At 32.6% G+C, this 142,391-nt stretch overlaps 14 protein-coding genes, 3 long non-coding RNA genes, 1 other non-coding gene and 1 pseudogene across 26 annotated transcripts; 8 read left to right on the top strand and 11 right to left on the bottom strand.

Annotated features, from left to right (window-relative positions):
• The first annotated feature begins 2,145 nt into the window (after positions 1-2,145).
• Positions 2,146-3,336, top strand: LOC105769785 (ESCRT-related protein CHMP1B). The gene is made up of 2 exons (XM_012590646.2): positions 2,146-2,651; positions 2,893-3,336. The coding sequence occupies exons 1-2, from the start codon at positions 2,327-2,329 to the stop codon at positions 3,177-3,179; spliced, it is 612 nt and encodes a 203-aa protein (XP_012446100.1). The 5' UTR covers positions 2,146-2,326; the 3' UTR covers positions 3,180-3,336.
• A 901-nt stretch (positions 3,337-4,237) lies between these two features.
• LOC105769784 (uncharacterized) lies at positions 4,238-6,194 on the bottom strand. 2 transcript variants are annotated; one of them, XM_012590645.2, is made up of 3 exons: positions 5,166-6,194; positions 4,890-5,063; positions 4,238-4,750 (listed from the first exon to the last, which is right to left on the bottom strand). In XM_012590645.2, exons 1-3 carry the CDS (start codon positions 5,976-5,978, stop codon positions 4,496-4,498), a joined length of 1,242 nt encoding a protein of 413 aa, XP_012446099.1. In that variant the 5' UTR covers positions 5,979-6,194; the 3' UTR covers positions 4,238-4,495. The 2 variants fall into 2 exon arrangements, with proteins under 2 accessions (XP_012446099.1, XP_012446098.1); XM_012590644.2 differs by having other exon boundaries at positions 4,890-6,194.
• Positions 6,195-10,728: 4,534 nt separating this feature from the next.
• LOC128041284 (uncharacterized) lies at positions 10,729-12,232 on the bottom strand. Of its 2 annotated transcripts, XR_008196025.1 has the most exons (3): positions 12,138-12,232; positions 11,984-12,027; positions 10,729-11,370 (listed from the first exon to the last, which is right to left on the bottom strand). It is a non-coding gene; the product is annotated as an uncharacterized LOC128041284 (long non-coding RNA). The 2 variants fall into 2 exon arrangements; XR_008196026.1 differs by having other exon boundaries at positions 10,729-12,027.
• Positions 12,233-13,512: 1,280 nt separating this feature from the next.
• On the bottom strand, positions 13,513-17,080 carry LOC105770860 (putative disease resistance protein RGA3). Its single transcript, XM_012592213.2, has 2 exons — positions 14,181-17,080; positions 13,513-14,050 (listed from the first exon to the last, which is right to left on the bottom strand). Exon 1 carries the CDS (start codon positions 17,078-17,080, stop codon positions 14,228-14,230), a length of 2,853 nt encoding a protein of 950 aa, XP_012447667.1. The 3' UTR covers positions 13,513-14,050; positions 14,181-14,227.
• Positions 16,476-17,327, top strand: LOC128041327 (uncharacterized). Its single transcript, XR_008196151.1, has 2 exons — positions 16,476-16,616; positions 16,729-17,327. It is a non-coding gene; the product is annotated as an uncharacterized LOC128041327 (long non-coding RNA).
• A 2,738-nt stretch (positions 17,328-20,065) lies between these two features.
• LOC105770020 (protein HEADING DATE 3B) lies at positions 20,066-23,917 on the bottom strand. The gene is made up of 4 exons (XM_012591052.2): positions 22,836-23,917; positions 21,844-22,754; positions 21,399-21,450; positions 20,066-21,225 (listed from the first exon to the last, which is right to left on the bottom strand). Exons 1-4 carry the CDS (start codon positions 23,052-23,054, stop codon positions 20,212-20,214), a joined length of 2,196 nt encoding a protein of 731 aa, XP_012446506.1. The 5' UTR covers positions 23,055-23,917; the 3' UTR covers positions 20,066-20,211.
• Positions 23,918-27,259: 3,342 nt separating this feature from the next.
• Positions 27,260-31,193, bottom strand: LOC105766788 (receptor-like protein kinase At3g21340; annotated as a pseudogene).
• Positions 31,194-45,300: 14,107 nt separating this feature from the next.
• Positions 45,301-48,226, top strand: LOC105770584 (inositol oxygenase 1). Its single transcript, XM_012591852.2, has 11 exons — positions 45,301-45,469; positions 45,763-45,865; positions 46,429-46,510; positions 46,613-46,817; positions 46,911-46,970; positions 47,056-47,108; positions 47,222-47,344; positions 47,448-47,517; positions 47,603-47,681; positions 47,770-47,851; positions 47,953-48,226. The coding sequence occupies exons 1-11, from the start codon at positions 45,439-45,441 to the stop codon at positions 47,977-47,979; spliced, it is 915 nt and encodes a 304-aa protein (XP_012447306.1). The 5' UTR covers positions 45,301-45,438; the 3' UTR covers positions 47,980-48,226.
• A 2,417-nt stretch (positions 48,227-50,643) lies between these two features.
• On the top strand, positions 50,644-52,419 carry LOC105770271 (GDSL esterase/lipase APG). The gene is made up of 5 exons (XM_012591394.2): positions 50,644-50,979; positions 51,064-51,194; positions 51,293-51,526; positions 51,627-51,882; positions 51,959-52,419. Exons 1-5 carry the CDS (start codon positions 50,724-50,726, stop codon positions 52,150-52,152), a joined length of 1,071 nt encoding a protein of 356 aa, XP_012446848.1. The 5' UTR covers positions 50,644-50,723; the 3' UTR covers positions 52,153-52,419.
• A 1,203-nt stretch (positions 52,420-53,622) lies between these two features.
• Positions 53,623-56,668, bottom strand: LOC105770766 (protein CHUP1, chloroplastic). 3 transcript variants are annotated; one of them, XM_052630738.1, is made up of 5 exons: positions 56,584-56,668; positions 55,936-56,166; positions 55,762-55,847; positions 54,632-55,324; positions 53,623-54,550 (listed from the first exon to the last, which is right to left on the bottom strand). In XM_052630738.1, exons 2-5 carry the CDS (start codon positions 56,096-56,098, stop codon positions 53,720-53,722), a joined length of 1,773 nt encoding a protein of 590 aa, XP_052486698.1. In that variant the 5' UTR covers positions 56,099-56,166; positions 56,584-56,668; the 3' UTR covers positions 53,623-53,719. The 3 variants fall into 3 exon arrangements, with proteins under 3 accessions (XP_052486698.1, XP_052486699.1, XP_012447558.1); XM_052630739.1 differs by lacking the exon at positions 56,584-56,668 and adding an exon at positions 56,415-56,563; XM_012592104.2 differs by lacking the exon at positions 56,584-56,668 and having other exon boundaries at positions 55,936-56,570.
• Positions 56,669-60,041: 3,373 nt separating this feature from the next.
• Positions 60,042-67,169, top strand: LOC128041315 (uncharacterized). 2 transcript variants are annotated; one of them, XR_008196117.1, is made up of 4 exons: positions 60,042-63,048; positions 64,993-65,263; positions 65,438-65,742; positions 66,873-67,169. It is a non-coding gene; the product is annotated as an uncharacterized LOC128041315 (long non-coding RNA). The 2 variants fall into 2 exon arrangements; XR_008196116.1 differs by having other exon boundaries at positions 60,042-65,263.
• Positions 67,170-70,234: 3,065 nt separating this feature from the next.
• On the top strand, positions 70,235-72,864 carry LOC105770670 (2-oxoglutarate-dependent dioxygenase AOP2). 2 transcript variants are annotated; one of them, XM_012591983.2, is made up of 4 exons: positions 70,235-70,334; positions 71,472-71,874; positions 71,964-72,288; positions 72,536-72,864. In XM_012591983.2, exons 2-4 carry the CDS (start codon positions 71,501-71,503, stop codon positions 72,770-72,772), a joined length of 936 nt encoding a protein of 311 aa, XP_012447437.1. In that variant the 5' UTR covers positions 70,235-70,334; positions 71,472-71,500; the 3' UTR covers positions 72,773-72,864. The 2 variants fall into 2 exon arrangements, with proteins under 2 accessions (XP_012447437.1, XP_012447436.1); XM_012591982.2 differs by lacking the exon at positions 70,235-70,334 and having other exon boundaries at positions 70,793-71,874.
• Positions 72,865-75,519: 2,655 nt separating this feature from the next.
• LOC128041502 (small nucleolar RNA snoR135) lies at positions 75,520-75,665 on the top strand. Its single transcript, XR_008196521.1, has one exon. It is a non-coding gene; the product is annotated as a small nucleolar RNA snoR135 (small nucleolar RNA).
• Positions 75,666-76,192: 527 nt separating this feature from the next.
• LOC105770464 (protein IQ-domain 26) lies at positions 76,193-79,448 on the bottom strand. 2 transcript variants are annotated; one of them, XM_052630543.1, is made up of 4 exons: positions 78,952-79,448; positions 77,813-78,758; positions 77,103-77,309; positions 76,193-77,003 (listed from the first exon to the last, which is right to left on the bottom strand). In XM_052630543.1, exons 2-4 carry the CDS (start codon positions 78,224-78,226, stop codon positions 76,413-76,415), a joined length of 1,212 nt encoding a protein of 403 aa, XP_052486503.1. In that variant the 5' UTR covers positions 78,227-78,758; positions 78,952-79,448; the 3' UTR covers positions 76,193-76,412. The 2 variants fall into 2 exon arrangements, with proteins under 2 accessions (XP_052486503.1, XP_012447131.1); XM_012591677.2 differs by having other exon boundaries at positions 77,813-78,271.
• Positions 79,449-88,266: 8,818 nt separating this feature from the next.
• Positions 88,267-92,521, top strand: LOC105771256 (hexokinase-1). Its single transcript, XM_012592673.2, has 9 exons — positions 88,267-88,630; positions 89,000-89,150; positions 89,239-89,421; positions 89,695-89,769; positions 89,940-90,095; positions 90,272-90,370; positions 90,446-90,576; positions 91,534-91,615; positions 91,794-92,521. Exons 1-9 carry the CDS (start codon positions 88,359-88,361, stop codon positions 92,139-92,141), a joined length of 1,497 nt encoding a protein of 498 aa, XP_012448127.1. The 5' UTR covers positions 88,267-88,358; the 3' UTR covers positions 92,142-92,521.
• Positions 92,522-93,186: 665 nt separating this feature from the next.
• LOC105771257 (transcription repressor OFP17) lies at positions 93,187-94,017 on the bottom strand. The gene has a single exon (XM_012592675.2). The coding sequence runs from the start codon at positions 93,886-93,888 to the stop codon at positions 93,310-93,312; it is 579 nt and encodes a 192-aa protein (XP_012448129.1). The 5' UTR covers positions 93,889-94,017; the 3' UTR covers positions 93,187-93,309.
• An 8,518-nt stretch (positions 94,018-102,535) lies between these two features.
• LOC105769477 (auxin-responsive protein IAA18) lies at positions 102,536-105,856 on the bottom strand. Of its 2 annotated transcripts, none has more exons than XM_012590136.2 (6): positions 105,194-105,856; positions 104,438-105,075; positions 103,676-103,950; positions 103,215-103,362; positions 102,839-102,903; positions 102,536-102,748 (listed from the first exon to the last, which is right to left on the bottom strand). In XM_012590136.2, exons 2-6 carry the CDS (start codon positions 104,986-104,988, stop codon positions 102,693-102,695), a joined length of 1,095 nt encoding a protein of 364 aa, XP_012445590.1. In that variant the 5' UTR covers positions 104,989-105,075; positions 105,194-105,856; the 3' UTR covers positions 102,536-102,692. The 2 variants fall into 2 exon arrangements, with proteins under 2 accessions (XP_012445590.1, XP_012445591.1); XM_012590137.2 differs by having other exon boundaries at positions 105,199-105,793.
• An 11,949-nt stretch (positions 105,857-117,805) lies between these two features.
• LOC105767560 (histidine-containing phosphotransfer protein 4) lies at positions 117,806-119,224 on the bottom strand. The gene is made up of 6 exons (XM_012587127.2): positions 119,057-119,224; positions 118,800-118,930; positions 118,642-118,710; positions 118,373-118,444; positions 118,140-118,212; positions 117,806-118,064 (listed from the first exon to the last, which is right to left on the bottom strand). Exons 1-6 carry the CDS (start codon positions 119,114-119,116, stop codon positions 118,017-118,019), a joined length of 453 nt encoding a protein of 150 aa, XP_012442581.1. The 5' UTR covers positions 119,117-119,224; the 3' UTR covers positions 117,806-118,016.
• Positions 119,225-129,377: 10,153 nt separating this feature from the next.
• LOC105769941 (transcription factor MYBS3) lies at positions 129,378-133,440 on the bottom strand. The gene is made up of 3 exons (XM_012590921.2): positions 132,827-133,440; positions 130,680-130,891; positions 129,378-130,125 (listed from the first exon to the last, which is right to left on the bottom strand). Exons 1-3 carry the CDS (start codon positions 133,146-133,148, stop codon positions 129,598-129,600), a joined length of 1,062 nt encoding a protein of 353 aa, XP_012446375.1. The 5' UTR covers positions 133,149-133,440; the 3' UTR covers positions 129,378-129,597.
• Between the last annotated feature and the right edge of the window lie 8,951 nt (positions 133,441-142,391).

Here is a 142,391-nt window from a genome sequence, read left to right as displayed (position 1 = left end):
GTATAACTTTCTATTAAATAATATTTTTACTACTATATTGTAGGAACGGTCGTCCGGTCAAAAAATTGGACGCCTTCAACTTTTTGAAATTACACATAAGAAGAAAGATGGATTTGCTATGACTCCTGAAGCTGGTGAAATTATGGTACGTTTACTTAATACGATTTCACTTGTTTTAGTTATTTATAGTGTTTATTTTCTAATGGTTTAATTCATTGCTTGTAATGCGACTATTGTTATATTGCATTTGTTTTTTTTACTATATATTGCGTTCCTAACTATGTGATTTATTTATTAGGAAAAACTAAAAGAAAAAAAGACGGAGTACGAAGCGATTGCTTCTAGTGATAGTTCTGTTCATCTTGAAGACATTGATAACCGGATTATTACTGAAGTTTTGGGTCCTGAAAAGTATGGTCGGGTTCGATTTCAAGGATCTTTTATCAGCCCAACCCAATATTTTGGATCCAGCTCGCACCAATACATGGCTTCGGGGAGTCAATCTCAAGCTGAAGTTCAGAGGTTAAAAGACCAGATGGCTCAGATGCAAGCGACCACATTTGAGGTTCAAAGGAAATGTGAAGAACTTCAACAACAACTTAAATCAGAGGCGGCAGCGAGGGAAGCAGATGCCGCAGCGAGAGAAGCAGCGATAGAAGCAGAGGTTCAAAAGAAATGTGAAGAACTACAGCTACGACTTCAAAAAGATGCGGCATCGAGAGAAGCAGAGCAGAGCAAAAAGTACGACGAACTTCAACAGCAACTTCAGATTATGATGAAGATGTTTCAGAAGTCGCAACTTCCGCCGTCATAGTGTATGTTGCATAAATACTTTTAACGTTTTTTGTAAAGAAAAGTCTGAAATTCACTTTTATTTATATCAATTAATATTATTTTATTCATTTAATTTGAAATATTATATAAATTTATTATTTTTGGTTAGTTTAGATCTGGTTGCTTTTGATTTGTTGTTGCAGGAGGGCTGAAAAAAACAGAAAATTTTATTTTAAAAAATTCCCAAAATTAGTGACATTTTTTAAAAAAGCGCCGCTAAAAGTCATATCAAAACAGTGGCGTTTGTGAAACAAGCGCCGCTATAGAACATTACTTTTAGAGGCGTTTTCTTCCAAAGCGCCGCTAAAGAACATGATCTTTAGTGGCGTTTTTTCCTAAGCGCCGCTAAAGAACATGATCTTTAGCGGCATTTTTTTCCTAAGCGCCGCTAAAGAACATGATCTTTAGCGTTTTTTCTAAGCTACCGCTAAAGAACATGATCTTTAGCGGTTTTTTTCTATAAGCCAAGAAAAGTTAGCGACGTTGTCGTTAGCGGTATTTTTTGTGGCGCTTCTTCAAGCACCGGAAATGGATTTAGTGGCGTTAAAAAGCGCTGCTAAAGGCCTAAAAAAACGCCGCTAAAAACCTGTTCTGGTGTAGTGATAACCCCATGTTTCTATTTATTAAATTGGATCAAATACATTTGAAAAAAAAAGGAGGACCATCTTAAAAATCAATTGTGAAAGATTATCTAAAACTTGTTTCTTAAGTTATTGTAATGAAGGGTTTTTCGTAGTATAAGCTTGTTTGTACTGCTAACCTAAAGATGAAATATTAATATTTAATTTTCAATATAATAATTTATAAATCCAAGTAAAATTAATTATTTTTATATTTTTAAGCATTAATTTTCTAATTATACAAGTACATAAATGGATTATATTTTGTTATATGTTTATACTTTTATTTAAATTTTTGATGGAATGTCACAGATTAATTGAATACTAATTTAATTGAAAAATTACTAAAATAACGCAATGGTGGAAATTTCTAAATAAAAATTAAAAATAAATCACATATTTATAATTGAACCAAATATTGATGGATACATTCATAATTTTTTTTGTTTTTGTTTCATATTTTTATACAAAATTTCTAAATAAAAATTAAAAATAAATCACATATTTATAATTGAACCAAATATTGATGGATACATTCATAATTTTTTTGGTAAATATATATTCATAAATATTTGATCACTCTACATACAAATTAATTGAGAATTAAATTTTTGTAAATATATGTTTTCAATAGTGAGTATGGTATAATTTAATATATTATATGATACGGCTTTGTAGTTGCACAATGTTGGATGCTTATTTAGGAAGAAAAAGGAAATTTTGTTGATGGTCCGCCCTTTACGCGGCTTTTGGTGCTTTCGTCCCGTTTTCCCTAATTCTTAACGAAGAAGGAACAGGAGAAAGACAGCAAAAGAAAATCTTCAACCCTAAAAGGTCAAATCTTTCTCTGCGAACAAACAAAGACTCTAGCCATGGGAAACACCGAGAAGCTCCTGAACCAGATCATGGAACTCAAATTCACGTCCAAATCCCTGCAGCGCCAGGCCAGGAAGTGCGAGAAGGACGAGAAATCTGAGAAATTGAAGGTCAAGAAGGCCATCGAGAAAGGTAACATGGACGGAGCTCGTATCTACGCCGAGAACGCTATTCGGAAGCGCACTGAGCAGATGAACTACCTCCGCCTCGCGTCGCGCCTCGATGCTGTGGTTGCCAGGCTCGATACCCAGGCTAAGATGACCACCATTAATAAATCCATGGCTAATATCGTCAAGTCTCTCGAATCTTCCTTGAACACAGGTTATTTCTCCGTCAATATCTTTTTAAGATTCTGATCACCTTATCCTATTTACTTTTACGATAAATTGTTATTCACGAAAATTTAGTGTAAAAAAATTGAAGGGGGGGGGGGAAGGCAATTTTTCGGCAATTCTCTTTTGGGCTAAATTGGCCCTAAGTAAAAAGATTGTCTAGATATTAGTCTAAAATAAATTCCTATGTGAATATGATGAAATTTGATTTTTTTTTTTCATTGTTGCAGGCAATTTGCAGAAGATGTCAGAGACAATGGATCAATTTGAGAAGCAGTTTGTGAATATGGAGGTCCAGGCAGAATTTATGGAGAGTGCTATGGCTGGTTCCACTTCATTGTCCACACCAGAAGGTGAGGTCAACAGCTTGATGCAGCAAGTTGCTGATGACTATGGCTTGGAGGTCTCTGTTGGGTTGCCACAACCTGGTGCTCATGCTGTGTCGACCAAGACAGAGGAGAAGGTTGATGAGGATGATTTGTCGAGGCGGCTTGCAGAGCTTAAGGCTAGAGGTTAGAGAAATGATGGAATTGATTTGGATGATCTTGTGATATATAATAGTACTATGATGTTTGGGATTGTAAGTGCTGGTTGAAACAATCTTATTCCATATGTAAATTTGTCTGAATTGGGTTTCCCTTTATAATTTTAAATGCTGCATTTGTTTCAGATAAGTTAGCGCTTAGTGTGAATTTTAGCTGTCAAAATTATCGCCTGAATCCCTGTAATAATTTGGTGTGTGGTATGATTGGATCTCCTTGCATGCATTACTAGAGGTTTACATGTATGATGTTGGTCTTCGTGGTCATGTTGTTTGATAGTTTGAGCTTAATGAGGTATTTATGCATGCGAGGGTTGATAAGCGGTTTAATCTTTTCCTGCACATCAAGTCAATGGATTAGGTTAATTCTGCTGAGCTTAAGCATGCATTTTTGGATGACCCCTGTTTGGTCGACTGATGATCTTTCATTTACATGTTTCTGCTTAATGTAGATGATCGTGTGATTTTCTTTTCTCATTGGGCATGTGAACACACAGAGTTACTTAAGAGTGATGTTTAATAAGTAGTGTGCTAATTGTGGATATTGATAAACTGAATTTATCATTGAGGTTTACATGAATTAATTGTAAGGTTCCAGTTCCCTGACTTGTACCCGTTATATTTCCCGGTATTATCAATGTGTATATATATGTTGATATCATGCCCAAGTTCTTCCGTATTGTGTGCTAAGTAGGCCATTTCTATAGTTTCGAGATCAAAGATGAAGGTAAATCATAAAAATAGAAAAAATTGTTTGAGTTGATATTGAGCTGATCCATGCCGCCAACCTACACATAGAATTTCCATATACAAGTTAACTACATATTCAATATCATTCAACACTAGATGATGTATTTGGAACAAAGAATGTTCATTATTCTCATTCTATTATGGGCATCATTTTACATTTGCAAATCACTGCAACAAATCCAGAGCTTACTTTAATTGATTATTCATGCCATTATTCTAAGGTAATGGTAAAAGTGGGGTCGAATTTGGAAAAAATTATGAGCTTTAATCACTAGCACATCATATCCAAGAATCGCTCAAGTCTGTTTATTCAGCGGTAAATAAGCGGTATTAAACAAATTGTGAGTGCAATAAAATAAAGTCAAAATGATAACAATCGTCTCACTAAATTTCCTATGAGATTATTGGACTTTATTTTAACAAAAATATTAAAGACCCAATGATTAAAAAAAAAAAGGTAACATGTTTGAGAACAACTAAGAACTGCATCTACACCTATGTAGAAGTTATAAACTAAAATCCATATTCTAGTCCTATCATATTCAATCAAACATTAGTCTACCCTTGAGGCCTTGACTAACATGCTTGCTGTGCTTCCAACTTAATCTAAAACAATTAATTTTGAACTTGGATTTAGATGACCTCAGCCAAGCAATCCATTCAGATTTACTTTTGCCATTGACAAGGTTCTCAGTTTCAACGTTATCTAGTAAGTGCCGCCAGCATTTGTTACCGGAAGCATTGTATGTGCAGCAGCTGGGATCCTTCTCTCTTGTTATTAGTTTCTTACACACTAGCTGTAACAACGGGAAAAAAAAGTTGTACAAGTAGAAGTAACTAAAGGATCCAGTTCCAGAAAACAAGGTTATTATTCACCAGAGATTCATTATATGAGTGCATTCATGTAGAAACCTTTAACCGCAAAGGACAACATACCTTGGGGAGCCTGCTTCTGGAAGTTGACAATGATGATAGTGTCAATGGACGCCATGTTCGTAAAATATAATCTAAAAGATCCTCAAGATTTACTGATGATTTCACCACATCAAGTTTGAGATCGTAGACTTGCGGAAGAAAAATTCCCTTTGGCCTTTCATAAATGACGATATTCTTGATATAAGGATGACAAGCAAAATAGCAGAAATTTGTGAGGGTGTTAAATGTGAATAATAACAAAACAATATAAAAAGTAAAATCGAAAAAGGAAGATACCTTATCAGAGCGGACCACCAATTTCAAACCTCTACTGTAATCAAACATATCAAGAAATCCTTGCAATCTAGCAAACCAAGGGGTGTGGTTATCTTCGTTGCTTAATCGAGGTTCACCTTGTCCTGATGGTTTAAAATAAAGCTTGGCTTCTTTTAAACTCGAAGGATTCAAGGAAATAAAAGGCATCTTCTCACCTTTGTATTCGAATGAACGAAGGTTTGGGCTAATAATATCAGCCTCTTCTAGTTGCTTGCATTCTCTCAAGATAAGTGTTTTAAGCTTGTAGCTCGATATTGTAATATTTTTCAAGAAATTACACTTGCTTAAGACCAACTTCTCAAGGGCAGGGAAACAAGATAGATGATTTTGAAAAGATTCATCCTTCAGTGTTGCATCTTCCAATGTCAAACTCTTAAGGGCGTTGCATGTGGATAGGTCAATTTTGTAGGACCTATATTTCACCACAACATACCAAAATGTTTCAAGATTTGGTGCTTGAAGGTTAACTTCTTTCAGCTCAGAGCAAGTGTGCAAATCACTCCTTTTAAGTTTAGGAAGATTTGAAACCTTAAAAACTTTTAACCCAGTAGCATAGATTAGTCTGAAATCCTCAAGCAGAGGGCAGGCGCGGATCAGATTCTCAATCATCTGCTCATTGACACGGAGCTTTCCAAGACACAGTTTTTGCAGATTAGAAAGATTTAGATCATTACAAGGTCCCAACTTACACCCATTAACCCTTAATGCAGTTATCGTTCTGGCAGCAAAGACACATTGAGGTAAACTGTAGCCTTTACGCAAATCCAATGGCATAGCGAGATCTAACTCTTTGATATTGTTTCTTATTGCCAGATCAATCCACTGGTCAACATGAGTAGTAAGTTCAGATTTTCCGAGTTTGTCCTTCAGAAGATGTTTTTAAACCACTCAGCTGTCCAATGATTTTCCGTTGATCGAAGACTAAACTTGAAAAAGAAGTCCATATGTCTCTCCATCTCTTTGACAGAATGCAGGTTCTAGCTGTGACTTTGTTACTGTTGGTGCAACAATAGAATCAAGCAGACTCAGCAAGTATCTTGTCGAGTAAGCCTCGAAACTTGCTGAGCAAACAAACAATTTCGAGTTAAAGAAAGAAGAAAATAAGCTGGGGAAATTTGAGAGAAAAATTGATGAACAAAAACTGATTTGATTCATACATAAAACAATGGCTTGAAGCCAGTACATAACTCAAGCATAAGGCTTGTCAAAATCAACAAGAAATTACCTACCTCCACTAATTACATAGAAACTTGAAATCTTAGCTTGTAAACTTATACAAAAGTGTGTTTACAGCTCATACATAAGCTAATTACATCAATCAGAAAGCTAACTTAGTTAGAAATGAACTAACACTCATTTCATCAACTAAATATAACAAAATGAACAAAATGAGCTTGCATCGTGACCCTTGCATCTGCTCCACTTTGCTTGGTCTTCATGGCTCAGATGGAATCGAGTGTTGGCTTCATGTGACCAACTTCAACACTCCTCCTTGGTTAGCATGGTGCAAACACCTAATTTTCTTCTTAAATGCTCAAACCTTGTGACATTAAGGGCTTTAGTCAAAATGTCTGCAAGTCGGTCCTCTGAATTGCAAGTGAATTAGCTTCACTTCCGAGCTTGCTCCATTTCTCGAACAACATATAGCTTAATGCTAAAATGCTTTGTTCTTCCATGGAACATGGATTTTTGGCAATTGCAACAAGAGATTGATTGTCACGAAGATCTCTGTTGCTTCCCTTTGATCCATATTCAAATCACCAGATTTTCCTAAGCCAAATGGCTTGGTTGATAAGACTTGTCGCCGCCACATACTCGCTTCAAAGCAGAGATTGTGCCACCGGACTTTGCTTCTTCGAGCTCCAGCAGAACATAGTGAACCAAGGTTGAAAGCATACCCCGAGGTGCTTTTCATGTCATCTATCGATCCAGCCAGTCACTATCGGTGTACCCAACTAGATTTAGATTTCCTTTCTCTTTGTACCTTAAGCCATAGTCCAAAGTGCCTTTGACATATCTCGAGCACTCTTTTGGCGACTGAAAATGCTTCTCATTGCAACAATGCAAGAACCTTGAGAGCAATCCTACAAAGATACATTATGTCCGGTCTAGTGGCGATCAAGTATAGCAAACAACCAACTAGACTCAGTAGGTAGTTTCACATACCTTCTCAAAATTTCCTTGGCTCGATAGTTTTTCTCCAATGAGAAGCAGTGTTTTAGTTGGTTTGTTGTTTTGCATGGAGAACTTGGTCGAATCTTTGTGGCAAAGCTCTTCTGACTTAAAAATATCCCATTCGTGCTTGAGTCACCTTCATTCCAAGAAAATAGGACATCTCCCCAAGATCGGACATTTCAAACACCTCTTGCATCTTGGTCTTGAAATTAACCAAGATCGCCGATCTCCTCCTGTCACCAAGAAGTCATCAACATATAGGGACACAATGAGTTGTGTTTGTGTCCCTTGCTTCTTGACATACTGATGTTGGCTCACTCTTGCTTCGATTGAATCCCGGATCAGTCAAGTAGCCATCGATTCTCACTGCACTGTGCCCTTGGAGCTGTTTTAAGCCATATAGGGCCTTCTTCAATTTGTAGACCATATGCTCTCTCCGGCTATTTCAAACCCTTGTGGTTGTTCAACATAGATGTCTTCATCTAAAAACCATTCGAAAGGTGATTTCACATCGAGTTGATGAATTTTCCATTCGATTTGGGTGCTAAGGCAATCAATGATCGATGGTGTCGAGCACGCCATTGGTGCAAAGGTCTCTGTGTAGTCCAAGCCATACCTCTGATGAACCCTTGACAACCAACCTTGCTTTCGGTTTGTTCAAGGTACCATCAACATTTTGCTTGGCTTTGTACACCCATTTCACCCCAATCACCTTCCTTTTGGTGGCTTTTCAACCAATTCCAGTGTCCGGTTCTTCTCAATCATGCCGATCTCCTCACCATTGCTCGCTTCCACTCTTCTTGAGCTTCACCTCTTCAAAGTTACTTGGTTCACTATGGCTATATGAGCCCTTTCATAAATCTCGGTCATTGATCTTGTTCCTCCGACCGGTTCATCATCAATGTCCATTTCAGAACACTTTGTTCGCTCACTTGGTTTGTTGTAAGTTCTTGAAACTTCCTCGTGTTCATGCCTTTCCCGGCCCAACATGACCTTTCATCAAATACCACATCCTCGCCATCGATACTTTGTTTGTTGAAGGATCCAAGATCCTATAGCCTTTCTTAACAAAGGTCTTGTAGCCCACCGAAGACCGTGTCGAGCCCTTTCGGACAATTTGTCCCTTTTAACAAGCGGTACATGTGTGTAACATATGCATCCAAAGACCTTCAGATGAGCCGGTGATGGCTTGAAGCCAAACCAGCCTCGAATGGAGTCTTCGATCCAAAGCCTTGGTTGGAAGTCTATTCGAATGTATGTTGCAAGTGTTATCGCTTACGCCCATAGTGCTTTAGGCGATTCTTCGAATCATTAAGCACCGCCATATCCATTAAGCTCCTATTCTTCCTTTCACTTACACCATTCGTTGAGGTGTATAAGTGTTGGTAAGTGGTGTTTGATGCCCGCCTTATCACGAAGGCTTGAACCGAGTGAGGTGTACTCGGTCCCATTATCGACCTTATGGTCTTGACTTTGACTGCTTCGTCTCAAAGAGCAATTTTAAACTTCCAAAACACAGTGGCCACTTCTGATTTCTGTTTTAAGAAATAAAGCCAGCAATATCTAGAGAAATCATCAACAAACAAGATGAAGTACTGTTTCCACTTAGTGACTCGATCCTCATAGGGCCACACACATCATGTGCACCAGTTGGAGTTTTCAGAGGCTCTCCGGGCTTGATTCATGGAAATGGCAATCGGCTGCTTTTCCTAGTGACACACTTCACACACATCATCATGGTTCACCGAGTTGATGAAGTTTTCACCAGTCTTCTCGACCATTCGCCATCGATCTGAAGTTGGCATGTCCCAGCCTTTGATGCCACAACTTAGATTCATCTGATGTGGCTGTGTAGGCAATGTCTGACTTCTTTGTCCAGTCAACCACAAAGCTCTTATCAGCCATAGGGACTGCCATCAGTTTGGATCCACTTGGATCACTGATTTGGCACTGCTTGTCCTTGAACACCACAGAGTAACCTTTCTCCAGCAATTGAGCTATGCTGAGTAGGTTTCTGTCAATTTCAGGCACCAGGAGCACATTTGAGATCATTTTGGCACCTGTGGGAGTGCATATCAGCACATCACCTTTGCCTTCAGCTTGAATAAAGTGCCCATTACCAATTTTGACTTTGGTTCTACAGTTTCTGTCTAAAGACTTGAAGATTGCAGCATCAGGTGTCATGTGATTGGTGCATCCACTGTCTAGGAGCCAACCAGATGAGAGCCTTTCCTGAGCAGCTGAGCATGACACAGCAAAGACTTGCTCCTCTTGGTCACTGTCCTCCTTAGCTACTCGAGCCTCAGCTTTCATCTGTTGAGACTGGTTCAGTCTTGTTTTGGTCTTGCTCTTGCAAACTCTCTCAACATGACCCTTCTTCTTACAATGCTGACACACAAGATCCGGATTGAACCAAGATTTTTCTTCGGATGACCACCCTTCTGCAGTGCTTGCAAGTTTGACCTTCTCTTCTCAAACATCATTCTTTGGCTTGTCTCTCCAGCCTTCTTGCCTTTGTAGGCGTGATTTGTCCTTGCTTGAAAGGCACCTTCTTGATGCTCTTCCGTCTACTTGCTCTCTCTCGCTCTTGAGCATATAGAGCATTGATCAACTCGGTCGGGAAATGGTGGATGATCCTTGAGTCCTCGAGAGATGAGATTTTGCCTCATACCTCTCAGCAGAGTTGCTATTACTTTCTCCACTATCCTAGCTTCATTAAACCGCTCTCCAAGGAGCTCGATGCTATTAACCACGCCATAATTCGCCGAATATTGCTTGACAGTTTCTTCTTCTTTCATCTTTAAATTCTCAAATCTCTCCTCAAATTCAAGAATCATTCTTCGCTTTGTCCTCTCTGTCCTTGAAACTCTTCTTGCAACTTATCCCAGGCCTGTTTTGGTGATTCACAGGCCATAATCCTTGTGAAAATCACATCTGACACTGAGTTCTGAATGCAAGACATGGCCTTGTGCCTTTTGGTCCTCTCATCAGCATGCTGCCTGATCTGAGCCACTGTTGGATTGCCTCTAAGTGGTTCTGGTTCAACATCTGAGTTGACCACCTCCCACAGATCATAAGCCTGCAGGTAAGTCTTCATTTTGACCACCCATATGTGATAGCCTTCTCCATTGAATACTTGAGGTGCAGCTGGTGAAAAGCTTGATGAAGCCATGGATTTGTATAACAGGTCCCTTAAGAAATAAGCTCTAGATACCAATTGTTGGTGCAACAATAGAATCAAGCAGACTCAGCAAGTATCTTGTCGAGTAAGCCTCGAAACTTGCTGAGCAAACAAACAATTTCGAGTTAAAGAAAGAAGAAAATAAGCTGGGGAAATTTGAGAGAAAAATTGATGAACAAAAACTGATTTGATTCATACATAAAACAATGGCTTGAAGCCAGTACATAACTCAAGCATAAGGCTTGTCAAAATCAACAAGAAATTACCTACCTCCACTAATTACATAGAAACTTGAAATCTTAGCTTGTAAACTTATACAAAAGTGTGTTTACAGCTCATACATAAGCTAATTACATCAATCAGAAAGCTAACTTAGTTAGAAATGAACTAACACTCATTTCATCAACTAAATATAACAAAATGAACAAAATGAGCTTGCATCAGCAGCCCTTGCATCTGTTCCAGCTTTGCTTGGTCTTCATGGCCTGTATGGAATCGAGTGTTGGCTTCATGCTGACCAACTTCAACAGTTACAACGCAGGCGACCCATGATCTGATGGATAATATGATCAGGCAATTGTGAGATATAATCCACACTGTCAGCTCTTTGCTCCATGTTCTCGGTATCTATCTCGATTCCCTTCCTTCTAGGCCTAGTACTCCCACTAAGGATGTTTAAATCCTCTCTCTTTCGCTTTTTTTTAGAACCGGATCGTGACATTCAATCAGCAAATTCTGTTCTCTCAGTCACTGTGACGGAATTATTTTTTTTCTTTCTTTCTTTCCATATGGTTTCTTCCTCAGAGGCTTCTGCACAACAATTCTATGTAAAAACAAATTGATCCGCTATCGAGGAATCCATGGAGGTTGCCATACATTGATGAAGGGAGTTTCTTCCCAACTTTGGACAATAAATTTGATTGAAAGAGCCAAAATTAACCGAAGTATGAACAAGAAGATCTAAGAATGAATGCACAGATAAAATTTCAGTACACTACCAAAGGGAAAAATTTTCCCAGGATGGAACCTGAAGTTCTTGTATAATTTGAGAGCCTGTTCTCAATGGTTGAACTTAAATGTGCATGATCAAAAGTTCTTAAGGTTCACTTGCAGATTAGTTCTAAAACGAAAACTCAGTTCACTTTGCTAAATTCTGCTTTTCTACATATATCATCCACTTGAAAATTGCATATTTATGTAATTGAGAAAATTCTCAAATTGCTATCAGAGTGAGAGCTCTAAGATTGCTACATGATTTTCCATTTAGATTGAAGAATGCTAAGATAACTAATTTTTTAATTGCAACAGAATTAATCAGCCTTACTAAACCAGACATAAAAATAGTTTATTTTAAAGCTAGTTTTGTTAAACCAGATAGAAGATTTTTATTGAGGAGGTGGTAAGTATCAAGAGAGAATAATACCGGTTTATCCAAAGAAACAGTAGTAACTTGTTGGTCGGCAAGTCCTGACATGAAAAAGGTAGAGCATAGAATGGTGGAAAATTTACAAGAGAATCAAACAGAAAGTAACATAATTTACAGGGAAAAGAAAAGCAGGGAATGGTGGAAATTTTACCTGGCTTAGCCAAAGCTTTCAAGAACCGCTACGAGAAGAGTCAACGCAATGGTTCATTCACAATTGGGCCTAGGGTGGGGTTATTTTATTTTGATAATAGCGGTAGCGTTTATTTATGCATCATATTGGATAAATAGATTTTGTATTTTTTAATTTTTTAAGAAATAAAACAATATTTGATCCTTACATTTCGTAATTTTTTTCAATTTAATCTTGAATTATATAATTTTTAAAAAAAAATCTAAAACATAATAAATTATAAAAATGTTATCAATTAAAGAAAACCGTTCGTCCACTGGACTCCGGATTGATAATGTTTTGGATTCGATTCAATTGGTTTAATAAATTATTTTTTTTAAATCAAAGGATTGGTTTAATAATTTAATTGTATTGAAAAGGAGATTTTATCGTTTCGAAGCCTAATTACTCCCTTTGAAACAGTAGCAGAGGAGAAATTTGTAGCATCGGAAGATTCATTCGCGGAGGTCTGTGTTTTAATCATGGATTCCAATAGATTTAACATCTCCTTCTTCAATCCCTTCTCAAAAAGGATCCTTTTTTTTTCGTCTCATTTTTAATTACCGAAACTCCTCCTGCATGTGTGAATTGGTATCCAACAGTTGTATTTTCATGTTCTTCATTGAACTCATCGAATTAGTTCTCTGAAATCCCCAACAAGTTTCTTGAGCTTTTTGATTGATTGGATGGGGGTATTAGGAGGAAGGTACTTGAGAAATCTGAATTGGGATATGAGGGTTACTGGCATTGTTGGCTTCGTCGGGAGTGGTAAACCTCCTTTTGTTGCTATAAGGGTGGACATGGATGCTCTGGCTATGCAGGTTTAAGTAATTTTATTGTCTGCTTTTTAACGACTGCTGCTGTATGTCTTTGAGCTTAATATTTCATTCCTCCATTGAATTTCTATTACTTTAGCATGTTTAACAATGATGCTGGTATGAACTTGGTTTTTGCAAACCAGCAAGCATGATTCAAGTTAAACCCTGGAACATCCTGATGTTTTCCCATTCTTTTTTTTTTTTGTTCTTCCATTACTTCATTCTATCCTTTGCTACTTGTGCATATTAAAGGGCTAAGAAAGATATCACAAAGAACTATTCCTTTCTATTGACATTCTACGTCTCAGCACACTCGCACAATGTTGGAATTTTGTGAAACTTAACAAAGCATGGAAAATTGCAAGGGAATGGTGCTTTGAATGTCATTCCAGATTCAGTCACAATCGGTGGGACTTTCCGAGCATTTTCAGAAGAAAATTTAGCACAACTTAAGCAGCGAATCCAGGAGGTATATAAGTTGGACGTTTTATGAGCCATTTCGCAAATCGATCAGCAATTCATTTTTTAAGTCACCAAAGTTAAAGAAAAGAAAAGCCTTGTAACCAACTAAAGGTTTTGAAAGAGGTTCACAAGTTACCATTTTCTAGATTTCCTGTATTTTGAAGATAATACTACTTAGAGCCACTGCATATAGGTGCAATGCAACTGCTGATTTCAATTAAAAAGAGAATCCAGCTACCGATTTCCCTCCAACTGTAAACAACAAGGACTTGCACAAGCACTTCTGGGAAGTTGCAGGGGATATGCTTGGTGCTGACAAAGTTATAGACATGCAGCCAGTGATGGGATCCGAGGATTTTGCATTTTACCAAGAGGAAATTCCAGCGTATCATTCTTCATGCCTGGTGTGCAAGATGTGACCAAACCGCTGCTCGTAACAGTCTACTCTCCCTACCTTATGATCAATGAAGATGTTCTTCCTTATGGTGCTGCATTTCATGCATCATTGGCTATGAGGATCCGCAATGGGATTGACACTTTTAATAATGCTGCTTAGGATACAACCTTCTTCATTCAAGTTCATCAACATCAGTGCTCCAAATAACGAGTTGCCATCTAAAAAATAAAGTGTGTAAACTATATGATCATTGTACCAATTCAGTTGGTAATACCCGGAAAAGGAGCTTCAAGAAAGTCGCATAAATTGGAGCAAAAAAAATCAAAAGCAGTAATGAACGAATCATACCAGTTCAATAGTTGGAAAATATTATATCCTGAATCCTGAGAAGAAGTTCAATGGCTACTTCTTTGAACATAAACACCATCGAGTCTGATGTTCGGAATGCGAGAGATGTTGGGCCACTCTTTTTGGCAGTATTCTGCAAGAACAGGGCACCAATCAACGCTCAGTTCCTTTAGGCTTGTCAATCCAAGAAGGTAGTGCGGCAAAGCCTTTAACTTCCCGCAACTCTGAAGGTCCAAGGACTGAAGCTGTGGCATGATTGCGTTATCCATTTCTGCAACTCCTGTAGATGGGATTTCACAATTAATCCAGTGTTTCCACTTTACCATGTTTGAGAAGCGAAGAGATTTCAAATTTGGGAAGGCAATCATAGGTGATGAAGATGAAGGAGTTGATGTTTGCCCCTCTTCTTTTCTTAATCCCAGAAATTCCTCCCCCACTTTCTTCACTCCGTTCATGTTTGATATTTGGAGTGATTCTAAGGAAGGCAGTTCTCCTAAGGGAGGCAAAAGAGTCCAGTTTCTGCAATTGCCGAGTGTTAAATGCCTCAGCTGGGCCAATGCTGATGAGTTCAGCCAACTGGGGAACAAGATGGGTCCATTGAAGCACCTTATCTCTAACCTTTCCACGTTACCAGGTGGCTGTAAGGCTTCAAGAATCATATCTTCGAGACACATTCTCGCAGTACTGGAATCAAAGTTCAGAGTCAAACCGAAGAGGTCTTTCTTGTTATGCAGTTTTGCTTTTCTACCCTCAGTCACATCTCCTGCATTTCCCAATCCTTGTATCTTTAAATCCCCTCGAAGGTAACTCAAGTTGGCCAAATCTCCAAGGGTAAATGTTTTGTTGCCATTGCAACCATCACTCACCACTACCTCCTTTAATGACCGAAGGCATGTTAGTCTTCGCATTCCTTTAGGCATGGATCTCAACCCGAACGTCTCCCAATTATCAAGGTGCCTCAAATTCAGAAGCTTTCCAATCCCAGAAGGGAGTTTTTGAAGTCTTCGACACCGCGTTAGGTCTAAAGTCTGTAGATTATACAAATCACACAAGGTTTCTGGCGATTCTAGCAGATCATGGTTATTGCTGAGCTTCAGGTATCTCAAATTTATCAATTTCACTATCTCTTTTGGTAATTCTTTAATCGAACCCCAACTCAAGTCCAAACTCCTTAGGCATTTCAATTGATCAAATAACTTAGGCAAAGCTCTGCTGATCGAACTGTTTTTGTTATATGACTTGATTAAGAGGCTACGAAGCCTTTCAACGTTGTAAATGTAAGAAGGAAATGGACTCTCCTTCTCAAGCACCATAACCAGATGACGAAGATTTCCATTGTAAGAGTCTATCCTTGAAGGCTCTTTTACAACTTCCATTGCCAGCATAAGACATTCATTTTTGGTCAAAAACTGTGCAAAATCGTGCACTATATCATGCATTTTGCATTTCATGACACTGTTGTTGTTTTCATCTTTTTGGAAGTCTTGAAAGAAGGAGCGCATGGCTAAGTCATCAAAGCATTCTTCACCAATGAGCTCCATCTCTTTATGTAACATTCCCCTGAAGAAACCTTGGGCCATCCACAATTTGATCAACTTATCTTTCTCTATCACTGAATCTTTTATAAACAGCGCACAATATGCAAAGCACTGCCTCAAGGTTGAAGGCAAATCATAGTAGCTCAATAACAGGGGAGGGAAAAGACCTTTCTCTACTTCTTCAAGTTCCCATAGCTCGCTGTCCAACACACTCTGCCACTGTTCTTTGGACTTTTTGAACCGTAAGAGTCCCCCAAGAACCTTTGCAGCAAGCGGCAAGCCCTTGCATTTTTTTGCTATCTTCTTTCCAATTTCCTCCAAACCTTTGCGGTCCCCACCAGGTCTTCCGAATAATGCAACCTGACTGAACAATGACCAACATTCCTCCTCATACAGTTGCCCCAACGGGAACAGCATCGTGCTCTCCATGATTTTCGCAACATTCTCCTTACGTGTGGTGATCAAGACCTTGCTTCCCGGAGTTACGCACTTGAGAGAGTGTTTCAATGATTCCCACTTCGTGGGATCTTCGGTCCACACATCATCCAAAACGAGAAGGAACTTCTTCCTCTCGATTGATAGATGTATCTTCTGTAACAAACTCTCTAGTTCAGCCACACTGGGGGCCTCTCCGGTTAAAGCTTCAAGAATGGCTTTGGCAACTCTAATCTCATCAAAAGGATCCGAGACGCACACCCATATTCTTTTCTCAAAGAATGCTTTCACCTCCTGGTCATTGTAGGCTAATTGGGCAAGAGTTGTTTTCCCGATCCCTCCCATTCCAACCACAGAGATGATAGGAAGGCCTTGTTGTTGACTATTTTCGAAGAGCAACGTACGAATTATAGCATTCTTTTCTTGGTCTCTACCATAAATTTCGGACACATCTATAAACGAGGTAGTAACTGGCCGCTCAGGTTCTCCACTGCCCCTATTTAATTCAAAACTGAACATATCTTTTTCTATGGCAATCGCTTGGAATCTTTTATTCAAATCCCTTATGTTGACAGCGAAATCATGATGAAGAACAATTTTGCGGAAAAAAAAGCACGGGGATGGCATACAAAAACAAACCTTGTTGTTTGGAACTTGGAATTTAAGAACAAAGGTGTTCCAGTCATCAATCAGATCATCCATGTCATATGAGGTGGCTTTAAGCTTTTCCAACCAGAGTTTAACAGCTGCCTCCTTAACTTGCCGTTTCTCCGCATCCATCAACACTGCTTGGAGAGTCTGGAGAGTTGTTTTCAGCTTCTGGGCTTCTTTCCTTACATCCACAACAAGGGTCACCTCTTTCTCAATGTCTCGGTAAACAACGGCTGTTAGCTGCTGCAAAACTGCTGAAACAAGTGCATCGGCCATGGCTTTGGGATCAGAAACTAGAGAAATGGTTGGTTTGGATGGAAATGTTGAGTATCCGTTTGGGGTTTTACTTTTTAGGTTTGGTAGTGTTTGCCTTAGTTTTTCCTCGAACTTTGCTGGAAATGTTGAGTATCCGTTTGGGGTTTTACTTTTTAGCTTTGATAGTGTTTGCCTTTGTTTTTCCTCGAACTTTGCTTACTTTAGATAAAACCAAAATTCCAGTCGGTAATGCACTGGTTTTGACTTCTCCACATCCTACATTAAATAGCTTGACGCTAATATTCTCCAAAATCATGAGGTAGCTTTTCAAAATTTACTTGCTCTTTTATTTCATTCCCTACAAAACTAAAAAAAAAAAAGTCTCTGAGATATGATTAATACAAGAATGAACATAATGATTGGGTATGCTCAAGTTTTTGTGACCGATGGCAACTATTTTGGAGCACGTGCAAGACTTAACTCGCGAAATTGATTAAAAATTTAATTAAGATAAATTCACTTATTAATTAATAGTATAAGTATGGTGAGTAAAATATCATTCCAACGAAAGTTAAAAATGTTAATAATTACCGTATTTTTATCATTTAATCGAATAATTCGAATGATTGATTAAAATTAAAATTAACTAAATTAATTAACTAGCGAACACGATAAAGAACAAAACACGAAATTAATCAATTAACAACCAAAAAGGAAAACAATACCCCAATTAAAAATTCTCCTAGATTTCATCATCACTATCAATCTAAATTACACAATTTTTTACTTAGTATCTTAATCAGTAGAAATCTTTAAATTATACTAATATCTCTTTCGAGCATAAGAACAATTGACTTTGATCAATTAAATTTTCTTTCTAATTAAAACTTCTATTATCGCATTAACTCTGCTATGGATTCCCCTATTAGATTTGACCCTAATTCAATAGATTTATATCATCATATTTTTAGGATTGCATGCAACTCCACTCAAGTAAGTAATATTTACTCTTAAATAGGATCGATTCAACCTCCGATTTAAGCACATCAAACACGAATAAATAATTTAGAAATATCAAATCAAGAATTAAGCACACATAATCGAGAACAAGAAGCTAAATATTTATTGCATAAAATAAAAATTAAACGACATAATCCATCATAGAGTCTATCTCTCCTAGGTATTTAAAAAATTAGTTCATGCTTGAAAATAAAACATCTAATATACAGTATAATCAAAAAAAAGAAATTCATTATAACTTCCTAAGAAATCAATTAAGAATCTTCAATCTTGACGGAAATCTGTTTTAAAGTCAGTTTCAATGGTACTTTTTGAGTTATTTTCTTGAATATTCTCTGACGACTCTCTCCTATCTTCTTGTTTTTGTCATATATACGCCTTAGAATGTCCAAACAACCTAAAAATCGCGATTTTTCACAATTCGGGGTGAAATCCCATGAAACCGACATAGCCTACCACACGCTTGTAAGGTCTAGACGTGTGGAATGGCTTAGCCCGTGTGGCTTTTGTAGCTTGCTCTAACACCCCAGTTTTCGCTTGTTTTTCATTCCTTTTACTTCCAAGTGCTTTCTTAAGCATTAAAACATGAATTTAAAATATTAGGAGCATAAAATTTACAATTAACATTAAATAATTACCCAAAAACACGTTTATAACGAGGTTAAAACATATTACTTTTAACACTATTAAAACCAGCGACATTTAATAACGAGTTTAGCTTTACACAAATTTGGGTTTGGTGGCCAGAGAGATGAAGTAAACACCATGGAAGCTGGATGGCAGGTGAGTTTTTTTCCCATGGAAAATTTCTCATTCATATCATAACCCTTCCCTTGTTTTGAATCACTTTGGCCTGGCTTATTAACTTACTATAATCACATTGGACAGTAAGTTTACTTGATTCCTCCTGTGTGTACCTCGAACATCTTGTTAAATGATCAAACTATCACGGTTCATATTGTTTGGGAATGTTTAGAGTGATGGCTATCAAAGAACCGGTTGCTATAACCTTGAATGTCCTGGATTTGTGCAAACCAGCAATAAGTAGGGTCTTGGTGGGAAGATAGAACCTGTTTCCACTTATGCAGGCGAGCAAATTGAGATGAGCATTTATATACACTAGGTAAAACACATTTTCTTGTTCAAGGCTATTGCTGTTTACTCAGTTTTTTTAGGTCGAAAGTTGTTTTTCGTTAGATTAGTCATTTCCAAACATAAAATGACCCAATGGAAAACGTTTCAGGACAACCAAAGTGGAAACTAGTGGCTGAGGATACAGGAAATAGATTTAGGTTACTGGCCAGGTTCAATCTTCAACAGATTATCTGACAGAGGAATAACTTGGGGTGGGGAGATTGTTAATTACAGATTACTAGGCCCTCACACCTCTACTCAAAAGGGAAGCGGCCATTTTCCATTAAGGCTTTAAGAGAGCAAGTTATTTCGGAATCATTAGGTACATGAATGAGTCTGGAGCTATAAAAGATGCTGAAAATGTTCTTCCAAATGTGACAAATCCTGAACGCTATGATTTACAAATGGGAAACCTCAACAACTTTGGTACCCATTTCTTTTATGGTGGCCCTGGATATTCTGACAAGTGCTTGTAGAGCCGTCGCAAATCAATAAAATTGATGCATAATTTCCATTTGTATGCTTAAAAGTTTGTTCTAACCATCCTTTTCAATAATCCCAAGTCCTAGCTTCATGAATCCAGGTGGTTGGATTTTATAATTGTACGTTCTATTGTTCATGGGCAATCAAGAAATTCTAGGTCTGGGCAATATTTCAACTTCAATGTGAACATGAAACCGACTTCTAAGATTGCAGAGCATTCAAAGCACTCAGGTGTCTGAGGCAGAAGTTTTTGAAGCACAGACTTGCAATCCTTGATAATTCCAGGATTTCGGTGTAGTACATGCTTGATATATGATTTCCTAACACGGCCAGTATTTGCAGCAAAAACTGCATGTTTGGAAAAGCCTGTTGACCATAAAATGCAACTTTTCAACCTTAAGTTGCCTATGTACATGTTATTAGCATATAAGAGTTAAAGATAGATAAACATCAAATATTTGACGAAGAGTTGGCAGTCCGTGTGAAGTAGGTCATATTAGATACAAAATCTAATCTTAATGTTTTCTTTCTTCTTGTATAGACTGGAAGATCCGAGCTGCTGATTCGGTTGCTAATTTGCGGTTATGCGGTACAACCTTAATTACCCGTGTTTGCTGCCCACTAGTTTCAGCTTTGTGAGTACATGCCTGAGTTGTGGGTTTGGTTGGAAAAAGAGGAAGTGCATCCCCTTTTGTCCTCTCAGAGGGACTACTTGCTGTACTTGCCTGTATTTCGCTCTCTTTCGACGCAGGCAGTTTTGTAACACAAAATGAGATCGCTTGACTCATCTGACTTGACATGTTGCATGAACTCTGTTGAGCTATGGTGAAGTTCACATCACCTGTTGATAATCGATTGCCCATTGATTTGACTCCAGTAAACGGGCTCATCTGCTCAACTACTGAGCCGGAAACCGATGGATTCCTAACTGGCGTGCCGTAATGTGGAAAATAGGTCTGACCTATGGGAGGGTTGCCAGGGAGAATCCCAAATCCCTGCTGGTGAGAAGCAGAAACACCATAAGTTGAGCTCAGAAAGTCCCCACCTCCCGTGGCTAGGTTCAGAGGACCACAGCTGCCATAAACCGGTGCCAAGATACCTGCAGTTGGAGGACAAGGCCCTGCGTATGGCTTGTAGACAAGTCCCTCGGAAGGAGACATTACAGGAACTAACCACTGACTTCCAGGTGGAGAAAAACCCCAAGGAGATGATGATCCGGTATTCGTGGCCGTTGATGTTGACAAGACATTTCCTGAGTAAGGCCCATATTTTGGTCGCTGTGTAAGAAGTCCTTTGTTGGTATCACCATTGGCAGAAGGATGGGGAAGCTTTGCAATTGCATTCTCATCTGCATATTCAATGCCAATATTTGGTTTTTGAGAACGATCTCTGATTTTAACAATCAATGGAGGTTCAGAAACATTGTCAGATGGCAACTTCTTGAATGGAGAAACATCTAAAGATAGTTTGCCCATATAATAGGTATCTTCAAGCAATATCTTTGGTGACCCAGCAATCAACCTCTGAACCTGTGATTCAAATGAATGCAAAATTCAAATTTGTTTTCTCCAATCAAAGAAACAAAGAAACCAGTGCAAGGTAATTTAGTTTTTTATTTTACACGGATGGGGTAAGAAACCAAAAAAAAAAAACATAATTTGCTGAAATGCCTAGCAAGTCCAAAATACATTGATCTGTTTACCTTTATTAATCTATGCAACTCGAAGACTTGCATGGCAAAGATTCTTTGTTGGCTGAAAATAGTGACAATTCACAGCAAAAAAGAGCAGTTACATATAAAAGACATAAAAGTTGAACCGAAATTACTTGAAATGACATGAACAGCGATATGTCAACCATTTAAAAAACGGTATGACCGAAGGGTATCTGCAGGGTACACACCTAGTCAACAATTTCTTATCATGAACTGAAAGACACCATGCACATACTACAAAACTTTCACAATTCTTAGAGTTCATTGTCTCCAATTTGCAAAAGCAGGGTAATGGAGTCTGCGTTGATTTATAGAGAAAGCTAATGAAAGTGACTTAAAATGCAGCTGTGTAGAACAAAATTCAACATTCCACATACTTCTGATGTTCATTAGCAGAGGTGCATGCACGTAACAACAGAAGTGGGATACTTACTCGATAATAGCTCTTCGTACTTTCCAGAAATGCTTTTGACCTATTATTCCCACAATATCATCAGGGCACATATTCAAACAAGATACAGACTCCATCATGGAGGTACTTGGGACCTTATTATGTCTGTTTAGACCCCTGACTTGCGTTGTCCCAGGATTATTTTCTTCATGAGTTTTATATCTGGTTTCAAGCGCATTCAGACTGCCATTATCAACTCCAAGTGATTGTCTGGAGCATGACTTGTTTCTCACATTGGAAGCATTTTCCAGAGATCTGCCAGATTCATGATGCAACCAAGTATTTGCATGAACCTCACCGTTTAGTATATCCACTGAGCTGATTTTGTTTTCTTTGTTACAGGAATTATGGGGACGTTTTAACGATTTTGAGTTCTTCATTTTGGTTGACAGGTTGGATGATGTATCAGCCAGGTCTTGATTGCTTCGAAACAATCTTCCATTCTCCTCAGCTTGGTTCTCAACATATCTTTTAGACTTTGAACCTACAGAAATTTCATTAGCACTTTGAAGTTGCATTGAAGAACTCAAGTTCAATTCAGGGAAACGTTCCTGATCTTCACCGTGCTTATTGCAACTGCAGCTTCGATCTATTCCGGACAGAACAGAGGTAGGAACCCTAAGGTCATCATCATGCCCTAGCTTCCTAGGAGAAAATTTCTTTAAGTTGGAGAAGTGGGGAGATAGAAATGTACTTTTACAAACTGCAGGAGTTGATGGAGTGGTATCCAAACTATGGTAATCAGTAGCTTTGGGGAATTGATTATGTTGATTTTCTTTTGTGCTACTTATTTTAGCCCCATGGATGGAATAGGAATGGAACTTCTCAGCCAAACTTGAAGGTTCATGGGAGTTTTCGAATGGCATAAACATACTACTTTCATTACCTTCACCCTACAAATATGAATAACCTTCTGATTAAGAAAGGAAGAAAACTATTGCATCATATGGTTTAAGAAAAATCAGCAAACTTACATGTCTTGATGATATTGAAGGAACCAAGCTGTTGGTATTATTTGGTGGAAGTGGGAGTGCTGAGTTGAACCGTTGGGAAGGGATACTGAGTTGCTCATAGAGAGCCATTTTGTTCCGTGGAGGTGCCTTTGGCCCCCCTTTCTCTGTATCATTCACATGAAGCCTAGGAAACATTGGACTCATCACCTTTGCCTCATCTTTTCTTCTTCTCATCATCATTTCAAAGCCCTTAACTCACCTCACCATCAAAACAGTAATCCTTCTTCAATCCGAGCTCAATAAAGAACAAAGCTTTGATCACTCGATGGCAACTAAAATTTTCTCAAGGAAACACAATCAGACAGAATCATAAATCTTTGGCTTTGGCTTTGGATTAATTCAAGAAGACTTGAGAACTCTACCCATCCAAAGATCTTTTCACTGAAAACTCATGGAAACTGCTTTAGAAACAGGAGTTTTTGCTAATATCCAGAACCAAAACACCCGAAAATGAATTTGCTCCAAAAATCAGTAACACACAAATTTTCACCAATATCTATCCTCTTACTATAATAATAATAAAAAACCCTGACTTACTCTTACTATAATAATAATAATAATAATAAACCCTGACTTTTAACTCAAACTCATATCCAACGCCACCACCACCACAATATAACATTCGACATTCCTTTTCTTTTTACAACAAAGGAACAAAGCCTATTCGTAAAAGTTCATTAAAAAAAGAAAAAAGGGAATATTTCCAATAAAAAGTAATAAAAACAAACAAATAAAAGCAGTATATATCAAATAGAAAGCAGAAAAAAACAATGGGGAAGAAGGAAGATAGATTCTTCTGCTAGAGAAGAAGGGTTGCCCTGGAATTCCACAGGATAAGGATCTTTTCTCTCTTATCACCCAAAGCAAAAAGCTTTAATCACTGCCATGGAAATCGATTAAAAGAAGTATAGACTAAAAAGAAAGAAGGCAATTTTGTAAATTGTGGGTCCAAACTCCTTAAACAATTAATTCACCCTTTGGCCCCTTACCCTTACCCCACACTTCTCTCTATCTTCCTTTCCTCATATAACCCATTTTCTCCATTACCAGACAACAATAAAGATCCTCCACGTCACCTGGCATGTATGATATGTCATGTCTTCATTGGGTATTCAGTACATGAAAAAGGCAAAAGAATTTTCACGAAAAACAAAAACAGATTATTAAATTTAAAAGAAGCAAATCCCAAGGAGGTAAAAAACATGAAAAAGTGACTGAGTTCCTTCCTTGACATGTGAGTAATTAACGAAGTGGTTTGCCTTTTAATGGCCACATGTTATTTGTTCTTTTCAAAAATCTTGGCCAATCTTTTAACTAAACATCCGTTAAAGATCGTCTCTTTTCGAGCATATGTTTTTTTGTTTTTTACCTTATTTTTCTCTCATGCTTTTGTTTTTGTAAAACTGGGGGGTAGGTTGCGGGGTGTCCCTTTTCGTGTGGGAGATTGGGCCGTGGATTACACGTACTAATTATAGTGGGTTGGGTGGGCAAATCAAAAATAAATGGTGTGGCGTGAAGTTCACGCTCTCATTTGGAGTTTGGGGTTAAAATATGATCTCTGCTATTAAGGATAGATATTTCACAACTCGGTTGAGGAACAAAGATTATCTTTGACTTGCTTTGGCTTGGGCTGATTAATTAATAAATATTTTACCTTTCAGAAAAAATTAATAATTATTTTTTCCAAGTCTAATCATCATTATTTTATTTCATATAAATCATAATAAAACATCATATTTATTAAAATATAAATTTATTTTTATTTAGATTATTATATAAATTGTGATATAGAAATGTATTTATTATATATGTAAATTAGTTTAAATTCTATATGATTATATATTTTAAAACGTATAACAACATACATTTTTTTAGGACTTTACTAATATAATTAGAGTTACAATTATAAATAAAATGCAAATTACAAATAATCAATTAAAATTGAAATTAACTTAATACGAAACATAATAATGTTATTAAATAAGACCTACAAATGAATATAATAAGACATAAACCTAAAATTATTCGAGAAGAAATTAACATATGGTATTTATTAATGGTGGAATTTGAACATGTCACTCAACATCTTATAACATCAACTTTTACTAGTATATGTCATTTGCAACATGGAACTCTTATTTATTTATAAAACATAAAATTTTAAAATCAAATTGAGTCAAGCCCAATTAATTTCTCATTTATTTATTTAGTTTAAGATTTTTTTAAAAATTAAAATATTTGTATTCTTTATCCTTAAAAATCTCAAATAAACTAATTTTAAGTTTAAAGTTTGAAGAAGAATGAACACTCAACTCTTAACTTTCATCGATTGAATCTTAGTTCGATTAGTATGAACATTATTGTCAATACATGAAGACATGAGTGCGAGTGTGAGTGTGTTGAAGCACATTATCCTCCTATTTATGAGTTAGGAGGGGTTATGGGTAGTTTTAAACATTGTGTAAAAAGAAGAAGAAGATATAATCTGAACCGAGATTGTAAAAAAAAAAAAAATAAAACTTTCAAACCCATCACAATTACCTGCTTTTTTTTTAATCCGAGTTTAGCATTTGGTGGTAAGAAGTAACAAGGCAATAAGCTTTTAATATTTAACCCAAGTCGGTAAACAATATTAATTTTCATTTCACAATTTTATTTATTTATTTATTCAAGGTGAAGAACAAATAAATTTAGGTGATGGTATATTGATTTATATGGGTATTGTTATTTATTTAGTATATTATGTCAATGTTTTTCCATTTTAATAGATTATTTATAATTGACTTTAATATTTTATTTGGATTCCGCCCACATATAATTAAATAAAGGTTGTGGTTAATTATTTAATTGTCACATGCATTACACTTTAATTCAACATAAAATTGAATCAATTAGGTCTATACCTAACAACGTACAACTCTCAATTTCTTTATATGTTTTGCACATTACTAATTTTCTTTTAAAAAACGGAACTCTTCTTTGACCCTTTAAAAGTGCTCTCTATCAAAGTTTAAGATTTTTCTTAAAATGGAAATTTACATTTTCATGCTTACCAGCAACCGCTCATAAAATATAATTTGTATTTTGAATATAATTTATTCCTGAGCCATAGCTACATAATTGAATCTCATCTGATAGGGCCATAAAAGTTTAATAATTAAAATTTTAGTCTGATTGGAATGCTAAGATTGAGGTTGGGAAATTTTAAAGTGGGTTTTCTTCCAAGTTTGTTTTTGTGATGAGCTCTTAGTAGAAGCTTGACCAACATAAAATAACCCCCAATCAGAATTTGTTTTTGGTATCATAAATTAGAGGAAGCTTTCATATATACCTCTGCTTATAACCTTGAACTGATGAATGAGATAGCATTTTTACTGCTGCTTCAGTGTCATCCAAGTATCCACGGAAAACGGTACCGAATCCTCCTTTCCCGAGAATTCTCTCCAAGTTGTTACTCATTCTCTGCACCTCAGCAAACGTGAACCGCCTATTCTTTGACTCCAGTGACGGGGATGAGTTTTGGCGTTGATCATCATCCATTTTTGGACCTGACAAAAATCATCAGATAGGTTTATACGCATAATAGAGCATGAAGAAAAAGGCTCAGTTTGACGTTCTAAATCCACAGGCTTTTGTTAATGCTGAGGGCAGTTGAGCATACCTACTCAAGGTTTTCTTATTTTAACCCACCATATAGTAGCCAATGCAATTATGAGAACAGCTAAGAGTTAAGCCCAGTACTGTCGAGGATTTTAATTGAGATAGAAACTCTGGCACTGCTCCACTCAAACTATTATTTGACAAGTCCCTGACATTTAATAGTAAATAGTTAAGCTAATCTCCCACAGAGAGCTAACATTTTAGACTTTTCTTTGTTTATAATTTAAAATAAAAACAATTATAAAAAATGTGAAAAATAACAATTAGATAAAAGTTATTTAATATTTTTCAATTAATTCTATTTTTATTTTATTATTTTAATATTATATTATTCTATAAAAAATTGTTTAAAATTTAATTTTGTTTAGAATAAGGTAAAATGTTTAAAAATTAAAGATAAAATGTAGAATTTTATTTTATAATTTAAAATCTATAATTATCAAACAATCTAATTATATTCTATAATTAATTTTAAGTAATATATCAAAAATTATAATTTAAATTCAGTTAATTATTCAACTTATTAAACAGCTAATTAAGGAAAAAACCCTCAATTTATATTATCCCCCAAACTCCCTCCCTCTATTAATAAAATCTTTGTAGTATATGTAAATAAAATGCTTCCTCATGTCCACGACAAGAGATTTTTTGATGGAATATACCATGATATTGCCAGATGTGTATATGCAAAAGAAATTCTGAAATTTCTATGCTCAGAAAAATAGTTAAATAAAACCAAATTGTCTTTGATTATCCACGACTCAATCCCAATTTCCGGGTCAAATTTATTATGATACAAAGGAACTATCGACATCGTATACCTAACACATAAACCTTAACATATTCACATAACCAGTGGCGTTGACCCAGTTTCATTACCAATAGATTTGGCATCATCAACCTTGGATTAGGTGAGGGAATTATTTTAACAAATACTGTAATTCCTGTCGATTTCGGCTGACAAACACCTGTTCAATTCGGTGACAACGTCATTCATAGTTGGCCGTTTCGTAGAAGTTGGAGATACACATGCCATTGCCACTTCAACTTCTTTTTTCATTGAGGCAATCTCAAAGTCTCCTTGCATTCTTGAATCAACAATGGCTTCCATATCACCATTGGTTAACATCAAACTAACCCATTGGCTTATGTGTGTAGTCTGATTATAAGTTTTTGTGGTCACTGGTCGGTTCGTGATTATCTCCAACAGAACGACCCCGAAGCTATCCTATACACATCGCTTTTCTCCATCAACTTGTTTGATGTAGAATACCGGTGCATTGCAAAGATTATTTCAAGGCAAGACTTAACAAAAACATTCAATCAGAAAAAAGAAAAACATCCTATTAATTAGTTGAGTGGCAGAACCAGCTTTACTTACTCAGGGTCGACGTACCATGGGGTACCAGCAACCACCGTAATGACATGAGTGTCGCCTTCAAGTGGAAACGCTTTGGACAACCCAAAATCAGAGAGCTTAGCATGCAGGCTTTCATTTTACAATAAGTTGGTGCACTTCACATCTCTGTGGATTACAGGTGGTGTGCAACCGTGGTGCAAATACTCTAGCCCTGTATTTCGTTTTAATTTGCTTTATTATTAGTTCACTTCCAACAAAATTAAATGGATGTATATTATATATCTGCAGTATGCTTGCTGACCTTGTGTGCTGCTTCTAGGGATATGCCAAGTCTACCTTTCCAATTCAAAACACCACGGCTGCTATCTATAATGATTCAATTAATATCCTAGTTAATATTTCATTATTACTTACTTTTTAATTTGATGCATCCGCTCAAGTATAAACTCTCTAGAGTTCCTCAATAATCCAACCTTTGAGATACTCGGCTAAGTTTCCTTTGTCCATGAACTCGTATATGAGCCCCATGTTGCTGCCATAATCACAATACCCTACAATTGTCGTCAAATTTCTATGATGAACTCTCAAAAGAAGTTCCACCTGTTAAGAATCAAAACCCAGATTTCTTAATCACTTTTGTTTACTTCTCGAATTGATGAAGAATTAGGTAATATTTCTTACAAGTTAAAGAGGATTTCAGATCAGATCAGATAAATCTCTTATACCTCTGCTTGAAACTGCTTATACCCTCGAACTGGTGATAGAGAAAGCATTTTGACTGCTACTTGAGTTTCATCTAAATAGCCGTGGTAAACTGTTCCGAATCCTCCTTTACCAACAACCCTTCCAAAATTGTTTGTCATCCTTTTGAGCTGAGCATGAGTGAACTGCCGGTTCTTTAATGAACCCTGCAACTGGTTTGTTTTTCTGGAATCCACCACATCAGTCTTCTGATCCGATGATGAAACTGAAACAAATTCAATACGATTGAATATGGGGAAAAAAATATTAATTTGGATCCACCAATTTTTTTTTTTTGTTAATAACGATCATTTCTTTTAATCTTCCATAAGATGGCTAAAGCAACTACAAGGACCAAAACTACTACTGATGCAACTGATGCTACAGCAGGGATAACTTTGCTGTTGTTCTTGTTGCTGCTACTCTTGCATGAATCGGATTTACAAATAGGACTAATTTCTTCATCTATACTTCAATCAATTTCAGTTGACCAACAAAAAGAAGTATTAAGATTTGGAACAAAACTGCTAATTACAGCTATTCCATGTTTAAAAATACGAAATTACAAAAAATCAGAATATTGCATTGGACCACAATTTAAATCTGTGAGATGTCTCTCTCACTAAGCCATAGGCATATGAACAATAAAAAATATAAATAAAGGAGAAGAAAATCATAAACTAAATGTAGCTGACCCGAGTTTGCCCTTTCCATTAGTTCTGCTGGAATTGAACCATTAAACATTTTCTACTCAAATTTCTGCAAAGAACGATGCATCACTAGAGATCATGCTTGATCAGTTATCATTTTTTTCTCAATCAGTCTTAAATTTGTAAATAACTTACAGCACAGACAAGAGTTGCAGGTTAGCGAGAAATTTAGGCACTGGTGCAGTCAAACTGTTGTCTGATAAGTCCCTGATAATATATAGCAATAAGTGAGCTTTAAGAAATTTCTTCATCACCATAAATAGGAGTACCCAGAATTGACACATGAACATGGAGAGTGGAGACATTTACAGATGCTGTAATTGAGAGAGACTGGCTATAGCTGGAGGTACCTTTCCATTCAAATTGCTGGATGACAAATTCCTGATTTCATGGCCCAATGTTTTGCCATTTAACGACAATCGGAAAGAGTAAAAAAATAAATTGAACGAAAGTCTTGGTAGCTTGGCCCTTATTAAGGGCGCATGCAATGCAAGACATACAAAGATATGATTTTTGGTGGATTAGTATCATCATAGCCTGCAATTTAAGTCCTTCCCACAAGAATTTTTGAGGAACACAAGGATCTCCTCGCCAGTTTCTCTTCAAGCCATAGATTGATTTTATGTTCAGAATAGCATCAACTATATCAGACGTATAACAAACGAGAATTTGAGTTAGAGGGTGAAAACGTCTATTTATACATAAACACGCACGTTATGAGTTTTACACAACTTACCATCTTTTTTACGGGTTTGAGATTGTGAGAAATCTTTTACCTCGTAAATCTCGAAGGGATTAAGGATGGGCGGAAGGGTTTAACCACTGGTTCTTTCGATTGTAAAATTTAAATCATTTGAAGGCAATTGGTTGTATACTGTTGTTTTATTCAAATAGTTAGGACTAAAAGGTCCAGACTCCAGACCACTGTTTCCCACTATGATAGATGGTGAACACCCCTGGATTCGTTGGCTTGGAGTCTTTCAACTTCTGCAAAGTGCATGTACACCTAAAATTGGGCATTGGTTCTTGAACCGAATAATATAGTCATCGGCTGACTAGCATTTATGGGCGTGCCGGCAGTACTCATCAAAACCGATGGAATTAGACTTCTATGGTCTTGGACGCTAAAAGAGGTATTTATTTGCGTCTAATCATTTGGTACATAAGGCAACCAAATTCGATTATAAGCATCTTGTGGAAACCTGTGACAGTGCTAAATGTTGATTAATAGATTTATATTAAGCAAAAAGATCTCATTCAGTTATTTAAAAAGTACAAGTTTATATGACATTATGAAGTAGATATTCATCACAAAAAATGCAACGGAACACAAAAGCACAAAGATTTCGCAGTTAAGTTATAACCGGAATTAATGATCATCGACTCACCTTATCGGATGACAAACCGACGTCGCGTTTTGTGTAAAGATGGAGCGATTCTTTTTGTGAGCGAACTGGATAGGGCATGTTATCCAAAGGAACCAACTGTAGATATGATATGAAAGGCACCCCATTCCCAGTATTCGCAAGCAAACATACAAATACTTGGATCGAAGAGTATTAAAATAGTGATGGCAACATCCATTCGAGATTCAAGTTGAATGACTGTCCAACAATTTCAATATCATATAATTTATATCTTATAAAAGATTTTGTTTAATAAGAAAATGCAGGCCTTAACTAGAACTAACATGGGAAATCCGACCAGCGCCTCTATCAGCAGTTCCAACTCCCCGCCAATGGTGCATCCAGCAGCTGCAGAACAAACGACTTCATCTTAAAGTGTCTCGCAACAAAATCCGCTACCTTGTTCACCTCTCATGGCACATATTGGATCTCTACAGTCCATTGCCGACGAAGCACCACTTTAACGGTTTGATTTTTTATAAATATTTTATTAAAAATAACAATATCGACCTAGTAAAGAGTATGGTCAAAAAATTTTAAAACTTTATCACCATTACATTTTATTAGGTCGATATTGTTATTTTTAATAAAAATTTTAAGATTTTATAAATTTTGCTTATATTTTTTTATGATTTTTAATAATTTTAAAATTTAAAAGGATTTAATTGATTTTTAGTTTGTTACTAAGGCCTTTGATTTTGTAGCTTTATTAGTTTAAAAATTTTAATTTACTTCCAATAGAATAATAGAGGTCAAATTGAATAAATGTATAAAGGTTGAGAGCTAAAGTTGTTATTATACTTTAAATATAAACATCAAATTAAAAAAAAAGGGTTGTTTTGCCACAGGTCAAGAGTTAATTTATCCATTTTTTTTGGTAAAGAAACTAAAATGCAATCCAGAATACAAAATGTATTGTGATACTTTTTACTTATCATACATATGATTTTTGGATAAGGTTTGGACTTTTGGCCCAAATCTTCTCTTCAATTCAAAAATAAATTGACCTTGCCAGCGTTTTTTTTTGTAAAACTTCTTTTTTTTTTTGGGAGTTTACTTAAATATTGATGTATATAGTTTTTTCAAAGGTGAAAATTATTTTCAAGATTTTATCCTTTTAAAAAAAAGTGCATTTCAAGATGAAAGTATAGTTTTTAGTATGTGTAAGCACAATTCAAATTTTATATAATACAGGTGAGAATTTTTTCCCGTTAACCGAGTTGATATAGATGAACCTTAAAATCATCCTAAATTTATAAAACAAAGACCAATTAGAAACAAATGATGAATCCCTTTTGAGGTTGAAGTTACATAGATAAATATTTCAACAATTGCACGGATTTTGTCTTTGGTTTTAGATAATTATTTCTAAATTCCAATAATTACTCGACTTAATTGAATTGTATTCAATTTGGATTTAACTTTAGGAGAATTATACATTTTCGTATTTTTACAAGAATTCAACTCCTTCACATATTCAAGTTTTGATATGTATACGAATATGATGAAAATTGTCTCTAAAAAACAATGTTTAACATCTACTCTAGCCTTTGTAATGTACACAAATTTTTGTTTCATACTTTAAACTTTTTTTTTGTCACTTTTAACTCCTATACTATCATTCCGTTTACTTTGTTAGTCCAATTAACATTTCCTTTAAAAAGTACTTGCCATGTGTTAAAAAATCAAAATTTATTTAAAATATCAAAATATGGACAAAAAATTCTAAAATTTCTGATTTTAATTAAAGAAACAAGTTTTTATGTTAATAGTTTTTCTTTAAAATTATAAAATATATATTTAAAATACACGTTCAAAATGAGGTTGAACATAACGTCCATTTATTCAAGTTCATTTTGGATGTGTTTTTAATAATTTTATAATTTTTTATATTTTCAAAAATAATAATTCTAAAACAAGTTTTAAAAATTTAGATTTTTTTAATAGGATGAAGTTGGATGTGCATTTTCTATATTCATACTAAACATGTATTTTAAATAATTTTATTCTTTTTTCTAATTTCAAAACAATTAAAAAACTCAAATTTTTAGATTTTTTGAATTTTATGATTTCTTTTAGAACTTTCGAAAATTTTAAATAAAATTTGCATTGTAATAATTTTTGAATTTTCTGATTTTTTAGATTTTTAGCCTTTTTTACACGTGCCTTTGTCTATTTGGATGAGGCATTTTTTTAACAAAAAAAAAACTACAATCAAAAGGAACATTAGCTTTGTCACTTTCAAGAATTATTAGAAGATCTATAGGAGCATATGTCATAAAAAATTCCCTTCATCTCCACAAGCACTATCTTGACAATTTGATCTGTGACGACGTTGGTTTCACTTGGAACATGTTTGATCTCTCAATGCTCAAAATTTCGTAGCTTCTATTGGATCCGTTTAACCATTACGGAGCTCAAACTAGCTGTATTACTCATTTGCAAAGCATGAACTATTTCAAAGCTATTCGTGTGAATGAATGTACAAATCATGTGTGGATTTTTTTAATTAAATTAGTCGGAGTTAGTTATTGTTCACTTCTATGTTTGTAGTGATTGTAACTGTTAAATGTCAATTTCGTAATACTAGAGGGCTGAGGCCTTTCCAGACCTACCAATCATAATTGTATATGTATCATGTTAAAAGATATGATAAAATACAATGACCCAATATGTAATTATCCCTTATTCTTTCTAAGCCTTCCATTCTTCCACCCAACCACCCACGTGAAAAGAAAAAGGTAACTGCCAAACATTGAGGGCCTTAATTTGTATGTTGTTTTTTTGTATGTTATAAATATATTTTAAAATAAATGGAGAGTGTATGGTTTTTGGAATACATCATTTTAGGAATTAGGATACCGAATTTTAGTACGATGGATTTGAACACTTATTTAATTTTAATTAAATAAATTATTTAAACCATCAATTTATAAAATAAATTTTATTTTGATTCAATCGGTTCATAATTTTAATGGTTTAATTTTTTATTTAAATTAATATACCGATTGGTTCCAACAAATATGGTGGAGAATTTTAATTATAAAAGCAAAGTTAACCTGAGATCTTCCCTTTTTTTGTTTTGTTTATGGTAACCTGAGATTTAATTGATAATAATATTTTAACAGGTTTAATCACATGGTGATAAAAAAGATGGATAACATACATTTAAGAAGAATATAAAATAAAGGTAAAATGCTTAGTTAGTCATCCAAATTTTAAGGAACTTTTATTTTGGTCACTTAAAGTAAAATCTTTGCAATCTTATCACTCAACTTTTATGACACGCTTATTTTATCCAAGCATTAAATGTCTAACGATGATTAATTGTATATGTCACATTATATTTACACACTTATTTTAGTCACACAAGTTTTAAATGGCTTTCATTTTAGTCACCCAAAAATATTTTTAAACATTGATTGGGGTAAAAAATAAAGATTAAAGTGAAAAATGTAAAAACTAAAATAATGCATTAAAAAATTGTCAAATTATACTTGTTTACTTTCTTGGTGAAACTTCTAAATTTCTTTTTATATTAAAATTTTAAATTTTAAAACATCAAAATTAATTAAATAAATTATTGAAAAAATTATCCCTTGTCGTGCAATCTGTTACTATAATATTGAAATTAATTAATTTAATTTCTTTCTAAAATTTTAAATTTTATTTTATATTTCTAAATTAAAATCAAACTCAAATAACTCATCTTTGATAATTATCTACAAAATAAAAATTTCTTTTGATTATAAAAAAATCTTTCCTACTAAATTAAAAATAAAAAATCATTACAATTAATTTAATTAATTAATTTCATATTCCATACGAAACAGAAATCATAATTTTTTGAAAGTAGTGATGCCATGTTAAATTCCAACCTAAAATTAATTATCGCTTGAAACTAATATAAGAAAAATACTATTTTAGCATTACTGAAGCTCAAAAATAAGATTTTAACAAAATTATAATACAATAAGGTTTTTTTTTAATATAATGACTTGTATAGAGCATTAGTTGAATTTTTTGTTGTCAAACAACAGTATTATATCAAAAGTAAAACTTTGTAAATTTAAAAATAGTGTTAAGAAATTATTATGTGCTTTATTTATTTTATAAATATCAATTAAAAGACAAATGAGGGTTTCTATAAATCTTAAAAATCAAAATATTATCTATAAAATAAAACTGAAATAAAATTTCACAGAATATTTTAAAGTATATTCCAACCATAATAAATAAGTAAATAATTAACAATGAATATGTTTGATGTGACAATATATAAAATCAATATATTTAATAATTGATGTTTACATGATTGATATGCGATATCCCCAATTCACTGATAACCAATTCCAGTTTTTAAAACAATCAAATGTTTTTGTGGCCTAAGATATCGTGAGAGTCATGTAGAGATGGTACAGTGGGGACATCAAAGATGTACACCATCAACTTGATGGACAAACACGTGAGATTATTTCCTACGTAAAAAGGTTTTGTGGCTAATTCCTCCGTGGCCTTCCACCACATTAAAAGCTAGCCGTTGCTTTCTGGCAGCACCGCCTGCCCCGCTCAACTTTAATTGCTACGTTTTTCAGCCAGCACAGATATTTTGCGATATAGCGTTGTATTGCGTTGCCTTGCCCCAACGCTTTCTTTCAAGTACCGACAAAAGTTTGAAAATAAAATGATCCAATCATTGATTGTCATGCCGAGTGCCAACAACCTATTTGTTAAACTGAAATTTAAAATATTATTTGATACAAGATACAATCCTGCATATCGTTAGCTAATAGAAAAATTAAACAATTAAGAGTTCTAAATAACCAAAACAAGTTTCGAACAGAAATGTCATCAACCATACATTCATCAAGTTGAAAGTTGCTTCCAAATCGAGCTAAGGTATCTACACACTTGCTTCTTTTCCGAAACACATGTTTGGTGACCTAGAAATCGTACTACATATGAGCATCATGCACTCATTAATTAATGGGAATAAATAAATATTATAGACTTTATCAGTGGATATTGTTGACATGAAACTATCAATAATTGCATTGAACAAAATATGAGTATGAAAAGTAGAACGAAAAACAAGGGGCATCAAATTGATCATGTAGTTCGGTTTACCTAAATCTGCGGAGTCTAGCTCAGTGGAAATGAATTCACTATTTTTGAAACAAATAAAACTAGTAAACCTAGATCTAATACATCCAATGAAGAATATTCACTCTTGTATCTCAAAGACTAGACCTCTCACCACCAAATTCTCCCCCTAAGAACTTAGTTTGTAAAACCAACAACAAAAGGTTTTACTGTCTCAAAAGCACTCACAAAACTATGTTCCTTTATGAACTCATAAGTATTCTTTCTACATAGTTCTAACGTATACAAGCCTCTAATATACAAGAGTTCACAGCTTGCTAAAATAAAGATAAATTACAATCAATATCCCACTAAAATAGCATCATAAAAAGTTTATACACATAGCCTATAGATTCCATAACAAATCAAAGATCTTCAAGATAAGTTTTTAAATTAGTCCTGATTCAATCCCCATATTTTATGGGGTTCAATTGCTTGATCCTATTTGATAAAATCTTCAATGATTTGTTGCTCTACAAGATGGATCTTCAAATATATGCCAACACAAGTCCACAAAATCATCTAAGTCATTGTCCAATTGATTTGGTTGAAAAGATTTCAAACTCCAAACAAGATAAGTCATACTACATGTCAATGCGCTAGCAAAAGTGGCCACTTCTTTTGGCACTTAAATAGCCACTTAAAAAAAATACTTGCCTCAACAATAATGTGACACCCCACTATCGACCCAATTGTTGGATTCGAGTGTGTGATATCACATTACGTTGCCGAAGCAACTCAAACTAATTCAGTATGATTTCAATAGGTTTAATCACATTTATCAATAACATAATCAATAAATCATTTAATCAAATCCTTCACATGCATTCACAAGATCTAAGACCATATTTCATCTAATTACGAGGTTATGTTAAATCAAAACCAGAGTTAAAACATTTATCTAAACTCATTTGTAAAAATTCAAAGTTATGTCTAGACAATTTATATTTTAATTTTGGAGATGTTAACATTATTAATATGTTAACACCTAAAACTCATTAGATCACATTTTTTTCAACATTTTTCTTGCTTTCACATAACTATGCACCACTAGTGTATTGGCATCTAATTTACCATATCCAAATCATGTTTTATATTAGCATCAGTGTCTCATTTTGGTTTCATATATGATCAGCATGCCATGTTTACATTTTAATCCCTATTAACCAAATCTGATACAAGAACAAATACTCGAATCAGCCCACCATCACATTAAATAGGCACCGAAGTGCTAATCGGGCATAAATGCATTGATCCCACCAATCACACCAGAATATGCTCGTACCCCCAGTGTATTTGAGCTAGTGATACATTCTCGACCCCTAAGGTATTAGAAAACTATCATGATATATACACACATAGCACTGAATCAACCACTTATCAATATGGACCCTATGACATACCAACTATACTAGCAACTTTATCTAACAACATAAATAAGGCAAATTACATTATTAATCATCACATAATATTAAGCAAGCATATACATATACATCTACAAATTACATACCAATGATCTTAATCACGTAATCAAGTATATGCGTACCTTTCAAATATAATCATATCAACAGTTTACTATTTTCGATCATTTGACAATTCAAGCATAACACATTTAATTATTTAACAAACTCGAATTATGAGAACACAAACTGGAATTGTTCACTTGTCAACAGCTTTAGTCTTCCCTTTGTCCCAAGAAGATCCCACGTCTTCATTAGCTATGTAATAAATAAATTGGAATACGAAAAACGCATTAATCAAACAATTCAAATATATGTTACGACGTTTTAAACATGAATGCGTCCATTACAATTTGGTCCCTCAATTTCCTAATATTTAAAACACTCATACCTCACATTTCGCCTGGTTGAACTTAAATCCGGCTTAATAAATATAGTACAGAGACCTCCTATAATAATTATTTATTACCAAACCTCAAAGTTTTCATCCTTTACAATTTGGTCCTTAATAATATATAATTAATCAAAGGATTTAAACTTAATTTGGCACTTCTTTTTACAATTTCAACATGTTTTCCCATTACCTAACTTAATTATACATGCACGAGTTAAAAATTCTAACCTCGAAATTTCCTAAGGTTTTTACCAATGGAAGTTTACACTAAATTTCACTAATTTATCAATGAAAAAAACTGAACGTCGATAATGATAATATAGAACGATCGCAAAAGCTAAAGAAAGAAAAATAAGAACACAGATTTTATGTGGAAACCCTGTTGAGATAAACCATGGGTAGAGGAGAAGAAAATTCACTAATATTGAAATTCGAATGATACTAGAGGAGTTTCAACTTCTTCTATTTATAGGTTGAACAACCTTAATCTAATCAATGCCAAATAGATGGAGAGAATTTCTATATGGATTCTACTTGTACAATCAATATCAAATAGAAGAAGTGTACTTCTATACATATTTCACTTGTGCAACCTGTACCGTACAGATCCCCCTTATTTTGCCACTGTATTTTATTTATTTAACGTAAATTTTGGTTACACAACTCTAACAATCAATTTGAACTAATGTGTCCTCAACATCTAACATCTATAACCAAAATTCTATTGAAAATTTAGAAAATAAAATTTACAATTGCCTTGATGAAGATTCGACAATGGTGAGAACTTGAGAGAAAATTTATTTTCTCTTATTTTGTTAATCTTCATCGAATGTGGGAGAAGAGAAATGGCTTTCTCTTTCTTTCCACTACTTAAACACACATATATATACACAGATTAATAAAGGTTTTAAACTTAATTAATCTATATTAATCAATTAACATAAAATCATTAATTAATGTTAATTATATTGATGATGATAAATGAATTTAGTCATTACATTTCACTAGCCGATTAAATCTTAGCTCGATTAGCATGGGCATTATTGTCAATGCAAGAGGACGTGGGTTCGAGTGCACTGAAGCGTATTATCCTCCTATTTATTGGTTGGGGAAGGGCTATGCCTAGTTCTAGGCATTGTGTCAAAAAGAGCAAATATAACCTATAATGAGTTTGTTAAAAAAATCATTACATTCCACTAACATATGATTGATTTGGTCTATTTGTTCTTTAGCCCTTAGTTTAATGTCTAACTAGCTCCTTCTCCAGTTCCTAAATTTAAAATTTATTCCTTGTGCTATTTTTAATAACCAAATTAATTCACTAACACTTACTAGTTCGACCTTTCTAATCCATACATGACTCACAATTATTCTATTTTACTTATTTATTAACTCAATTTAATTAATTCAGTTCGAAACTGAATTTTACGACAAGACTGAAAATCGGGTCGTTACAAATAAAACATCCATCAATGTTGAAGCCTTCCATATTTAGAGCATGAATCAATGTTCACAAGGTAACCTTTGATCTGCCCAAATCTCATCAAATCAATTATCCTTAATGTAAGGATACAAAATATCATAAAATCAACTTATATCTTCATGGATTGCATATCTAAATATATAAGATAAGTAGACCACATAAAAATCCTTGAAAAATAATCTTGCTTAATTCAGTCTTTTCTCTAATGCTAAACACCACATAAAAATCCTTGAAAAATAATCTTGCTTAATTTAGTCTTTTCTCTAATGATAAACACAAGATTGGCTGCACAATATCCTCAAAAAGATGCAAGCAAATTATCAAAATATTCTGGTCAAATATGGCAACAAATAAGGCAAGCTATGTGTTTGACGTAGTGATAGAGAAAGTAGACACTTGACACATTGACAACCACTTCAAAAACTCTGGTTAATAGATATGAATTGTATATTGGTAGTAAAATCCACTTTTATCTCAAGTTGAGTAATGTTCAAGTCCCTAGCTATAGATAGCCCATCTCTTAAGGCTCATAGTTCTATCTCAACAATGATGGCTCTTGGGATATGTCGATAAGCTCCAATTATCCAGTCACTATAATGGTTCCTAATGAGAACTCCAACTCTCACTCTTCCAAAATTTTCTATTGAAGATCCATCAATATTAAGTTTAAACCAGACCATTAGAGATGGTTTCCAAGACATCAAAACAAAACAGGGTAAATCTTTTTTTATTTGTCGCTAGAGAAAGGGCAAAGAACCCTACACTTCAATATTAACTTTATCAATGAGATGTTCTTTAGGGCGATCATCTCCAAAGACCAAAGTGTTGTGAGTAAGTCAAACCTCCCACAAATGTAAAAGTGAATAAGACATTAAAAGGGATTTTCAACTTAATTGCCCAGACCTTGGAAGAGAGATATCCTCCACTCGACACCAAGAATGGGGGGAACTTTGGCAAAAGCAAAAATGGAACACCATACATTCCAAGGAATCTGGCAATCCTTAAGTACATGTTGGATATCTTCTTGAGAATTAGAGCACAATGGGCATAAATCCTCTACCGTGAATTTTCTATGTCGGACGAAAGATTTTGTTGGGACAACTATAAGTCTACATTTCTAAAAGAATATTTTTAGTTTTGGAGGTAGTTTAGATCTCCAAATGTATGTCTAGAAATGAGAGTTCGAGCTCGACCTTGACAAACACTTCTTAAACATTAAAAAATATGCACTTACAAGCGTGAAAGATAATTTTTTAATGGTTCCCAACAAACAATATCACTCTCCCTAGTCGAATCTAGTAATTCTCACACTAACGTTAATCCTAACCTATTATCATAAAGATAATAGGTTAACAATTTGTCCCTATAAATTGTATTATAAAGTTGATGGTTCATTTTATTTTGTTGTGTTATATTTATGTTTAGGTTTATTGGTAAAATAAGCCTTCAAACTTTAATAATAATAAAAACATCAATTAGGTTCCTCCAATTTTTTTAAACCCAATTGATCCCATGAACTGACAATTTTGAAAAACGAGACCATTAACCAATGTTGATCATCAGAAAATAATAACAATGTTGACGTGGCCATCAATAGATTCCACATTAGTATCGATTGCTGACGTGGTAAAATAAAAAAAAATAAGTACACCACTGAGTCTAGATAAATCTTTGTCCATAAATCACTAAAATTATTAATATTTATAAAGATGATTAGGAATCTATTAAAAATCATAAAATTTTATAAATTTAAATAAAATAATTTATAAAAATTATTAGAAATTAATTAAAACCATAGAATTATATAAAAGGTGCCTAGATGCGAATGAACTTGTACAATAATTTGTCTAGATTTATTGTGCACTTATTTTAAATATATATATTTTTATTCTTGCTAACATTGCGTATGTTAACAGCCACATTAGCATTGTCGTTAATTTTTAACCGTCAATTAAACCAGTGACTCAACCGGATATAAAAAGTTTGAAAAGATTTAATTGATATTTTTTTTTTGAAAACTACAAAGAGGTGTTATGCTTGAAATATTTATTGATATGTTAATTATTTGTATGGTATAAATGTTAGGAAATCTATGCTACGTGCTTGTGTTGGTATCATATTATTGTATATGATCACATTTCATGTGTGCTTTTGTTTTCTTCATTTGATGCCGTACAATTGTATTGCGCTTAATAATGACAACTTCGGTGTATTTATCATTCTCCCACTTGAAGACAAATTAAATTCATTTCCCCACTGGAAGGCAATGGAAAAAAAAGCCTCCCTTTTTCTTTCACCATAAACTTATCAATATATAAGTTATCACTATCTGATATATTTTATATCATTTATCAATACTCAAATTATTTTAACATAAAGCAAATATATACATATTTATATTTTTAGCAATCATTCCAAAGAAAATTCACAACAAAAGAGTTTTTGATAATTATTGTTATTTTATAGCCACAGAAAGTAATGATCTCAAAATTCAATATCAATCAAAATTTTATTTTGAATTAATTAGGAATTAAAAAGATTTATCTCGTGTATAAAATAAGAAGTTTATTGAATGGATAAAAATTCATTTTAATAAGTAAAATTTTTCGGACAAAATAGAGCAGGTAACAATGAAGTAGCGGCAACGCGGAAGATTCATGGCCTTTTAGCCAATAGAAAAAAGGAGTGTGCAGACGTGTCGAACTGAGAGTACGGTGTAATGCAAGGCAAAGGGTATGCCAAGTTCTCCCCCATCGTGTGGTTTAGGTATATTGTGAGGCAAAGGGTTGAAGATTAGGCAGCTACCTACCCCCTCTGTTATTTGTGGTGATGGATAGGCTATCACTAATACTACTACTACTGTCAAGAGGAGCAAAATTTTTAAGTCGACTCTAAATTAAATTATAACTTGATAAAAATATAATTTTTTAAAAATTAGATTTATATTTTTAAGAGAGTTAAAATATTAATTTAAAATTTTAAAAAATTTAAATTTTTTATTTTTTTTATTTTAAGCTATTCTGCGAACCTCCTAGTTTTTCCCCTGACTGTCAACTGTGGTACGAAATAATACGACTTAAAAATTAAAAAGAAAGACAGACAAATAGTACAGGTCTTGATAGACTGTCACGCCGGGTGGATCCAACCGCGTAGGATCAAATTGGTGTTGTCCAACGCAAAGCTGACTCGACCATGACAGCAATCATTTTCATCACAATAAAATCGTGCACATTTAAAACCACAATTTTGTGATTTCGAAACCAGCCAAATAATTTTTCATTTTCTATATATTTAGCAATATGCATCGTCTGGTTTTTAGAAAATTATGATAATTTTATTTCTTTAACATAAAAATAAAAATAATTTAAATTTTAATTAAAGTTCAAAACTAAAATTTGTCAAAAGAAAAATTATTAATAGATTTTTTAATTAATATGAGGAGAATTTAGCAGAAAGAGAAATTTCAATTTTGATTTATAAATTTGTGATTGATGTAAAGATAAATTTAATATGATTTAATAAATAAATTCTTAGCAATCACTATTTCCTTGAAATGATTTCACTTAAAATGGATGCTAGTTAAAATTATTTTTCCTTATTAACAAATAATTCTATAATAAAAGGGCCTAAGATTCATTTTTCTAACATCATTACCATTAAAATTTTGACAATATAAAGGCATACAAATGGGATCATTTAGACCATAACATATATTTACATATTTAGCTTATATCTAATCACGTGATTCATTATAACTATTATAATAATAAAATAATTATAAATTTAAAGATTTGGATTGACAAAGCTAATATTTTAAGCTATCAAATATAATACCTTTTTAAATAAGTATGAATATTTGTAATTAAAACATGATATATATTTCATAAACTTGAATAATTAAAATTTTGAAATTCTTTTCACTACAAACAAAATCTAGAACTCATGTTTAGAGAAAACAATAAAAATAAAATAATATTGTAGGTTTAATTTTGATGTAATAATATATATTTATACGCTAAAATTCACATAATGGTAGAAAAGACAATATCACCTTTAATCAATGAAAGCAGATTTTTCCCCGGTTTTGACAATTTTCTATCATAAACTTCAAGGTCTTAATTATTATGATTTTAGGCTTTTGTGTGTTGAAATCTTTCAAACCTCTTTTAAAAGTATATTATGGGCTTGAAGTGAAGTTTTGTAGGTGGAGTTATACTCAAAACATTGAAGTGTGATAAGTTAGAAATCTTTAAATGGACCCAAATCACAAAAAGTTGTTAAAAATAGTTTTCCGATATTTCCATCTATTCCATAAAAATTAAAATATAAATCAAAATAAACAAAATTAAACGCTTAAATCTTAAAACATAAAAAAAAAAATCAGAAATTAAATAGAGTTATGCACCGCGTCAAAACTTTTGTTTAAAACATAACACTGAAAGATGATATAAACATTTGTCCTAGAGTTTTTTATATATAAAAATCGATATTTTAGCATGATCTGTCAACTATTTTCATTTTTATAATATTTAAATAATTATTATGTTTCCTTGTATGCCTGAAATTCATTTATCAATAATTTTTTCACACTAATATACAATATGAGTAAATAAAATTTTTAAAAAGTGAATTTTTCATTATTTAAATATATTTTAAACATTACTTTATATCAATAAAGAAATCGGAGAGATGGCAAGGACCTAAAACAAAAAATTTTCATTTAGGCCTATTTATAATTTATAAAATTTAAATTAGTAATGGTAAAATTACGCTTTACCCTAAGATAATAACAAATTTAATTTACTCTTTTAAAATTATAATTCCAGTCCCCAAAAATTTTTCTAGCCCCTATTTTATATATTTACTAAATTAAAGTAGACTCAACAAAAACATTAATTTATTTGGAAAATAATTAAAATCATTTTACTTAAAATATAACAAATATTATAATAAAATATTTTATTTTTTATATATTTTATATAAAATTTATAAAAAAATAATTGAAACTCAAAACATATCCCCAAAATATTAAAACTTAAACCAAGAACATAATGATTTCCAGAGCCTCATTTTCACCGGAGTCATTTGTTTATTACATTTTTTTATAAATATATTTGAATATAATTTTTTCAAGCTTTTGTATTATAAAAATAGAGTTCTAAAGTTGACATATATGTATAATAAAAAATTAAAAATGATAATATTTAAAAAGAAATATTTAAATCTTACTTGTAAAATTAAAATATTTTATTAGCAATCTACCAAATACTAATATTTATTTTAAATAATACTTTTCAAAAAGTTATTTTTAAAGATATTATAAAAATTTAAAATAAAAATGTAGGTTAATCTTAAAAAAAAACATTTTTATTAGTTTGCCAAATAAATTAGTGTGATTGTGTTCATCATTAAATGTTTTAACGGGTCACCTCGTGATTCCCTAGAAAAATCATGTTCATGTTTGAACTTGAATCAGTTCTATTTGATGTTCGTGTTACTATTTATATATGATAAAATAGTTAAAAAATTGTATTACTATTAAAATATGTTATAATTTAAATTAAAATAATATTTTACATTTATCCAAATTGATATTATTATAATAATTTAAAATTTGTGGATTAAACATTTAACATTTTAAATTCTAGTGATTTAAAAATTACAAAGATAATGTTGAGGGATACTAATAAAGTGACTCAGAGGTTGAATAATAATAGTTTAAAAAATTACAAAATGTGTAAAATTATCTTCATAATGAATTTATTAAATGAAGTGCTATTATTTAACCGCTTCACCAAACTAATTTAATCCCTCCCATAATTTATTAAATAGAAATAACACAGCCCAACTGATTCCCTCTTTATTTCTCTATCTCATCTTCTGCCTCTCATATGCCAACTTGTATGGGATAGGACTCTGCCAGTTACAGTATTCCCCTAAAATATTAATGACGATACTTATTAATTTCCCTAAGAAATAAAATTTGCAAATTTCATTTTTGGGTCAAAAAATGTTGTAAATTATAGTAAGGGACGTAAGTTTATATTTTTCAGGAAAGGGCTTCTTCTGACTGGTTATATATACCAACCCTTTTTCTTGGCCTACTCTGCAACAAAACCTTGAATTCAATTCCCATAAATTCTCTCAGCTTCCATTGTTTTCTTTCCTCTTAGTTCAGTGGAGGCATTGAGCTTCTCTCTTGATCACAATGACTATCCTCATTGATCAACCCGAGCTTGGTATTTCTTTATGGTTTCCATTGCTTTTTGTTTTTTCTTTCCCAAGAAAACATTTCTTCAATGTTGTTTTGATAGTTTTATATGTTCAAAATAATTTCTGGGGTGCTAGAGTTTTTCTATTTCTTGTTCATAATATTTGTTTAAAGTCAATGCTGTGATTTTGCTGGTAAGCTGATCATCGGTCTATATAAAGAAAGAATAAATTGAGGTTCAAGAATGATTGATGACCCTTTAACAGTATAGAAGATTCTTTTAGTAATTCTGTTTTTTTTTCCTTCCTCCCTTTATCTCAGGTGTTGAAGCAGGGGTTAACAAGCTCGATAATGCAGACAATGAACTGGTGTTGGATGGGGGATTTGTGGTGCCACAGACAAACTCTTTTGGCCACACTTTTAGGTAGCTCTTTATACCTACTTACATCATGCCTATCTTTCTCTTTTCAAACCAAGGGCAACTAACTAATATTAATATATGAACAAATAAGTGTAACAATAGTATCTAAATATGGACAAAATAACAAAACTAATACAAGGTATAGAATAGTGTACATGCTACAAATTCAAATCTATCAAGTCCTCATCAAGGAAATAATGACAAAGGAAATCTTTCCCTTTACCCTGCCATTGTCTACAGAGATTGCAGCTAAATTGTCTGTTTGAACCTAAATCCGATTACTTTTTGGTCCGAGCCGGAAAACATGGATCTGCTTTTGTCAATGCCGATAGATGAGAGAGACATAAGACTAGATGATTATAAATATCTGTTTATGGCATGGATTTGTAATGTTACATAGATTTTCATGCTGAAATTGCTGATTATTTGGAGAGTTTTTGGATGTCAGGGCATATCAGTTTTATCTATGGTTATAAAACAAATGTAACAGGCCTGCATTATTTTGCTGACCAAAGGTCTTATCATTGATTGGTTGATTGATTAATCTACTTTATTTACGAAAACAGAGATTATCATGTTGAAAGTGAGAGGCAACAGGGTGTGGAGAACTTCTACCGGACCAATCATATTAATCAGACTTCTGACTTTGTAAGCAACCTGTGCTGTTTCTGTGTCCAATTAGTTGGTGCAAACTATGCTAAATATTTATACATTGTACATTAATGGACCCATGGACTTACTCAATTGTAGGTCAAGAGAATGAGAACAGAGTATGGTAAACTGAACAAGATGGAGATGGGCATATGGGAATGCTGTGAACTTCTTAACGACGTAATCGATGAGAGTGACCCTGACTTGGATGAACCTCAGATTGAACACTTGCTGCAAACAGCTGAGGCTATCAGAAAAGACTATCCTAATGAGGACTGGATGCACCTGACTGGCCTTATCCATGGTACGATTTCATGAGATTCTACGAGACTCGTTGTTTTTATAATTTGTAAAATTTTATTGATCATATGCTTTGTTTCCTATTTGGGGGTTGTAGACCTTGGGAAGGTGCTTCTTCATCCTGGTTTTGGGGAGCTTCCTCAGTGGGCTGTTGTAGGTCAGTATTCTTATTGTAGAATAATGTGACACCCCAGTTGGCTAATCTTATGTCTAGATTCTAATCATGATCCTTGGTGTTATAGGTGACACATTTCCTGTTGGTTGTGCTTTTGACAAATCAATTGTTCACCACAAGGTAATTCCTTTCAGTTTCTGAGCATATACGTAGAGTTTAATGAAAAGATCATTGCTTTTGAATAAAGTCTTTGCACCTAATGATTTCTGAAGCAATGCTCTTTGTTGCTCCAGTATTTCGAGGAAAATCCTGACTATCATAACTCCGATTACAACACTAAATATGGGGTGTACTCAGAGGGATGTGGACTTAACAATGTGATGATGTCGTGGGGGCATGATGACTACATGTATCTGGTATATCCCCCACTTTGTGTCTGAATCTCCGACCTTAACAAATAACCTTTTAGACATCTGTAAACTGCAACGATAAAAAACTAAATTTGTTATCTCTATTCAGGTGGCCAAGGGGAACAATACGACTCTGCCACCAGCAGCTCTTTTCATCATTCGATACCACTCGTTTTATGGTGAGGCTTCATTTACTATTCCAACTCTGATCGATATCGATTCCAACTTATATATTGAACCGATGCACACTAAATATTGTTGCAGCAATGCATAAGTCAGGAGCATACAGGCACCTAATGAACGAGGAGGATACTGAGAATCTGAAGTGGCTCCAAATATTCAAGTACGAGTTTTACTTGCTCTTAAGTTATATTTGTCCTGATTCTTATCCAATACTAAGCAAGTTTTTCCACTTACAATTCTGCCTGCAGTAAATATGATCTTTACAGCAAGAGCAAAGTCCGGATCGATGTCGAAAAGGTCAAGCCATATTATCTCTCTCTCATTGAAAAGGTGGGCACAACAAGTTTGAGCTTTGTTTAGATCCTAATCCTTTATCATTTCCAGTACTGTTTTTGACGTTAAACTTTCTGCAAATTCTTGTTTGTGTGCAGTACTTCCCGGCGAAGTTAAGATGGTGAATCCGGGGTTGTCTCCGTCTCGTCAGTTTAATGCCTCAGCTTCAGGGTTTTCTTAGAGATGTTGTTGTCGCATTTTTAAGATGTTAGAATAATGTTTGGTATTTGGGTTTCAGAATTTTATCTATACTACGAAATTAATGTTTGCTTGCTATTTCAGTTTCTGAAGTTATCTATATAATATTGCCTTGTAATAAAAGCACGCCTTTAAACTTTGATTTGTTAAATAGTGGAGTATGTTTGGAAATAATTTTCTCTCACTTCCTTCCTGCTACATATATTTAAATCTATATAATTAAAATAATCGAAATCATTTTCAAACTTACAAACTTCTTAAAATAATTTTAACAATTAACCAGGCTAATTTGAAAACAAAACCATCTTCTAAACATAATTATATAAATCATTTTACATTCACCATTTCAAAATATATTTTCTTTCTATTCAAATTTAGTTCATAGTATTTTAAGGAATTTAATCATTCTACTTTCCAAGTTTAAAATGTAAGTCCAATTGTTAAATTTAAATTTATTACAACCTTATTTTTTAGTAATTTTTTTATTTTGAAATGTCACACCAACAAATTTAATTTAAAACGGACTACATTAATTTTAAAAAAAATGTACAATAACCTCTTCTCACCCTTACTAGGCAGTTAACTTTGTTTTTAGGTCCAATTGTTTAATTTATTTTTCCCATTGACAATCGTCCCTTGTTATTTTACTCATTTTTCGTCCACCTTATATAAAGAATATATATGTATGTATATATTTGTAGTTCTCTATGCATTTCCGATTTTCAATTGTTTTCAATAAAATATCTGAATCAGACACATCATGTTAAAATTGGAGTAACATAGACTCATGGTGCAGTTCTTGCAAAACTTTTTCTCAGAAATCCTCTTCATTTTCTTCTGTTGGAGAACAGAGATAGCTGAGTTTGGGAAGAGAAGAGAAGGTATTGAGAATGGCAGAGAGAAGGCATTTAAGTTAGCAGGTGAAAGCCTTAAATGGAGTGGCGGTGTTTGCCTCTAGTGTTGGGGATTTGGTTCAGCCTCACTTCAATCCTTGCGTCTTTCCCCTGCCCAAAGTCAGCCAGCCTGGAGCAAATCTTCAACCACCATCTACATTAAAACACCACAACCCCCCCAAAACACGCTTTTAGATCCATTTTCATTTAGCTTGAGCCTGCTATTAAGTACCTACTAATATGGACCACAATGCCAATTCCAAAAATAACAAAAAAAATTACAGGTATGTATATATATATATTATAACAACGAAAAGTTGAAATGAAACCCGATTGATTAAACAAACATGGTTTTTGTATCCTATTATGTCTAAATTTATCAAATACGGCTTTAATCACATATGGTATTCCTTTTGTTGATTTCCAAGTTTAATTCATAACTAGGGTTCTGTAATGGTTCTGACAAAGAATAAGTTGGATCCTTTAGACAAAATACCATTGCCAACAGTCGAAATGTTCTAAAAACCAACCTGTTCCGGTTACTACAATATGCAAATATTTTCACTCTTTTACACCCTGTTAATGTCACTTGATTTGGAAATATAATTAAAATCTTACATGGAATTTTGTGGGAGACAATATTAATACTTATTAACAAGTTTGTTTTTAGTAACAGCTTGTTAGCAAGCATTGCATTCAATAATAAGTTATATTATTATATTTTCAAAAAAAAAAACTCAAATTCAAATGTGAATTAATCTCTATAACATTAATATGGAAAATATATTAGTTGGCTAAAATAATAATGCCAGCCTATAGGAGCATTCAAACAAATCAACATTATCAGCCCACAACTTTATAACAGTAATTAAATCAGATCATGCAGCTTTTTTTTTATACCTGGAGAAATATTATAAATTATAACTAAATATATTCATGGTCAGGGCGTTAGGGTGACCACACCCTATATGCCTTCCCCTTTTTAACTTTAGCACGGCAATACCAAATCAATCTCAACTATTTACTTTGTTAGAACATTGATTCAAAACCCTGAATAAAAAAAGTGACCACCCTATTTGTAAAGAGGTGACCACATTTACAAGGCTGAGGTTTCTGAAGGTGCATGCGGTTTCATCAAATCTATTTCAAAAAGTTTGAACTCATAAGAAAAATTCAACTATAATATTTATATATATTAAACAAGTCCCCTTACGTGCATGCGGTTTGAATAATTAACAGCCTTACACCTTAATCTAAGCGTAGAAGAAAGGTATATTATACAGTGAAGAAGTAGAGCAGAAAAAAAAGACGATTAAGAGTATTTAACCTCGACAACTTTGATCGATGTGATGCTAAATAGTAATGATATAGAGGCACACACAATTACATGCCAAAGTTGTTCAGCGATTGGCCAATAACTCCTGCACATGCAGTTCCTCCTTGTTTCGGGTCCAAAAACACCCCTCTTTATTGTCATCCAACTACCTTGTTTTGTTTTGGTTAGATATACAGAGAAGTTCATAAATGTAATCTAATCTTCTGCATATCAATACATTACAGAAAGGAAAGTCCTAAATTACAAAAAAAAATAAAATTGAGGACTATAGGACATAAGCAAATTAGTTAAGATATTCATTTGAACTACCATCATTTATTGAATCTTCTCAACCCCCATCCTCCTCCTTCAAGACAGACCACATTCTAGTCATTTTTGGTCGGTTTATAAGGGTCAACTCTGGACCCAAAGCTTCAGTGTACTAACCCACTGGTAAACAAAAATGGATGGTTATTGTAGCAGAAGGGTAATCATGTTTTTGCTGTTTGCATTTGCAGCAATAAGCAGAGGGTATGGACAAGAATCAACCACTCTTGTTCCTGCAATCATCACCTTTGGTGACTCTGTGGTAGATGTGGGCAATAATGACTATCTCCCTACCATCTTCAAGGCTAACTATCCTCCTTATGGACGGGACTTTGCCAACAAAAAGCCTACTGGGAGGTTTTGCAATGGAAAATTAGCCACTGACATCACTGGTAAGTAGAGCTAATTAAGCACCAAAGTCCGAGTTTAGAACTGATGGAGTTTGAAAGTTTTACTGAAATCATTCCTTCTTGCAGCTGAAACTCTGGGGTTTACAACTTATCCACCAGCTTACCTTAGCCCAGAAGCATCAGGGAAGAACCTTCTGCTTGGAGCCAATTTTGCTTCAGCTGGCTCTGGCTATGATGACGAAGCTTCCATGGTGAATGTAATATTTTAAACCTTCTAGGCTGAAATCCGTATCTCCACATCAAATTGTCTCTCAGTGTATAACTATAAAGTTTCTATATTGCTATGTTCTTGCAGCATGCCATCACATTGACCCAGCAATTAGAGTATTTCAAGGAATACCAGGCAAAGCTAGCAAAGGTAGCAGGCAGCACCAAATCAGCATCCATTACCAAGGATGCACTGTATGTATTGAGTGCAGGAAGCGGTGACTTCCTCCAGAACTACTATGTCAACCCTCTACTTAACCATGCCTATACTCCAGACCAGTACGGCTCATTCCTTATTGATACCTTCACAAACTTCGTCAAGGTATATATTTCCTTGCTTCTTTCTGGTAAATCACCTGTCTGTGGTCACATTGAACAGATGAATCTGTTACTAAATATTGGGTTCCATGATTGACAAACAGAACCTCTATGGGTTGGGAGCTAGGAAAATTGGGGTTACCTCACTTCCACCGTTAGGTTGCGTTCCATTAGCAAGAGCATTGTTCGGTTACCACGAGAAAGGATGCATCTCCAGGTTCAATACCGATGCTCAACAATTCAATAAAAAGCTCAACGCCGCAGCAGCCAATCTCCAGAAGCAGCATCCTGGTCTTAAGATTGTGGTTTTCGACATATTCAAGGCACTTTACGACATTGTTAAATCTCCCTCTAACTATGGTATGTATTGGAGAAAAAGAGTTTGATGCATTAATCAATGGATTTGGAGTTAAAATTTGGAGTCTGTTTTTGGCAGGTTTTGTTGAAGCAACAAAAGGGTGTTGTGGAACGGGAACAGTAGAGACAACCGCATTTTTGTGCAATCCAAAGGCACCAGGAACTTGTTCCAATGCCAGCCAATATGTATTTTGGGACAGTGTTCATCCATCTCAGGCTGCTAATCAAGTCCTTGCAGATGCATTGATTGTTCAGGGCATTGCCCTCATTTGATTCTGTTGGGGCCTTTCTCAACTCTTCTAAGCCTGCCTGCCACTACTCTTTTACCATTACCTTATTAAAATTTGATTCATATTGCACCCTACCCCCTTTATAATCATGTGTGCCACAAAATTCAATGTCTTTGAAGGTACTTTTTATTTACTTTTGTGACATTATTATTATTTAGGAGTTTGAGACAATGTTTGTTGAGGAAAGGGCTATCTTATTTAAATATAAATTTATTAGTTATTTATATAAAATATTCGATCATTTTAATAATTTTAATTTAAGTTTTTGAGTTCTGTTTATCTTGTTCGATTATTAAATATTTTAAAAAATATATTAAATTTGTATCAGAATAACAATACTCTAGCAAAGGTTCAAAGTCAATCAAAACTATTATTAATATGCTAATGTTATTGGCTCATTTCACAGTTTGCTCCTCGGCCTTCTAATAATATTTATCACCTCACAACATTAGCGATGTTCAAAGCATAAGCTCAAAAGAGTTGATAAAAATAAAGTTATTATATTTAGAAATTTCATGTTTTCAATTAAAATAATAATTTTAAAATTATTAATTAAATTTTATTATTAAATATTTAATTTCAAAACTTTGTTAATATTAAAATTTATTATAAAATATTAAACACTTAAATTTTTTATTTAATAAGAGTAATTTCATAAATTATCATTATATTCTCAAAGAAGCATTTAGTAATCCAAAATTTATAATTTAATCTTCCCGAAATTTTAATTGATATTTTCTACTATCCACCAAACAAACATTGTGAATTAACTTTTTCAATAATCATATTCTATAAAATCACATTCTATTATAATTATAGCAGCAAAGGTAGAGGTGATCATGGGCCGGGCCGGGCCGGGCCGTCCAACCCATGATCACCTCTAAGCAAAGTAAGACTAAATTTAAACCCCTAATAAATTTTGAAAAGTAATTCAACTTCAGCCTAAGCGGAGATGGCGCTAGAGGGGGCAAATTCTTGGCCCTCTTCAAAAATAATGAAATTTTAATATAATTCCTTTAAATTTTATATAATTATAAATTAATATATTAACAAAATTATATTTTAACCCTCCAAAGTCTCAACTTACTTTTTTTCCTTTTGAAACTAACTTATTTCTTTTCTATATAAATTTTTATTAACATATTTTTCGCTCACATTGCCATACACTTGTAATATTTAGAACATTAAAATATATTTTAAAACTAAATTTAAACATTTTTATTATTTAGAAAGAAGTTAACTAGTAATCAGTTTTACATGTTTTATTTTTGAGAGAAGAATTCACTTACATCCATGTAAAATTAGAATAGTTTTACACTATTTCATATCTCCTTTTATGATTAATATTTTAATGATTGAGCCATTAAATTTATTAATATAATTGTATTTGTTAGGTAAAATTTCAAACTAATATAATGTTGATCTAAAATATTATGTCTTTGAACTGTTAAAATTTGAGAAAGATAAATTCAATTAATAGTACAAAGATACAAAATGTGGAGAAACGTGTGGATTCGGAGTACATACTCAGTATTGTGTCAAACTAATAATTATATAATGCCTGCTGCTCTCTGAGGCTTTTCTGCTCCTGTTCCCGACTGTTTTAATGCTTCTGCAAACTTCATAACGTCAGATTTCCGATGAGAATAGGAAGCTCGATCAAGAGGAGAGTCCAAAGTATCTTCCCTGCCTGCAATGTTGTGTTTTCTATATCCGTAAGGACCGCAGTCGCTGTTTCTTCGGAGCTTCTCTGTGTCTTTGATTTGATCAACATCCAAAAAGGTTGAAGGTGAACTCTGAGGTGGAGTTGTGAACCTATCACTATTGCTTTGTAGCATGTTTACGAAATCATTCCCTCTACCTGAACTCCAGGTTGATGAATCGAAGTCTTCGGGATTATCGGTTTTGCTCGTTGATGAAGCCTGGCTCTGACTATGAACGTCCTTTCCCAGTATTAATCTCCTGAGGTTCTTGAAAAACTTAATCCTTCTTGAATTCGGGGTTTTCTTAGCGGATGAATTCCCGAATGAAAAATTATCTGCTTCTCCGTTGTCGGTACTATAGAAGGCTTGGGAGCAGGACCATTGATCACAATCAAAATCCATGCTATCCATTCCTTCAGCGCGAGCGTATTCAAGTATTAGTTGTTTGGCTTTCTCCTCCGACTTATGGCTTAAGCTTTTGTTTAGGTCTTTAGCAACTGTTTTACCAGGAATGGGTGTAAAATTTCTCAGCTCATACCGCAAGCAAGCGTTTATCCATCGGAGATACACTAGTTCTTCAGCATCGGCGCATCTATCTTCCTGGAGCTGTTCCATTCGCTTCTTCAAGTCTTCGTTTTCTAGCATCAAACACTCGCGTATTTTGTTTAATGCTTCTGCCTGCAACCAAATCACAATCGTAGAACAATGATATTAATAACAACATAAAGGAAGAGGATTCAACACAGATGAACTGACTACCTCAGGATTCTCCAAAACAGAATTCGCTAGGATTTGGGTTGACTCCAACTTCCGAGCCAGTTCCGAATTTTCTATCTGTAATCTCGCATTAGATTGCCTCAACTCTGCTGCCTCACCTTCCAAAACCTTTAAACTTCCTAACTTTGATTTAGCATCGTGATTATCCGCAGAAGCCTCGACTTCTTGCTCTTGTAATCTAGCCACCCTCTTTTGAACACTTAGAATCTGCTCTCTATTCTGCTCAACCTCATGCCGAAGTTTCTTTTTAAGCACCTTAATTCTAGATTTAGCAGCCTGAAGCTCGGCTACGACTTTTTCATGATCAGCAACTTGTTTTTCTAATCTTTGGTTTTCCGACTGTAAGGACGCAATCTTGAGAGTGAAAAGCTTGGTCTCCATATTGTTTATCTTCAACTGGTTTTTGAGCTCCTCAACTGCTGATTCTTGTTCTTTAAGGCCATAATATTCCAGCAGCTGGACCTCGAGATTCTGCTCCCTCTCCCTAAGCACCCTTACCATATTTCTAAGGTGCTTGATCTCTTGCTCATAACCATCCTTTCCAGCAGTTCTAAATGCTCTAGAAGTGTCAAATTCCTCAACAAGATCATTAAACTCTTGCAAGAGAAGCACATCTCTGCCATGTCTAGCGCTTGAAGAAAGACCAACAGAAGCTCCTTGCGCCGATGTTTCTTCCTGCCCGAGGTAAACCAAAATACCATAGTCAGGAAACAGAATCAGCAGAGGCATGTAATTTAAAGGTTTTAGCAGATAGGAAGCACAGCTAAATAGCGAAAAAAGAAATGAAGGCAAAAAGATCCTCTGTACTATGTTATTCACCAGTGCCAGCAATTCATCCGTAAGTAATGGGATTGCTGGATTAAACATGTCATTGCGAGAGGCAAACCTCTATGCAGACTAGTTGATAATTCAAAACTTTTAATAGTGACACAAGTCATGATGAAGTGGTAACAGAACCACCGATAGAATCGTTTAGTTGTTTACTTGAATCTTAAACAAGAAGATCTCCTATCAAACTCTATACCAAGGCATTATAGTTTTTAAAGCAGCCTTACAATTCATTCGCACCCCAAAACACAAAAAGGATACATAGTCTGTACAGGAAAACTTACAGGACCAGAAGCTGCGGCCGACCTTAAGTCCGGAACATAGTCTTTAGCCTGATCGATTCCTCTTGAATCAACCTCACTGCAACAACCTGTACGATCAAAGCAACTAGAAAGTTCAGTATGCAATTGAATTAATCAAGTTCAAAAAAGATAAACGCAAGGCTAAACCCCCCAAACCTGAAACAGGCAGTGATGAAGGTGGAGGCAAATACGGTTTGGTCATTCTTGCTCTAAGTCTAGAATATACAAAACCAGCAGAAGAGATAGCAACAACAATCCCAAGTTTCAATAAAAGAGCCCTTAAAACGCTCTTTTCTCTTGACATCACAACCAACAGCATTTAATTTCCACGAATTTTCATTCAGTGATTCAGACAAAGCGAGATTATAAAGTCCCCTTCGTCATCAACTTCCATCCACATGGTGAAAAAAAAACTCATAATCAGAAGAAAACAACAAAAGAAGAGCACGTTATTGATGATAACCAAGTTAGGCAAACAAAAAACTCAGACGATCCATTTTATAAAAAGAAAAATCTAAAAGGTAACAAGAAAAAAATTGCATGTTCAGAAATAGAAAGATGGACAACCAAAGAGAGAAGGAAAAAAGAAAAAGACTGACTATCATAATTCAAACATGCTAATATTAAACACCTACAGATCATATAAGCTCAAAAGGCAAAACCCAAAAACAGTTGTTTAACCCATCTTAGATTAACAGACAAGGAATAGTGAACGTAAGAATTAAGCAAATAAGAGAAACCCATTCAGAAACGACTTTGCTATTAAAGAAAGATCCTCAAAACGCATTAAGAGAACCAACATACCTATTAGTTGGGGTTGGTTTATTTTGGGACTTGATTTGGGTGTCACAGATCATTGTATCAAAGTTGCCCACGAACTATGATCTTGTGAGAATAAAATAAATGCATGGTTGGTAGTTGGTTTTAGACTTATACATGGGCAAGGCCATCCGCTCAACCCGAAGGTTTATCCGAAAAATAGGAGGTTTGGATAAAAATATATGCTCGAAAAATTGACTTGGTTAAAAAAAATAAGGTTTGTTTAGAAAATGGGCTGGACCTCGAGTAAAACTTTTTTGACCCCGATCTCAGCCCGGGCCGAATATACAAAAAGAAACATTGTTGCTTTTTTTATTGTTCTTGCTTTTTTTTTTTTTACAATTTTGCTATCAGTTCACTTTTATGTTGTTACTATTTTATTGTTATTATTTAAATATTGTATAACTTTTGTTCTATTGTTAATTTTGTTACTATTTTAGAGTTATTTGATTGCTAAGTTACACATCTCTTAATATTATTTAAGTGTATATACTTTTTTTTAATTTATTTCTAATTTGTTGAAAAACATTTATTTTAATGTTTTTAGTATTTCTTATGTATTATATTTTTTTAAAAAATTATATAAAAAATTGATATGGTCGAGATGGGCTCGAGTTTCAACATTTTTTATCTGAGTTGAGTTTGGATAAAATTTTAGACATATTTTTCGAGTTAAGCCAATTCCAAACTTAACAAAGAAGCCTAATTTTTTTATTAGGTCCAACCCGACTATGGACATCTCTAATTGATTTATGTATTTATTGCATGCTGGAATGTAAGTAAGCTGAAAAAGATGGAGAGAGTGAGTTTACTTTTCTTGTTTGTTAATGGTGAGTATTCAAAGTATGAACTCTTGGCTGATTTTATTACAAGTAGACGCTACAAATAAAAAAAAAATACATGCCCCCATTAATTAATTTAGATCGTGAGTTTGATTTTCTGTTTGGAAATTGGAATAATAAATTTGGACATCACTTCATTTTTTTCTCCTACTTGTCCCTCCATTTGCTCCTGAAATGGATGGGCCATTGATCGGGCACACATATGATTCATTACATATTTTTATTTGTTTTCTTACAGTTATTTTTTAAATGAAATTAAGAATCTAACTTTCTGTGTTTTTTTCTATTTCATGAAATTCCCACAATGATGGAAAAAATATGTTTAAGTTATATATAAGTTTTTGTTCTAAATATGTTGAAACAAAGGTTTATTTTGATAAAATATTGAAACTTTTCAATTAAAAATTTTAATATTTAAAATCTTCAACGTGTTATAATTGGTATTCAACTTTACCTAATATAATTTCTTTTTAAATATTATTATCTATTTAATACAATTACAGTATTTTATTGATTATTGAAAAATTTAATATCAAAATAAACCGTCAAAACTTTGAGAATTAAAATCATCTAGATAAACTAATCACTTTTTTTTTTAAATAATTACTTTTACCCCAATTTTACTAATGGACTCTACCATTTGAAACGACAAAAACATTATCAGAAGCCCACTCATTTTTTTTCCCTAAAACAAAACATCTTATTTCCTAAGACTGAAGCATTCCCCGTTGATTTGAAAATCTCATTTCCTATCTTCCCCTCCTAACTCTTTCCTTTTTTCGTTTCTGCTTCCTGCAATTGGTGTTCAACCAAACAACCCCTAAAATCGATTTCATTTTCACATTCTAGGTCAACTCTGAAGAAACCACACCCTGGTGATCTTTCTCCATCGCTTCCTCTGCAAAATTCGGCACCCCATTAAGAAGATAAGTGTTTCTTTCTCCCCTTGAACATTTTGTGGCCAAAAGATGAGCCACTTGATTTCCCTACCTTGGTGTATGCGTGAAAACATAACTTTTAATTTTTTTTTCCTCAAAGAATTTAGATCTAAAATATACACACTGGACTAATAGCATAAATTAGTAGAGAGTTATTTATCACTTAATATTAAGAAAAATATTGTTGATTTTATTTTTTAAAATAAAATTTCTCTTTTTTATTAGAAAATGAGATATTCAATTTATTTATTTTAAATTCTATTTAATTCTATCCAAATAATATAATATATTATATAATTAAATTAAAATCATAAAATAAGTGATTTTTGAAGTTTTAAAATTTATAATTATTAAATAATATAATTGTATAGGAATGTATTATTCTCACTTTAGAGTAAACAGATAATAACTGATATAAATTAAATTAAAAATAAGATATAATTTTTATTATTATCCACCAACTCTAAATCTTAAAGTCTCAAATAATGCATATTTAATCACACTAAAATGCATATATTCATAATTATTATAACAACAATAAAATTAATTAAACTAAAACTCATCCCACAAAATATTATTTATTTAAATTATTTTAAACCGTAATTGAGAGAAGCGTGCATTTTACATACAGCATAGCTTTCGAATGGTTTTATAGTGAAATGGATTCCTTTCTTTGTGTGCGTGAATTGTGGGGATTTCCAAGTCCATCTCAACAATTCCAGAACTTTCTTTTCACGCTTTCCCATGCTTGATTCGCCCAAAAGCATTTTGAATGGTTATAGACTCAACTATTACTAAATTTATTTTTTTATTATTTAATAATAAAAAATTATAAAATGATCATCCAATTATTAATAAATTTTTATCTTGATTATCTGATTATGAGAAGTTATAAAATAATTATTTAACTATTTAATTTTACCTTTTTTGGTCATTAGAACAATAGCAACTTTTAAGATTACATAATAGCAACTTTAACCTTCAACATTTAAATATTGTGTCAATTTTGTCTTAATTTTAAAAAATTTAATCCTCAACATTTACATATTGTACAATTTAATCTTTTGTAGTTTTGTTTTTATGGCCTTTACACCTAAACAATTAAAAAAACCTTACTAGATAAATTTGATTGAAAATATAAAAAATAAAAACACCACAAAATTTAAAATAATAATTTGTATCTTCACTCATTCTTTTAAAATTAACTCTTAATGTCACAAAAACTAAAAAATTGACATAAGTTGACATAAAGTTACACAATGTGTAATTGTTAATGATTATTATTTTAGAATTAAGACTAAATTGACATAATTTATTTATGTTGAGGTTAAAATTACTTTTGTGCCAGTTTTAAAAGCTAACATCATTAGTCTGGTGACCAAAAAGACAAAATTAAATAGTTGGGTCACCGCTTTATAACTTTTATAATTGAGTGAAAAAAATTTACTAATAATTAGGTAACTATTTTATAACTTTTCATAATTGAATAACTAAAAAATTATTAATAATTAGGTGACTGCTAATATAATTTATCCTAAAATTTTGATAATTTAGTAAAGGTTTTTATTTTTTATTTTGAAGCCGGTAAAGGAGTCTTTAGATTTTAGAATAGGGACGAATATCCCTGCCTCGCTCCTTTAGTAAAATAATGTCAAGATTTTTTTTAAAAATAATTGTAAAGCATTTTTATATTTTTTACCTAACTCATTTTTCATATTAGATAGTAATTGTAAAATAATTAAATAATAAATAGAAATTAAATTAAATTAAATTATCATAATAAATTTTAATTATACAACATAAAAGTAGAAATAGTATACAAATTTAGTAGGTTGAGTTTTGACAAGATTTTCAATTAAATCTTAAATATTAAACTAAATAATTATTTTTTATAGATTGTATTTATTTATATATTATTACAAAATAAATATAATAAGTATCATATCTAGACTCTATTCTTCTATAAAAATCATTGAGTTTGGGAGAAATTTTTAACTAATCATAATATTTTTATTTTTATTATAATACTAAATTAATATTATAAAAATATTTTTAATATATTGTTAACTATTATATGATAATAATAAAACTAATATTAATCATTTATTATTAATTGAGTTTTAGTTCAATTAGTATTAGCATTGTTGTTAGTATAAGATGACGTGAGTTCGAATGCGTTGAAACGCTTTTATCATTATATAAAAATATTAATTATTGTAATAATTAATCTTTTTTAATTTTATCATCACATTGAACAAACAATAATATTAATCAAACAAATTGTTTAATTAAACACTTTTTTGATAAAAATAAAGAGGATTTAAAAAAACTTTGACATAACCAAACTTAAAAACATCGATATGATTATACGATAGCATTCAATCTCATTGCAACATGCCCAGCGTGACATAAACAAATCCATGTTCCTACCAATCTTCTCATCTTGGCCATAAAGTCAGTGCACTTATTATGATTCCATTGTATGTGTGAAAACCTTAGCTGCCATCCTCTATTACAGAGAGATTGAATGTTATCAATATGAGTGCCATCGGTATGTCCCTCGCTAATGAGTTTAACTAGTAGAGAGCACTGTAACTTTCAATCTTGATTGAGTAATCATTTTTCAAAGTTACAATTTTGCTTTACCATGGTTTCACGTTTACAACTACAAAAAGGTGGTTATACCCTTTTCATTTTCCGGTCAGATTTCGATATCTCAAGTTTTAAAACAAAAATCATGTGAATTTCTATATTGACGTCATATGTTGAGGTTGATTAATAGTTTTTGAAAGTATCTAATAAGTTCTATTTTAAAGATGGTTTCTGTAACATCCTGATTTTGGGCCTAGTCGGAACAGTGGTTTCGGGACCACAAATCCGATGAAAAAAAATTATTTTTCTTATATTTTTATGGTCTACGATTTCACAGAATGATTTTGTGAAAATTTTGTTCAAAAATTTCGACGTTTGGGCACTCAATTTAGTCAAAAGGACTAAATTGTAAAAAGTGCAAAAGTTGAGTTCTACATGTTAGAGGTGTCCAATTGTTATAAAACTTTAAATTGGAGGGTCTTATATTGTAATTAGACCATTTATTAAGTTGGTACACAAAAATGGACATGAGATAAGTGAAATAGGAAATTTTTAAGTTAAGGACAATTTGGTAATTTAGTAATAAAAATAATTAAAAAAGGGAAAAAGATGGCAAAATGTGTTCATTTTCTTCATGGTGAACGAAAATAGCAAGGGGGAGTCATAGTTAGGGTTTTCAAGCTTTCAAGCTCCATAATTAGTGATTCCAAGCCCCTTTTTTAATGTTCTTTACGTTTTTGTAGTCCCGATAACTTGATTTAGCTTATTCTAGCAATAATTTAACCTAGGGTTTATATTTGGAAAAATACTTATGGGTGAAATGTGTTTATTTTGATGTTTTATGGTAGAATATGAAGCTTAAAGTTATGTTAACCAACTTTTGCTAAGTGATTTTAAGTGAAAACGAGTAAAACGACATAATCGGTAAAAATACTTAATGTGCATAAGTGCATGCTAGAGTGGAAATTTCATGTTGTCATAGAAGGCAAAAATGTTCAGCGTATCATAAAACATAAGAATAAGAGATGAAGTTTAATTTCCGAGCTTTGGGGTAAAAGTATAATTATGCAAAAGTTTAGGGACAAAATCATAATTTTTCCAAAGTTTGAGTCAAGGATTGTTTTGATGAATGTGAGTATTAAATAATCTAAATTTTCTATTATAGATCAAGAAGAACGAAATTAGGAGTTAGACCGGGGAAAGAAAAAGATAGAGGACTAAGTTGCTAGATTTGGTCAAATTTTGTACCGAAGTACGTTTACAGTAAATAAATACAATATTTCAATAATTATTATTAATGCTGCTATTTTCCAGCAATTATATATTTATTTTATGAAATTATTTAATGTTGACTCAAGTATGAGATGATAGAGAATTAGTATTAAAAAGTCTCGTTGAAATATTAGGAATGTATCGGATACAAATGTCATGACATTTGGGTGATGAGATCCCATGTAAGACCATGTCTGGGACATGGCGTTGGCACTGAGATGAGAGGTCCCCCGTAAGACCATATCTAGGACATGGCATGAGCACCGATATGAGAACTCCCATGTAAGACCATATCTGGGATATGGGATTGGCAGTATAGGAAACATCCCATGTAAGAATATGTCTGGGACATAGCTTTGGCATGTTATATTCAGACAAGAGACCCGAGTATCCTTAGTATTCCAAGTGATTCAACGGGCTAGAAAATGAATTAAGTTACATGAAAGTTCAAGCAAAAGCATGATAACTAGATTCAGGTGAGTTATAAAGGATTGAAAATATCTCAGTTGTCAGTTGAGAAAAAGAATTTCAGTAAGTGAAGAGTAAGTTATAATCGTGAGTTATTTAAGCAAGCAAGTAAGTAAACAAGTAAGTGAGTAAGTAAAGAAGAAAGTAAAGATCCTAGTGCTTGATGAAAATTTATGAGTATGATGGTTTATGATAAATGTTGTTATTTATTTACTTGTAAACTTACTAAGCTTTATGCTTACTTCTTTTATTTCTTTTTCTTTCATATAGTATTATCAAGCATAGTCGGGATCTTGAAGACATCGGAGAGCATTCACACTATCAACCACCACAACTCGGTATTTTAAGACGATAAATGTTTCGAGCTATGGCATGTATAGGGACTTAGTCATTTCGATTGTATATTCTTAAATTATGACCAAAAGATGATATGTAAATATTTGATGACGAATAGTTATTAAAATGGCTAAGTATGAAGGTGTTTGTTGTTATAAAAGTCTAGGTGATAAATTATGTCTAGAAATCATGAAAAAGTAAAAATTGGTAGTGAATCAGTTTTGAGACAGCAGTAGTGACGTATTTTAAAAAATCACCAAGGATGGTAGAAAATGAATTAGAGGGTGGATGAGATATAGAATTAAAGCTTATTGAGTCTATTTTCATAGAAAAACAACAGTGTAGACAAAGGAATTATGTATTCTGAGATATTTGCATTTTAGTTAGACAAGGTCAAAGTGGTTTTCAGAATCCCTTATTCTAACTTTGAAAAATCATTAAAAATTGTAAAAAAAAATATTTATGAGTTGTAATTTATATTTCTAGATTCCTTATTGAGTCTATTTTCTGTAGAAATAAGTGAGAACACCATATGAAGTCTGTAAAATGAGATAATTAAATTTTAGTGACAAGAGGTCAGGATAGTCGATTAGTGAAACAGGGGAGACTTTAATTAATAAAATGTACTAATTGGCTGAACCAAAAATTCTGAAAATTTTATGGTAAAATGATATATGAGTCTAGTTTCAGGGAAAATTTATGGATCTAAATTTTGAGTTTTTAGCTCTAGTTATAATTAATTTAGTAACTGCTGCGCAGGTGGACAGATTTGTCGTGAATAGTGAAATTAATTTCAAAAGTAAAATTTTATATCTCGAACTTTTAAGTTAAGTCAAGTAAAGCCTCATGTTCGAATCCGACAACGGTCTCGGGTAAGAGGTGTTACAGTTTCAAATTAATTTTTACACTTTTAAACCGATCAGTTTAATTTATGTACTAATAAATAAAATTAAATAAAACCTAAGTGTAAAAAAGTCAAATTTTATCATTTAAAAATATTTTTTATAAGATTTGTTTATTTATCTAATAAAGCAATAAAATTGCCAAAAAAAAAAACTTCCAGTACAATGCTTGTTACAAAGAAATGAAAATTTGTAATTAGTAGCCAAGTTTACCAACCTCTTAGGATACTCCAAGCTGCACAAAGTTGAATATTTACATTATTAATTAGATGAAAGCTTTCAAGGTAAGTGTATGATAGAGGCTTTGTATTAGGAGTTGGATTGCATTTTGTCCCCTCTACTCAAAAAATGGGCAAATTAGCCCCTATACATTGATCAAATAGCAAACTGGTCCTCCTGTTAAAATTTTATCTATTTTACTGTTAAAAACTGATCATTGTAACATGAGGTACACGTGGCACTTCATGTGTCACTGTTTGGTTATTCCATCAGCCACGTCAGTTTTTAACAGTACAAATGGATGAAATTTTTAATAGAAAGGACTGATTGGCTCTATGATTTAATGTATAGGGACTAATTTGCTCATTTTTTAATAGAGGGGGCAAAATGCAATTTAACTCTTAGTACTGGGACCTTCATGGTACTTTTACCAAGATGTAAACAATAAGAGCCTTACCCTTGAGTCTCGTGCAAAGCCGTTGAAGTTCTTGTTGCCATTCCATAACATCTCTCTAAATATTACATTGTCCCAAAACACTGCCTTATACAGATTTAGCAAACACACAAACAACAAATAGATGATCCTTTGTTTCATGGTTTCCTTGGCATAGTAGACAATGACCCTCTATGCTCATCTCTCTTTAATAAGCCTGTCATTTGTGGAAAATTTATTCATAATAGCCATCAAAGTTAGAGAAAAGATTGTTCTGGTATAAGAAGTAGATACCAAACAACCTTATGCCACATAACTTTTTCTTCACTCTTTTTTAATTTCATTTTAAAATGCAGTAACAGTTAACTAGTTGTCCCTTACTCCCAAATTAGATAACATGGGTGCAGCTTCTTGGCCAATGTCTGTAGAGCGTTCTTGGCTACCAAAGGATGCAGGGGACGTGAAAACAGTTGGATTGATTGATGTTATGAGTGGGATTGAGAAGATGAATTATCGGATTCCACTGTTAGTTTGGTTTTTCCTTTTCCGAATCTTATTAAGATTTAACAACATTGTACTCGGGCACATATGTATGGTTGATATGTAGGCTTGGACCCTTTGGAACTGAAGTTACTAGGGTGCTTGGCAGTGGCCTTGTTCCTGGTTCGTCCATGTTTATAATCTTTCTCTATTGATCAATTTTGATTTTATTGCTTCTAAAAAAGAAAACAATATATTGTGATGTGATCCAAATGCATCTGTATAATTGCTTCAATGTAATATATTGAGTTCTTAATGAAAATTATGCCAAGTGTGTCTATTTTTCCTTGTTTACAGGTTTATTGGTTATGATTGGTGGTGATCCTGGCGTCGGAAAGAGTACCCTACTGTTGCAGGTAGAAGTTTGCAGCATTTAAGAGCCAGTGTTCGTGCTTTTCTTTGTTATCTTGTTCTGGAAATTTTTCTTTTTGAAAAAGGAAACTCTTCTGTCGTCAACTCATATGATCTGCTCATTCGTTTGTTGGAAATGGCCGCTTATTATAATATTGAGTTCACATCTTACTTGAAAGACGGCGGCACTAATTGCTGACGGACATGACTCAGATCGACCTGCTTCTGTTGTATGTGTCTCTGGCGAAGAGGTTAGTTTCTCTGATGTGTCATATTGGTCTGTCAGCAGCATCATGCTTTACAAGCACATACTGAAAAGTCAGAAACCTGAGCAGTTAGTACTAATAATAATAGTACCCTAATTTGAGTTAAATCTATTTCTGCCTTCAACGTGGTACAGTGTAGAACAAATTAGTAGCAGAACCAAATGCATGAAGATTTGAGCAAACGGACTATATCTATAAACTGGTACTGATATCGTAAATGGACTTCTTGGATCCTGTGTAGGCATTGTGTTTATCTAGCTTAACCATTTCTATGCATGTGAATGGAATCTGAGCAAGCGGAGCTAACATGATTATCTCTCTAAGTTCTATTAGGTTCACCTGTAACATTTTGTCCTTGTTGTCTCTTTGATATTGTACTTGTTATTTTTGTAGCTTTATTCCTTTAGGTATCTTATACCATATGTTGTGATTTCTAAGTTGAGGTAGTTAAATGTTCATTTATCAGTTGTAATCACAATGTTCAGGTTTTGGTTAATTGATGCGGAATTTTATCTAGATGCTAATCTCAATTCTAAGAGTAGCTGTATGAGTATCAGCAAATTCTACTCTCCTATTGAAGTAGGAGTGACCCTTATTATTATTATTTTTAAAGATTACTCAACAATGAATCTTAATGGTTTAAGAGTTATTTGCTTTATTATCTTACGCTGTTTCTTCTCCTATACTGAACTAAGAACTCTTGAATTAGGAAGCGATTATCTGTGTGCGTTTTACATTTCCTGTTAGCTCTAGATTTGAGTATTCTACTTTTACTAGGCTATGATTCTTTGACAAGCAAGCTGGCATAAAGATCCAAGCCAAAGTAAGAGTTACTATTTACTGTTTCTTCTCTCTGGTTCAGTGTCTGCCTCTTCTGGCTCAAAGTTGGGGGCTACTATCCCTTCATCCTTAGCATGTGGTTCTTTTAGTGTTCTTTTTTTTTGGTTGTTGTTGTTGTTGGCCAAAAACACTTTCATTCATTTCATAACAGAAAACAACAGTCGTCAAAATCAACCACAACCAAGATGTCCAAGCATTAGACAGAATCGAGAAAAAGAGCTGCGAAACTGGGATTATACGGAAAGATGCTAAAATTTGTTGTATTGCTTTTTTAGGTACGGAGGATGGACAAAAGAGTCAGTACAGCTGCGAAACTGGGATATAAGGACTGTATTGTGCCAATGTCAGCTGGGCAACTCTTGATTTGGGGAACTGGTGATTATTGGCTGCAATCATCAATAAATAGTGAAAAACACAGGAACATCATTGGTCTGAAAAAAACATGCATCATATCATCATCATCTGTATGTATGTATATAGTCCTCCAAGAACAGAAAGGATGAAGGGCCTTTTTCTTTATCTAACCGTGGATTGTGTAGTATATAAAATGGCTCTTGTTATGTTTCCCATCAGCTATTTCTTTGTTTGAATATCTGCATGAATTAACCGACTAAACCTAAAGATTAGGTCTTCAATTTTCAATTTAATATTTTTGGGCACCTTCATTGTTGTTGACTGGCCACCCACTTTAATTAAGTGGTTTACTTTTTGCTTTGACCTTAACTACATATTCGAGGTCTTGGATCCTTTTCTTGTAACACTTGTAATTAAGCTGCCTCAAAGTTTCCAAATTATATATTATTTCTCGTAGCAGTAGACGACCCCTGCTATCAATCATACGTAGTTTTTGAACAGCCTTTGGTTATGTTGAAAGGGTTAGATAATAATAATCTCCTCAAACCATTTTTATTACAAAAAAATTATAACAATTTTATATTGAAAATGTTAGTTTTTTAATTTATTATTGGTAAATAAAACAGTATATTAGTTGACATATTTGAAAAGATCAACGAAACATGTTTAGTTAGCAACGTTGAAAAATATTCGTTTTCCTTTTCTTTATTTAGGAATAGAATGCCTGAATTTGGTAGTCAAATGCTTTTTTAATATCGAATTATTGAAAGAATTAAAATTGATTTTAAAATATATTTTTCCTGCCACGTGTTGAAAGTTTTAGAGTATGAAGTTCAAGTAATAGACTCGTGCCAACCACGAATTAATTGAAAATAACTTATAAAAGTGGTGGTACATAAATTAATTTATAATGAAGATGGTTTAAATATTATAGCCTTTGTTAGTGACGAAGGTCAATATCTTGTTTTAATTTTATACCTTTTATGTTCAAATTCATGAACTTAGCATATGTTTCTCTTTTTTTAAATATATATATATATCACAATTTCTAACGTACGAATTTCGCAGCTATTATGATTAGGCAATGATCACAAACAGAAACCAACAGTTGATAATGACATTTTGCAATGAAAATTTTAATACTAATCCTTTTACATAATATAAGTCAATGTTATATTATCCTCATCAAATTATTTTAATTAAAAGAGTTTGATGAACAAAAATTTGTAAGAGCTTGTTAAGCTAAAACTTCCAAAACAAAAAAAAAAAAAAAAACATTAGGATGTGCAACTTTTTTCACAGCTCTTTAAGAATTAGATATGTGGAATGACATATCTGATCATACTTGCTTAAAAATTACTCCATTTGCCACATGTATCTGTATCTATTTCTTTAATATTTATGTATTCTTAATTTATTTTCAATTTACTTGTATAAAATGACTTTTTATGCAACTTTATATTGATTGAAATATGGTACTTGACAAATTTATCGAGAATGCGACACAATTATCACTAAGAACACTAAGAATATAGTTTACAATTATATTGATACACTATTAATATTTATCAATTTCCACAAGGTTAATATTTGCAAGTAAGGAACTTAAAAATTTGTTTATTTAAAATTTCAAAATATTCACTAATTAATTTTCATAATGGATGTTTTAGTTCCTTGGTAATAGTATTTTATTTTAATAATTTCACCCAATAAAGACTAAACTATTACAAACAAATAAATACTTAACAAAAAAATGTGTCGTATCATTATTTGTCATTTTACACATATCAACTTTCAACTATCAGCTAAGTTTTATCAAATCAATTAGTAGAACAAGTTGGTCAAACCAACCACTGCAATCATCAATCAATCAATTACCAAACAGGGCCTAAATTGATTTCAATATAAAATATTTTAAATTTAGGTTAGTTTGGCCATATCTTAATTATATGTAATAAATAAAAATGGTTCTACTTAAAGTTAATTATAAAAACATATAGGTATTAATGAACCAAAAACAAGATATGAATATTTTCAATATCTTGATAAATTTTAAATAAATAAATTATTTTTCGGGACAATTTCTTTTCTTCTAACTATTCATATTTTTATTTAATAATTGGGAAAAGAATAAAATTACTTAGAATTGAACCAACAAGAAATTATTGACTTTACTACTCATTTTAATTTGATAGGATCGAAATCATCTCTGATTATATATATTTCATGGAAGATTATCATGTATGGTAGATGTCCCCCAAATTAATACATATAGAAGGAAACAAAACTATAACCTTTAGCCATAGTATTATCAATAAAACATATAGAAAATAAAATTGAACTTATGGCATCAAAATCTTTAGCCATAGTATTATCAGAAATTAATACATTTTTTTATAACTATATCTATTTTGGAGTTTTGAAATATTAGTATGTAGAGTTTATACCTTTCATATTTTCTTGGATTAATAATTAAAAGACACAACTCTTCACGTATAACCTTTTTATTCATAATTACTAAAACATCATAAATAATATATGAAAAATATTTTCAGGCCGATTTGAGACTTACATATTTTATATATCTCATTTTTGAAAAGTTGTAGTAAAACATATCATTTTCATGCATTAATGTGCAATACAAATCATTGACCAACTTAAATATTGAATTCTCACGAATTTATTTTCTGGAAAGAAAAAAAAAAAGTATGGGACACTGCTTATAAGCTAACTGTAGAGTGTATTAATTTTCCGACCATCATCAATGTGGGAAGAATTGGTTGGATTGATGGATTGGAGTGTATTTTAGTGTATACATAAAAGAATTGAGAGTTGTGTTTTCAAAAACAAAATTTAACAATATCGGTTATTTATCACATAATGCTTGAAATTATTCATGATCTTTTCTTAATCTATAAATAAAAAGATAATGTGTTTCTACGTAATTATTAAAATTAAAACTAACAAAAAAATACTAAATTGTATTTATACAAACCTGGATTAGACATGGATTTAGCCTGAAAAAGGCAATTTAACGCATTTATTAAGACAGATAAAGAGAGGAATATATATACATTTATTTAATTTTGTAGTGGCAACAATATTTAAATTGTGAACGCGTGGAGCCCTATGTACATTGGAAGTTGATAATAAATTCAGCATTGTAACTAAATATTTGTCAGTCGGCCGAACGAATTAAACGTTGTTTTCTAAGCTCAACAAATTGGAAGTCAGCTCTATCTTTTTATTTTTTATTTTTTATTTTCCAAAAGGACTCCAATTCTGGACGGCTAACTGTCTATTTTCCCCATATAAAGCGCTAAACAGTTGGAAAATCTTTAGGCTTCCTTCAAGTGTCCTGTTAGAACAGAAGCCAATAACTGGTAAGAACTAACAACACTATTTGGCTTGAATTTTAATTTTTTTTCTCCAAACCTTTTTTTTTCCCTTCTTGATTATTATGCATGATTGTGTCGGTCAGTAGAGGAGCCCCTTTTTTTTAAAGAAAAAAAAATTTGGGGGCAAAAGTAAACCATCTTTAATATACAGTAAAAAGGTTTTTTCCCAAAAAAAAGGAGATCTGCTGCCTATTTTGCTTTTTTACTTTATTCTTGTATGTATTTTATATATGAGCATTTCTGGAAAAAAAAAGTGCCGATAATTGCACAAGATTAGATTTATGGTTCAAAGGCGTTATTTTCATTATTGAATGAGTTAAATATTATCCTGTTTTAAGGAAGTCAAATGATGCATGCAATTGTTAAGACCGTTGTTAGCTAAAAGGTGATCATATTATTTACTTAAGCTCTGAGAGTAAGAAAAAGTAAAAAAGGAATCATCTTTCATGTCAAATTCTTATTCATTTAACCTCGTCTCTAAATAAATTGAAAGGCTTTGACTTCTTTTCAAATACCATAGATGGATATTAAATGAGGTCAAGGGAGGTAGAATAGTTTACAAACATTATTAATGACATGTCTTAGAGGACAGGTGGCAGTATTCAAGTCAAAAAGTATATATGGTTGTGTTCCTATTCCTTTGTTCATGACATAGATTTTATGACTGCCCCAAACATGAAGCAAAATCATAGTTTAATTTAGTTGGTTTACATTCGACGGATTTAACCGATTTAAGATTCTCCTTATCTATGAAAAAGTCTATTATCTGAAGCTGCAATTAGAGGTAATTTTCTTGTAGGAATGAACCATATGCAAAATTGTCAAAGATGCTCAGCTAATCAATGAATTTTGTTTTGGGTTTTCACTTTATTAAGCTAAGGATAATTTGACAATGACAACCCCAGTAAAATCTAATCCTATATTGCTGCTTTACACCTTTTTTCTTTTTCTTCGTTTTTGATGAAACAATATCTTCAAGCCTTGTATATGAATATCAAAGGGTGTTTTATCGTTTTTGATAAAGACGACTACTCCATCCTAGAGCAAATTAATCAAAGCTTGGTTTTCATATGCAAATCCCCGAATTCCTGCTTATTTTTGCGGTGGTGAAACATGTGGCAGGTTTAATTGCAGCAGAAATTTCAATATCCATGGCTCTCCACTCAGCTGCTGCCAAGCTCCCAGTGGTAGACCTTTTCGATGAGAATTGTAAGCCTGGAACTGCTTCTTGGGTCTCCAAATGCAACGACGTTCGAGTAGCGCTTGAAGAATACGGCTGCTTCCTTACACCTTATCACCAAGTTCCATCTCAGCTCCAGGATCAAGTCTTTAACTCCCTGCAACAACTGTTTGATCTTCCTCTAGAAACCAAGCTTCAAAACACCTCTCACAAACCTTATTTCGGTTACTTTAAACACCCCTCCATTCCTCTCAGTGAAAGCATGGGCATTGATGACCCTACCAGTCTTGACGGAACTCAAAGTTTCACTCATCTCATGTGGCCTAATGGCAACCAAAAATTCTGGTACGTATCGTCTCATCATGCATACCTACATATATATAAACATAAAATTGAGAATATTAGTCACAAAAGTTGTTACTATTTTGTTTCAGTCAAAATGTTCATTCGTATGCAAAGCTGGTATCCCAACTGGACCAAATGGTGAAAAAGATGGTGTTTGAAAGCTATGGTGTAGAAAAATACTATGAATCTCACATCGATTCCACCAGTTATCTTCTTCGGCTGATCAAATATAGAGTGCCCCATGAAGGGGAAACAATTGATAACTGTGGGTTTCCTCACACTGACAAGAGCTTCTTAACCATACTTCATGACAATCAAGTTGCAGGCCTTCAGACCAAAACTAAAGATGGCAATTGGATTTGTGTTCAGCCCTCTGGTTCAATGTTCATTGTCATGGCCGGTGATGCATTCTTGGTCAGTTCCTTTACTATTATAATTATTATTATTTATAATCAAGAAACCCCACCGACATAGAAAATAATAAAATAATCCTTGTTTGATCACCTGCACAACTTTAGTTATAGCAGTAAATTAGATATTTATTTAATTTGAAACAATAGATCTTTCCTTTTTTTAACAAGCATTTGTGATTTGACCTAAAGTTAAGAATTTGGATTTAAAATTTATTTAAATTAAATCATGATATGATTGAGAATGATAGGCATGGAGCAATGGAAGAGTACACTCAGCAACTCACCGTGTGGTTAAGGAGGAGAACAAAGAAAGATATTGCCTTGCATTGTTTTCATTTAGCGGTGAGACCATAGAAGCGCCGGCTGAGCTAATTGATGAAGCTCACCCCTTGATGTTTAGGCCCTTTCAAAATATGGACTTACTCCGACTCTATTCCCTTGATGATCTCCATAGATATGATCAGATGTTTAATGGTCAGGCCTAATATAATGTATAATTTAGGTAAAGTTGTATTATATTTCAACTTTTAATTATACATATATATTTCATTTAATACATCCTTTGGAATTTCTGTTATACATTATTCCTGAATTAAAAATGAATATTAGTTATATTAAAAATTTTAAGTTTTAATATTGGTGTTAACATTTTCTTCCCTCATATGATAATCTAATTGTACCAAATATATGGTGAAATGTCTTAATTAAACATAATATATAAATTAAAGGGTTTCTTTTAAGAAGTTATAAATACAATTACTATAATATCAATTATAAATATATTTACAGTCAATTTATCATTATAGATAAATAGGGGATTAAAAAATCTTTAGGAAGGATCGCAATTGAATTATAAATATTTGAGAGATCAAAATACGATTTTATCTTGTAATAATTTTATTATTTCATCATTTTCGAATAGATTAAATAATTTTTATTTTTATTTTTGAGTGATCAAAGTACAATTTTATATGTTAGTTTATAGTTGAATACTTTTATAACTAGTGAGCCTTTTTTATAACATCATTTCGTTATAACAACTACATGTCTAGTAGAATTGTTTTTTATGTTTTATTTTAACTCACTATAACAACTTTTCACTTATAAAACAACAACTATAGTTAATTAACGAAGAACATTCTTACTATTAAGTTCCCTAATTTAATATTCTATTATAAATTTAAAACATTATAAACTTATAAATTGATTACTTGAATTTAATAAGTCATGATAAATTAATTAATTAATTTGATTTTGATAATTTCTATTGATTAGTTGAGCTTGTTAGATTTATGAATATCACAATTAATCATGTGAAAGAATGTAAAATAAACTATGTATAAAAACAATAATGCATGCACCTATTAATTTTGTTGGTCTGATTCGCACTTTGTTTTATTGAACATAATTTTCACTTTTTCATTTAATAGAAATCTACGATATGAATTCTATGATAGATTTACAACAATGATCTATAGGTGTATATAGATTACCTCTCTATAATAGACAAATAGGACTATTATAGAGATGGTTAATTATAATTGTATTGGATAAAAAGTCTCCCTTTTTAACTATATTGATCATAGGCTTTATACCAATAATTATGAAGTAAAGATACAATACGTGTACAAAGAAGAAAATAAAGGTAGACAAAGCCTTGGTTGGGGGATAGGATTCTACAACTCCCTTCAATTAAGCCAGAATGAAATGGTTGTCTGTTTTCTTTTAAAAAAAGAGAAAATTATGATTTACAAATCCCACCCAACTATATTGGACTCCCTTTTTTATCTCTTAAATCAATTTAGTCCAGATTGGGCCCTGTTTTCCAATTTGATGTGCTATCATAATTTGAAAGCAAAAACTGAACAAGTAGAAGTTGCTACATAATAGCTCAATGCAACACGGGTAGAAATTCTTCCGGTGGGTGTTGTCATTAAAATTAATTTAACCCAAAATTGGTTATAATTTTATATAAGTTTAATATTGATTAGTTGGATTCGAAAGTAAACAGTTAACCGAATTTGATAAAATTTTGTAGAAATTCCATTAAAACACTCATCATTAACCGTTAAAATGATATTTTCCACGAGAATTAATCAACATACACCCAAAGTAATGAAGGAGAATGAGACCGAATCAAAGAGTAATTTGATAAATTTTTAATTGAAATAATTTATTTATTAAAATATGCATAATAATGTGATAAATATTAGGATGATGATTTGATATTGAATTTTAAACTCAAAAAATAATATTAATAAACTTATCTATTTGGTGAATTGAAAAATTAAGTTAAATTTTATAAGTGTTGAATTTATATTAAAAATTTATTTGGTAAATTAGTATATATAATTATCGAATATAATTATGTTATTTGATAAAAGTAAATATTAATTTTAAAAGATTATTTATTTTGTAATCTTATTCTTATTAATATAATAATTATATTATTTTGGATAGTTGTGGATCAATTTAAATATCACATTTTAAAAAATCATTTCAATTTTAACAAAATAAAATCAATTTAATATTAAAATGATTATTAAGCAAACTCAGGGTGTGTTTGATAAACCATTGAAAATGAAAATTTTAAACATTTAATATTTTAAATGTCTTTTATAATCATTTTAATTTTTACTCAATTAAAAATTTTCAATGAATAAGATAAATAAATAGCTAGCTACCGTAGAAAATATTAAATTTATTTTATTTTATTAAAATTAAAATAAATAATAAATAATCTTATAAAATCAATATTTATCAAATAATTTTCTAATATAAATTCAGTAGTAATAAAAATTTAATACTTAATTTTTTAACACTTAAAATTTCAATTTATCAAACATACTTCTAATATTATTAAATATACTTAATTTGCACTTAAATTTTCATTTATTTTTAATAATTTATCAAACCGCAGTCTAAAAACTCTAACTTAATATTTCATAGAAAAATATGAACAAACGAATCGGGTCATCGGGATTTAGACTGAGAAGTGAATCGAATTAGGGGGCGCTAGCCGCTAGGCATATCCATTATATAGTAGAAAAGGGGCATAATAGTAATTAACCACCAGGGTTGTAGAACGAAAACCCTAATTCGGCTCTTATAAATACACATACCTGGTAAATCTATCCAAGCCGCAAAGTGAAGTCCGCCCCCTCCTCCTCCTTCCAATTTCATATATGTTTTATTTTTTTTCATGAATTTTCATTAATACTTGTGTTTGGGCATAGCAGGGATTGTGTGTATCGACGTTGTGCAAACTTCAGTGCGCTATGTTCGAAAGAGTTTCCTGCAAAATCGATCTTGGGGAAGATGGGCAGTTGTGCTTCATTCTTCCGTTGATTCCTTTCAACAATCATCTTCCCCATATTCTAAACTTTTTTTTTAACCGAGATTTTCAAAAAAAAAAAAAAGAGTACTATCATTTCAGTATGATCCAACATGGCTTGTGATTTTTTTTCAATGTGACTTTTTTCCCCTCTAAGAATACGAGTTAATATGTTAATGGGTTATTTTTTTAATTTTTAGAAGTTGAAAATGTTTACAGATGCCGTACGGTTCTTGTCATTATAACTTGTTCTGATTTGAAAATGATGATCTAAATTTTGTTGATTCTTATAGTTTTATTTAGTTTTCAATGAAATTTTTCAGAAGGATTGGTTCCTTAACCATTATAGGACCACGTCTTTACTTTTGTTTCAATTATAAATGAGGTTGTTTAGCCATATAACAGCCACAAGCAATGTTACACATTGTTATCCGAGTATGCACATCCGTTGATATGAACAATAATGTACATGATATTGGTAATTCTGACGTTTGATGTTAAAGATGAATAATTGTTTCAAGATATGGTCATATTGAGAACAAGGAACACTTGTTGAAGTGGGGAGGATATATGAACTCCTGTTAAACATTGGAAATTTGATTAAATCAGCAACGGCTTAATTAAATAGGGGGAAAAAAACCGTCATTGGAAGGATTTACACAAGAATCTGTTCTTCTATCCTATGGGTATTGTTTATAACAAAGTGGGAAACACTGGAGTTGAGTTGTAATAGATTGTTGATACCCATAGCAAACAAATTAACAATACATGGAAAACTTGGAATTTTTCTCTTATAATTCCAATCCTTCATCAACTTGATAGCATGAGGTGTTCATTCTAACTCCACTGATGCTGTTCCTTGCAGCCATTAATCCATTGAGGGAAAGTCTCTTCTTTGCTCCTGGCTCTGGTCTTTGCTTTGGGGCACTATGAGATCTTAACTTGGCCTTGAATGATTGTGTCTTCGCCATGTAGTTTGGGAGGTTCGAATGAGGTCGTCTAAAATACCATTCTCCGCACACACTCAATGGTGTAGCAGGAGCAATAGGCGTCCTAACCGGATTAGCAAAACGAGGGGTGCTCTGAGCGGTGGAGAGCCTACATTCGTCATCCGCAAAACACCATTCAAAATCATCAACATTTTGGTGATGGGGTGTTGATGTTCGGGCAGGAACCGGACACAGAAGAGGAGATGAGGTTGTATGGGAAGCGAAGTCATCCCCGCATTCTGATAATGCATTAAGGTTGAACCTACGTGATCTTGATCTTGTCTTGAATGTATCAATTTCAACAATCTTTGGGCTGTCATCATGTGCATTGGTTTCCATCGATGCAGACAGTCTTTTGCTGTGGATTACACTTCTCGGTTCATCAAATCTTTCCTGAACATGAGACGACAAAAGGAAAAAAATTCAATAAAATCAGGTTAATGAAACCAGAAATTGAATGTCAGGAAAATGGATTGACAAAATGGTGCTTACAATGGAAGAGCGTGGCTTGTTTTCAAGACAACAGGAATGGTCCCTGTTGAAGGAGCGACGTATCCGCTGAGACCGAACTGTTGTTTGGGCTCTTAGAAGAGCTTGCATACTGTGCAGAGTTGCAATAGTCCTCTTTCTGACAAGATAGCCTCTAACCAGAGCTTGTAATCGAACCAGTCCTTTCAATGCTCTAAGTGCTTTCCGAGACTGAAACCCAAAACCCAATTAGATTCAACAAAGGGGTTGTAATTGTTAATTCAAAATTGCAATATTTTTTAGGAAAAAGAATCTCAAATTTAGAGCCATTATCTGGAAAGCCGGCAACTAATATCTCTTCAATAGCGGTCTACTTTATAGGCAGGAAGAATGAGAATTTTGGTCTAAGTCAAAAAGAGACATGGAAAACATAAGCTGCACAAGTACCGTTACATCGAGGAAATATAAAGAGTAAGAGTTAAGAAACCACTTTCTAATTACTCAAAACATAGTTTAGTTGGAATATTAAAACAATTAAGTTACTGTATAGACTGAAAAACAAAAGTGCTGTTTCATTTCATTACTATTTTGAATCTATCCAAAACTTATCTTTTATGGCAGACAAAGAAGTGAGGAACAAGAAACAACTCCATAACGCAGACCAAAAGATAAAAACATACCCAACAACATTCAGAAGGATAATCCGATATCCAGAATTTGAAAAATGCACTTACCAAATACCCTCTGAAGACGCTTTGAATTTTCACAGCTGCCCACCTTTCCCTCCCTCCACCAACCAAACTGGTTCGTCCATTACTGGTTAGCTTCACCACTGCCATTGCCGCCTTTGCTGCAGCCACGGCGGCATCAGCTGCAGCTGCGGTGGCAGCAGCCACAGCAATTGCATGCTTGTTTTGGTCTTTCTCAGTTTCAGCAATGTAGGATCTAAGCCAAGCAGCATCTGTAGTGGTGGAAACATTGCTTGGACTCTGAGTAATTTCACTGACACCTTTGCTGGATTTGCCAAAACTAAATCTTTTCCTCTCCTTTTGATCGGATAAAACAGATGAATATTGCTCTATCCGGTCTTTATCTTTCTCCTTTTTCATGCCCAATAACCCCTTCAGCCACCTTGCAGCTTTCCCCATACCAAAAACTAAGGCAACAACAAATAGTACCAACAAAAATTGTTCCTAAAGACAGAAACAAATCAAACTGAGGTTGTTAAAAAAAAAAAACAAAGAGAAGACAGCGTTCTATTTTAATTTTCTCAGTTTGTCCAGAATTTCAAGTGCCAAACACATGAGAGAAATAAACAAGCATGTAGGTAGCTAGTGAATCTTTATAGAGAGAAACGAAATAACATCGAAAGCACTCGATGGAAGACCCTTTCCAACCCACAATGGTGTTTTTACTTTTTTAGCAATAAAAAGGAACAAAGTAATGATCATAAAATTTAGAGAAAGAGAGAGAAGAAAGAAAAGGTGAGCTCTTTTCGAAGTTGGAATAAAAAACATGGGGTGTCTGCAACATCTCTAGAATCTTTACAGGTTGCAAGTAAAGAAGTGAGGAGGAAAAACTAAAAAATAACCAAAATCAAAAACATCCCCAAAACTTAAAAATATATGGATAAAGCTTGGATTTTTTTGAAAAAGAAATCTGACACAACCTCGTGATGAACTGCATTACAAGACAAAGAAAAAATAAAAGACGTCATGATTCATATTTATTACAAATCTATATGTTTCAAATAAAAGAAAAATGCAGACAACAAAATCTTCAAAAAAAACACACACACACACACACAAGTAATAATAATACTAATACATACGCTGATATAAGAAGAAGAAGAAGAAGAAACAGAGTCTCTCACCTTCTCAAATATTCAAAATTGGCGCCGGTTTCCCTCTGTCTCAAAGCTTAAAACTTTTTTTTTCTATCTCTCTCTCTCTCTGTAACTTTGTTGAGCAATGTGTATAATATGCGTACAAATCAAAGCTCCTTCATGTAATATTATATTATATTAAATACCCTTTATTTTATTAGACAAGAAGAAGAAAATCAAATGGCAATTCTTTTAAAACAAAACCGGACGCAAAAGATGCAACCTTTTTTTTTTTTGGGAGACTGAGCAAAGGATTCAGAGGCATTAAAGCAAAAGGGTTGGTTACTTGGTTTCTATTGCTATTACTCTTTTGTCTATAAATAGTCCAAAAGAATATATATAGGCATATATGAAGAAAATCTTCTTTTCTTCTGTTATTAGGTGAAGAAGAAAGATCTTTCAGTTTCCGTATCTTCTTTCCTATAATGATTTCTGGCTCAGTATCTCTCTGCTGCCATTGATTCTGCACAATATCTTTCTCTTCTCTCCGTTTGAATTAATGTATTATTTATAAAAAAGAATCAATAAATAATATATTGCATATAATTCTCTCAGAACAAGCTTTAAGGAATGATTCAATTAAATTTAAAATTTTATATTTGTTAAATTCACCTTAATAAACATATTTGTATTTAAAATCATTTCAAATTGTTTAAAAAGATAGTTTACCCACACTTAGGATTAAATGGGAGAAAATGAGAGAGGGATGGGCATTGAAGATTTTGAAAATTTGCTTTTGTGACAGCCAGGCCAATAAATAAGAGAGAGATGATATCACATATCTGTATAGTTAAAAACCTTCATAATCTTATCATTTAATTTCGCATCATTCTTTGGGATACAAATTAACAGTTTACTTATAATTTAGGGTGAAATTTGGAATGAGCTCTAAATCTAAAGCCTATTTATGTTTTTGGGTATTAAATATTAATAACTGATATTTACTTTTTTTTTTATTCCCAATATCTTGATATTTAATACAATCAACGTGAAGAATATAGCAAAATTGTGATGGTAGTGTTTAGCTTTTCTCAAACTTGGCTTCAATTTAAAATTTGAGTGGATAGGGATAGGGTAAACAATAAGAAATGTTAGTCCTTTAAAATTTGAAAAAGTGAAGAGTAATTGGAGCAAGATCACATGAATTCATAATGAATTGAAATTTTCCTTTTTGATTGGGATAAATGGGACTGACAAATAATAATTTGCTGAAGGTTTTGTCCTCTTTCTCTGACCATCTGAATTCTCACCGTATGTGCATTAATAAAATGGTATGTGCATTTAATTGCCCATATTGTCAGGTCCCTTCTCTTTTTATTACAGAAAGTTTGATTCAATCTTGAGGTAAAAAAGTTTTTATACAAGTTTACTAGATATTGCAGTTTAAAGGACTATAGGGGCTGAGTAACCTGAGTTGTAGGTTTAAGGTTGACTGGTTGTATCAAAGGGTATCTGTGAGTTGTTTTTGGAGCACCCTTTCTTAAAACTATAGGGTTCCTCAACCCCTATCCCACTGAATGCGGTAAAAGTAAAATGTATTTGACGAATTTTATTACCACCTCAATAAACAATTTGTTCATCGTTCCCAAATTTAAGGCAAAAGGATGAACCCTTTGCATTTGCATTGATTTTGGGATAGTTGTTGAAGAGCACAAGCAACAGAAACAATTACCATAGTAAAGTTTGGCAACCTATGCAATAAATGGTCCACCTCCTATCTACATGTATTATTATATAATATAATTAAAGTTATTCATTATCTAATATCTACCGCTCCCACTTAGGAACGATTGAATCAATAAAACGAACATTAAAATTGAGACATAAAACTCCCAAAAATTTGTCGCATGAAATAGCAAAATAAGACATAATAAGCTAATTAAAGACACGCACACCCCAAGTCACACCACAAGCATAGGCTAATACAAGAGTTCATTTGATAGAGTTTTCATCAACTTTAAACATCTATTTAAAAGTTAAAATTTTCTAATTAATTATCTTTCATATTTATCTCGCAATAACCTTCATTGACAAGTTCCTCAACAACTTAAAAAAATTTTAAAAGATAAGGATAAGTACTCAATCCTTATCCGAATAGACTGATAGCTTCATCAAGAAGATCGACTAAAGAGTTAGAGAGTCGTATCCGAACAATAATAATGTTTTGTCAAATATGTCATCATTTTATGCCCCACAATCTTCCAATGGCCCAAGCAAAAATTTATTCTCATTCTAACAAAACATTGAACAAGCAGCAACCAAACACCTAACAACTACCGTGATGGAAAATTTAAGAACCCATTGAAAATTTTATCCAAATCCAATTTTCAACTAGGAAAACTAGATTTTGACGAGCTTTTTTTTTAACTTCGATTTCAATTCCATTCTTACTCCAGTTTAAAATAAATGTATTATTTTTTTTAAAAAAAATTTATCTATTCTTTTCTATATACTTTACATGAAATAATTAATGTTGGATAAACTTCTATAATGAAAAACCCACAAATAAAGATGAAATCTAAATACGGAGAAGAAGTTGAGTAGAAAAAATGGTAAAAGGATTGAAAAAATCTAACAATTAAAATGTGCATTACAAGAGAAGAATGAATCGTGGAGAGGAGTGAAAAAAATGAAAAAGTTAAATTTAATTAAAGAAAAATTATTTTCTAAATTCTCTATGGAGATTTTTAGATTCTACAAGCGAATTAAAAATACAAGTATCAAAGTGGATCTAGTTATCAAGTTTAGTGGTAAAAAATTATATTATTCCTTCCTTTTCTTTGCTTCTCTCCTTTAAGACTATCTCTATTTCCGATTCTTTCCTAACCAAACTTCTAAATCATTATTTAAGTTCCACTGCTTTTACAAAAGTCTCCCTCCACCAACTAATGACAAAAACATTATGTTATAAACATAAAAGTTTAAATTAGATCTCCTATCTCTCAGGAGAATTTGTTACATGAAGTTTTCGTACCACTTAGCAATGATCCCCTCTAACCATCTTAAGCCATGTCAACATTATTTTCAACATCAGTCAAACTAGTCCCACAATTAAGAATCTCCCCAATTAATGATCCAACACTTGTAAGCCCCGTCCTCCACGTATCACTCTGATTCGCACATGAAAAGACGGTGAAGAGAATCAAAATCTCCTAATCCATCAACTTATTTCATCTCAGCTATACCCTCATACTTCTCTCACTTGCCCCTTTCCTTTTCCATTCACATGATTATTTGGAGAAAGATTTAACGGAAATTTAAGGTTTATTGAGAATTTTAACAATGATTCATTAATTAGTGTATTTACTACCAATCTAAACCAAAACAACACCAAAGGTGTTTTGAGTTTTCTCAGAATACCTGAATTGTTCATCTGTATTTTGTTTCTATTATTTCGATTGAAAATTTTTAACCTTATCATCATTTTAACCAAAATGATCCAACTTTTTATTTTAAAGTTTAATGGTGGTGAAGGAATCAAAGAAATGCTTATTTTTATAATTTTAAAAAGTGAAAATGATTTTGTCATGTAAATATTTTTAAATTATAAAGGAAGAAATAATTACAAAATTATAAGATTCACATAAATTTATAATAAAAGGGTGATGATGTATTAATCATAGAGTACAGTCACTTGTCGAAAAATTAAAGTTTTGTAAGAAAGTGTGTATCTTCTAATGTATAATATATACTATTTTCTTTAATACAAGACAAGAAGTAACAATCGGTGGCTAACTATAACTAACCAACTGATTTATTAATTGTTAACTATAACTAACCTTTCCTAACTAACTTCTGTTCATCTAATCGTTATAAGATTTTTCTAATAAAAATTCTAATTATTTACCATAAATACATCAAATACAAATCCAAAATTATATTTATAATAGTGAAAAAAATGCATGAGGATAGGATTGGAAAGAAAGTAGGTATGACAAACAAGGAGTGTCTACAGGGAAGTAGAATGGAGAATGTTAGGAGGCCAGAGGGAGGGGTTTCATCAACCATGTTCCTATCTGCTAGAAACAAGCAAAAGTAGGTTCAGTTTCACCACAACCCAACATGTTGAAGGATGATGATGACTAAACAACCTTGATGATGATTCTCAGATATTGAGTTGTTTTCGAAACGTGTTCTGATACTTAAATCAGTGGATGAAAGAATGGATTTTAACTTGAAAATCTTTGCTTAATCGATGTTGGAGTGAGAGCAACTAACAGCAAGGTTCAACAAGAAACTTGCTAAACAAGGATCGAGACTTGCGGTAGAAACAAAAGAAAAGAAATCAAAAGAAATTTTAGAGTAAAGCTAAAATAGAGAGCATGTGGATGAAATCTTGATTGAATTCATTCAAAAAACTAAAAATGGCATAAAGCCAATACATAAACAAGTTTACAACTTGACAAAACAGTAGGTTAACCTAATCTCAACTTACTACCACTAAGTAACTTAGTAACTTGAGCTAATTAACTTGTACAAATGAACAAAGCTGATTAATCAGCTCAATCACCATCAATTTTACATCAAAGATAAACCTAACATGTTTAAAATTGAACTAAGTTACATTACATAAACTTAGAATACAAAATGAAACAAAAGCATGCTTGCTAGCGTGATGAACTAGCAGCTTCTGCATATGATGGCCTCGACTGTCTTGGTTGCTGCATGCTGACCATGCTTCAACACTCCTCCTTGGTTAGCATGTTGCAAACTCCCATCTTAGCTCTCAGATGTTGAAACTTTGAAACACTGAGTGCCTTTGTCAAAATATCAGCTAATTGCTCTTCAGAACTGCAATGAACCAGTTTAATAACATGAGCTTGCTCTATTTCTCGAAGCGCATGAAGCTTGATATTAAAATGTTTTGTCCTCCCATGAAAAACAGGGTTCTTTGCAATTGCAACAGCAGATTGGTTATCACACATTATCTCTATTGCTTCACTTTGCTCATGGTTAATGTCTGTCAAAATTTCTCTAAGTCATATGGCTTGATTGACTGCTGCAGCAGCAACCACATATTCTGCCTCTGCAGTTGGCTGAGCTACTACTCCCTGCTTGTTTGAGCTCCAGCAAATCATAGCAGTGCCTAGGTTGACTTTTTGCAGCTCGAAAATGACTTTCATTTGAACAATGCAAGAACCTCGAGAGTAGACTCACAGTATACATTATGTCAGGTCTAGTGGCGGTCAAATCATCCAACTAGACTTCTGTAGGTTGTTTCACAAACCTTTTCATGCTTGTCTTGGCTCGATAGCTTTTCTCCAGCAACAACTGGTGTGTTGGTTGCTTTGCAATTCTCCATTGAGAATTTGTTGAGAATCTTCATGGCAATGGTCTTCTAACTTAGCCAAATTCCTTTCTCAGCTTGTGTTACTTCCATACCTAAGAAGTAGGACATTAAACCCAAGTCTGACATATCAAAATGCTGTTGCATTTTGGCTTTAAAATTGACCAGTAACTCTCGATCTCCTCCTGTCACCAATAAGTCATCGACATATAATGAAACAATGAGTTGAGTTCCATCGTTTGTCGATTTAACATACAGAGTTGGCTCACTAAGACTCCTTTTGAATCCCAAACTGGTCAGATAACCATCAATTCTGTTGTACCAGGCCCTTGGGGCCTGTTTCAAGCCATACAAGGCTTTGTTGAGCTTGTACACCATTTCTTCTTTGCCAAGCACCTTGAAACCTTGAGGTTGCTCCACATAAATTTCCTCTTCAAGGTATCCATTTAGAAATGTTGATTTTACATCAAGTTGATGTATCATCCACTGCTTTTGAGCTGCTAAGGCAACTAGCAGTCTGATGGTGTCGAGTCTGGCCACTGGTGCAAAGGTCTCCAGGTAGTCTGATCCATACCTTTGACTGAAGCCTTTCACAACCAATCTTGTCTTCAACTTGTTTAAGCTACCATCAGCATTGTTTTTAACTCGATAGACCCATTTGACACCAATAATCTTCCTGTTTGTTGGCCTTTCAACTAGACTCGAGGTCTGATTCTTTTCAATCATTTTGATTTCTTCAATCATTGCCTGCTTCCAGCCCTCCTGGCTTTCTGCTTCTTCAAAGCAACTTGGTTCAACAATGGCCACTTGTGCTATTTCATAAACATCAGCCAGTGATCGAGTGCTTCTGATTGGAACATCATCTACATCCATTTCAGATGTGTTTTGATCATTTTCAACTTGATCCAACACAAGGTCATTAGCCACTGCATCTGGTTCAGCTTTGTCCCAATTCCAGCATCCCTTTTCATTGAACACAACATCTCTGCTCACCAGAATCTTGTTTGTACCAGGTTCTAGAATTCTATAGCCCTTTTTAACTGTGCTATAGCCAATTAGGATTCCTACTTGAGCCCTTTTATCTAGCTTACCTCTCTTCACAGCTGAAACTTGTGCATAGCAGAGACAACCAAAGGTTCTAAGATGAGCCAATGATGGCTTAAATTCAAACCAGGCTTCAAATGGTGTCTTCTGAGCTAGGGCCTTGGTTGGGGGCCTATTTGGGAGGTAGACTGCAGTGTTAACTACTTCAGCCCACAGAGTTTTGGGTAAATTCTTCTCAAACAAAAGACATCTTGCCATATTCATCAAGCTTCTATTTTTTCTTTCACTTACCCCATTCTGCTGAGGTGTATACACATTAGTCAGCTAGTGTTTGATGCCTGCTTCTTCACAGTAGGCTTGGAGTTGAGCTGAGGTATACTCAGTTCCATTGTCTGACCTTAGTGCTCTAAGCTTGCAACCAGACTCAGTTTCAACAGCAGCCTTATACTTGAGGAACACATATGCAACTTCTGATTTCTGCTTCAGAAAATAAATCCAGCAGTATCTTGTATAATCATCAATAAAGAGAATAAAGTACCTGTTCCCTTTGAGAGACTCAGTCTTCATTGGTCCACACACATCAGTGTGTACAGGTTGCAGCTTCTCTGATGCTTTCCATGCTGTGCTTGTAGGAAATGGTAATCTTGCCAATTTTCCTTGTTGACATATTTCACAAAGCGCATCATTCTTTACTGAATCGATGAAGTTTTCAGCAAGCCCTTCATTGGCCATCCGAGCTATGGATTTGTAGTTTGCATGTCCAAGCCTCGATGCGAGCACTGAGTCATCGATGGAGGCTATATAAATTTGAATGTAAGTCATTTGGCCAGTCTACTTCAAAACATTTGTTAGTCATAGTGACTGTTATGAGCATTGATCCACTCGGGTAAAAAATTTGGCATTCTTTCTCCTTGAACACAACTGAGTAACCTTTCTCAAGTAATTGAGTTATACTGAGAAGGTTCCTATCAATTTCAGGTACCAAAAGTACATTTGAAATGATTTTGCTACCTGTAGGGGTACAAATCAACACATCTCCTCTTCCTTCAGCATTTATGAACTGACCATTTCCAATTTTCACATTGGTTTTGCAGGTTCTGTCCAAGGTCTTGAAGATAGTTGCATCTGGTGACATGTGGTTTCTGCAACCACTGTCTAGAAGCCAGCCCTTTGAACCCTTCTTCTGGTTTGCTGCACATGACACAACAAAAACTTGTTCTTCTCGATCACTGCTTTCTTCAGCCACTCGAGCTTCAACCTTTAGTTGTTGAAATTGATTCTACCTTGGTTTGCTTCTGTTCTTGCAAACCTTTTCAACATGGCCCTTCTTCTTGCAATCTTGGCATATTGCATCTGGTCTAAACCAGCATCTATCTTCTGGATGACCAGCCCTTTTACAATGTCTGCAGGGTTGGTTACTGCTACTAGCAGCATCAGGCTTAGGCCTATTTTTCTAGAACTTTTTGCCTTTATGAGCATTGATGCTCAAGGCTTCTTTAGTTTTGGCTTGAAAAGCCCTTTCTTGGTGCTCCTCTTGTCTGCTGGCTCTTCTTTGCTCTTGTGCATACAAGGCATTGATCAGCTCAGTTAAGGAGATAGTTGTCAAGTCCCTTGAGTCTTCGAGGGATGAAATTTTGGCTTCATACCTCTCTGGTAAAGTAGACATAACTTTCTCAACTATTCTAGCTTCATTGAATTGCTCTCCAAGGAGCCTTATGCTGTTTACTACAGCCATAATTCGGTCTAATTACTGCTTGACTATTTCTTCCTCTTTCATTTTGAGATTTTCAAAATCCCTTCTCAAGTTGAGCAGCTGTTGTTGCCTTGTTCTCTCAGTCCCCTGAAACTCTTCTTTCAACTTGTCCCAAGCCTCCTTTGGTGTTTCACAGGCCATGATCTTCATGAAGATCACATCTGTCACACAATTTTGTATGCATGACATGGCCTTGTGCCTTTTTGTTCTTTCACCAGCATGTTGCCTTATTTGAGCAACAGGTGGATTTGCTCTGAGAGGTGCTGGGTCAGCATCTGAGTTAACTACTTCCCATAGGTCGAATGCTTGCAAGTAAGTCCTCATCTTAACTGCCCAAATGTTGAAGCTCTCTCCATTGAAGACAGGTGGTGAAGCTGGTGAAAAACCTGATGAAGCCATGGTGCCTCTTGTTGAGTTATAACAGGTCCTCTAAGAATGTAGCTCTAGATACCAATTGTGGGAGTGAGAGCAACTAACAGCAAGGTTCAACAAGAAACTTGCTAAACAAGGATCGAAACTTGCGGTAGAAACAAAAGCAGAAAATCAAAAGAAATTTTAGAGTAAAGCTAAAATAGAGAGCATGTGGATGAAATCTTGATTGAATTCATTCAAAAAACTGAAAATGGCATAAAGCCAATACATAAACAAGTTTACAACTTGACAAAATAGTAGGTTAACCTAATCTCAACCAACTACCACTAAGTAACTTAGTAACTTGAGCTAATTAACTTGTACAAATGAACAAAGCTGATTAATCAGCTCAATCACCATCAATTTTACATCAAAGATAAACCTAACATGGTTAAAATTGAACTAAGTTACATTACATAAACTTGGAATACAAAATGAAACAAAAACATGCTTGCTGGCTTGATGAATTAGCAGCTTCTGCATATGATGGCCTTGACTGTCTTGATTGCTGCATGCTGACCATGCTTCAACAATCGATTCAAACCAACCAATGCAGAGTGAGTTCTTTACGTTAAAATAAGCAAAGTACTAAAGCAAAGTCATATGATTATAATTTAGTCCGTCACATAGATTATATTTTTTATATAATTAAAAACATTACTAAACTGTATAAAAAAAGATGATTAAACGTAAACATTAAAACAGACCAAAAGATTATAAATGATGATTGATATCATTTTCCCAATATTTTGGCCTCTGAAAGGGTCTCTCTCTCTCTCTCTCTCTCTCTCTCTCTCTCTCTCTCTCAAAGCCAAAGCAAAATCCTTTGGTAGGATCTTTTATTTTTCCTTTTCTAAATTATATATAAAAAAAAAACTTTCTTTTCCCTGCTGTGAGAAAATGGGAAAGGTGGCAATTGGAGTAGCGGTGGTGTGTGGGATAGCAGTGGCAGCGGCCGCAGCGGTGGTGGTTCATCGGAAAACGAAGAAGTCAGGAAGGTGGGTGAAAGCAATGGAGATACTGAAAGAGTTTGAAGAAAAGTGTGGGACCCCGATTCCGAAGCTGAAACAGGTGGCTGACGCCATGATTGTGGAGATGCATGCTGGCCTTGCCTCTGAAGGTGGCAGCAAACTCAAGATGCTCATCAGCTATGTTGACCATTTGCCTACTGGGTATTTCCTTTCCTTTCCTTTTTGTTTTTACGTTTAATTATGCATTCACCTGATCTGTTTTGTAACTCTTGTTTGGATTTTATCACCAAAGATCAATGCTTATTCATATATTTGCTAATATATGCATCTACGTAAAAATGCCTAAAATTTTTTTTGACTGGAATCAGTTATTATGGGGTGATATGTTGTTTAAGACTGATTACGTTGTTGGATCACGTTCATGGTTTCTACATATTTGCACATCTAAAAAAGCTATGCTCCACTCCGGAGACTCTTCTCTACATGGTTGGGTTGGATGAATGACATGTTAATGTACTTTTTGCATAATTTTCTAAGATATTAGTTGATTAAATTTGAGTGTAATATTAGGAGGGAGAAGGGATTATTTTATGCATTGGACCTTGGTGGAACTAACTTCCGCGTGCTACGAGTGCAATTGGGAGGGAAAGGTAGAGGTATTGTCAATCAACAGTTTGAGGAGGTGTCAATTCCTCCGAGTTTGATGACAGGGAGTTCTGATGTAAGTGCTTCTGCTTTTCAAGGAACAACCGGAACCTGGTTGAGGCATAATAAGTTGTCCAATTTCTGACTGGTGGTGTTGATTTCAGGCATTATTTGACTATATTGCAGCAGAACTTGCAAAATTTGTAGCTCAAGAAGGCTCAGATTTTAAACAAAGTCCTGGTAGGCAGAGGGAGCTTGGTTTTACCTTCTCATTCCCTGTGATGCAATCCTCCATTGCTTCTGGAACCCTTCTTAGGTGGACAAAAGGCTTCTCTATAGATGACATGGTCACTACTCTTTCCCTCAGACTCTCTTTTCATACTTATTGTTGTGCATTTAATCGTTTTTATTTTTAAGGGTTTAGACGCTTGCCCCATTATTTTGTCTCCTACGAGTTGCGTTAACCAGGGCAGCAATTCAATATTCAACTGTACCACTAGAACGAACATTACTGCCTTTTGGGTTTTTTACATATAATTGATTAATGCAACTTATCATTGCATTTTCTTTCTATCCTCATCTTATATCTTTTTACTGCTCTTGGTTGCTGAATGCAACAGGTTGGCCAAGATGTGGTAGCAGAATTGGCCAAAGCCATGGAAAGACACGGCCTTGACATGCGTATTGCAGCTTTGGTAGGTTTATGTTATAGCTTTTTTTTTCAATTGTTATAGGACCTTTATATACTTTAATTTGAGCTGTGAACTTGATATATATATATATATATATATAAAGAATACATATGTTGCTGTTCATTACTGTTTCTTTTCCCCATAGTGTCTTATGGCAACCATTTTGATGCCAGGTCAACGACACTGTTGGAACACTAGCTGGGGGTAGGTATAACAACAATGACGTTGATGCTTCTGTGATCCTTGGTACTGGATCAAATGCAGCATATGTGGAGCGAGCACATGCCATACCAAAATGGCATGGTCTACTTCCCAAATCAGGAGAGATGGTTAGCTGTGTTTTCTTTATACATATATATTATAACTCTCCTATAGCTTTGAGACTGCTTTTTCTTTCATGATGTCACAATTAATATCAATGAGGATATCCATCTAAGTTTGAAACAAAACTGTTTAATTTAGCCGTAGGATGAATACTGAAATGGTTGTTGATATTTGGCTGAAGGTTATCAATATGGAGTGGGGTAACTTTAGGTCTTCGCATCTTCCATTATCAGATTATGACCATGCACTAGATACTGAGAGTTTAAATCCTGGTGAACAGGTAAAGTGCACAACTTCTTTGCTTTTCGGGTCCTTTAGCTTTTGACATAATTTGTATACTTTTAATTTATCCCAGATTTATGAGAAGGTAATAGCTGGTATGTATTTGGGAGAAATTGTCCGCAGAGTTTTGTGTAGGATGGCTGAGGAAGCTGCATTTTTTGGTGACACTGTTCCACCAAAACTTGAAGAGCCATTTATATTGGGGTAATTTCCTCTTGCTATTTACTGATCTGTTCCTTTTCAAAATTTTCTTTTCTTGGGTATTTGTTTTCCATATGCACATGGTTTTCCTTTACTATTTTCGCAATGAGAAAATGGGTATCATACATTTTGTTTGTTGTGCAAAGAAAGGTCATTCTATAGGAACTTATTGTGGGTGAATAATTTGAACAACTTGGAAGTGAATGAAGAACCAGTAGCCTAGGTTTGAGTCAGTATATACCAGGTTTTGCGCATATCATCAAATGAAGGTGTATTCCTTTGTAAGAGCTGAAATAACTTTTTTCTGATTCTGTGCTTATTTCTTTGAATTCATATATTTCCCAAAATACATTTGGTTTGTGTGACACCAAATAATGTATTAAGTTAACTGCTGCTGCTAAAGTATCCAATGCACACCTGGTTAGACAGGTTATCATATGTGGATGGTATTGTCAGAAAGTTGTCTTTCTGCCTGCAGTCCAACTGAGATGTTGTGACTGAGAAAAAGAGAATTAAGTAGCTTCGAAAAGACGTGCCCATTCAATGATGTTATTTAGGTTGTACAAAACTATGGCTAATCCCGGCAAAATATTTACAAGGTCGACCTGTCAAACTCTTTTGTTGGATGCAAAAGGGGAGCACAAATTTAGAATTGCTAATCCCGGCCGCCTCTTTTACCCCCTAGTGGCATAACTGATTTCCTTTTACACTGTCAAATAGAAATTAATTGCAAATGAATATGATTTTCGTTCTACTTGCATAAATAGGTGTGCTTTTTGAAGTGGTAAAGAAATGTTTTCATGCAGTAGCCTTCGATTAGAGGTCATGGAAGGAGGCATATTCACTTCTTGCTGTTATATTTCAGAAATTTTATCAGATATATTTTGCCTTTTCTATACTGAAAGATGGGCTCATCAAAGTCCCGCACAATGGTAATATTTGAGCTTGGGTAACATGTAGGACACCTATCATGTCAGCAATGCATCAGGACACTTCCCCTGACCTCAAAGTGGTAGCCAGTAATTTGAAAGATATTCTTGAGGTATATTTTTAACCTTTGTGAAATTTCTCCAGATGTTATTGTTGATCGGCAAAACTTGGATATTTGGCCTTTTCTTCTTTGTTTTTGTCCTTCATATCATGTAGACCTTATCTGGTAATCTGATTCTTTTCGTGGACTCGGGTTCCGAAACTTGTTTATATCAATTTTTGTATTCCAGATATCAAATACCTCCCTGAAGATGAGAAAGGTAATTGTTGAGCTCTGCAACATTGTTGCCACACGTGGGGCACGTCTTTCGGCTGCCGGGGTACTAGGGGTTCTGAAGAAAATGGGGAGAGACACAATCAAGGGAGGGGAGAAACAAAAAACAGTGATAGCTATGGATGGTGGACTGTACGAGCACTATACGGAATACCGCGAGTGCTTGGAGAACACCCTAAATGAATTGGTCGGAGAAGAGGTATCTCGAACCATTGAAATTGAGCATTCAAATGATGGTTCTGGCATTGGAGCTGCTCTTCTTGCTGCTTCCCATTCGCAGTATCTTGAAACGGATGAGTCCTGAGAGCAGTAAGAAGCCGGTTCTGCCATTCTTTTGAAGTTGTTTGTGAGAAATCTTGGCAGTTCTATCCGCATTCCTTTTCCCGTTTTAACCTGGGGGATTAGCCATTTTATTCATTTCTCATTTACTTGAGGGCATTAAATAATTGCTTGTAGTTGCAGAGGATGAGGTGAGGCAGATTAAATGTATAAATGCAGGACCTGGAAGCATGAACTTTCCACTTCGGCCCGTGCCTTCATTCCATTCACCATTTTTTTTGTTTCGTCTGATTTTCAGTACTCACAAGTGCTTACTGTTTACTGTGTAGGAATGAAAATAATCGCTTTTGGAACTTTAATCATGGAAGCATATTTGTTTCCTATATACTTGAGTGGTAATAAATCTTGCCCAATCTCAGATATTGAAATAGTGGTATTTGAAAACCTTATATATATATATATATATTTGATAAAGTAGTGATTCGAAACTCAAATTATTCTTAGAAGTGAACATTTAATCAATAGGTAAGGTTACATAAAAAAATAAAAATACCAAAGGAAAAAGTCTTGTATCAGTGTTTCCTTCTAGCCTGAATATATAGTTGTGAAAAACAAATGAAAAAAATAGTATGAACAAGAATGAAATTAATATATAGTTGTGAATACAACACTTAATAAGGTTTATTTGACCTCAAAAAAATCTGGAAAAGAGCCCGCAATTGGAGAAATGACGTCTCGATTGCTCCCTTAATCTAGTTTATGGAAGCCTTTTGCAAAAATCTGGTTAGAACTTTGAACAGTTCTTTTAAAAAAGAACAGAAATCTTTTCTTTTCTTTTCTTTTTTTCCTTTTCCGGGATTGCTGGCAGGCTGGTATAAGGAGCTTCGGTGTGATCTATAAGTAAAATAACATCTTCCTAGTACAATGGTTTTTATTCTGATATGATAACTCATGTTTGTATGCCCAACATTTCGTAGTCTATTTCACATTGGGTTCTTACTGGTAATATATATTATCAAATCTAGCTCTGCGGGTTCTCTGAAAACAACAGGATCGACTTAGCCAAAAAATTTACAAATGTGCTTTCAACACTAAATGTATTTTCTTTGTTATCGTGGTTTACATGCTTGTATTACAAGTATAAGCAATGAAAAGTAATGATGGAGCTTGTTTAACAAAAGAAATTCCAGGGACTAGGGTGTATTGGCATTGTCATCATCGTAGTCGTCATTGCCGGCGAACAAGTCCGTGCAAAGCTCCCCATAGAATCGAGAAACTAAATCTATAAAGACCGGGCATGTCAAGTTCTTCCAACAATATAGGAGCTCTTCCACATCCATCAAATCGCTCACTTTCCCTTCTTCCACAATCATCTCTACTAAATAATTCTCGAAACTCCTACACGCATCTTCCACATCTGCGGGTTCCCTTTTCCTTGAACCACCTCCAACCTTCATATAGTTAGCAGGTATCAGTGGCGACGAGAACAGCAGCCTATCCCTATTGCACCCTGCTGCTGCCTCTGAAATGCTTCGAAGCTCTGCCACTTTATCCATCTTTCGCGACCGTCTTAGACACCGAAATATAGATCGTAAAACAGAAGTAGGACTTCTTTTTGGAGCTTTTCTGGGTTGAGCATGAGGAGAACGGGTTCTAAGTCTAAGTCTAAGGGCTCGTATAAATAGTGGCCTTTTGAGCTTGAAGCTGAAGATTGGGACAAGTTTTCTGAATGGGTTGAGAAGCTTGGATTTGAAGGGAATTAATGCTTTCATTATCGATTATAATGATTGATATGAGCAAATTGAGTGCTTAATTTTGAAGGAACCCAGTGGGGGATGGGATATGGAACCTCGTAATTAGTAATTAGGTTTGAGAAGACAACTTCATGGGGGATGACAATAGTTTGGTATAACATACAAGAGATGGAGATTGTTGGCAAAGGATGTTTGTTATTTGAGGTGAGATTGGTGCAATGATGCTGTTGCTGTTGCGGTTGCACTTGTTTGTTGGGCCGCTTTTTATTGCATTGCATTGCATTGCATGTATGGTGTGGTGGGGGTCACGTTTTGTGTTGTTTTAAAATCAAAGTGGAACTCCATCAACTAATTAATTATTTAATGTGGCCTATCAGTATTCAGGGGAGATCCCCATCAGTTGTTTTTTTGTGTGTGTGATTATTGATTAAGCAAATTCCAATGCCTTTAATTTGATTTTGTGGTTGGTATTCTGATGGAGTTAATGTACTTGGGGAGTCTTCCATAAATATACCATAACGTGCTTGGAATGTGGGCCTGGTTTAGAGTATTTAAGTTGTGAATGATATTCAATATCTTGTCCATTGGACTGGAAGCATTTAGGGGCTTGATTTTGTCTAAAAATGCATATTATAAGGACAAAGCTTCAATGACTAGTGTCACCTGGTTGGCAGAATTTTCGCTTCTGCAATTTTTGTTCATCTGGTTACAGTTCTACGCTATGTTTACTTTTATGTAATAAATATGGCCTCCGTTTAAAAAAAAAAGATTACAAAAATGAAGCACGTTTGATTGAAGTTTTTAAAATTGTATTTGGAAGATATAAAATAAAAATATATAAAAAGTGCAAACATATTTTTCAACAATTATTAAATATCAAATCTCTTACTTTCATTTAAATTTATACAACTATTGTATAAGAAAATTATACAAATATATTTTTATTAAATAAAAAGAATTTATTCTTATTTTATTTTTCATTATTCTATTGCCGAAAACACATATCAAATGTGGTTGACTCATTACACAATTAAAAGTATTCAAATAATTGGTTCAGTTAATATCCGAGCGAACTATCTTTAATTGAATTTGTAAAACATCAAATTGTTAACAAACCTAGATTTTTTAAAACCTATTAATTTACCTAAATAATTTCAATTAATTTGAGCGGATAATCAAATTAACCTAAATTTTACATATTTTTTTCTTTTTCTATTTTTCAGTTTTATTTTATTTTGCAAATAATTTTAATTTTTATAATACTTTTAAGCCCAATATATATAAATCCATTAATTTTTATATTTTAAGCTTATATAATATATTGGACTTATCTAATATATTTGGTTTATATTATATTATTAATTTTTATTATTCGGTTAATTACCCAATTCTGAACTTGCAATGGCCCAATTTTCAGTAATGTCAGAAACAGTGGTTCGAGGCCACTAAATCCGGCAAGAAATCTCATAGATTTCATTATTTAATATTTAAGAGTTAAATATAATTTTTAAGAGATTTTTTAATTAGTAATTTGTGTTTTATAAAGATTTATTAGGTCAAGAAATTGAAAAAAAGAGGTATCAAGACCTCGGTGTTATAAACCGAGCTGTAAATATTTTTATAAATATTTATGGAGTGTCAATAAGGTAGTATTAAAGTTTCGTTAAAAAATTTTAACGCTTCTGTAGTCAATTAATTAAAAATGACTAAATGACAAAATGTGCAAAACTTGCTAAAGTGATTAAATAGCCTAAATAGTAGATAAAGGAGGACTAAAAGGGCAAATAGACCACATGAAATGGCTGAGAACAAGAAAAAAATTTGGAAATGTGATGAAATAAGGGCAAAATTGTAAATTTTGCCAAAATTAGATGAAATAAATGGGAAATTAGAGTTTCTAGAGAAATTCATCATCATTTTCAGCTTAAAATGGTGACCCCTGCACTTAGGAAAAATTTTGAAATTTCTCAAAAAATTCTTTGAGTTCCTGATTTAGTCTCGGCTTGTTTCTTATGTATGTTTTGGGCCTCGAGGGCCCTAATAAGGGACTTTACAATAAATTTTCCGACATGTATGATAAAATAATATAAAATGTCTGTATTCATTCCGTAAGTTCTGGTAATACTCCATAATCCTGTTCCGACGACGGATACGGCTTAGGAGTGTTACAGAACTAAACTAATTGATAATTGAAATTTCAAAAAAAAACTTTTAATTGACCTCAAATTGAATTAGATTCAGTAGCTGATAGATTAATCAAACTAATTCAGTTCGATCGGTTAAAACTGGAAAATGCACACCCATAGGCACCATCTTAGTTAAAGGCTTAATATATAACTAGATTATGTCATACCACACTATGTTCATTGATATCTAAACTACACATAGCAACATATCTTGGAGATTGATTTGGATTTGAATTAACGCAACCAACTTCATAGGTTTGGTGGATAGGATTGTATCAAGAGAAACTTGGAAGTATATAATAAAGATTCAAGACTTATTCTGAACTATTTGAAGATATTCTTTATGCATATTATCCTACTTATTTCGAGGGAAGATTGATTGTAATTGTTACAATATGATAGCAAGTCTCAATTACCTGTTTATTGTAGAGACTTGTATAGGTAGTGTATTGAATTAAGAGTACTAAATCTTGATCATTGAGGAACGTTTTTTGAATGCATTGATTGAAATAATCAAGTGTGTGACTTAGTTAATGTCTTAAGTTTTGAAAACTTAGAAGGAAATTGTCTAGATCTTAGATACAAAAGTGAGAAGTCTAAAATGGTGAGTGCTAGAGCTTGAAAACACTTATTGTATGAGGTGTTAAGATAGTGGATATTTTATCTAAGCAAGACCTTGAAGATATAAGGAAATTGAACTGCGTAAACATATCGTGCATTGATTGTTTTTCTCCGTTATTCAATCTGATGCGTGCAACAATTGAAACTACTCTTAACATTGCTGTTGACACTACTTATTTTCAGCTTCCAAATATCGATTTTAAGTCAACAATAGTAACACATAAGTTTGTTGATAGATTCAAAATTTATTTATTTATAAAAATATTATTACGGTGTAAATATGATTGAGGAAAGAGAAATATGTTAAAGATAGTACAGAATTTAATTCTTAAGTAGATGTATTTAAGATATAGGATAAAATCTCAAACTTGAAGTCTCATCTAATACATAGGAGTGTTTGTACAAAACATCTGTCCCAAAAATAAGTTTTCATATAATGTAATCTATAACATAGAAGGAAAAAATATTTATACAATATTATAAATTATTAAAATAAATTATCTATATATATATATATATATATTAAAAAACTTCAAAAGAATATGTATTAGTTTAAATTTCTAAAAAGTATAACATCAACGATTATCTATTTAAAAATAGGAGTGAAATGGAAGTAAAATATTGAAATATATTTCAAAGTGAAACTTAAATAATTATATATATGTCTTTGATTCTATATTTAGGGTGGAGCCGATTTTCCTTCTTACCGGGTGAATTGCATTTCTTGATCTCCTTCTTAAGAACATGAAAAAATAGTTTTGGTATGGAAAAATATTACAAAACGAAATGTCGTGGTGAAAAGGATGGAAGCTTGACATGTTCATTATGTTTTTGAACTACCCACAGGCTTATCCCAAATATATTTTGAGTGGAAGTTTTGTTGTTTATATTATATTTTAATAAAAATTTCATGGCATGCAATGATAGTATATGTAAAATTTGCAGCGTACTCTTTTCCCATGTTTAAGTCCAAAGGGTAATGAATAGCAAGTTGAATGAAGGTGAAAGGTTTCGCTGTCATCCCCACTCACCATATTGTGCTACTACCGCTCCAAGTCTACAGGCGAATGTCATGGCTATCAACTCAACCAAATAGTAGCCTTGTTAACTCGAAGCCAGCCAAGAAGCAATTGAACTATGGGTTTGCTTGATTCCTTTTAAACCACACTTCCAAATACCCTAAAATAATATTTATCGGACCACCATCTTTTTCTCGAGTTAAACTCAACTTTGTGATTTTTTAATTATATTGCTTAATAAACATTAAAATGTTAGCGTACTAGAAATACTAATTTAACCTTCTTCGTTCTTTTAATAACAATAATTAAGTCTCAATTATTAGAATATCAATGTCGAAATTGTGTTTCGCCTGAATTAATATTAAAGTGAAATTAACCTAATTTTCTAAAATCTCACCATTTATGTTTGCTATAAGTAGTCTTTCTTTTCATGATACAACAGCTGAAAAAAACAATGGGATGCATCGTATATATTAACACAATCAGTAAGAGAAGATTAGATTCCCCGACACAATAAGATTACGTTACAAAAGGTAATAAAATAAAACAAAAACATGAATGACATATGATATAAACACACACAAAAAACTAATGTGTCATGTAAAATTTTTAAAATTATTTTTTTAAAATTAATATTTTATGTAGCGTTAATTAACTGATATAATTTTTTAAGAAGAATTAATTCATTTATTTTAATTTTAGATGATATGTCATTCTTTTAATTCGCAGCTCACCAACAAGGGTGTTCAAATTTCGGTTAAAATTGAATTAATCGACTGAACCGATCTAATTCGATTAATCGGTTAGTTAATTGATCTAATTTGGTTGGAGGTCGATTAATGATTTTTTTAAAGTTCGATTACCGGTTAATTCAGTTTGAAATCGAGTAATTAATCAAATTAACCGAACTTAATAATTAATAATGCAAATTATATATATGTAGTTTTAATTCATTAATTCGATCAAATAAACATTATCAATTTATTTATTTTATATGTTTTATGCTTGTTTTAACCCAAAAAATAAAACATATAAATTTTGGTTAATTCGGTTAATCGGCGAATTAACCAAAATATTCATTTCGTTAAATTTTTTTGAAAAATTTCAATTCATTAATGGTTAAAAATTTCAATTGATTCGATTAATATTAATTGATTCAGTTAACCGTTTGGACACATCCATTCACCAATAATGAGTTAAAATATTTACTTTAAATTTAATGGATCAAAATTTATATAATTATAGAATATTTTAAATACAAAAAAATATATCCTTTGTTTGATAAAAGTGTATAAAGGAGAAGTGAGAAAGTGGAATATAAAAGAAGCATATAGCTTTGATGCCTTTCTTTTTGGATGGCAACTGATGAAAATATTCTGTCTCCAAATTCCTGCCGGCGTAGGCGACTTGGCGCGCGGCACCGAGGCCGGGTTCAGTGGAGCATAGCCATACGGTGAAATACAGCGTATGTCTAGTAGTTTTTTGACACTATACAGTTTACATACATGGCACACAGGGTGAAGCCAGGCAGAACCACAGAAGCTGTATAACAATCTCTATTTTTGTTCCTAGCTAGTTTCATCTCCTGGTTTATTATTACAGTATATTGAATTTTATTTGGATTAGTTTTCTCTGTAATTTGGTATTTTTAGTTTCTTCTTTGCCTCTTTGGATCTAAGACAATGTTTGGTGGTGCTTATGCCTGTTACAAGTTCTGATTTATGGTTTATTTTCTCAATTAACCAATTGGATTATTCAATTTCTACTTTTAAAACTTTTCCTTTTTTCCCAAATAATATGGTTGTTTGAATTGAATTAACATCAATCAGCCAACCTGGTAACTAGTGAGATATTGGTTTGGAGATTTGTAAGCCCATACAATTTGATTGAATTAGATTTTTTAATTTTTTTATAGAATTTTTAATAATTTATTTAATTGAATCAATGACCTGACTAATTCAATCACGGATTCGATTCTAAAACCTTGCTAAATAAGACATGCAATTTTAATGTCAATGTTATCTTCAAATTTTGAATATGTTAAAGTTTATTTAACGAATTTTATTATTTTAAATTAAGATAAGTATTCATATTAAACTTTTCAAGAGTTTAATTGTTGAGTATTGAAGCAAAATAAGACATACTCAAATTATTTTTCATACGAGTCAAATATGCTTTTGGCCATCTTGAATCGAGCAGAAATAAGAGTAAATCTTAGAGTTTAAAGTTCAGTAAAAAGAAGTTGCTCGTCACTCCAGTCCACTGAATAAGAACAGGTAATTATATTTGTGGGTAAACTATCTCAATAATCATAAATATTTTCTATTTTGGTTATTTAATTTTTTTTAATTCGTTAAATCCCTTTTTTTTCCCCTCTACTCGTCAATGTTCCACTGCCTAGCCACCATCTATGACCCCCAACCTCAAATCACCATTTTCATTACCTACCTCTATTAACAAGGTCAACCAATCCCCCCTTCCTCATCACCAACCCTCTAATCACCATTTGCATAAGCTCTTACCTAAGGTGTAAGCACCTATATTATCCCCTGTGAAATCTATCAAACCTAAAAACACTATAACAATTCCCTTAACACCAGCAACCATAAACACATCAACACACCCAATAACTAAAAAGAAAAAGAAGGGGTTTCAAGTCTAGCAAACCCAAAACCCGCAAGAAGCAATGCAAAAATGTCATAAGAAAAAAAAAATCAAAAAGTGAGAAAAAGAAAGATGAGAGAAAATGGAACCCCAAGTGCACGATGACCATTTGGATCAAGGGCCTAAAGCAGGAGAAGACATCGAATGATCATGGTAACGATGATGAAAAGTGGCAATTGTGGGTAAGGAGAAGAAAAGGACAAGACAATGCTTGTCACTGATTTGCCATAGTTCCACGTACTCTTTAGAAATTTTGAAATTTAGTTTCTGTATTTTTATTCTTTTTGGATTCAATCCTTATACTTTTTAGCTTTTAACATTTAGGTCCATTTGTTAACATTGTTAAAGTTGTTATTAAATTTTTTGATGTGACATTTTAAAATTTTTAAAAAATATCACTTGATAGCAATGCAATTAAAAAATAATGACGTTGAATTTAATAAAATAATTGTAACAATGTTAACAGATGAGCTTGAATTTTAAAATATAAAAAGTAAAGAGATTAAATTCTTAAAAATAAAATTATAGGGACTAAATTTCTAATTTACTAAGATTCCAGGGACTTATGGTAAATTTTAACAAAAATATTATTATTTAAATCAAATTCAGTTGGGGTTTGGACTTGCAGGGTCAACTGTACCGGGCCAGTTGGGGCCCCAATTATAGTTATGTGGGAGTTATTGGACAAATCATTCTCTTTTAAGGGACATTGGTAATCATCTCAAAGCTAATAGATGATTTGGGTCGGATTTGGTGTTGGGTTTTAAGTATTAACCCCCATGCGATATGCGTCTATCAGTTTCGTTGTCAACATACAACGATTTTACTAAAAACTAATACGTAATGAGTTTCACGTTGTTATTATTATTATTATTATTATTATTTGCCCATTGACTTTCACGTTAACTGGGAAAAAAATCCTTATCAAACAAAGTATATGGTTGTTGTAAATCAAAATATTTGAAATTCTTAATAAGTATTGAATATTGTACACTTTTAAAAAAAGCATGCAAATTTAAATCTTGAAAATAATATTATTGAAAAAGATAACCATAAATACTGAACATAATTCATAAAACAAAAATAAAAGTATAAGTGTTATCCTCCCCCTATACATTTTGCAGTGGTTAGAGATACACGTGTGTGTGTTCTTTTCTAAGAAAGAAGTTTCCATTACAATAGAACCCGCCATGACAATGCAAGTTGATTGGGGTTAGTTGAATGATTTGCTGAACAAACAAAGGAAAAAATATAAACAGAAATTAGTATTTTATGCATAGAAAAGGAATTAACAATAAGCATCTAAATATTGAAGCTTCCAGAGTCGTACAAGTATTTGACAAATATATTAGTAACAGTAGTTGCATATATATTTTTGGTTATAAAAGAACAATAGTTGGATTTAATCCGTATAGAAAATTGAGAAACAAAGTCAGATGGCTAAGTTTACACGTTAAAAGACATGTCCGCCCGTTGTTGGGTCAAACATGCACACGTGTCAAGTACTGACCAAACTATGGAACTGGAAGGGCAAAGGCAAAGCGCCGCGATAAGTGCCGACAACTACGCACGTGTGTTTGACACTTTCCTACATTCCCACACGTGACACGTCTCTAAATGGAATTAGATTAGATTAGAAAGTCTTGTCTTCGGGCCCAAAGTTAGGCAGCTCCCAATGACAAACCACCCTTAACAATCCTCCCCCAAACTTTTTTCCTTTAGACATTTACTTTTGTGCCCAAAGTTCATTGAGCTTGACCTAGAAAAAACAAAACCAAGACCTATTGACAAGTGTTAAACTGGTTTGGTTCTTTGATGGATCAGTGGTCAAAAATCATGTCTCAATGGGACCAAAAGTGATGGAATGTGCTTCGGTGTAAGTCCTTTTGAACAAGAAAAGGTAATATCTATTGCTAACACAACATTACTTTAGATGCCGTAAGATTGCAGATTCAAAAAGATTCAGCAAATTAGAGATTGATTATAAACTTAAAAAAGGCAAAGTTCCATCTACTTTCACCTTTAATCCATTTTGAAATGAGTACTTAAAATGAGCTTCAATGGTTATGGACTCAAGAAAAAAGCGACAAGTATATCAACTCCATAGTAACCCATCATTTTTAAAGGCGATGATGGGTGCTTGATGTTAATACCAAGTAAAAAAGCAGCAAAGGATAATAGCAAATGGCATTCATGTAGGGAAAGAAAGAAAACGAAGTCAAAAATTACATACCGACCTACTTATATATACAGTAAGTGCGTCAGGTTTAAAGGCAAAACAGGGAACAAAATGTCAAAACATGAACATAATTCAAATTTCAATGCCTCATCTTCAAACTTTGGTGGAGACAGAGTCAAGCCGGTACTTCCCTCGTTTACTGCTTCCAACTGTAAAAAACAATAACCGCCAATTTTGTAACTAAGAGCAAGAACCAATAATCATTGTTAGTTTTTACTTCATAATAAGCCGACACTCACGGCTAAGGGCAGACAGTTCCGAGCTCTTCAACACGCGCAGCCTCTCCACTGTGGACACAAACATGCTGCAAATCCAAATTCAGACTCCAGATGTTACGATTTCGTTCATGTATATAGTACAACATATATGCATACATTAAGAAAGTATATGACCAACATTGAAGAAAAGCAGGATACTGGTTAAAATATTAGGAACCCAATGCTGTTTTTTTTTTTTTGGGGGGGGGGGGGAAGGGGGGCTAGACGACAAAAGATGGTGTATAATAAAATGGTACTCTGCTATGTGCTTTGGTCATTAATTTTGGGAATATAAAATGGTATTTATATAATATATGAATCTGAAATTGGATGAGATCCACAGTGACAAGATGCTTACTGCCACGGGACATCCCCAACAAGCATCCTGTCTCCTTCGTTATCCTCATAAACCAGTGTATATTCCCCACTTCCATCTAATAAGCCCGTGATCGATTTCTCCTCCTCCTGCTTCTTCACTATTCCACCAGCGGAGGAATCTCTTTGAGCTACAACGATCCATACAAAAGACAAACAGATGACATTCACCGTATTAAATAAAATAAGCCAAGAGTTTTTAATCACAATTGGAACAAGCGCCAGTCCTAATTTTGCACTTAAAACATCATATTCTCCCACATGCCACTTCATCACCTAAACAGTTTTAAGCTAACAGTGATGGCGAATTGATTGGTCATGTAACCAGAATTTTCTAATACACTGAACAACTCGCCTAATTTGATGGCTGATTGACATGACTATCCAGTTCACAAATTTGCTAACACATGGTTTTTAGCTTATAATATTTCATTGAAAATTTACCAGCAAGAAGGCCTCTGAAGAGTTCATCAACAGCTGTCGAGAGTTTTTCATAGCTGTCATAGGCTTTGAGATCGACTTTCCTGCCTATGGGAACTCCATCCATGTTGATTTTCACAAATTTGGCACTCGGCTCTGCAGCTTTTTTTTCATTACCAACCTTGTGAGGGAGCACACTTGGTGATGATTCAGAAGCTAGTTTCGATGAACTGCTGTTCGCTATATTTTTCCTAAAAGAGCGAATTGGAGGCCAACCCACAACTGGCCCAGGAGCAGTTCTGTTTTCCATTATCATAATAACCATAGAAATACCATCAATTCAATGCTAAATAATAATAGAGAATAACAAGTACAAAAGGGTTCAAATAATACGTAATTATAAGAGATGTAATCAATATAATACCAACATTTGATAGGAAACTGTAACATGACAGACAAAATTAGCAAAACTTGTGCATTTAAAGAGAAAGATGATGGATACGCATTTACTACCAGAAAAGGCTTAGAGCCATCATGAATGAGCAGATCAATAGCAATAAATGAGGTTAAAAACAAACAAATTTTGAAAACATCTGAAGTTGATGGTTAAAATTGAAATAACCAACAAAGCATGCATGGACCACACAACATTAAGTAAGGTAATCTTGTGACTTGTCAGTGATTATCCTCTGTCAAGAAGATTTTTTAAAATTAAAAAACAGAATATATATTAAAGAGATGCAAATAGACAGAAAGAGAGAGAGATGTAATAAAAAGCTGGAGTACCTTTTCTGAGAAGTGTTGGGAGGCACAGCTGTATTTGCAGTAGGTGAAAATGGTTTTTTCTCTGCATTCTGAATGTCTACCACTTTAGTGCAACAGGGCTGTGACTGTTCCTTTGCTATAACAGGCAAGCACTGTTGCGGTGTTGATGGGAACTGAAGAAATGAAGGGTTTGTCAGCTGTTGATGGTTAGGGTGGTGGTTTTTGGTCCATGAAGGGGACAAAACTGAGCCAATCGGGTGGTGCTGCTGCTGGTCCTCTGGGGATGGAAGCTTATGCGCCTGTTTTCCATTACTCTTCTTCTTTAAAGATTGGTAGCCAAGTGAGATTAAAGGTTCATCTCTGTCTCTGTTGTCGTTTTTGCCAGTAGCCTTGATGGACCAGTTATCTTCTTCATCACCCGGGGGACCAAGCCTCAGTTCCAGCTTCTTCTCTTCTGATGCTACATGGCTTCTCTCCTCTTTCCTCTTGGGATATTGCCACTCTCTTTCTTGAGGGATCAAATCAAGAAGTTGAGGACATGTTTCCCCATTCTTTGAGCAACCTTTCTCCATCTCCTAAACAGGATGGAAGATATATCCAGTAACTCAAAATGATCACCTTTTTTTTCCCTCTATCTTGGAAGACCAAGTGCCAGAAAACTGAAAAACAAAAAAGTATCCAAGAGTTAGAAGCTTAAATATAAAACACACACACAAACTACAAAAAATGTAAAGAAAATAGCTATTAAGTAATGAAAATACAAAGATAGAAACTTGCCTTACAATTTAAACTGAGTCGCTCGTCCGAAGTTGAAAACAATAAAGACCGACCTCATGAAATCTATACAACTTGCCTTTAGCAATGAAAATAAAGACCTTGGCTAACAACGGAAGAACTGTCCAGCTTAGAAACCTTAAAGCAAACACCTTAGCAACTGGAAAAGCCAGAGCAAAAACACAATATTATAAATATAAAAGAGCACCCCCTTTTAATAGAGAAAACCCCAGCAAGAGAAAAGAAAGCCCCAAAAGAAGAGTGTATTTTAACAGCTCAGAGTGCAAGGATAGATAGAGAGAAGGGTGGATTCTTATCTTTAGCTTTTCCTTTGTTTCTATTATGGCACGCTTAAGTGGGTTGGTTCTTGGCTGTCTCTTTCTCACTGCTTTATAGGACTCGAAAATAGGAAGGTGAATTTTATAGGTGTGGAGAAGAACAAGATGGGGGAAGGGAGCGTAAAAAGAGATAATAAAACCAGAAGAGATTCCCTTTCACTGAAGACCCCCAAACATGAAACAGGAAAACATGAATTAGAACAACACCTCACGCAACCACATCCCTCCACCACCCTGCTACTTCAACATCACTTTTGAAAATTTGTGCCACCCCACCCCATTTACTTAAATAACCCCCTCCCCCCTCACAAAACGTTAGCTTGTTCACCTCAGGAAGCAAAAGCAGAGCAAAACAAAAGAAAACAAAACTAAGCAAAGCGTGCTGTTGCTGACCACCTCAAAGATAACACTTTTTTATTTCTTTCCTTTCTCTTTTGTCTCTCTAAGTTTAGCCAAGTTTTTTTTTTTACACTAGCAAAAACTACTTTAAAAAACACAATTTTAAAAAAAAAAAATTATGTAAGCCAATTTGGTGTTTAAATTAACTTCATTTTCTTACTTTGAAGCTCAATTTAGTTGCGAAACATTTACTTTTTTATGGTTTCTTTGGAGGACTGAGTAGAGGGCACTTCTAATCAAAGTTTTATTTAGATAACAAAGACAAATGACATTCACCTTTTCTTGTCCTGCAAAACATTAAAGTAGTAAGATAGAGATGCAAAATAAATACACTTAGTTAAAGGAAAATAGGTAGCTGACGCCAAATATCAGTCTTTAATTTTAATCTCAACTTCTTTTATATATATATATATATATTAAGATTTAGATTTAAGATATAAAATTTTCAAATTCAAGATTGTAGATGCATAAGGTTGAGGATTGAGGATTAAATAAGATCAATTTTATACAAGAAATTAAAATAATTGTTTAAATTATATTAATAATGTTTTTAAATTTATGAATTAAAAATAATAAGCTAACAGTGTTTCGTCATTTTCCCTAAGGATTAATGGACTGTTAACATAATAATTCCTTAATTAAAAAATAATTTTAATTAAGTTAAGATATAATAAAAATGATAATTAAGTTAACTTCAAAAGAAATATTAATCAAGTTGAATTGATTAAAAGGGCTCAATTAAACACAGTGAGTTGCTTTTGAGGAGCCCAAGAAAATGATGGATGGGATGTCATCTGATTTGTTTATTTTCTTCTTCTTCTTTTTAACTATTATAATGTTACTTTTGATTAACTCACGTTAAATTTTAGTTATTTATATTATCAAATTTTAATATTTAGTCATTGAACCGTTAATTATCGTTAACAGTGTAATAATATATATCATCATTTCAAAAGAAAATTTTAGGCTAAATTATACAATTGGTCTCTATACTTTTTTCATTTTGAGTAATTTTTTATTTTATGTTCTTTTAACTTTTCTTTTTTCTTTATTTTCATTTTCTTCTGTTTTTCCTTTGTTTTCCTTCTTCTTTATTTCTTTTAACGTAATTTTTTATGTTTTTCATTTGTTAAAACTAGTCCACAAGCTCGTCTCACTTGAAAAATTAAATTGTTTAAAAATTTTAAAATATAGAGACCAGTTTAACAAATAGAAAACATAGAAAAACTACATTAAAATAAATAGATAATGGAGGAAAACAAAGAGAGAAATATAAGAGAATGGGGAAAAAAAGGAAAGTTAAAAGGATATAAAAAATAAATTACTCAAAACAAAAAATATCGGATCGATTGTATAAATTAACCTAAAATTTTTGTTTGAAATGATGATTTAACATGTAACATCAATTTATTATTATACCGTTAATGGTAATTAACAACTCAATGACTAAAATATTACAACATGATAACATAAATGACTAAATTATAATATTTTAAATATAAGTGAGTAAAATATAGGCTATTCATGATAAAAAGAATAATTAAAATATTATATTGAATTATTTATGTAAACAAGCGAATAATTGTGTTTTAAGTAGACAGAAAACAGGATGCAGATCCCATTTGCTTAACTTTTGTTGTCGTTTTACGTTGAGATTTGTGTTGGAGAAACAAAATCTGACACAATTCTTTTGTTTTAAATCTCTGATCAAAGACAGGCTTGAACGACGCACTCTTTCCTTTGCTTTTGCTACTTCCATTTTCCCACGTAAAAATCTATATTTATATAACATTCAAGCTTAAATGTAAAATTTCTACTCCATTATATGCTTTTTCCACTTAGATAAAGTTAAAAAGAATTTATAAAATTTTAATTCTACGTTATTTTTGTTTTTATTTAATAAAAGAATAATAAATTAGAAAGATTCTTTTTTATGTAAAAGTGATATCTATAATGTAATTCCGTAATGCTGGTTTTGAAAATATAGATTTATTTATTTTTTATAAAAGGAAACAAAAATAGAAACGTTCACAATGGTTATATGTACCAGCAACGGATCTTAGACTTAAAGTTTTGAAGTTGTTTAATAAAATTTTTAATAAAATTTAGAGAGGTTATAAAATTTTCAAAATTTTGAAGGAGCCTAATTAGAATTATTTAAAAATTTTAAGAAACAAATCAAAATTTTCTAAAATTTTGAGGAGGCGACGCCCCTTATGCCTCCGACAGGATTCACCTCTGATAGGCACTGTTGTAGTTATTGTAGGATGATCTCTATCCTCCCGCAAAACCTGTAGCATCTCCATCGACGACTTCTAAATCGTAACGAAACCCCAGTTGTGCGATGTGGCTATTCTAGCCATGAAGTCAGTCGCTTGGTTTTCTTCTTGATATATGTGGCCTACCTTCACTACCCATTCACGGCTCAACATGCCTTGAATAGCTTCACCAAGAGCACTAGTTGGTGCTACCACTGCATTCTTCCCCAGTACATTGACAGCAGCTAAGTTGTCTGACTCCAAGATTATATGCCCGAAACCTATCGACCAAGAAATTTTGCAGAGCCTTTAAAAAGTTAATTAATTAAAAAAAGCCACTTAATGATGGTTATTGTCGCGATTTTAATGTGAGAGACAGACAACCTTAACCCCATCAGACAGTTTCAAAGGTTAGAGCTACCAAGGCCGAAGGTTCGCTTAAACCTCCAACATTGGGAACCAATTATCCTCACCAAAATACGTCATCCTTCCCTCATACTTTAAATTGAGTAATGTACCTATTTTGGAGTTTTTTTTTTTTTAAACAAGGATGAAAGAAAATTTTAATATTAATATAAAAATTCGATAATGAATTAGAAGTAAAATAGTGAAATAGTTGTGAATAAACTTGTTTTAGTTTAAGATTTAATTAAAATTTGTTTTAATTATCTTATTTAAAAGCATATAAAAATAGTAAAAGATAAAAATTCATTATATTAATATTCATTATCCTATTAAAAATGTGTTTTAAGCAAATTTTAACCGAATTAGCGTAAAATTAATTTATACCAATTCAATCAAGCGGTCTAAAGTTTGAAATGGAGAAAAGATTGGACTTAGACTAATTAAAATTGAAAAGGAATAACTACTTATTTGGTTTTCTAATTTTACAAAAAAATATTATTTTAATATTCTATTTAATTTTCATCTCTTTTAACCCTTAAACTTATATTGTTTGTCAAATTATCTTAAAATAAATGAAAAATTAATATTTATTAACTTTATTAACGTCCACATGTATGTCACATTAGTAATTAATTAATTTTAATATTTTAAAAGTATAAAATATTTTTATAATTTTAATACTTTAAATAATTTTAATTTTTAAAATAAATTTTTTATTTTTTAATTTTAAAATTTTAAAAAATATTTATTTATTTATATGATATCTGCATGAATGTTATGTCAGTAAAGTTAACAAACGTTAATTTCTTTTATTTTTAAAAATAATTTAATAAATAATATAAATTTAAATGTTAAAAATGAAATGAAATTCTGTACTAGGTACACTTATTTTAAAGGCAAGGTCCATAATAAAATAAGAGAAGCAAATAAAAGAATATATATATATATATATATATATATATATAATATTAAAATCTAAGTCGCCTCATAAAGGTGGCAGTCTTATCATGCTACTCTCTTTGAGGCTACGATAATGACCATGAGACTAATGATGCTGATTTCCGTCCATGATTTGTTATTGGAGTTGGGATTTAGTACACCAAGCTATAAAGGCGAATGGGGTTTTTTTGCCTGTAAAATATTAAAAAAGAAATATTGAAATAGTTTGTTCAAAAAATTATGTATTAAAATAATAAGTTTAAAGAGATAGAGGGTGGTGCATAGGCGGTATTACCTTAGTATTCTGTTAACAAAATTATAATAATATTTTAGTAGTAGTGCCAAAATGATAGGCGACATCACTTAGGGGTATAGGGGTATAATGCCTATTTGATAGGCGACACTAGTAGTACCTATATGATAGGTGGCACCAGTGGTATTTTCCCTCCTTCCCCCATCCGGCTCAATTAATAAAAATAAACAATTTAAATATGATATTTATTTAATACATTAATGGTGAATTTTTTTAATTCTACCATTTATTTTTAAATTATATTTAAAAAAATTAAAAATAATAGAACATGTGAAAAAATATTGTAGTCGGCCCAAATTGGCCCGGGCCTGTTAAAATAAATAATAGGGTGCAGCCCAATTTTTACAAGCCCAAACCTAACCCAAAATACTAAAAAAATCAGAAAAACCCTAGGCAACAAAGAAGTGAACACGCGCCAAGAATGACCTCACCCTCCCACGCCTCCGCGATTGTCGCAGCACGGCCCTTTGTGCGAGCGCGCCTCTTCAACGGCCACCAAACCTGCGAGAAAATAGCAACAAACACAAACGAAACAGAATAGCAAAGGGAAACATAGTAGATTTTCATTTTTTTTATTCTATTTTTCCTTTTCTTTTCCATTTCGGCTATTTAAAGCCGTGAAATCTGTAACAAAGAGGGGGGAAATTTGGAGTGTAAAAAAGACACAGAAAAACCAGAGGAGAAGATTGAAATATACAGATTCGATTTTTTTTAACAAAGGTTTTTTTCGTTTTATTTAATCGGTGTTTGTCATTCATTTATTCTTTTTCCTTATTCTTGTTTTTTTATTCGTATAAAACACAAAGAAAAGAAAGAAAAGCTTACCTGTTTGCCGAGGTCGTCATGCCACCACCATCTCTGCCGTCATCGGAGCTTTGGGTGGGGAGGCTGATGAACGGCGGCGCAAAGGGCTAGGGGTTGAAAACCCTAGCAGAGCATTTGGGGGTTTTTTTTTAAATTTTTTTTCCCTTTCATTCTGTTGCAAATAGTTTTTTAAAAAAAATTGTTTTAAATACAGAGGTAAAACGGCGTCGTATTGATGGCCAGACCCGCGCGGTGACCCGACCCGGAGGGGAGGATCCGCGCGTTCTGGCCTTAAAGGGTAAATTTGCGCTTTTAGTCCTTTTTTTTGCGACGCATTTCAATCAAACTCATTTTTTAAAATTAGCCGCACATTTCATTCCTGTTTTAATTTGGTCCATGTTGCCGCGCAACGTTTGGGAAATTGGGTAAATTTCTCTTTCGATCCTCCAACTGTTGTGCACATCTTAATTTGGTTTTTTTTATTTTTCATCTTTAAATTTAGCTTCAAAAATTCGTTTATTTTCAATTTAATCCATTTTTTAAAACTATTTCACTATTTAATTATTATTTTTATTTGTTGTTATTATACTATATTATTACTTGTTTGTTATTATTCACTATTATTAATAATATTGTAATTATTATTTTCGGTACATACAAACATTTTTTATTTTAATTTCAAAAGCTTTTTTACTTTTGTAAATATGTATATACGTGTATTCCTATTTTTTATTACTTTCTTTATTTTACAAATGTGTATATATATATATATATATATATATATGTAAATATGCATGCACATTTTAAAATACACATAACATTTTAAAATACACATACATTTCCCATATTTTTTTAATTTTTAAAAGAGAAATACATTCGTCCTCTATAATATATATTTTTACATTCTTAACTTATCATAAACATTTTTGATTGTTCTATATTCCTTATTTTATACATATTACACATATATATATGTATTTGAATATATACGTGTGCAATTTTCAAGATTTACCTATGTATATATACTTATACATTTTATTTTTTTATTTTGTAAATATATATTCATATATGCTTTAAGCTAAAGTTTTTGTCTCATATTATACACTAACTTTTAACTTACCTTTCGGGAAATACATTTTGGTTTTGACAATACATCAAAATTATTTTCTTGATTTAAAAGTTTTTTCTGAATAAAAGCAATATTCAAGGTTGGGAATTTTCGAGGAAATTGAGCCCTAACGTATTGGGTTCCGATTTTCTTTGCTAATTCTAGATAGCCGAGGATATTCTTTATTCAAAATGCATGAGTACAAAAATCATTTTTGGGAACTTAACTTGTCGTGTCCTAACGTATTGGGTGTGGCATGTTACTTTCTCAAAATGAAGATTTTCGCATAAAATAAAGTGATATTCAAAGTTCGGGAATTATGAGGAATTGTACCCTAACGTATTGAGACTCGATTTCTTTACATGACTTGAACAATTGATTATCCTTTTTCAAATTTCATCATTTGAGTTGATTTTAAAATCTTTTTAACCTTCGACACAAAGACATTAAATGATCAATTTGGTACCGATTTTGGGCGTTACGAGGGTGCTAACCCTTCCTCGTGCGTAACTGACTCCCGAACTCGTTTTTCAAAATTCGTAGACCAAAATTATTTTTAAGGTGGGCCGATCACACCTTAATAAAGGATCGGTGGCGACTCCAGTTTTATTTTTAAAGTCGACAACTAAATTTTTGTTTTCAAAAAAACGGTTTCGACAAATATCATTAAATTTTTTCACATAATTACTCATTTGGATATATAATTCTCTGCTTATAAACTAAAAAAAAAAAGTAGTGCCGCCTATCACTTTGGTACCACTATTAAAATATATTTTTTAACAAAATGCTGTTAAAATATTAAAGTGGTGCCGCCTATGCACCACTCTCCACTCCTTTGAATGTATCATTTTGATACATAATTTTTAGAACATGTCATTTCAATATTTTTATTTTATTTTTATTATATATTATAAGTAAAAAACCCGGAATGGGCATCACTATTTCTTGTTTTCCTCCTCACAACATTTTCCTGCCTTGTTTTTTAAAAGTGCAAATGCAAAAGTGAAGCATGAAGTGATTTTAAATTTGTAATTGTTGCATTATTTGTTTACAAAATTTAAGGTTTTTATTGAGATTTTTTAAATATCCATTCAATTACTTGTTTATAAGTAATTAGTTTTGGGAATTTAGTCAAGAAAATATAATTACTCTTTGGGTGTTGGCGTCAAGAACGTTTGGTGAAACAAGTATGTTTGTAAGTTACAACATTTAGATTGACATTTTGACAAAACACAATTATTGATGTCTACGGTAAGCAAACAAGAAAATTATATTTAATTATAAGAATTTATAAATATAGCTTGTTTTCATATTATTTTAGGAAACTAATGATACAATTTCCCCATTAAATTAAAGTTTGAGGTTAGATAGAAAATTGGGTGGAAAGTCAATTAGTTAGGCATTTGATTTTCGTTTTACAAAATATTAATTTATTCAAATAAAATTAGAAGGATGTAGATTTGGTTGTCCTTTAATTTAAGATATGAGAGATTATTGATCAAATTAAGGTTTGCATAAAATATAATTTTAAATGAATATTAATTAATAAAATTGGTTGTTTACCTCGTTGATTTCAAGAAATTTTGAAAAAAAAATCATTTCACTTTATTATTAAACCACTGTTCTCATGATTAATGCCAGGTTCCACCATGACGGATTTCCCTGAAAATAGAGTACCAAGTACCAACCATCTAAGCAACAATTTGAGACAAAAATCGTCAAATACAGCGTTAAAAATGAAAGAAAAACGACTGACAAAATTGCTCAAATTCATCCCACTTGAATCAATTTAAACAATATATTTCATTTACAAAAATCATAAAAATATTAAATTATATTTAAATAAATTTAAAAATCACTTTTAGCCACTTCATATTTTTTAAAGAATCTCTAATTAATATCAATACACTTTCGATCAATTCTCCTTAATAATGTTTTAACCTTAATTAGTATTGATCACTTTTTAAAAAATAAATATTAATTCGGTTTAAATGGAGCTTTATTTTTTCTTTTTATTTATAAAAGAAATAAATTCACTCGTTTAATAGTAAAAGAACTATTTTGATATGAACATTTTGGTAGAAGTCCTACCAAATACATTCACCAATGAAAAGCCCATGTGTTTGTAATTTTTAAAATGGAAAGGAGAAGAAAACAACCAAGTTGACATTATTGAGATTTGGAGGTCATGAGTTCAAACTAAAGAGGTAATTGAGCCGAGTGGAATTTAAAGGGTAGTAAGCTCAAGCTCAACTTGAAATTTTAGGCTCAATATTCAGCTCGAGCTTCAATGAACATCAATTTAAGAGTTTGATTAAGCTTCTTCATACTCAAATTTGAGCTCTATTATACTTAAAGCCCCACATTATATAATACAGATGAAATGTAATTTTATAATATAAAAATATTAAAACGAATAAGATAACGGACTATTCAACTTGAATATTTTAATACTTGAACTTTGCTTGATAAATAGATGGAATTCGATTTAATAATTACCAAATTGAATTTAAATTTATTTTAATTGAATTTGAGTAACTTATCTCAACACATTTTTATGTTTTGAGAAAGCTACGAACTGATTAAGGATTGTACTAAAAAAAATCAGAACATAAATTCAGACAATCCCCTATCTATCGGGTAGCCATTGGATAAAAAGGATCTTGTTGGTGCCCTGCCCTATAATGTCAATCCATTTTCCCTTTGTTAGCCACCTTTTTTTTATCTCTCGCACATTTCGCATATTTCTTTAATGCCCCAATCTCAATATTAACAATTCATGCATATTTTTCTTTCTTTGTTTTATCTAAAAAGTAGATACACTATTGGCTTTTCCTTTTTCAAGTTTTTTCTTCGCTTCATTGATTCATCCATCACTTTCTTTGTAATGGGTTCCATTTTTCATGCGCCGGTGATGCCTACTGTTTACAAATCTCATGTCGGACCCATTTCCAGATTTCTCCCAATCCCTTCTTTGAATTATAAAAACAAACATTGGCATTGGCAATGCTATGAGTAGTCGTTTTTCTTCTTTCTTTCTTTTTTTAATCACTAAAACTTAGCATCAAAATGATATTAAAGAAAAAAACTTTTTATACCAAAACATTGCTTGCAAAATACCAAAAACTCAGTTCTATATTTGATCCAGAAATTAAACATTTATTTGTAACATGCTCAACTTGTTATGCTAAAAAAGTTAACTTGCAATTAAAAATCGACAAATTAAATAAAATATATATAAAAACAACACCAAGGATTCAACCTACATCAAAAGGATTTTACATCTCTCAAGTTAACTAGTTATCTATTTTCAGATTTTTAAAAAAAATTGTAAATTAAGCTATTTAATGAAATTAATTAAAAACTATTCAAATACATATAAAATTTATAATTTTTTTAGTTTTAAAAGTTTTAACTTTTTTTTATGTTCAAATAACTTTTGGCACCAATTTAGTAAATAATTTTATAAGTAACATAGATTACATAAAATCTATTTTATTTAATGCTTACATCTACCTATAATTCTCTTGACCCTTAAATTGGTGAAAGTACATGCTTAAATACACTTGAATTTACGTCCTATTGATTGTTATAATAACAATAATGCCAACTAAACTAAAGATTACTAGGCTAGATTAAATAAGAATGATTTAAAGTTTAAACAATTAAAATATATAAATATTGTAATTTCAAAAAAGCATTCACTAAAATTTACATTAAAAAATTAATTTTATTTTTGGTACTCGAGTTTGACACTTTTTTCTAATGTGGTACTTGTATTATATTTTGGTCCAATTTGGTACCTGCGTTTGACAAAAAAGTTATATTTTTTGGTACCCAAAGTTAACAATGTTAAATTTGTAGTGTTTAATTCGGGGTTTAAGGTTGATTTGATGAAAGTTAATTGTTAATGTTATTAGGTTTGAATTTTTCATGACTATGTTAATAGAACAAATTTAGTGTTAATTATGAATTTGTTTAATTTAACGTTTAATTTGTTAAATACAATCCGATAGAAATGACCATTTAATTCGGTCTTAGGGTTAATTTGATTAAAATTAATCCTAAATCCTAAAACCGTATCTTCAAAAACTAACATGTATAACTTTTGTCAAATATAGGCATTACATTAAACAAAAAAACATAAATACTGTATTAAAAGAAAAATGTGAAATTCAAACACCAAATTATATTAAAAAAAATGCGAAAAGTTGTAGTTAGCTTTAAGGCTTTTGTTACCTTCAAAATTCTTCTCATTTAAGATTTTGTGAACTAACTACATACTTTTTGACATTTGGGTCAAGGAAATGACCAATCATAAACTTTCAAATAGAATGTTCTCAATCTACTACAAGAAAATTACAGTTGTTGTCATTTATATTTTAAGGTGTACATGCTTGCCTTGTTTCAAAAGCACATTTAAAGTGTTGTCTTAAAATTAATCGTGACCTAAAAATAGTTCATAAAAAACAAAACAAGTGTGGATGATGGTAGTATGTTCATTTTAATATGTTATATCCTAAAGATTGAATACATTCTATAGTTTTATTTAACTCATAACATTTGTTTTGGTAAAAGAGATGGACATAAAAGTGGATTATATTTACTTAGAAAATAAATAAAAACGTGGCTAATTTAATTTGGAAAACAGTTTCAGATTCATAAACATTATCTTACAATATTTCAAAACCAAAATGAACTGCCTTTAAAGAAAAATACAATTTTAATATTTATGTATATTTTAAAGTTAAATGTGGCTCTCAATTTACAAAAAAAAAAATTGTTTTTTAAGTCAGAATTTTTCTTAAAATGATTTTAAAAGTAATTGTCTTTTCTGATAAACTAATATATTGACACCTAGTCGTGAATGAGCAATACTTGTTTTTTTAAAGAATAATTTGTTTTGTTAGGATAAAAGAGTAACTTTTGAAGAAATGAACGTAGTCGCTACAAATAATTCACAATAATTGTTCTTTATATATAACTTTATTAATTTGATATTTTTATTTTAAAAATTGGTTTCTTTAAAACTTATATATCTTTATTAACTTTTTTGCTAAAAGAGAAACCAAGTCACTAAAGAACTTGAGCAAACCTTGTCTACTCCTAAAGCATCCATAAAAAAACTTGATAGAAAAGGGAGGGTAGTCGGTAAAAAATCAATGTAGGCGAGAACGGAGTAGATGGCGGGGAAAGGAGTTGGAGAGGGAAAAAGAAAATGCAAGAGAGGAAAGTGAAGGAGAGGATGAGAAGAGAATGGGAAACTTTGCTAATGATAACCAAATGGAGCAACAAAAGGAAGAAATAAAGAAGAAAAGGGAGGAGGAGGAGGTAAAAGGGGGAGAAAGACTAATGATTGGCAGCCGCAGCCGGTTGAGTAGAATGAAGGAGACTGATGAATGATTTATAAGAGGTTTAACCAAAATTATAGCATGGTATTTGTTTTTTTTCTCAAAGTGATTGAAATTCGGGCTGAAAGTCTTGGTCTCAAATTGTTATACAACTACATCTAATATTGATATATTTGAAGCATGATCTTTAGATTTTTTATTTTTTATAATTGCATTAAAATATTATATATTTATATTAAAATTTATTTGTGATATGTCTTCTTTTTCAAGTTAATCATAATATATCTTGTATGTATTTATAAATCTGAGTGGTACATGAATTTTTTATTGTGTTACTTATATTTATTTTTTAAAATATAAAATTTGAAAAAAAAATACCTATATTATTGAAGTAATAAAATGTAGAATTGCCCATTTTTCTTATAAATTACCTAAAAATATCAAACGCATCTATCTTTTTTTTTTTTTTGAAGTTGAATAAGAGTGAAAGCCCAATCTAACGTGGGTTGGGTTATGTTGGATCCTCTCTTCGCACCACAACCATACATCACCATCTTCGTATGTTGGGTTTGGGCTTATGGCAGCGCCCTTTAACATGAATCTGAAATATAGTTACTTCATGCTGTCGTCTAAGAATGGCAACATTTGAAAATCTCAATTTTTATTCTTATAGCAGCGATTGATGGAAGAGGGAGTAAAAGGTGTTAAGGATAGAGTTTCAATTTATTGAAATTATCAACTCAACTACACTTTTTTAATGGATACCAAAATACAAAATATGCACCGACTGATAGAGCAAAGCTTTCTGACGAAGCTCAATCTAAAACATAGCTTTACAAGCAAAATCAAAGCTAATTCAGTAAGGTGAAGTTTGGGAATACAACTACTCACTTCTGCATTGGGCTCTGTCTCTACTTGGGGCGATTTGCACTCTCCATTGGTCCAATTTGTCTTGCCAGCTGATCATAATAGAAAAGAAATTAGCACTAGCAGGACCTAAAATTACATAATTTGGGAAAAAAAAAAAAGGGCACCTGAAAGTAAGTTTCAAGCTTCTTTCTCAATGTTGCATATTCTTTCTTCAGTTGCTGGAAAGTCCTCATGCATCTGCAAGTTAAACCAAAGTGGTAGGCTATATTATTGGGATTCTTTTTCATTTTTGCATCAAACATTTATGTCTTAACATATTTTTAGATATGGATATGTGATCCTTCCAAATTCGGGTATAATACAGGAAGAGGAAGCTTTCAAGAGAAGATGGAATTACCCTTCTGCATTTCCAGACTTGCAATATTCCCTAAACAATGTGCTCTCAGCTTTCACCTTTTTGGCTCCAATGCTGCAACCCATCCCAAAGAATTTTTAAAAATCAATAATTGGTTGTGTTAAAGCCAGCATAGAATATACTTGCTTTTAATTTATACCTATATATCAAGTCTTATTATACAAGATTGTAACTCTTTTCACATTATTTCAGCGGTTTTATTTTTATTTTAAATGAAAGAAAAAAAAAAAGAGATTTGCTTAACATGCTACCTTGAACTGCTTCCTTTGAACTGATGCATTAACCCATCCAACTTACTAAAATCTAAAGGCCTCCGCTCCCTGGAGAGCACCAAAATGAAAACATATATATATAATATGATGATCATCAAACTGTTGCGGTGGTTGAGTAGCATGAAAATAGAACTTACAGGGCGCGGTCTAAGTTGAGGATTAATCTGGCAGAATCGCGGTAGTACAAGGTGACAACTTCTTCGACAAAATTAGGGTTGGCATCATCTAGGAGTTGCTCCAACTCCATGAATTGTTCATCCAGATATCCCTATATATGTATAAACATCAAAACACTGCTTAAGTTGGTTTTCTCTTATGCCCACATAAATAAGTGAGCAATGAACACATATGTTGAAGATTAAAACCATACAAATTAATGTTGAGGAAAACAAACCTGATCAAACAGGGATTTCCTCATGCTTGCAAGCTGCCTACGCATGGGGTTTCTCTCCATTCACAAATAACTAAAGAAAATGAATAACGAAAAGAAAGGGGAGAATGAAAGAAATTGATGGTTTGAGTGATAGTTGCAGTGGAAATGGGGAAGGAAGAAGGGGGGTTTATATAGTAGAGAAATCCATTGTCAATAATTTTAAATAATCATAAAAGATTAGTTGCTGCTGGAACATACCTACAAATCCCAAGTTTTATAATATATACATTTAAAGTTTAGTATTTATGCACGTGAATTTGAGAATTTACTTAAATTTGAAAAGTGTAAGTTAATTTATATTTTTTAAGTCCCGTTAAAATAAGTTAACATGACATTAACAATCAATAACATGATGACTCGTAATAGTTCCACATTTTGACACATGATAAAATAAAAATTTAAAATATATAAAAGTTATATTTTTATACACAGCGTCAAATAATATTTCTAATATTTTATAAAATTTTAAATTTTAAAGTAATAATATAAAAATTAAAAATGTTGGTCTAGAATGAATATAAATAAATAATATATTTTATTTTTATCACATATCAGTAATTGTCAATGTCATATAAATTTATTTTAATAATAGGTATTGGAATTTTAACAAAAAATTTTCCAGTGTTGGGTTGCATCACTCATAACTGGGGACTTCATTCTGATTCGGTTTCCAAAAGAACAAAATATCAGATTTGCTTGTCGTTTTTTTCCTCTTAAAAATATCTAACACATGACCCATTATTTAATAATTGTATAATATAATTTTATTTTTATATTGATTTATGTCTTTATCATTTTTGAGAGGATTAAATCAAAATTTAAGAAATAAATTATAAACTTAAAATTTATATGAATAATAATCACAATTGTATTAGAAAATTCATTTTTTTTCTTATAATTGAATCTTAAAAAACATTACATTTTAATTATCAGCAGTTAATTACTTTCAATTTAATAAATATTTGATTTATGAATAACACTTATTACATAAGAATTTGATTTTCATAATAAGAAACGCCTAAGAAAGCCCCAAAGGCCGAAATTGCCAAATGAAATGGTTTAGAATATGCCATTTCGGCTTCTCTTTATGTTTTGGTTTGGCCGCAATTGGCAACTAAAACAGGTTTTTTTAGTGGGCATCAATGAGACAGAATTTATACCGAAGATGTCTATAGGTCTTTTTCGACGACGGATGTTCATTTTCAATGAGGTGTATTTTTTTTTATCTCACGTTATCGTTACAATTATTTTTACACCAACCACAAGTAAACGCATTGTCCAACCGGGAGGCTCTAAATTAAATTAAGCCATTAAATATCCAAAATGTTAAGCTTTTCTTTTTCTCAATTAAAGAGGGTATATAAGATTAAAATTTTAGACAAAAAAAAAGACATGCTTTTAAAATCATTCAATGAAAGATTAGTCTTTAACAATATTATAAAGCATTATTATTCTATACTACCTTTAATCTATCCAATTAAATCTTACTCAAACTTTATCATTTTGGTATGATCTAATAATTTCACTATTATAAAACTATTTTCCTTAAAAGAAAATCGAAAAGGAGTGCGTAATTCTACTTGTAGAAATTGTGGAGGGAGCAAATATATGTAATTACTTAAACAATAAATAGGGAGGTATTAAATTGAAAAAACAAAATTTAGATGGATGTCAAAAGAATAATGTTACCAAAGACGATAAGAAAGCATACAATTTATTGAATCATGATTTTAATTATGGATGAATAGACTATGTGATGATAAAATTTGGAAAGAGAGAGAGAGAGAGAGAGAGCCAGTGATGATGGCAACACTCCCCTTCAATCCCTTCGCTTTTGTACTACAATTGTATTTTGAGGTCATTTTAAGTTGCTTACGAAATTCTTTTAGTTTGTATCCATTGATTTTTTTGATAAATAAAATGGGGACTTGATTTTTTAATCAAATGTGTTTTATCTTAATTTCATCGTTAAGTATTTTCTCATGAGTATAGTGATAGTGCATCTTTACATTCTACATTCGTGCATCAATGCATCAAAAGCTAGATTCTTTGCTAGTTGTATTACCAATTGGTTGTTGCAATACAACTTAACTGCATAGTAACATGCTGCTTTAGACATTTCAAGAGTTGTATTAACCATATGTACATCTCGTGCTTCCGTTGCTATTGCCCTGTATTCGGCCTTTGTGCTTGATCGTGGCACAATAGGTTGTCTCTTGCCATAACAAGAGATGATAGTGGACCCCAAATTGAAAACATTTGATTGCTGACCGTCGCTTACCACAACCACCAACGTAATATGCATCATAGTGTCCTACCAATTCACACGAGTCTTGCTGTTATAGTATAAGCTATAGTCAAGGGTGTCTTAACAGACCTTAAAATTTGATAAATTGCTTCTAATATATCTAATTGTTGACTGCTGTGTATCACAATCGCCAGCATAATATGCATCATAGTGTCCTACCAATTCACACGAGTCTTGCTATCATAGTATACGCCATAGTCAAGGGTGCCTTTAACATACTTTAAAATTTGATAAATTGCTTCTAATTGAGGTTTATTTGACTTCTGCATAAAGCAAGTTACCCTTCCAACTGCATAAATTATATATGGATGCATTAGGGTGAGATATATTAGACTCAAGACCATTGTCTATACATGGTGGGACATCATTTGGGTCTTTTTCTTCAACTGAATAAATTTGGGTATTTGTTTCCATTGGTTTTGAAATTTACTTGCATTTAAGCATTCATATTTTGTCAAGATATCTCAAACATACTTTTGTTGACTTAAGAACAAACTTTCCTTGGCCCGTTCTATATTAAATCTTAAGAAGTGATTCAATTCTTCAAGCTCGTTTGTCTGAAATCTTGTGGTAAGGTTGACTCGTGTAATGAAGCACTACTAATAGTTTTCCATCACGTGCTTTTACTAACAAGCTTGTGTTTATTGGTGCTACTAAATAGTCGGTGAATACGAGTAATTCTTCTATATATCTTGCCATATCAAGGTCTCGGTACCTGCTTTAACCCATAGATTGCTTTATTTAATTTTGCAACATAATTAGGATGGTTCTTGCTTTCCATTGTTACACATAAATTTCTTTGTTAATATCTCCATGTTTGCTAAAATCTCCAAAATTTAGATGTTGTAAGCGCTAATATTACTCAAACAATTGTGATCAAGTTTCATCATCCACAAACCACCATTTTATGGCCTAATTTTGGACAACCTTAATGATACGAAACTCCATTCCAATCCGACATAAAATTATATTTGTTAAAATTTCTATTTAATTATGTGTGACTATTTAATACATTTATATTGTTTAATATTTTATTCCACAACCAACTTTAAAATATTAAGATATATTTTTAATATTTTATTATATTTTTATTAAATATATATTTAAGAAATAAAAGACACTTGTCTTGTGAATAAAAAAATACCTCTACCTTTCTCTTTCATTTTGGTTTCCCGAGGTAAGGTTTTTTGTCGTCGGGTGGCGGACGGCCTGCTTCTCCCTTCTATGTTCTCTTCTCCTGAAGTCTGGTTTTTCACCTTATTGTCGTCGCCGACTTTCTCCCTTCTTCCCCTTCCCCTCCCCCTCCCCTCTCCCCTCACCTTCCTCCCTCCTTTCTCTTGATGTTGTTTTTTGGAGCGGTTCCTTTCTGGGTTGTCGCCTCTGGCCACTTTGGAACAGTCGGTTTCCTCTCCTCCCTCACCAACCTTTCTCCGGTTCTCCGCTTTCTCGCCTTCCCTCTCGCTCCTCCTGCTTCCCCATGTCGGCCTCCCTTGTTTTTCCAGGGGGTTTTGTCTCGGGTTAAATAAATGTTGGAGGTTTTCTCGAGTTGGCTAGGACTCGCTCACTCGGATCCGGTGTATCAATTCGCTCGAGGCTTAACTGATTCGTTTGTTTTCTTCGTCTGATCTTAACGGTTTAAACAAGTTAGATGATCTGGGATGGCGTCTTTGGTGGGAGCGGATACGACGCACTAGTCAACGTGTCTGTTTGCTAGTGGCTAACATCTTCCTGAAGAGCAAGAGGTGTGGTTTTGATGGGTATTGGTGGCGGAGCTGTTCTTACCGGCACAAATTTCTAGGATTTGGCGAATTTCTGGGTATAGTTTATGTGTTGGTAAGGGTTACTACTGTGTTCTCTAATTTGTTTTACTCTGAACTCATGTTTCAATGTACTGAAACTTTCTACTATGAATTACAAATGTTTCCCCCAAAAAAACACACATTTGCTGATACACAAATGGTCCCGTACATGTGACATCTCCCCCCTTTTTGTTAAATAAATTTACTATTCAATATTAATGAACTAATTACCTTAATCCGAGCCTTTTGTTTTAGATACTGTATAAATAGGAGATATGTTGGACAACTATCTCATGTTCTCACAAAGCTTTGATTCTATCCTAAGATTTTATGTTGGGAAATCTTTTGCTAAAACCCATTGATTTCAGTATTTCTTTCTTTTATAAAAATTGACAAATATTCACTCCACAATTAATGCCGGAATCTCAACTTAGCTGACTCTAAAAAAAGAATGATTGCAAAAAATGAACGATGCTATTTATTGCTTTAAAAAGAGAAGAAGAAAGAAAATACATCACTTCAATTATGTATGATTTGTTTTCTTTTGTGGGGCAAGAAGCTTAGATCCTCCCTATTCCAAAAACTCGGCTCTTCTTCTCACACTATCTGTAAGGGTTTCATAATTTCAGAGCTCACCTGATTCTGAAGCATCCTATGCAATTTCATTTTCTCACGTCCCACAAAGCTAAATTTCTATGTTTCTTTTAGTAACAATAAGCTAATTTTATTTTGTAACTTTTAGGAATAATATAATCTCTGACTCTTGAACTTGATAATCAGGTTCACTTCGGTACATGAACTTGACAACCACATCTATTTTGGCCTTTAAACTTGTATTCCATCAAGATTTGATGTTATTGGAACAGGATCGGATCAATCGGTCAGACCAATTGGATTGATAATCAATCGATATAACAATTCAAACAAAGAGGTTGAATCAAAAACAGCTTGAAATTGATAAAAGTCGAAAATTAGGACAAAACTCGACAGTTGAATAGGTTGAACCAGTTTAATATTTTTTAATTATTGTTGGTCTAGTGGTCGAATTTGGTCGAATAAGGAAACGATGGTCTGATTGGTTTAACTACCGATTCGGTTAATAAAAACATTGGATGTGACACTCTAGATTATATCACGTCATCACCTGAAAATTTATATAATTATTTTTAACTTTTTAAAATGATGGTGTGGCACAATGTTAGAGTGTCACGTCATTAAACCTTTATACTTTTCAAGTTCAATGACTAAAATAGACCTAGTCAAAATGAAACTAATTGCCAAGTTTGGAGGCAAAAAATTATATTATTCTAATTTTTTTTATCTACTTACATAACTTGTTTTTAAAAAAGAGACATATTTTGAAAAGATTTTTTTATTGGAGTTTTATTCGTTTTATAAAATTTAAGTTGAAATTTATATTAATTATTATTTTATATTATAACAAAATACTTTAATATTAAATACTAAGAATTGATCCATTGGCGAAGGGCATTTACCCATAGTCACTATGTTCTAATAATGTATACATTTTGTATAGTGATTTGCTCCTATGAGTTGTAAAAGAATACTTTAATACTATAAGTTGATAGTTTTATGCTTAACGTTATCAAAATTTTATTGTTATTGATTTTATATATTATGGTAGTGATTAAATTATTGGATTTTAAATGTAGTTATTTTTAATTATTATATTCATGTGTCATGTATAAATAACTATTATATAATTTTTGGTTTCATTAAATTTTTATAGAGGTTAAGAATTGATAGAATTATTAATAACTTCATTTTTATATTTTATATTATGCAAAAACAAACACTGAAATTAAATTTTAAAAATAGTAATTTTATATTTTTTTTTTGAACAATTATAAGTTCTGATCATATCTATTCTTTTTAACACAATGCCTAAAACTACCCATAGCCTCGATAATGCGCTTTAGCGCACTCGAACCCACATCCCCCTGCATTGACAACAATGCCCATGCCAATCGAGCTTAGACTCAATCGGCAAAAAGTAGACATATTTTATGTTATCTTGTTTTTCCAAAAAATTATTTAAGATTAATGATTAAGTTTTAATTCAGTTGGTATCGTTGTTATTGTAACATCAGGAGGATGTGTGTTTAAATATGCTTGAGCACATTTTTTGTTGAGGGATTAAGGATTTGTATAAAAAAATATTATAGATTTTGGAAAGTTAATTAGGTATATAGAGATATATGTATTTGTAATCAAATAAAGGCATTCAAGAATGGTTAAAACACTTTGGAGATTAAGGGTTAAAATGCTTAAAAGTGGTTTAAGTTGATGGAGCAAAACTAAAATGATGAAAACTGTCTTAAAACATAAATTATATATTTAGTTGAGCAAGGGGTTGTCTATCAGCTTAAAAAGGTATTATATATACCCCACTACTACCATGTAAGAGAAGCGACATATATACCCCACAGCCACAAACTGCATACATCTTAAGCTATATCGGATCCCACCATAGCAATAGCAATCATGTGTATTTTCCAAAACAAAAATATTTAATGCTTTTAATTTTTTATTCAATACATTAAACTTTAATTGCGATTCAAATGTATATCTTTTCATTTTTATATTTTATGAACATAAGTATTTTGTGGTGTTACCTCAACAATGTATTAATAATTTGTGAAAAATCAGAATTACATGATATATTAAATCATAAATTTTTTTCTTTATTAAAATCCAAAAAGATTGTTAATCAATAAATTTTTGTCCCAATCTTTATCATGAGTCACGTCAGGTTTTGTGTAAAAAAAAAAAAAAACAACAGGTAGCCATGATTGTGTTAAAACTCAAATCTCCATTGATGGGCATGAGATTAGTTATAAAAAGTAAGTTAGTTTTGGATGAACATATGGTTTTGATTCGGGGAAAACAGAGAATGAAAAGATAGATGGTAGAGGGCAATCATTGAGTTATATTAATTTATTGGATTTGATGGGTGGAGAATAACAATACGAGGCCACAGTAACAAGTAAGAGAATAATTTGTAGTTTCCAAAATAGGGAAATAATATATCTACAAAATTTTATGTCAGTAGAAATAGAATTTTCTTTTTCTTTTTCTTTTAAAAGAAAACACTTGACGTAGTGATACGATTTTTAATATGCAGTGGTCATAATCAAGGGCTGCGTGTGCCTGCAAAATACAGCAACATGTTAGAAGAAGATGAGAGAAGTGTTTGGGAAGAGATTCTTTCTGCCCTTTATTTCCACAATATAATCCTTAAACACCTGTCTGCTCACAGCTTCTCTGTTAAACACTCGTAAAGCCGACGATAGAATATATCATTTGTATTATGGTTGCTGTATAATATTCAAATTCAAGTCTTATGGTTGCCCAACACTTTCTAATCTGCTATTATTTACATTTCATATCTTGTAGAATTCATTGATATTGAAGCTATGTTCCAGCCTTGCTTGCATATGTTGATACATTACAATGCCACATTAAAGTTTGATTTGTCCCAAACATTTTGTTAAATTAACTACTTTCATCAGAGAAACTCCCTTATTGAATCTATTTCAGTGGAGAATACAGTCTTTCATCATCATTGGCTGCTATCTCTCAGTCACATAGAAACTTACCTCATTAACCTATAAAGATAAGCCTCTCAAAAATTCACCATAACTACTCACATGAAGAGTATATATGTACAGTTTTCCTATTTGCACGCCCACTGTAACCACTCAAACCATTTGTTTGTATCTAACACTTTTTATTTTATTTTATTTCTGATACAACAAGTGAGGAGTATTGTGGGTTCAAGTATTGGGTTTGTATTCGAAACCTAATCATAATGACAACTGCATTTTCCTGTTGTTAATAGTAAATGCTATATAACCAGGACTACTTTCGTCATGAATGACTGATAACTTGCTTGAACAGACCCTTTACCAAGATTTATGAAGAATGCAAATACAACCACGTCTTCCTTTACTAATGATTCCTTTTTCTAGAAAATGAGTCATTTATTCTATTACCAGCAAGAAGGGGGGAATCCAAATATATAAAACCAAGTATGAAAGAAAAGGTGATTGATTCAAAGAAAAGGAAGGAAGATATAGATGTGGATGAGGTTAGGTGTTTGGTTGTGAGTTGAGTAGAGCCCCTTTTGTTGCTTCTTTAAATGGAATTAATTAAATGTGGTAAAGGGGTAATAAACCTACTTTGTGGGGATTGATGCGTGTAATCAGACACAAACTTAACCTTTTCATACATATTCTTTTGTTCTTTCTTTCAAAGCCGCAGCATCAATTCCTTCTGCTCATCTTCTTCAGAATCTCTTTCTATCTCTCCCTGTGTGACTGTCTATTCAAATTTACTGTAGGTAGGAACCCCACCCCACCATTGGCTAGCCTTCTTTTTTATTTTATTATTCCAAATTAACTGAATGAGACATGATCCTCGTAGCATACCTGAAATTAAAAGGTGGAGAATCCAATGATGGAGGAAGTCTGCCACCCAATTACTTATATTTGTTAGATACCACATCAACCCAGAAAAACATCATCATAATAATTGATAATAAATAACAAAAAGTAAAGCTTGATTTGTATTGACAAGACAACCATGATGCTGCCAAGTGCGAAATCGCTCTTTCTAATATTCAGATATGTGTATAAAAAATATTAATTTTCAGAGAGAGATATAAATTAGGCATATTCTAAAATTTGAGTAACCACATAGCTGACAAGTGGCAATATATATTCTCTGCTGCTGTAAACGAGTTGAGAAAAGATGGTTCAAAACATGGGCGCTGATCTCTCTCTTTTTAATTAATTAATAATATTTAATTATTTTTTTATATTATTGATACATAATTTTAATAATTTTTTAACTTAAACTCGAAATTCGAACCTCAAACCATGAACCTTAAATTTGAACTATGAACTATGAACATTGAACTTAGCCTTTTGATTCAAGGTTCAATTCAGAGCTCAAGTTAAAAAAATCGCCAAAATTATGTATCAATTACATAAAAAAATTGCTAAAATGTCATTAAATAATTAGAAAGAGATACAATATGACGCGACGTCCCTATTTCATACAATCCTTTTTCTGTAGCAGTTTTTTACTTTCAAGTTCTCCCTAATACTGATGTATGTATGTAAGGAGTGAAATGATGGGGTGACTTTTGAGATGAAACGATACCTTCATCCAGGGTTCATAGCCTTATGGGGAAAGTTTGCTTCTTGCTTACCTAATTCATTTCAACTGCCATCAATTCACAACATTGTTGCCTCAAATATATAAAGGCGTAGTTGAATTAATATCACAAGTCAATTCAATATTAATTTAGTAAAAAAAAGTATTAACATAATATTATACATTTTAAATAAATTATATTATTACAATTGTAATTTTGCCTTTTCTTGTTTAAAAAATAATAAAAAGTTGAAAATTTTAAGATCTGAACTCAAGCCATCAACATTTATGAAATACATATTTTACCACTTCAATCAAATCTTTATGTTGATATTTTACACATTTTAATTTGATTGCACAAATTATTTCAATCACATTATTTGTCTATTTATATCATTATTTAAGTGTATGACTGAATTGGTATCACAAGTCAACTTGATACCACAATATTATAATAAACAATTGAAGTTCATTTAATATTTGCATATACTTATGTACCCCAAACACTTGTAATAAAATTTTAGAATTATATAATGTCCATTTAAATAAATATATACAGGGCCGAGAAATGAGAGCATGGAAGTGTCCGTTGGAGAGGCTTGAATTCAAAATTCTAATGTTTAATAAGAAAAAGATGGTTGTTTGATTTAAAATTAGAAATATAAATTCATACAATCCACAATTATGAACGAAGTTATACAAAATTCAAAACTCCGAAAACAAATTTTATATTTCTTTTTTCATTCTTTTTAGTATACTGTTTCCAGAGTCCATATGAGATGGAAGTGAGAACTACCTACTCAAATCACATCGGAACTTAATCATGCATTGACCACTGGCTCTACCTCTCACTAAATCCCATCTCAAACGCCTCTTTAAGCTTCCATGTTTTTGTAATAAAGTTTGCAGTTGTTTAAAAATGTTAAACGCAACCTAAAATTTCATAGGGAGTGTCTAAAAGTAATACCCAATATATATAAAAGACCCAAAGCAATGACTGCCATAATCCATTTGAATTTTTTTTTTTATACTATAACCCATTTGATTATTATTACAACTATAGCCTGTTTACAGTTAGAATGAATAAATATTTCCCTTAAATGATCTAACCCATGTTATATAGACCCAGAAATTTCTTACTACCCAAAAACACAATAATGAAAAGAAAATATGGCATAGATAAGAGAGAGATACCCCTTTCCTTGGCTGCATTTTCAGACAGCTTGGATAACACCAGTTTTGCCCTTGCCTAAGTCTGTGGCACCAACCGGGGCATTTGCATGAAATGCAGATTGTCTTGATGGTTCTCCTAGCAGTTTCAAGGATAGTGGTGAAGGCTCTCTATGCCCTTTCTCGCTCTCTCCTATACAGAGCTGAGACATTCCAACTAGTTCATCTACATTCACAGGTTCCTTGGGAAACATCGGAACAGGCTTCAGTACTTGATGTTGAGATGCCTCTATGCCCTTCCCTTCATCATTAGGGGCTAGATTTGGTGGCCAAAATGGGTAAGCAACAGGTGCGTAAGGTGAGATGAAACTGTGGACAATAGGTGTGTATCCGCTTGATACCATCATGGTTTCTTCGGTTCCTTTAACTGTTTCTTGTGCTGCAGTATCTCTGTGTTCAAATTCAGAGTTGAGACAAAGATTTAATGAAGGTGTTGAATTTGAATTATCCGCTTCTACACGTGAAGACGGTGGCAAAACTTGTTCTTCCCGAACTGCCGGTGTATCTGTAGCCTGCAAAAGCATACAGAAGTTAAACAAACCAGAATCGATGAGAGAAAACACCCGGGTCTGTACTCTGTAGCTTAGTTTATGAAATACAGAAGCTAGTCTAGCACAAAGGCACAACATGCAGCCAACCTGAATTTAATCTGAATTCAACAACCTGAACCCAAAGCTGACCTACAACCAAAATAGGATGATATTTGTAGGCAAAGCAAATGTGTCTAGTGTTAATCAGAAGCTGTGCAGTATCAAACTCAAGTATGAACAAAATTCAACAACTCAAAGCCCAACCCAAACCCAGCCGCAACCAAATTGTTGGCTAGATTGCATATGCTGTTGGTCTCCTTTGCTATAGAGCAAGATGATTTTATTTTCCCATGCACATTTGGGATCAGAATGTGCTAGTTGAATTCCTTCAGTAATGGCAGTGGACCCAGATATTCTCCTTAGCACTTAGAAAACTATCTTTGCATTAACCATGTGCATGTGCATGTGCATGTGCAAGAGAGGCACTGTTACTACTTTTAGGAAATGCAAAAACAATATAAAGAAACACAACAAACCATATCATTTGGAACCATGTCGAAAAGGCTTGAACGTCTCTTTCTTCGGGTAACATTACTTTGACGGATGAAATACTTCTGGGCATGACTTGCTACCTGAGTTGGTGTCCTTGATACAACAAAGTTTCGAGCTATTCCCCGCCAGTCCCCTTTCCCTAATTTCTGGAGGCCAATTAGAAAGAGCCGATGTTCCTCTTCAGTCCATGGAACACCTGTAAAGCAACTAAATATCATGGCTAAGAACCTATAATTTACTTAAGTCATATTTACATCCCACTCATTAAACTATAGGTGCTAAACCGTTCTCTGCCCTGTCCTCTATTAATGGTCAAAAGTTATTACGTACAAATGGTCAACTATCCATTGATGTTCAAGCAGAAACTATACAGTATTTTAAGCTGTGCTTGGAAATTCATTCCTTGCTGTGAAAGCCAATAATACATAAATGAAAATCAGAATCAAACTAGTTGCCAAAATACCTGTACTGCAGGAGGCATATCCAGTGAACTTGGATGTCCTCAACAGCCATAAAGAACAAAATGTGACGGAATCACCATAAAATGCAGAGCATATCAATTGCTGCTGCCTACCTAGCAATACAATACAGCTTTCTTCCAAAGGATCCAACTACCAACAAATACTTTCATGAAACTCAATGCAATTCTGATCATATTGCATGAACTGATGTACAATTGAAGCTTCTACACATTGCAGTGACTAGACCAAATTTTGGTCCCAAAATTCGACCAGGATACGATGCTCTATGTTCAGAGGCATAAGCCAATTTCCCAAAATAATGAGGTGAGACACAACTGAAGCCTCGGTCTTCCAAGCCATTACCATACTCTCCTAATTAACTACTTTCTGTTCCCCGGGGATGACAACTCTATCAGGAACCTAACTAACAAGCAAAACTAAACTTAGCAACTACAAACCATCGTAATATCAATTTCAGAATTAAATATTCACTAAAGGACGGATTAGTGTAAAATTAAGAGACTAATTACAGCAATCAGTGACGGGACAGTCCTCATTTTCTAAACACTCCTGCGAGGAGTTACTTACTAATAGCTGTTTGATTAAACACGACGCTGAGAACTGCGCATGCTTGAAGGCAAAAATGTCACTTTAGCTCCATACCATGTACCAATACTGAGGTTACATGCAACTGCCCATACATGCAATGCATTTAAGCCACTTAGGACATGAGTGGAGATCATAATAACACAAGTTGGAACCATAAAAGCAGAATTGACGAATCAGCTTTTCACCCTGGTTCAGACATATGGTGAAGTAAAAGACAAATTCAATTATTACAAAGCAGCCAATCATCTGAACTCCCTATATTCATGTGGTCCCCTAAAGGCCAAACTACCCTAACAAGAACATTAAAATTCGTAAAAAAATCCATGCAAGCCTGTTCAAAACAGAGAAAACAAAAGTACTTACTTTCACTAAATTAATGGAATTGACTAAATTATGGCCTAATATCTTTTCTGCAACTTTATTACCTTAATATACATGCCGGACTGTTTATTTAGTCCCTAATCATGGGTTATTTAAATAATCAAACATTATCTAATAAAAGTATTCGCGCATAGCGCATACTACTTTTAATACCATATAAAAGTAAGGTTAAATATCATGAACTAGTTTGAGAAAGAATAAACAAAAGAAAACCATTTCCTTATACTACTGAACTCCAAAAGTTCTCTAAAACCCCAAATAGAAATGGAAATTTGGGCAGTAAAATTTTCTTGGACAAAATTTTCACTAAAACTCAACAATTTAATATACCATATATATTTTGAGAAATAAATAAACTACCAGTAAAAGAAAGCCTACCCACGCTTGTTGAAGGTTAAGTTATACAAATAAAGGAATTCCTAAAAGATTATTATAAATACAGAAAGTTAAGACTGGTGGAGTACTAAGTATGAAGATTAAATAATAAATTTTCATTTAATTTAAACTAAATCTTAAAAGAAAAAAAAATCGTTGAAGGTTAACAGACTCTTAAGTTGTCGCTTACTGATAGCAAAGAGATTAAGTAATTAAACAACCAAAATAAACTTCATCGAAATCCAAATAAACAGCCTTAAAATAAACAATAACAAGCTCAAAACACGGCGTTTTAGAATAATCACCTTTCTTTCTCTCTCCGCGAGGGTTAGATGAGGTGTGTGCGGTGGGCTCATCAGAGAGGTACCCGTCGGGCACGTGGTTCGAGTCACGGACGTGATCCGAAGAAGGAGAGTCTGGGTTAGGCGAAGCGGCCGCTGATGACGAGCTATGGTAGTGCGCTGACGACAAATTTCCCATACTCGCACTCTTCTTGATTATCGACCCGTCCGTCAAACGAACGCCGAATAGTTTCACTCCTCCGCAGCCAACGCCACCGCCACCGCGCGTGGGACAGGTGCGGGAGTTGTGGCCGTTGTTGCTACAATGCGAGCATCGCCGAGTCATGACTCCCGCGAGCCAAACCAAAATCAAAGAAAAAGCAGCAGCAACAACAACAACAACAACAAAAGGTGATCGGTTTTTATCTATTTATCAATATAATTGAAAAAGAAAACCAAGAACAGATTAATACAAAATAAGAAGAGAGAGAAAGGTTTTGTTAGAAAGAAAGGAGGGGAGGTTGCATGAAAATGAAGTGAGATTAAGGAGGGAGGAGTATAAAATGGGGACGATATGAGGTAAAGGGTGATATAGGAATTTTGAGATTTAGATCATGGTTTCAGGATTAGAGGATCACGGTGGATCGTTCGTTGGAGATGGATAGAATGACGGTTTCACCCCTTTAGTGGAAAATAACGTCCTTCGTTTTCTTTTTTTGGGTCTTCGTGTTTGCGCGTGTTCCTGTTGCTCCGGATTTTTCCATTTCTTTTCCTATTTATTTCAATTCCATTAAATTAAATTTACATAGAAAAATCTGCATCATGTTTTTAACAATAAAAATATACCTCATTTAGTATCCATTTTCAAATTTCACGACTAAAACCAATACCTCACATCCTATATTTTTTGTTAAACTTAAATAAAAATATATAGATTCCACAGGAAATACTACCTGGAGGTTTGTTATCTTATTTTAAACTTAAATTTCACTTCTCACATTGATTTTACTATTTTTTGAAGAAAAAAATCCATTGGTTATTTTTATATCTAAAAATATAATTTCCTATCAGTTTTATTCTTCCAAAAATAAACCTCAGAATTTGGAATTATTTAATTGATTTGCTCTAAATAACTATTAATTACTTGTTCGTCGGGAACTCTCTCGCCATGAAAAACTTTTTGTCTTAAGTTTGAGTCTAATCGCTTGTAGGCATTTTCTTCAACTAATCATTTTTTTAACTTAATTTTTTTGTGGTTTTCCTTGAAGTAAAGGGATAGAAGTATTTTTTCTGCCATTTTTAGTCGCTAGGTTAATGATTTGTTCATTCTTGTTAAAATATTCAATCAAAGAGGTTGTTGGAGGGGAGTTTTGGGGATTTTGAGGGAGTGCTTGCATTTGTGTTGGGGAAATTGAAGATAACATGGATTGAATTTCATTTCATAAGGAGAAATGGATGAGGGATTATAGACAGGTATGGGTCACGTGATAGGATTTCAAAGATGGAGGAGGGATACAATGGCCTCTAAGTTAGATTGATCCAATAATCCCAATTAGTTTATCTAAGCGAGACTAAAAGACGCTTTAAAACATAATTGTTATGTTAAAAGTTATCCCAACTTTAGTTGATAGAGAATTTGAAAGCACCTTTGTGATCATGTTTGTAATAATTTATAATAAAAATAATTTGTTGATTTTGACATGTTACATATACTTTTCTACATTTGTGATCATTATGCTAATATCATTTTGATATTGTTTTTCATATATTTTAACATATAATTTGCATATACATGTAATGTTTACGTTATTTATGGTAATTGTACAATTATTTAATTTTAAAAATAATTTTTATAGTACGTGTTGAAATTTATATATTTTCATATTATTAATAATAATTTCGATATCGACTCAATCAATTATTTTATATTCAAAATTAAAATTAACGATAAGTATAGAGTAATACAAAATGAGTTTAAAACTTAAGATTCCACTTATTGATATCAAGAATATGTAAATAATAATAGTTATCCAACTTATCATTATCCAAATTGTGTTTAAACCTTAAATGGGATAAGCTTGGCCCTCGTAAATCTTATCAACAAAGCACTAACATATTAAATTATTCATTTTTAGCATGTATAAATGAAAAGAAATAGACATAGACAAAGCCGATTCAAGATAATGTTTAGCATAATATTAAAATATTTGTTTCTTTTAAAAATGTATATTCTTGGCTATAATGAGTGGTCAAATTCTAATTTTGGTAATCTGAGATAACAGAATCTTATCTAGGATAAAGAATTTCAATTAAAAATGTGTGGCCACGTGTCGGAACTTGCCTGGTTCTTTAAGATATGACACAGTGGACTAAAAAAAATTCGATTTTCCATTCTTCGGAAGCAAAGCTTTTTTTTAGGGTAAATCGTAAATAAATAAAGGGCCTTTCCCTTTTATCATTTTAACAGAGAAAAAGTACTTTTATTCTGAATAAATTTGGTTATATATATTTTTATAATTTAAAATATGATATAAACTTCTAATATGTAGATTAATATGATGACATGTTTTTTTCCTTTTAAATAAAAACTTTTGAACCTTGTAGAATTAATGTATAAATAGGGAGATGAAGTCGGAATCTTTGAAGTGCTTTAAAATATATCAATAGGTATTACTTTAATTGGGTGTGAACTAAAGAAAAGTCATTTGAATTAGTGAACTTTTGCATGTGGTGGTGTTGGATTTGATTTTATCCCTTTCCTCTTCTCCAAGCAATTTGAAAAACACTTTAACCCAAACTAGTGGTTTTACATTTTATTACCTTTACTCTAGCTGCTTCATTAATTAATTTATGTAATTATTATAAAGCAATTATTTTTTCTTAATAAGTATTATCAACATGTTATTGTTTATTCTCAAAACTAGACGTACGGATAGAAATGGAGTGGATTGGAGATACGTTATTATTATAGTTGCTATGTCCTGTATCATTACTCATCTCGTTCTATTATGAATGTGTAATATTAAAAACCTTTATCACTTCTATAAATGTAGGATACATTAATCTCCTACTAGAAATAAAAAAGTATCTCAAAACAATTTATTTTACATAATTTAGATAAATCATTTACCTTTTGTTTATAAGCCATATAATAAGTTGTTAAGCTTAAAAGAGTTCATAGAAAGGAAAAGGTATAAAAAAATGACTTACATTAGCCTCGACGGCCAATCACACGCTGCCAGTGGTTGGTTATCCATCTCCTAGTTCTTATATTTTTTTTATGCTATTCTCTCGACTTAATAACCCCTTTTGGGGACCTTGTTTGAGCTTTCATGGCTCTTTTCTCTTCTCCCGAGCAACCTTTTGTTGAAGAGGGTCCAGTGGGGTGTTTCAACGCTGGTGGTCCACGTCTGATGAGAGTTTTGCTGCAGCTCTCGGTTGGTGGATGGTTGGCGATGCCAAAAGTCTCTAGATGCTACTTTTCTCTGTTTTTTTCTTTGTTCGCCCCTTCGTTTCGCAAGCCCTTGCTATTTGAGATAATGATACTGATGATGCTGTGGCATTGCTAAATTGTTTTGGAACTATGATATTATGCTATGGTGTTGTTTACTTTGATGCTTAGTTATAATTTTGTATTTTGATTGTTGGTGTGAATTTTAGACATAACATTGATGGTTAAAATTAGGGGTGAGCATTCGGTCGAATTGAGTGAAAAATTTTCGAGTTAATTGAGTTGACGAGTCCTATTTTATTATCCTAACTTGATTTGAAATTTATCGAATCAAATCGAGTGAAATGAAATTCGAGTCGAGTCGAACGGAATTAAATTAAAAAATTAAACATGTCAAATTAAAATCTTGTTACAGTGTAACCAATTTCATATTAGAACACATAAAATCGCTGTTTTTACACTAACCGCGGTTAAACGCGCACCACCCATCCAAACTCACCCTAATTTGCTCATTTTCAAACTATGCTATCAAAAGAGTATTTATACCAATCTGTTATTCAAATTATTTGAGTTATTCGGATTGTAAAATTCAACTCGATTTGAACTCGAAACTCAAATTACTTATTTGAGCTGACTCGAATAATTCGGATAACTCGAAATTCAAATTTTTTTCTGATTTTTTCGAATCCAATCGAGTTTTGTTTGCTCCTAGTTAAAATTACAATATTATGTACTAAGTTAAGTATAGTGAGATTTGTATTGAGGGGGAGTTATTGGTGACGGTTATGTTTAGCTTCATATATTGTTTGATTTTATTCAACAAATTGCTAAATGGGGAGATTGTTGAGGTAAAATGAGCTGATAGTTGCCGAGTGGCACTCGACAATGCTAATTGCAGACTACCACTAAGGTAGTTTTTGTAATACTCCGAAAATTTTTACAGTAAGATATTATCTTTGATATAGTAAGGAAGTAAAGTGACAAAAAGGAGAATTTTGAGTTATGACAACACTGGGAAGTATATTATGACATATTAATTAAAGGAAGGATTAAATTACAAAAGTGAGAAAAGTTTTGTTATCCAAAAGTAAATACTCAAAATTTGAAGGGTTAAAGTGTATATATGAAAAATTTGAAGGACCATTAGTGTAGATATTTTAAGGGTGGAATAATCTAGAAACTAAGGAAAATGGATGAATTGGGACCAAATTGAATAGATGAAGAATTATGAGGGACTAAATCGTAATTTTACCAAATTAAGTGATGACTCAAGGATGGAACTTTAAAAGATCTAAAGGGAAAAATGGTCAATTAGAAGAAAGAGAAATCTAGAAAATAATGATGATGTTGGAGATATTTTAGATTAAATAAATAAATAATAGTTTATTAATATTTTAATTTGATTTTTAAATGACATTTTATCATTTTATTATTATTTTATTTAGTATATATATATGTGGAAGAAAAGATGAAGAATCATCTTCCTTTCCCATGCATTTCACGTTAGAAGAGAAAGGAAGAAAGACAGTTTTGCTTTCTTTACAATTTGGTCCTTCCGCCAAAAAAATTACCATTTTCACCTAGAAATCAAAAGAATTTTCATAGCTACCAAGAGAGAAAAATGTTAAGGAGACTATGGGGAGCTAGTATATCAAGTTAGATTAGAGAAATAGAAGCTGGAGGAGAGAGAAAATCAAGCTAAAGATTGAAATCAATAGAGCAAGGTAAGAACATCAAGGTTTCAATATATTTTTAAGTTTGATATTATTGAAAAGTATGAAATTGATGTTAATGTAGGGTTTTATTATATAAGGTTATATGTTCTTGATATGTTAGTGAAGGAAATAAGAGGAATTGATAGAAAATATTGTAGAGAAAGGAAATGATGGTGTTATAAATTTGATTATCAACATCTTGCACTAAAACAGTTTTGGACAGCAACAATAGGTTAACTTTGAAAAATCACCATAAATCGTGGAAATTTAATTAGAGGATGAAAAAATAGAATTAAATCTCATTGAGTCTAGTTTCTCATAGAAGAAACGTGTAAGTAATGAAATTGTAAATCATGAGATATAATGAAATTTGTTAGATAAGGTTAGAATGAATTTGAGTTCCCCTGTTCTGACTTGGAAAAATCATTAAAAATTGTATAAAAATAATTATGGGTTATAATTTATATATTTAAAATATTTAATGAGTCTATTTTCAATAGAAACAAACAATGACATCATCTGAATTCTATACAAAGAGATAATTAATTTTTAGTGAAGAGGAGTCGAAACTGTCGAATAGTGAAACAGGGGAACTTTAAAGAATAAACTGTACTTATTGGCTAAACCAAAAATTCTGAAAATTTTATGGTAAGAATATATGTGAGTCTAGTTTCAGGGAAAATTAACAGATCTTAATTTGGAGCTCTGTAGCTCGAGATATAAATAAATTAGTGACTCTGACTCAGATAGACAGCTTGAATTTACATACAGGAAAAATAGTGATAGTATGGATAATGTTGTTTAAATGTTGTATACACATTAAGGATGTGGAATGGAGAGGAGGAGGAGGAAAATTGGGAAATATATGAATGATTTGTGTATAATTGGTCATATGCTTGATTATAATTGATAAACGATGAAATAGAAATGATGCTTATATTTGTGCATTATTGGTCATGGTCTAAGCTCATGTGTGAAAATAAAGTTTCATAGAATGTGTGTATGGTATATTCGGTATATGATTTGGCATGAAGTAATGTCATGAATGGTTTATGAATTAACACATGTTGGTAAATGTGATACATGAATAAATGTTGTGCTCATCCATGCTTATAATGTTTATGCTATATGTGTATTTGGCTAACATATTTGGCGTACATGCTTAGGCTTTGGCCAAGTAGTGGTTGAAATGGTAACATATTTAGTTGTGATCATGTAATCTCTAGTGAAATGATTTATCACGTGGTTAGTTTCAAAAAGAGTTATGTTTAAATACACTAGCTTGTGACTATGGTTGAATGATATGTTTATACCTTGTGTGATGTGCATAGGAAACTTAATGATGAAAATCTTTGGACCTAGTTATGTGTTGTTTTATTGAAGATATTTTGGTCCATTTTTGGATAACTAATCATTGACATTTGAAGATTGGATTGGATTCTAGTGAATCAAATAATCCTTGAAAACATGGAGGATTAATGATGACTATGTAGCTGTTTTGGAAATCAAATCTTCGATTGATTGTGGTTTGATTATTGTATTGTAATAGTTATTTTCAAGGAGTTACTTTATATTCACTTATTGAGTGTAACACCCCTAAATTTTGAAAATTTCACAATTAGTCCATATTACTCAAAATTTACAATTTGTTTTACAATTTAATCCTTTTCTGTTTCTAGCTTACAAATCTATCAATTTAATCCCTAATACTAAAACTATTCAACATTAACAACATTTAAAAACTTAATCAATGCTAAAATTTCAACATGGGTCGGGTAACCGTAGGTACCGAGATTTCAAAAATATAAAAAATTACAAGAAAAGGGACAAAATTGACTAACCAATTGAACTTTAAACCCTAGAAGTGCCTAGGTCGTGCGTCTTTCTCCTTTCTCTTTTTCTGTTTCTGTTTCTGTTTCTTTCTTTTCTTTCTAATTTGTATGTTCTATTTCTTTATTTCTTTTATTTATTTATTATTATACTAACTATTATTATTAAGATAACATAATTTAACTTATTATTATAACATAGGTATAATTAATACATTGACCCTTTAATTAATTTTTAATCTACAATTCAACTTTCATCCTATACGCAATTTAGTCCTTATACTATAATAACTCTTAATTCATGCAAATTCACTTAAATGAAACCTAATTAACTACACAACTAGCTTCGTAAATATTTATTAAAAATATTTACGAGTTCGATTTATAGGAACGGAGTCCCCGGAATGTACTTTTCAACACCCCTGACTATCGGGTCGTTACATTGAGAGCTTATTTAGGTTTTGTAAGAGGCTTATTAAGAGCACTTGAATCAGTTCATTGAGAAATTATTTTTGTGAGAGAGTGCAAAGGTTGTAATTGTAAACATTGTTGAAAGTGTTTACTGCCCAAGTTCTCAAGGGGAGAATTTGGAGATGAGAGTTCTAGTCTTTTAAGTACAAGGGTGAGGTCTCTATACTCAGAGAGTGATAGAGTGCGAATCACTTGATGTATTGTTGACTAAAGATAGTAAAATTTCTCACCGAGCTAGGCTCTACAAATATAGGAAAACCGAACTGCATAAACAAATCTTTAATGTTATTTGTTATTTTGTTTGCACAATTTCATAGTGCGAATGTAACAGCCTAATTTTCAGTGGTGTCAGAAACAGTGTTTCGAGATCACTAAATCTGACAAGTGAGTCTTAAAATTTAATAAATTAATAATTATGGGTCAAGTGTAAATTTAGAAGAATTTTTGAATTAGTGAATTTTGTGATTTATTGAATTTTGTGGTTTAAAAAGAATTTAATAGGTAAATTGGGTCTAAAACGAGGTATCGAGACCTCGAGTTCATAAGCCGAACCATAAATATTTTTATAAATATTTATGGAGTGTCATTGAGTTAGTATAAAAGTTTCGTTAGAAAATTATAACGTTTGGATAGTCAATTAATTAAAAAGGACTAAATTGGAAATAATGCAAAATTTGTTAAATTGAGATTAAATAGCTTAAGTGACTAATAAGGAGGGATTTAAAAGGCAATTAGGCCCAAATTATATGGGCTGGACGGTTGGGCAAGAAAAATCAGCAGAAAGTAAGGAGAAATAAGGGCAAAATTGGAAATTTTACAAATTAAATATATAAAACAAAGATAAAAGTGAAAAATCTAGAGATCTCTTCATAATTTATCAGCAAAAATGCCATAGGAGGTCTTAAACAAGCTGGTTTTTCATATTTTTACACCATGTGAGTTCAATTCTTGCTTTTTCTTTGAAACTTTCATGTTTTGTGACTTTTACAACTAGGTCCAACTATTGAATTCATTAGTTTTTGATTCCATGGGTGATTTTGTAAGTTACTATGAATAAGTTATGGAAGTTTATGATGAATTAATATATATATTTAAAGTTTTAATTTCATTATATTATGATTTTATTAAGTGATTTTAGTAGAAAATGATTTTTAGGACCTAATTGTGAAAAAGTTAGGAATTGGGGTTTTGTACTAAAATTCTGAATATCAAAGGCTGTTCAGTAGTCTAAAATGGTTGGATAAGGTGTTAATTGAGAAAAATTTGATCAATTGAAGGGTTAATTGAGTAGGGACCAAATTATAAAAATTGTAAATTTGGAGGTAAAAGTGTAATTTCGAAAATTGAAAGGCATAAATTGTGAAGTAAATTAGTATTGAATTAGATGCTAATGAATGGAAAATTTTATATTATGGATCGGGAATCCGAAGATAAACGCAGAAAAGAGAAAGTATCGAACTAGTTTCTGAACTTTTACAACTTCTACAAATCGGCCCAGGTAAGTTCATACGGCTGAACTTTTTTGATTAATTGTTAATGTGAGAATGAAATAATGTATCAATATGTATATTGTTGTTGAATTATGATTATGGTAAAAAAAATGAGAATAAAATGAGATTGCTAGTTCAAATTAAAGGATGTGCAGGATTGAGTACATACGTTCGGTAACCAGTGATGGATTGACGGATAAGTCCATGGTGGATCCATGACAAAGTGTGAAAAGTAGGTATGGTGTTTCGGTGAAGAAAACCATACTGAGTTGTGAAAAGTAGGTATGGTGTTTCGGTGAAGAAAACCATACTGAGTTATGAAAAGTAGGTATGGTGTTTCAGTGAGGAAAACCATACTGAGTTGTGAAAAGTAGGCATGGTATTTCCGTGAAGAAAACCATACTGAGTTATAGCAATGTGAAATATTCAAGCAATTTGTGGCACGTGGCAAATGATGTACTCGATTCCGTAAGACGATCTTTAATTTGACAAGTATTTATAAGTGCAATTGAAGCTAAATGTCGGAATGGAAGTTGACATCTGATATTGAGCTCGATTGGATATATTTATTATTTGAGATTGTGGTTGGCAGGAAATGTTGAATTTTTATTTGTTTGTTAATGTTGTTAGTGA

The sequence above is a fragment of the Gossypium raimondii genome, chromosome 5 (assembly GCF_025698545.1).
Source record: "Gossypium raimondii isolate GPD5lz chromosome 5, ASM2569854v1, whole genome shotgun sequence".
Lineage (NCBI taxonomy): Eukaryota > Viridiplantae > Streptophyta > Magnoliopsida > Malvales > Malvaceae > Gossypium > Gossypium raimondii.
Note: the sequence above shows the minus strand (reverse complement) of the source record. Positions and strands in the feature narration are given on the sequence as shown.

Bases quoted from the DNA above. Each gene is read 5' to 3' on its own strand.
- LOC105769785 (XM_012590646.2), top strand. From the start codon at position 2,327: ATGGGAAACACCGAGAAGCTCCTGAACCAGATCATGGAACTCAAATTC. The intron at 2,652-2,892 runs GTTATTTCTCCG...TCATTGTTGCAG, and splicing joins CGAATCTTCCTTGAACACAG to GCAATTTGCAGAAGATGTCA.
- LOC105769784 (XM_012590644.2), bottom strand. From the start codon at position 5,978: ATGCCATTGGATTTGCGTAAAGGCTACAGTTTACCTCAATGTGTCTTT. The intron at 4,751-4,889 runs GTATGTTGTCCT...CCGTTGTTACAG, and splicing joins CCAGAAGCAGGCTCCCCAAG to CTAGTGTGTAAGAAACTAAT.
- LOC105770860 (XM_012592213.2), bottom strand. From the start codon at position 17,080: ATGGCCGATGCACTTGTTTCAGCAGTTTTGCAGCAGCTAACAGCCGTT.
- LOC105770020 (XM_012591052.2), bottom strand. From the start codon at position 23,054: ATGATGATGAGAAGAAGAAAAGATGAGGCAAAGGTGATGAGTCCAATG. The intron at 21,451-21,843 runs GTAAGTATCCCA...CACTATTTTCAG, and splicing joins GTACGAAGAGCTATTATCGA to CCAACAAAGAATCTTTGCCA. The intron at 21,226-21,398 runs GTAAACAGATCA...TTTGAATCACAG, and splicing joins AGTTGCATAGATTAATAAAG to GTTCAGAGGTTGATTGCTGG.
- LOC105770584 (XM_012591852.2), top strand. From the start codon at position 45,439: ATGACTATCCTCATTGATCAACCCGAGCTTG. The intron at 46,971-47,055 runs GTCAGTATTCTT...TTGGTGTTATAG, and splicing joins TCCTCAGTGGGCTGTTGTAG to GTGACACATTTCCTGTTGGT. The intron at 47,518-47,602 runs GTGAGGCTTCAT...ATATTGTTGCAG, and splicing joins TCGATACCACTCGTTTTATG to CAATGCATAAGTCAGGAGCA.
- LOC105770271 (XM_012591394.2), top strand. From the start codon at position 50,724: ATGGATGGTTATTGTAGCAGAAGGGTAATCATGTTTTTGCTGTTTGCA. The intron at 50,980-51,063 runs GTAAGTAGAGCT...TCCTTCTTGCAG, and splicing joins ATTAGCCACTGACATCACTG to CTGAAACTCTGGGGTTTACA. The intron at 51,195-51,292 runs GTAATATTTTAA...ATGTTCTTGCAG, and splicing joins ACGAAGCTTCCATGGTGAAT to CATGCCATCACATTGACCCA.
- LOC105770766 (XM_052630738.1), bottom strand. From the start codon at position 56,098: ATGCTGTTGGTTGTGATGTCAAGAGAAAAGAGCGTTTTAAGGGCTCTT. The intron at 55,848-55,935 runs GTTTGGGGGGTT...TTGATCGTACAG, and splicing joins TTCATCACTGCCTGTTTCAG to GTTGTTGCAGTGAGGTTGAT. The intron at 54,551-54,631 runs GTAGTCAGTTCA...ATTTGGTTGCAG, and splicing joins CTGTTTTGGAGAATCCTGAG to GCAGAAGCATTAAACAAAAT.
- LOC105770670 (XM_012591982.2), top strand. From the start codon at position 71,420: ATGCAAATCCCCGAATTCCTGCTTATTTTTGCGGTGGTGAAACATGTG. The intron at 71,875-71,963 runs GTACGTATCGTC...ATTTTGTTTCAG, and splicing joins AATGGCAACCAAAAATTCTG to TCAAAATGTTCATTCGTATG. The intron at 72,289-72,535 runs GTCAGTTCCTTT...TGAGAATGATAG, and splicing joins TGGCCGGTGATGCATTCTTG to GCATGGAGCAATGGAAGAGT.
- LOC105770464 (XM_052630543.1), bottom strand. From the start codon at position 78,226: ATGGGGAAAGCTGCAAGGTGGCTGAAGGGGTTATTGGGCATGAAAAAG. The intron at 77,310-77,812 runs GTAAGTGCATTT...TTTGGGTTTCAG, and splicing joins GCGTCTTCAGAGGGTATTTG to TCTCGGAAAGCACTTAGAGC. The intron at 77,004-77,102 runs GTAAGCACCATT...TCTCATGTTCAG, and splicing joins ACAAGCCACGCTCTTCCATT to GAAAGATTTGATGAACCGAG.
- LOC105771256 (XM_012592673.2), top strand. From the start codon at position 88,359: ATGGGAAAGGTGGCAATTGGAGTAGCGGTGGTGTGTGGGATAGCAGTG. The intron at 90,096-90,271 runs GTTAGCTGTGTT...ATTTGGCTGAAG, and splicing joins TTCCCAAATCAGGAGAGATG to GTTATCAATATGGAGTGGGG. The intron at 90,577-91,533 runs GTAATTTCCTCT...GGTAACATGTAG, and splicing joins GAAGAGCCATTTATATTGGG to GACACCTATCATGTCAGCAA.
- LOC105771257 (XM_012592675.2), bottom strand. From the start codon at position 93,888: ATGAAAGCATTAATTCCCTTCAAATCCAAGCTTCTCAACCCATTCAGA.
- LOC105769477 (XM_012590136.2), bottom strand. From the start codon at position 104,988: ATGGAGAAAGGTTGCTCAAAGAATGGGGAAACATGTCCTCAACTTCTT. The intron at 103,951-104,437 runs GTACTCCAGCTT...AATGGAAAACAG, and splicing joins CCCAACACTTCTCAGAAAAG to AACTGCTCCTGGGCCAGTTG. The intron at 102,749-102,838 runs GTGAGTGTCGGC...TGTTTTTTACAG, and splicing joins GGAACTGTCTGCCCTTAGCC to TTGGAAGCAGTAAACGAGGG.
- LOC105767560 (XM_012587127.2), bottom strand. From the start codon at position 119,116: ATGGAGAGAAACCCCATGCGTAGGCAGCTTGCAAGCATGAGGAAATCC. The intron at 118,445-118,641 runs GTAGCATGTTAA...GATGGGTTGCAG, and splicing joins TTCAAAGGAAGCAGTTCAAG to CATTGGAGCCAAAAAGGTGA. The intron at 118,213-118,372 runs GTAATTCCATCT...TTTAACTTGCAG, and splicing joins AAGTCTGGAAATGCAGAAGG to ATGCATGAGGACTTTCCAGC.
- LOC105769941 (XM_012590921.2), bottom strand. From the start codon at position 133,148: ATGACTCGGCGATGCTCGCATTGTAGCAACAACGGCCACAACTCCCGC. The intron at 130,892-132,826 runs GTGATTATTCTA...GTTGCTTTACAG, and splicing joins TCGCGGAGAGAGAAAGAAAG to GTGTTCCATGGACTGAAGAG. The intron at 130,126-130,679 runs GTTTGTTGTGTT...ATGCTTTTGCAG, and splicing joins ACATGGTTCCAAATGATATG to GCTACAGATACACCGGCAGT.